The sequence below is a fragment of the Bos javanicus genome, chromosome 6, assembly GCF_032452875.1.
Source record: "Bos javanicus breed banteng chromosome 6, ARS-OSU_banteng_1.0, whole genome shotgun sequence".
NCBI lineage: Eukaryota > Metazoa > Chordata > Mammalia > Artiodactyla > Bovidae > Bos > Bos javanicus.
Genome location: NC_083873.1, coordinates 17,645,154 through 17,768,367, shown reverse-complemented (window position 1 = coordinate 17,768,367; position 123,214 = coordinate 17,645,154). Strand labels below are relative to the sequence as shown.

The following is a 123,214-nucleotide window of genomic DNA, read 5'->3' as shown; positions in this document are numbered from 1 at the left end:
GAATGTGACATCAGCTCTTTGTGACTAGCAGAAAACCTTCTGTAAAACGAGTGCTTGATGGCACTGAACACCCCCCATCACCAAAGTCTTATATGTTGACCTTCCCCCACTCCCTCTTTGGAGCAATCTCCTTTCTCAGAGCTCTCTGAGGTGCTGTCTCCTGGGCTGCAGTCCTCATTTTGCCCCAAATAAAACTGAACTCACAACTCTCATGCTAAGTCTCTTCAGTCATGTCCGACTCTGTGACCCTATGAACTATAATCCGCCAGGCTCCTCTGTCCGGGGGATTCTCTAGGCAAGAATACTGGAGTGGGTGGTCGTGCCCGCCTCCAGGGGATCTTCCTGACCCAGGGATGGAACCCACATCTTCGTCTCCTGCATCGGCAGGCGGTTCTTTACCGATAACGCCACCTGGGAAGTCCCACAGCTCTCACGCTGTGTATGTTTTTAGTTGACAACCCTAACTGTATGATGACATGTATAGCCATATGCCTACAGTTCAGCATTTCAGTGAATATAATTACTATTGTTATTTTACATTTTTTCTCTTGATTTTTCCTATTAATTTAGTTATCTATGGCTTTAATTCCCTAGCATGTTTCAAAGGGTATTTGAAATCTCCTAGAGATGGAGGGGCATTGGAAAGCCAGAAGCTGTTGGCACTGGTAGATACAGTCCAATTAAAGTGGGTCCTAAATAGCATGGCAGCTTCCCAGGAAGCTTAGCAGTAAAGAATCCGCCTGCCAATGCAGGAGATGAGAGTTCAATCCCTGGGTTGGGAAGATCCCGTGGAGAAGAAAATGGCAACCCACTCCAGTATTCTTGCCTGGGAAATCCCATGGACAGAGGAGCCTTGCAGACTACAGTCCATTGGGTCATAAAGAGTCGGACACGACTGAGTGACTGAGCACACATGCCAACAGCATGGCATGTCACCCATGAGTTGAAAACCTTTGAAAACAAATGTGAAATAAGCATATCAAGATTTAAGTTACTTCCAGGTGAAATATGATCACATTTTGATAATTTAACTCTAATGTGTTTATCCTCTTTCCCCAACTGTATTGAGAACATTTTGAAGCAAGCAATAGAGGCTATACTTTTGTCCCTCTTATAAAACTCAGTCTTTTTTCTGTAGTAAATACCACAGTACTGCATGGTCTACAGTTGGTTGAGCCTGCAGATACAAGGAACCTAGGAACTAGAGGGCCGACTACCAACTGTAGTTGGATTTTCTAAATATTTATTGATTGATTTACTTGGCTGCACCGGTCTCAGTTGCATCACATGGGACCTTCGACTTCCATTGCCGCGTGTGGGATCTTTGGCTGTGGCATTCGAACTCTTAGTTGTGGCATGGGGGATCTAGTTCCCTGACCTGGGATCAAGCCCAGGCCCCCTGCATTGGTAGCACTGAGTCTTAGGACCACCAGAGAAGTCACTGTACTTGGATTTTCAACTGTGGGGAGAGTTGACATCCCTAACCCTCTAATTGTCTCAACTGTGTAATGAAGGAAACCAGACTAGAGGAAGAGAGAGTTAAAGGAAGGACACAATTAATTTATGAGACCTAGCTTAGCAAGTGCAAGGGCGGCAGAGAATGAAGAATACTAGCTTGTGTGGGTAGGGGTGATATAAGGACAAGAAATTAAATGGCAAACAATGTTTTAAAGTCACAAAAGAAAACAGAAAATTGCTTTTAGAAACTATTATAAGCATTTACTTTCTTCTGAATCTTAAAGCATTTGATATTAAATACTGAGCACAGACTAAGGAGCCATCATGATTTAAGAGAACATTTTAAAGAGATAATAAATGAGTTAATGATATGAAAGTACTCTGGATTCTTTTCAACAGCAACATTAGTATAAAAGCAAGATGTTAAGTCATGTTAAATTTATAGATTGCACATATGGTATATACTCTAATGGCCACTACCTGAGAACACACCCAAGATTAGAAGGGTTGAAGAAACTCAGAGGTCAAAGATTTTTGCCTATTATTGCTCATCTTCTTCATCTCTTTCTCCCGGACAATATTTAACTACTAGAAAGCTGTAAAGATGATGATTGATATAGTATATATTACATGTTTGAGGTTGTGACTGAATACCTTCATACAGAAAGCACAAGGTACAGTTATTACTGCCCCCCCACTTCCTTAAAGAAAAGGCTTGCATAAACAGGCAGACTTTGTACCTTTCTTGCTTCCTTGATAACTTGGTTTTTAAAGGATCTGCCTGCAATGCAGAAGACCCTAGTTCGATTCCTGGTTCGGGAAGATCCGCTGGAGAAGGAATACTCCAGTATTCTTGGGCTTCCCTTGTGGCCCAGCTGGTAAAGAATCCGCCTGCAATGTGGGAGACCTGGGTGCTATCCCTCGGTTGAGAAGATCCCCTGGACAAGGGAAAGGCTACCCGCTCCAGTATTCTGGCCTGGAGAATTCCATGGACTGTATAGGAGTTTGGGGTCACGTATAGGGGTATAGGTCTGTATGGGGTCGCAGAGAGTCAGACGTGACTGAGCGATTTTCACTCTCACTTTCATTAAACATTTTAGTTTGAGCTACCAACTGAAAAGTCAGGGCTGTGTAGAGTTACCATGTCCTTCAGCAATATCATCCTCCTTCACATTTTAAATTGGGGGAAATGTGTGTTATAATTTGTGATTCAAGTCCCATTCATTTTACTCATTTTCAACGCCCTAATAAACTCTATGGAGGAAGATGTGTGTGTGTGTGTGTGTGTGTGCACATTCCAACTGGGATATAACCAGGGAAACAGTTGGAGATCCAGCTAATGAAGAAGTGAGTGTGGCCTGGGAGGCTAGCCAGCCTACAGAGAGTCATTTTCCTGGTATGGGCACCAGTCTGTGAAGTCCAGTCTTTAGTTTGGTAGGCTTGAAATTCAATTTTGCTAGAATAGTAAGGTGACTGGCTTTCTAGAGACAGACTGACAAGAATTATGTCAGAGAATGCTCTAACCAGAATATCACTATTAAACTCATTAGTGAATTCCCTTTCTCTTGGTTAGAGTCTATACCCATGACTGTCAAACAGGGAAGGAGGCTGGGAGTGGAGAGGTGGGGGATAACCCCTCCTATTGAGAACGAGCCTCAGTGTCTCCGGGGAATCTGTTTAAGACCACTTAAACTTTCCCTGGGCTTCCCAGGTGGCACTAGCAGTAAAGAACTCACAGCCCAGTGCAGGAGATTCTCAGAACTGTATCTGCCATTTCTCATGTGGTCCCAACACCTACCCCTTTATCATGGAATTGAGAGTCAAACAGCAAAAGCAAGGCAGTCTCAACATTAGCCAGTCAAGAATATACGCAGACCCCAGAGGTTAGACCAGCCCTTCTGGTTAAAGTACTGTATTTCAACCAACCAGATTCCCCCAAATGATGGCTGTTTGGTACTATTCTCTCTAGCCCAGTCCATTTACTGCTCCATCCACAGCCGTATACTCTCTTGATTGACTCATGGCTTCTTATCTTGGTCAGCAGAGGTTGCCCGCTCCCATCCCTGCACCCTTCACCCCTACCAGAACACTTTCTTCCCCCAAAAGAGTTGTTTAGCACTTTAAACCAATTTTCTCCTGCCTATTCCCCAAATATGGCCATGATTTGTCATTCATTAGCAGGCGCGTGTGAGAGCAGGTGGTTAGGGGACAGTTAGTGGTTTGGGGATCCTTAGGGAGGACAAGTGGAGAAGCAGGATCCTCACAGTAGTCTGGCCTCTGGATGAAACAGCTTCATAAAATGAAACCATTTGCACTAAGATTAATCTCTTCTCAATGCACCTCCTGAGCTTTATTATGCTAATAAGTATGTCTCCACTCGAGCCTTGAGTTACTTTACTATTTACCCACTTTCTATTTACCCTGACTTTGGCAAAGAATCAGGCTATCAGCTCCCAAAAAAGGGTTATGTTTAGGAAGAAAATTTCCCCCTTACTACTGACATACATACCTATTCCATCTTCATACATTTATTTCCATAATGCTCTGTGACTTTGTTCCCCTGATCTCCCAGACTCTTCCCATCACTCCCTAACCTTCTCTTATATCCTCTGAAATCCCTACTTTATGATCACAAACTCTCCTATATGTTCCATTGCATCTCTGAATATTTCCTGTAATTTTTACCTGAACTGAAATTAGAGGACACACTTTGCAGCCGGTCAAGGATGTCTGATGACCTTCTCTGTGTCCTTGAAATTGAAAGGTAAAGTCTTCATCCCTTTGATTTCTAGAGCTACTTCTGGACCAAGATTATACCAGGCTCTTGTGAAACTCCCCACTCCTTTGAGGCATTCATGTCCTCTGTACCACCCTCTTCCTCTCCTCATTCCAACCCATCATCGTTGGTTTGGCACCTGATTTACCATCTTCCCTACTTCTAGTCTGGTCATCATTCTGGGTAACTTTAGCATCCATGAGAATTACTCTTCCAATGCCCTGAACTCTGAAGTGACTTCATTCTCTTCTCCTCCTTCCCTATATCCTCACTCATCCACTCACAGCCACAGCCTATACCCATGCCCTGCCATTGCCGCCAACAGCTCAGATAAATGGTCCATCACCTGATCTCTGTACTTCCAAAGTCTTCCATCTATCAGCCCTAGTTCACCCACTCTGCAGCGTGTCCAAGATCTCTAGGCCATTGACCCATCAGCTCTTCTGTCTCCCTGACCATCTTTTATTCCCTAGTCCATTGTTTCATTGGCACCACCCTAGGCACTACTGTCTCTCTCCTTTGCCTGCCTGTTCCCTCACTACCCCTATTCTCTGTGCCCTTCCCAGAAAAAGTCACTCTCGGTATCACTATGGCCCCAACTTCAACTCAATCTTCATTGCTGTCTGTCAGATTTAGTTTTTCTAGTCAGTTCATGTTCTTGCTCTCCAGCATGGCCATTTCAAACTGTTCCTATCCTTTCTAAAACTTCCCACCTCTTCCACTTATTCTCAGTTAATGATGTCACTTTGTGCTCAGCAGAATGGGTCCCCCGATGACATCCATGCCCTAATCCCCAGAACTTGTGAATATGTTACATTGCATGGCAAAACTGTCCCCATTTCCTTTTATTCTTTTTCCTTGTCTTTTATTTATTCTCTTTCTTTTTTCTGTTGGGCTTCAGTGATTTTCACAATCCTGTTTTCCAGCTCACTGATACATTCCTCTGCATCATTTAATCTTCTCTTGATTCCTTCTAGTTTATGTTTCATTTCAGTTATTATTGTCTTTATTTGTTGTTCTTCTTTATATTTTAATTAAGATTATGGGCCTACAATAGAAAAAGTATCCTGAATTATCCAGATGGGCCTAATTTAATCATGTGAGTCCTTCAAAACAGAATTTTCTCCAACTGAGGCAAAGAGATGTGGCAGATAGAGATGTAAGCAAGAGTCCAGTTGTGGGAAGGATTCAACAAGCTGTGACTGGCTCTGGGACAGACGCCTCTGCCGCCATAGGCATCAAATCCCCCCACCCCCCACCCCCACATCGCTCCCAGCTGACAGCCTGCAGGGAAATAGAAACGTTTTTCTGCAACCGGAAAAGAACTAGATTCTGCTAGGGACCTGAAGGAGTTTGGAAGCCTGCTACTGCTGATAAGAGCCCAAAGAGCCACACCTTGATTTCAGCCTCATGAAACTTAGAGCAGAGAAACCAGCAGACCTATGGAACTGTGAGTTAGACTAGTGAGTTTGTGCTAATTTGTTACAGCAACAACAGAAGACTAATATACCTCATAACTCACAGAAAAATGGAAGCATCTGAAGGGGTGATTTCAACTTTCTACAAACGGCCTATAAGCATAACTGTGTTACTCCCACACTCCTCTTTTTTTCTTTCCCGCTTGTATTGGTCTAGCCGTTCTTTCTCATCCCTCAGGCCACTCCTTCCATCTGTGTTCTGGGTGCCTCTTGACTCCTCCTGAACGTTGACTGTTAATCCTCCCCGTTGTATCCTTCTCCCCGCCCCCCTCCCTTTACAGACTCCTTCCTATCAGCCCTCAGTCATGTTTTCCTTACCTCAGAAAGAAACTCTATAACTTATAGTCAGTCCTCATTTTTTCACCTACCCAAGTTGTATTTTATAAATCTATTCTGGTAATGCTTTAGCATCCCTTATAGATCAGCCCTCCAGGAAGCCAACTCCCTGACCCCCCTGCTGAACTCAGCTCTTTCTCATTCCCATTGAACCAGGATTTCCCTGCACCATAGCATAACCAACCCCTCTGGTTACAGCTAACAAAGACCTCTATGTTACCAAATCCAATGGACTTTTACATCTTTATTTTACCTGCTCTCTCAGGAGAATTTGATATAGATGGCCATTCTACTTTCCTCAAAAAATCTTCCCATTGTTTACTTGGATACAGACCTGGATGTCTGTTTCCTTTTCCAGGTTAGGGAAGTATTCAGCTATTACGTCTTCAGATACGTTCTCAGTCCTTTTCTCTCTCTCTCTCCCCTCTCTCGGACTCTTAGAATGCAAATGTCACTATGTTTGATGTTGTCCCACGTGTGCTCAGCTGATTCAGTCAAGTCTGACTCTTTGCAACCTCATGGACCATAGCCCGCCAGGCTCCTCTGTCCATGGGATTTTCCCAGCAAGAATCCTGGAGTGGGTTGTCATGCCCTCCTCCAGGGGATCTTCCCAACCCAGGGATGAACCTGCCTCTCCTGTGTCTCCTGCATTGGCAGGTGGATTCTTTCACCTCTGAGTCATTGGGGAAGCCTGCAGAAGTCTCTTAAAGTGTCTTCATTTCTTTTTATTCGATTTCCTTTTTCTCTTCAGCTTCAGTGATTTCCACAACTCTGTTTTCCAGCTGGCTGATACATCCTCTGTATCATTTAATCTACTCTTGATTCCTTCTAATTTTTCATTTCAGTTATTATATTCTTTATCTCTTGTTCTTTGTTATATTTGCTTTGTTAAAATCTCCTAATTTCTCATTCTGCTCAATCCATTACTTTGTACTCTTTATCAGGTAGGTTGACTATCTCCATGTCACTTAATTCTTCTTTGGGGACTTTATCTTGTTCTTTCATTTGGAGCAATTGTCCTGTCAGCTCATTTTCCAAGTTGCTGGTGTATGGAGCTGGGTCCTAGGGTCTCTAGCTATAGGGCTGTGGATGCTCCAAAGCTGATTTCAGTCTGTTGATTCAGTCTGTGGCTGGGTTGGATCCTGGGGCTGCTGGCTAAAAGGTCCAAGGTGTCCCAGAGCTGGGGGGCATGGCTGGGGCCTGGGAGTTTCTGGGCCTCATGTCTGGATGCTGGTGTGTTGAGTGGGTCTTGACAAGGCAAACTGGAGGGGTGCATTGGTCCTGGGGCCAGTGACTGCCTGCTTCTGTGTAGTTGGGACCAAGAGACCCCAGGATGGGTCACCCAGCAGTGTATGGGTCTTGACTATACCATGACTCTACTCGTCCTACTCACCTCATTGTGGTTTCTTTTTTCACATCTTTAGTTGTACAAGATCTTTTCTTATCTTTCTCATCAATAGTTGAGCTCTAAATATTTGTAATTTTGTTATGCCCATGAGAGGAGGTGAACTCAGGGTCTTCCTACTCCATCATCTTCACCAAAGGCTCCTATGACTTTCTTATCTACATGCTGACTATTCTTAAATTCATATCTGCAGTTCTTGGCTCTTTTCTGAGTTCCAGACTACTGTCATCAGCTGCCCACCTGACATCTCCAATCATACTTCTCATATCTCAAGGTCATCATGTTTAAATAAAATTCATCCTCCTCCTTTACAAACCTGTTACCATCTTGGCATTCTTTGTCTTGGTAAAAGGTATTAACATCCATAGACCAAGTGCTCAAGGAAACAAAAAAATAGGCATCGTCTTTGGCTCTATCCTTATATACAATTGATTTGCAAGTTTTGTCCACTATACTTCACATCTGCTCTGCTTTTTACATTCCCATCACTCCTTTCCTAAAGCAGACCACTGCCATTTCTCACCTGGACTGCTGCAAAGCTGCTCATTACTGTCCCTACTCCTTCTCCATGTTCCTCCAGTCCAGAAATAGAATGAATAGTAACGTTAATAAGATGTGGCAAATAGGACATTTCATTTACTTTTCTGAATACCCAAACCATTTCCTTTAATATAGAATATCTGTATAAATACATATAGTGTAGTATTACTAAGTCTAAAAAAAATAGCCTAAGGTATACAAAAATATTAGAATAAATTGCTCCCTAATCAAGAACTAGACTACCAGATTTCAGAGAGTCCAAGTTCAGTGCACATGCATGCATCCAAGTATATATATATATACATACATATATACATTCTTCCCAGACTCTGAAACACTAATCTTGAGGAAAGAGCATATGCTATAGTGCTACATTTAAAAAAATCAGAATCAGAATCATTTCTATGATGTTGTTGAAATTATCTTAAGCAATGGAAATCCAAGGGAAGCAGGCTGGACTTGAAAACATTAATAGTGTTTTATTTTTTCTTCATTTTCCAATTGCTCCAAAATATGATACTATTACCTCATATTTTTAAAAATAAAGTTTAAAATACATGTTTTAAAAGCCAAAGTAAGAGTATTGTTATATCAAGACAAGTATATCAATGTGGATGCAATTTATGGAATAGTGGCCAAAAGCATGAACTTTGGGACCAGAAGACCCTGGTTTTATGCCCCAGTGATGCCACTTACTTGAATGTGATTTCTGGAAAATGACAATCTCTCTTTTCTTTGGTTACCTCATATGTAGAGGAGGGCACTATGAGTACCTATCTCAGATTGTGGCTTAAATTATTAAATGAGATATTATAGATAAAACAATTTGCATAGTCCCTGGCATATAACAACTTTTCAATAAATGGTATGCAATTGCTCTTTGGATGGGCTTGGCACAGAGTAAGTATCTGAAACCCCAAATTCAGAGAGTGATCAGCCTTAATCTCTAGTTCTTCTGGGTGTTATTGTCTTTCCAACTAGACAGTGAGCTTCCTTATGTCTTGGATTCGTATTACTGCCTTCTTGGTTTAATACTGCTTGTGTTGTTGTCTTTAATTTCAAAAGTAGTATGGCTGATTGAAAAATAGTTCAGAAATGCTAGTTTCTTCCTCATATCCTTCCCTCGGTATCTGCAGAGTTGCCCTCGGTATCTGCAGAGCATTTGTTTCAGAACCCTGATGGGTACCAAAGAACATGGATGCTCAAATCCTTTATACTAAATGGCAAAGATGTAGCATGCAACCTATGCATACTCTCCCATTGGAGAAGGAAATGGCAACCCACTCCAGTGTTCTTGCCTGGAGAATCCCAGGGACGGGGAAGCCTGGTGGGCTGCAGTCCATGGGGTCGCACAGAGTCGGACACGACTGAAGCAACTTAGCAGCAGCAGCAGCAGCAGCAGATCACTTATATTAATAGAATCTAATTCAATGCAAAGGTTCTCTAAATAATTGCTAGCACTGCAAATTAAAATTTTGCGTTTTGGAATTCCCTAGAAATTTTTTTCTATTTTCAATCCGCAATTGGTTGAGTTGGAGGCTACAGATACAAAGAGCTGACTGTACCTCATTGCAGGAGGTAATATGTTCTTTGGTTCTGGATATTTTGAGGGTAAGGTATATTTGTTTGATTCATTAGAAATAGTGCATGTGTGTGTGTCTGTGTGTGTGTGTATGAGAGAGAGGGTATATTTCCCATCATTGTATTGTTCTTGTATTTTTCACTTAACAAGGACAGTTTTCTAAGTCAGAGCCTATGAAACTATTTTTTTTCTGTTGCCTATACAGTGTCTCCAGAGAAGGCAATGGCACCCCACTCCAGTACTCTTGCCTGGAAAATCCCATGGACGGAGGAGCCTGGTGGGCTGCAGTCCATGGGGTCGCACAGAGTCGGACACGACTGAAGTGACTTAGCAGCAGCAGCAGCATACAGTATTTCATAACATGAGATTACTTCACTATTAGCTTGTTCATTAAAGCTTGTTCATTCACTTATTTCACTCATTGAATAATTATATGCCAGGCACTGGATCCTCGGAAAATTATAAACAGTACTGCTATAAACATCCTTATGTAATTAAAAAAAAATTTACTTAATTATTTGGCTGGGCTGGGTCTTAGTTGTGGCATGTGGGATCTAGTTCCCTGACCAGGGATTTTTCTGCATTGGGAGCATGAAGTCAGCCACTGGACCACCAGGGAAGGCCCCACCCCTATGTACTTTTTTTTAGAAGAAGACTTTCCCATTGCTGAGTCATATATTTAGAAGCTGCACGTGGTGATTTTTAGATAAACAATGCGGCACAAAGTGAGAACTCAATAAATATTTGTTGCTTGAGTCAATGACTTCGGCACATTCAGAGTAGGAGTTATTATAAGAGCAAATAAGTACTACAGATATGTATGTTTTCCTAACTTAATCAGTATGTCTTATCACACCAAAGAAATATCTGTAAAACTTGATTTATAGTATGTGCTGCTTTAGAAAAAAAATCGACAGGAACGCAAATGCTAGCTCTGTCTCTCCTTTAGAACACTCAGCATTTTTGTTTTTGTAAGGTGATTAAATCAAGGACTTAGTAAACTTTGACTTATATGAACAACAAGGTTCAGTTGAAAAAAAGTCGCTCTTTCTGTGACATGGTCAAGTCAATGTTTTTCAAAACACAGAAATTGAGATGAATATATTGTTTTCTCATATGCTGCTAAAATTTTTTATTTATTTATTTTTGTCGTCCTTTATTTATTTACTGGGACTTCCTTGCTTTGCATGGGCTTTCTCTAGTGGCAACAAGCCAGGCTTACCCTTTCTTGCTGTGTGTCAGCTTCTCACTTCTTCTCCTGTTGCAGAACACCTGCTCTAGGCTCCCAGGCTTCAGTCGTTGCATCACTCAGGCTCAGCAGTTGCGATGTGAGGGCGCTAGGGCATGCGGTCTTAGCTGCTCTGAGGCATGTGGAATCTTCCCAGACCAGGGATCAAACCCATATCCCCTGCAATGGCAGGTGGATTCTTATTCACTGTGTCACCCTGGAAGTCCTCTCACATGTTGATAATATTGTTGTTGTTCAGTTGCTAAGTCGTACCCAACTCTTTGCAACCCCACGGACTGTAGCACACCAGGCTTCCCCGGCCCTCACCATCTCCCAGAGTTCACCCAAGTTCATGTCTATTGATCGGTGATGCTATCCAACCATCTCATCCTCTGCCGCCCTCTTCTCCTTTTGCATTCAATCTTTCCCAGCATCAGGTCTTTTCCAATGAGTTGACTCTTCACATCAGGTGGCCAAAGTATTGGAGCTTCAGCTTCAGCATCAGTCCTTCCAATGAGTATTCAGGGCTGATTTCTCTTAGGATTGGCTGGTTTTATCTCCTTGCAGTCCAAAGGACTCTCAAGAGTCTTCTCCATCACCACAGTTTGAAAGCATCAATTCTTCAGTGCTCAGCCTTCTTTATGGTACAACTCTCACATCAGTATGTGACTACTGGAAAGACCATAGCTTTGACTATACATACCTTTATTCGCAAAGTGATGTCTTTGTTTCTTAACTCTGTCTAGGTCTGTCATAGCCTTCCTTCCAAGAGGAAAGTGTCTTCTAATTTCATGGCTGCAGTCACCATCTGCAGTGATTTCGGAACCCAAGAAGAGAAAATCTATCACTGCTTCCACTTTTTCCCTTTCTATTTGCCATGAAGTGATGGGGCCAAACGCAATGATATTAGTTTTTTGAATGTTGAGTTTGAAGTCAGCTTTTTCACTCCCCTTCTTCACCGTTCATCAAGAGGCTCTTTAGTTCTTCTTCACTTTCTGCCATTAAAGTGGTGTCTGCATATTGGAGGTTGTTGATATTTCTCCCAGCAATCCTGATTCATCCAGCTTGTGATTCATCCAGCCTGGCAGTTTGTATGATGTACTCTGCATATAAGTTAAATAAACAGGGTGACAATATATATCATACAGCCTTGCATGAAATAGTCTTTTGATCTCTCTAGTTTTTCTTGAAGAGATGTCTAGTCTTTCCTTTTCTATTGTTTTCCTTATTTCTTTGCATTGTTCACTGAAGAAGGCCTTCTGATCTCTTCTTGCTATTCTCTGGAACTCTGCATTCAGTTTGGTATATCCTTCCCTTTCTCCCTTGCTTTTTGTTTCTCTTCTTTTCTCAGCTATTTGTAAAGCTTCCTCAGAAAAGCACTTTGCCTTCTTGCATTTCTTTTCCTTTGGGATGGGTTTGTTCACTGCCTTATGGACAATGGTACAAACCTCTGTACATAGTTCTTCAGGCACTCTGTCTACCAAATCTCGTTCCCTGAATATATTGGTCACCTCCACTGTGTACTCATAAGGGATTTGATCTAGGTCATACCTGGATGGCCTGGTCATTTTCCCCAATTTCTTTAATTTAAGCCTGAATTTTATGATAAGGAGCTGATGATCTGAGCCACAGTTGGCTCCAAGTCTTGTGTTTGCTGACTGTATAGAGCTTCTCCATCTTCGCCTGCAAAGAATGTAATCAATCTGATTTTGGTAATGATCATTTAGTGATGTCCATGTGTAGAGTCCTCTCTTGTGTTATTGGAAAAGGGTGTTTGCTATGATCAGTATGTTCTCTTAGCAAAACTCTGTTAGCCTTTGCCCTGCTTCATTTTGTACTCCAAGGACAAACTTGACTGTTACTCCAGGTATCTCTCAACACCCTGCTTCTGCATTCCAATATCTTATGATGAAAAAGACATTTTGGGGGGGGGTATTAGTTCTAGAAGGTCTTGTAGGTCTTCATAGAACTGCTCAACTTCCGCTTCTCCAGCATCAATCGTTGGGGCATAGACTTGGATTGCTGTGACGCTGAATGGTTTGCCTTGGAAACGAATTGAGATCATTCTGTCATTTTTGAGATTGCACCCAAGTACTACATTTCAGACTCTTTTGTTGAGTCTGAATGAGGGCTAGCCCATTTCTTCTATGGGATTCTTGCCCACAGTAGTAGATAAAATGGTCATCTGAAATAAATTAGCCCATTTTGGTCCATTTTAGTTCACTGATTCCTAAAATGTTGATGTTCACTCTTGCCATTTCCTGTGTGACCACATCCAATTTACCTTGATTCATGGACTTAACATGACAGATTCCTATGCAGTATTGTTCTTTATAGCATTGGATTTTACCTTCATCACCAGACACATCCACAGCTGAGCGTCATTTCCACTTTGGCCCAGCCACTTCATTCTTGCTGGAGCTATTAGTATTGGCCCTCCACTCTTCCCCAGTAGCACACTGGCCACCATCTGACCTGTGGGGCTCCTCTTCCGTGTCATATCTTTTTGCCTTTTTATGCTGTGCATGGGTTCTTGTGGCAAGAATACTGGAGGGGTTTGCCATTCCCTCCTCCAGTGGACCATGTTCTGTCAGAACTTTCCACTATGACCCGTCCGTCCTGGGTGGCCCTGAACGGCGTGGCTCCTAGCTTCACTGAGTTATGCAAGCACCTTCACCGCAGCAAGGTCGTGGCCCACGAAGCCTCCCAGGTTTGACAGTTGCCTCACTTGGGAGTTGTGGTGTGAGGGCTCTAGGGCATGCGGGCTTCAGCAGTTGTGGCATGCGGGCTTCGTTGCTCTGAGGCATGTGTACTCTTCCTGGACCAGGGATCAAACCCCTGTCCCTTGCATTGGCAGGAGCGTTTTTATCATCTGTACCATCAGGGAAGTCCTCTCGTATGTTAATAAAGAGTACAATGGAAAAACTTCATGGAACTCTGTCACAATTATATTATTACTTTTACTAGAGAATATTGAAGTGGTATAATAAAATCACTTAATTATTTATTTCAGAATATTTAAACTGAGACACAATAGTAATTACACATACAAAAGCACCCATTAACCAGTCTCCCATACATTCAGTGACCTTTGTATGACAGAGCTACAGGATTTCCATCTGCAACAAGACACATCGGATGGTTAGCCTTCTTTTGAGCTTTTTTACTTTACTCATGTACATAGTAGAGAAGGCAATGGCACCCCACTCCAGTACTCCTGCCTGGAAAATCCCATGGATGGAGGAGCCTGGAAGGCTGCAGTCCATGGGGTAGCTGAGGGTCGGACACGACTGAGTGACTTCACTTTCACTTTTCACTTTCCTGCATTGGAGAAGGAAATGGCAACCCACTTCAGTGTTCTTGCCTGGAGAATCCCAGGGACAGGGGAGCCTGGTGGGCTGCCATGGACACGACTGAAGTGACTTAGCAGCAGCAGCAGCATGTACATAGACCCCAAAGCCCACAACATTAGTTTTTGAGATCTGCAGAAAATCTTATTTAAACATATTTCTACAATGTCTGAACATTTGGGTCATAAAGTAGGGAATAGGTGGACTACTACTCAAACTCTGCCCGTGGCTACACATTTCAATCTAGTCCTTCTGTGTTATCAGTGGACAGGACACCCAAGCCTCTGGTTACATCTGCGATTGTCTGTAAAAACTGTTAGTTTGAATTTCTATTTACTTTGCATCCTAGCAAACCAATCCATTTGCTAGTGCCTTCTGGGCAAAATGCCTGGGTTTTATAAAAAAAAAAAAAAAAAAAAAAAACAACAAATTCCTATTGAAAAGGAAACATAAGCCCAAGGAAAATAAATTTCGATTGTTGGTGTTCTCTTCTGGAGTTCTTACCTTTCTGTACCTTGAAATGTACATTTTCCACAACAGTGATGTTGAACTTCTGGTTAATTTCAGGAGCATTTTCATTTCAGGGACTCTCCACTAGTGACAACATGATAGAGTTTTCTGTTTTGGGACTGTTAGGCATGGTTTGTTTGTTTGGTTTTCTGTTACCATCCTGTTTAATTACCATAAACAGATGATTGTTTACCTCCACGATTTCTGCACTGGGCACTACGACATGCCTCTGGATTATTTCTGTTGATTATATGGAATCACCCATAAGCCACTGCAAATCCTAAACATAATTACCCTGTCCTAAAGTAGAAATTAACATAAAACATAGCTGTCAATTAAATTCAATAAAGATTTGGCCAAATTCCCTCTGATTTCATCCTACTTGGAATCTGAGGCGGTGATCCTTTACTCTGAAAACTGCCCAGCAGGTGTATGTATGAATAGCAACTCCAAAAAATGCAGAGCCTTGACCATTTTAAAGAAGGCAACACCCCTTCTAAAAACATAACTGCTGAATTCATCAAAGAAACCTCACCCTATGCCTTGTGCTCCAAAAACCTGCGGAAAAGCGCAGTGTTCAGCTGAGCAAAGAAATACTCTTCCACTGTTTATTTTGGTTACTGTTTTTCATCCTTAACGAGAAGCAAATCAATTAAGAGGACTTACGACACTGTAGTTAGTCACCTAAGGGAAAGTATTATTAGCCTCATTAACTTGGAGAATCCTTCCAGCTCACATCTAGAGTTAATCATCGTACGGACCCACGACTAACCCTGCCGGGCAATCCTGTGACATGCGGAAACCCCACCTCTTTGACCTAGGCCGGGGCAATACCCCGTGAGTAACCGCTGGTGCCCCAAGTCCACTCGCGCGGACAGGAAGCAGTTCCCGAAAAAGGCGAAGTGCGGGGGTGGGGGACGTCTTCCCGGCCCAACCCTTGAAAGTTGCAGGGAGTGGCACCCCAAGAACTTTGGCAGATCGTTCTTTGTCGCCGCCGCTCAGGGAGGTCGGCTCCAGCTTTCCCTGCCTGAGCCAATCTGCCCTGCCTGCCAAGCCCCTCCTTCCCTGCACCTTTAAGGGCTGGGAGAAGAGAGTGTCGGCTGAGGTTCCCTTCTTAAGAAGTCGCACCGGTTTTTCGAGCTCCGCTCTGCGCCCGGGGAGCCACGGCAGCGGGGAGCGGGCGCCTCCGAGTGAGTCACTGTTTGGAAATGGAGTGGGCGGGCAAGGGTGTGAGAGAATGAATGATGTCAGGAGCGCGCAGGGCGGCGGGCGGGGAGAGCGGGCCGCGGGGCCGCGGTAAACACGGAGCGCCGCGCAGCGGGCCGAGCGGGGAGACCCCGCCCTCGGCGCGCACGGAGCCTTTCTCGGCCGCACGAGCCCGGCCGGTGCTGCAGCGCCGCCGAGAGCGGCCTCGGAGGCGGCAGCCGCGGGAGCGACCCGGAGAGCGGCTTGCTTGGTGGGGCCGAGGCAGGAGAGGGCTAGACCCCCGAGCAAACTTTGCAGGGGCTTCAGCCGGGGCCGGCTGCGGCAGCCAGCTCGGGCCCCTAGCGGAGCCCGGCCCGGGAGCTAGTGCCTCGGGCTGGGAAGGTCTGGAGCCCCAGCTGAGAGCGGGTAAGGAGCACCCGAGGGGCCGGGGAGGAGGATGGGCTGGAAAAGCGGCGCGGCGCGGGGAAGGGAGGGTGGACTGCGAACGCGGACGTGGCTCTAATTCGGCCCCCAGTCGCCCCGCCCCAGGGCATCCTTCCTTGATTTTGCCTGGTAGAGGATGGAAGTGTGTCTTCGTCTCCTTGCTCCGAGCGTTCAACTCATTCATTTGCAGTCATTGCGGGTAACTTGGTCCTGGCGGTGAAAGGACCCAGATTGAATCGTAGGTTGTCCAGAGCCACTCTGGAGGTCAGGGCTGAAGTTCCGGAGCTGGAGGAGGGACTGTCTTGAAGCTTCTTTGAGAGGCACTTACCGATGATGTGTGAACAGTAAGAGCCCAGGTCTGGGCTGCCCGCACTGAAACCTTTCAACATTCGGCATTCCAGAGTTACTCCTTTGGAAAGGGAGGTCTGGTGTTTCAGCGCACGTAGGTCGGAGCGGACCTGCCTACTTCTTTGAGGTAAGGATAGTTAATAGCCCGCGGCAATGCCTTAAAACAACTCTAATGTCAGGTTCTGTCATTTTTTTTTATATCAACCTTTACCATTCTGTTTCGTCTTGCTTGCTCTAATAAGACCATAACATCATTTTGACACGTATGTTAAATTTTTGAAGAGATTCGGTTGTTTAGTGTCTCTGGGTAGGCGTGGATTTTGAACTTTTAAAATCCTTGGTTTTACTCCTAGTCTCATCTATTATCGGTGGGTTCTCAGTTACATTAAACACTCGGAACCAGGAAAACGGGACTGTAATTACTTCAGAGGCTAGTAATGAGGATTAAAGCTCAGAAGACCTGTCATGATGTCTGGCGTGAAGCCGACCTCAACGAATTTTAACTGTTCATGTATAAAGAGTGTGTTCCAGCTGGCATAGGTAATCATCAATTAATTTCCACAACATTTCCTACTTACAGACCTGGTGGGTTGAGGTTTAGCGTGTGAAATCCTTTGGCAGGTTCCTCAGAGTGTGGTGACCACTTCAGGAAGTTAAATGCTTCCTTGTGGATACCCGTAAGATTTGGTGTGTGTGCGTGTGTTAGTCGCCCAGTCGTGGCCCACTCTTTGCGACCCCATGGACTATAACCCGCCAGGCTTCTCTGTCCATGGAATTCTCCAGGCAAGAATGCTGGAGTAGGTAGCCATTCCTTCCCTGCTCCAAGGGATCTTCCTGACCCAGGAATCGAACCCAGGTCTTCCGCATTGCAGGCGGTTTTCAGGAAGTTAAACGCTTCCTTGTGGATACCAGAAAGATTTGGGGTTCCCACGCCATATTGGGGAAACTGCCATTCACTGTTTAAACAGAGTCAGAGCAGTGGCTGAAAGTGACAAATGGAATTTGGAGTTAGATTGGATGTGTGGAGAACTCTCTACTTTACCCTTAACTGGTTGTTTTTTTTTTTTTTTTGGTCTTAAAAATAATCAGTACAAAAACATAGTCCTTTCCTTCCTTGCTTTGCTGCTTGTCTTACTTCACAGTAGTCTTCTGGTTGAAGTGTTATTTTTTTTTTTTAATGAGTTAATGTTTAATTTGATTTCTCTAGTTTCATTTTTAAGCAGAGCTGGTTGACTTATGAACATGGAGAGAAACACTTGGACACCTTTGGGTTACTGCCTCTTGTCCTCGGTTTTCTCTTTTCACAGAATTTTATAAAAGCCTCTAGGAAATATTTGGAGGGATAGGAGCATTTGTTCAGGTGTTATATTAAAAACATTTGTTTTTACCATATCTACAACAACTTTTAGGGTCAAAGGTCACAGGGAATCCTCCCCACCCCCAGTGTGATGTAGAGATCTGGTCACCAGAACCCAGAAGACCTAAGGCTATCTGGGTGGTAACTTACTGGCTGTGTTGTTACTTTGAGCAGTTTACTTAAACTCTCTGGAATTCTTGTGGGACATTTAAATGAAATACAGGGAAAAAATAGAAATAATCTTACATCTATGCAAATTGACATTGGAATACAAATGAGAATATTTTTTCATGCTTAACCTTTATTCATTTCAAGAAGCTTTAAAAAGTTTGCAATTTATAACAATAGAAAACTATTACAATCGGTATTTTGACATCAGATATAGGAAGCTATGCACTTACTGTTTGTTTTGTTGCTAAGCCATGTCCGGCTCTCTGCGACCCCATGGACTGTAACCTGCCAGGCTGCTCTGTCCATGAGATTTCCCAGGCAAGAATACTGGAGTGGACTGCCATTTCCTTCTCCACAAATGAGAACTTTTAAAAAAAGTGATACTTTGAAGTGAGATGTTGTTTTCTTTTTAAAAAAGGAAGAATTACTGAGAAATCTAGACAGTTTCAGTCTAGACTAGCCTACTCACTTTTATCCAATTCCCCTGTGGGGGATTTGAAGCCTCCATCCTGAACTATAATTATCAGGTATTTGTTCAGTTGGTGAATGTTTAGTGAGCAGCTACTATATTCCAGCCACTGTGCTAGGTACTAGCAATGCTAAGATGACAGAGGCACTGTAACTGGCTTTCAGTCTGGTAGAAATAGCCCCTAAGCTTTGATTATGGAGAGGAAGAAAGAGAGAAGGGTAGGGAATTGGAAGGAAACCAGAAGTGACTACACCATGATAGGCTGCCTTCCACTGATAATTTGAGGTCTATTGTGACTTCATTTTCACTTTTCACTTTCATGCATTGGAGAAGGAAATGGCAACCCACTCCAGTATTCTTGCCTGGAGAATCCCAGGGATGGCAGAGCCTGGTGAGCTGCTGTCTATGGGGTTGCACAGAGTCAAACTTAAGTTTTAAGTCACTGAAGTGACTTACAGCAGCAGCAGCTATCTAAAGTATGCTGAATTGGGGCTCATAAGCTATGAGGCTGAACAATGTAAGTATGCTTTGCTTTACCCAGTAAAAATATTATAGACAAATTTAGCTGTTAAATAATTTTAAACATATCAGAGCAGACTTGTTTAAATGAAATCTAAGGGGTAAAATCGGTTCAACCAAGATTTACTTACTGTGAGGAAAGAAAGCACTGTTTTAAATTTTAAGAGAGTAATCACTGTGTGTGAATAGTATTTCAATTTATTTTTCCTCATAAGTAGTATATAACTAAAAAAAAAAAAAAAGTAGTGTGTTGCTTGTAGAGGTTTAAGTACAAGGTAATCAAATCAGCCACCACCCAGAAAATTCTTAGTGTTATGTTCTTAAATCCTTTCTGACCTGTATTGCACTTACTCTGAGCCAGGCAATGTGCCAGTTACTTTATATATTTAGGATCCCCTGTTATGCTCACCCCAACCCTATGAGTTAGGTATGATTATGGAGGAAAAGGCTGATTTAGAGAAATTAACTTTCCTAAAGTTACACAACTAGAAAATTATTCTCTACGAAATTGGTTTGTTTTCTAACTTTTTTTTTTAAATCCCCATCCAAATATGGATGGCTCTATATCACTAAAATATATGCTTAAACAACATCTTTTATAGTTTTCGGTTGAATGACTGCATCTCAAGCAGTTCCCTATTGTTGGACAGTTAGTTTCCAGTTTTCACTATTTTAAACAACTCTGCAGTAAATATTCTTCTGGCTGTATCTGTGTGTAATTCATGATTATTTTAGTCATTTTGCATTTTAAAAAGTGAATTTTGATCTTTAATTTATGTGCCTTTTTTTTCCCCCACCATATTCAGGATTAGAAAACTTTCTCCTTTCTCTTTAAACTTTGTTTTAATTTCTATGTTCCTTTAGTGTTTCTCATAAGATTTCAGCAGTAGGATCAACATTCTCTGTGGAGCTGCACAATAGGTCCATAGCTCATTACCCAGGGGATTTATCTGATGAAAATGGAACACAGAGGCTTTCTTAAAGAACTATTTGTGTTTGTATTATTGCTATTAGACAGAAAGCTGAACTTTTATGGGGAAATATAGCAGAATGGAGTAGTACTGACTTTGCCAGACAGAAAAGAATTAAAAAAAAACTTATTGAAGGAGAGTTGATCAACAGTGTTGTGTTAATTTCTGCTGTACAGCAGAGTGACTGAGTTATACATATTTATTCTTTTTCATATTCTTTTCCGTTATGGTTTATCGCAGGATATTGAATATAGGTTTCTGTGCTATATAGCAGGACCTTATTGTCTGTCTCTCCTATATGTAATAAATTGTGCTGTTAATCCCAAACTCCCAATCCTTCCTTTCCCTACCTAGCTCCTTCCATGGCAATCACAAATCTGTAATTTATGTCTTTGAGTCTGTTTCTGTTCTGTAGATATGTGCATTTGCATCTTATTTTAGATTCTACGTATAAGTGGTATCATATGGTGTTTGTCTTTCTCTTTCTGACTTTTTGCTTGGTATGATCATCTCTAGGTTCATCTCTGTTGCTGCAAATAGTATTATTTTATTCTTGTTATAGCTGAGTAATATTCCATTGTAAATATGTGTCACATATTCTTTAGCCATTCTTCTGTCAATGGACATTTAGGTTGCTTCCATGTCTTGGCTATTGTAAATAGTGCTGCTGTGAGTGTGTATCTCAGAAAAGAAATTCAGGTTCTACACATATTTCAGAAAAGAAATTCTGCTTCTACAGTTTACATCATTGGTACTTAGTAGGATAGGCAGATTACGTTTTGCAGATATTACATTTAGCAGATTTATCACCAGGTTTAGAATAAGCTCTTTCATTTTTAAATAGGTCATCTTTAAAGAAAATCTTAGAGACTTCCCTGGTGGTCAAGTGGTTAAGACTCCCTGCTTCCAATGCAGAGGGTGCAAGTTTGATCCCTGTTTGGGGAGTTAAGATCCCACATGCTGTGCGGCCAAAAAAAGAAAATCTTAGACATTTGTTCTTTAATCTCTTAAAAAGTGTATCATTGCTAAGACATTTTCCAGTTGATTTAATGAAAGTGCCAAAAAAAATCCGTTAGCTAGCTTTCATTATAGGTATAAAGCATATGTTCATTTAAACATTTCTCGAGTTTTATTATAATATCACACTGTCTTTGCTACTCTGAGTCATACTTTTTTCTTTTGGGTTTATATTTCCATATCCAACGCACATTACCTTACCCTCATGATTTTGATAAAGGATATTGGAAAATGAGTACTATTCAATTCAACCATTTTATATAGAAACTCAGATCAGTTCAATTTATTAATTCCTAACAATAATTATTAATTCAAAGCAGAATTTAAAGAAACAGCTAATAAAATTACAGTATAAATAGGATAATCCGTTATTTGATGATTGGTTTTCCTGCTGTAAAACCCTATATGATCATTTGCTTGCAGTTTAAAATTCAGCCTCAGAATTTTGTCACTTGGGACAAAATTAGTGATAAAACATTTTTATCACTGTTAGCTTGATAGTGTCACTTGAAACTTTCAAACAAACTTGTACACGTTTAGTTTCTTTTTTAAAGCAACATTAGCTGGATTGAGTGTTTGTCTTATGTTTACATGATTTCTTTCAGTGAATCCCTTGTACTCTTTAAAAAGAATAAAACCACATAATAAAAGTGTTAAAGAGAAGGGCATAAAAGGAGATGAAAGATCATTTTGAGGCCAAAGTGTCAGGAAAGACAGCTAGTTACTGAAAGTCAAATGAAGTAAAAGACTGGAAAGGCCCTTCAGGTCAGTGTCATTTCTCCACCTGGTAGCGCCTGTGCTGAGCTCTTTTGTTGTTGTGGTTCAGTCGCTAAGTAGTGTCGGATTCTTTGCGACCCCATGGACTGCAGCACACCAGGTTCCTCTGTCCCCCTCTGTCTCCCAGAGTTTGTTCAGATTCGTGTCCATTGAGCTGATGATGCTCTCTAACCATCTCATCCTCTGCCACCCACTTCTTGTTTTGCCTTTAATCTTTCTCAGCGTGAAGGTCTTTTCCAATGATCCAGCTTTTTGCATCAGGTGGCCAAAATATTGAAGCTTCAGCTTCAGCAACTGTCCTTCCAGAGCTTCATTTAGGGCAGAAAGAGAGATACCCAAATGTTAGGGCTTGGCCTCAGGCAAAATTGTGAAATTAAGCTGAAATACTCACCGTAGGGTATCCTTAACTCTAAGTTTGCCTGACAGGACTTGCTTACACAAGAAAGTGCTTGATAAATACCTGTATAAGGGGAAATTGCAATCCAATTGAAACTGTGGACCTGGAAGCACCATATTTATGAAAAACTAGGACTGATTCAAAATTGGGAGGAGAGTATACGTCAAGGCTATATATTGCCACCCTGCTTATTTACTTTAAATGCAGAGTACATCATGTGAAATGCCAGGCTGGATGAAGCACATGCTGGAATCAAGATTTCTGGGAGAAATAATCAACAACCTCAGGTATGCAGATGATAACATTCTAATGGCAGAAAGGGAAGAGGAACTAAAGAGACTCTTGATGAGGGTTAAAGAGGAGACTGAAAAAGCTGGCTTTAAACTCAACAATCAAAAAACTAACATCATGGCATCCGGTCCCATCAATTCTTGGCAAATAGATGGAGAAAAAGTGGAAACTGACAGACTTTATTTTCTTGGGCTCTAAAATCACTGTGGATGGTGACTGAAGCCATGAAATTAAAAGATGCCTGTTCCTTGGAAGAAAAGCTATGACAAACCTAGACAGCGTATTAAAAAGCAGAGACATTACTTTGCCAACAAAAGTTTGTATAGTCAAAGCTATGGTTTTTCCAGTAGTCATGTACGAATGTGAAAGTTGGACCATGAAGAAAGCTGAGCACTGACGAATTGATGCTCTTGAACTGTGGTGCTGGAGAAACTCTTTTAAAATCCCTTGGACACAAAGGAGATCAAACCAATCAATCCTAATGGAAATCAACCCTGAATATTCATTGGAAGGACTGATGCTGAAGCTCCAATACTTTGGCCACCTGATATGAAGAGCCGACTCATTGGAAAAGACTCTGATGCTGGGAAAGAATGAGGGTAGGAGGAGAAGGTGGTGACAAAGGAGGAGATGGTTGGATCACATCACTGACTCTATGGACGTGAGTTTGAGCACACTCCAGGAGATAGTGAAGGACAGGGAAGCCTGACATACTGCAGTCCATGCGGTTGCAAAGAGTCGGACATGACTTAGTGACTGAGCAACAACAACGGGAGATGAGTATCAACTCAAGAGTTTAATCACCTCTTTTTTGGTTTTGTTTTATTTATTTATTTATGACTGCGCTGGGTCTTTGTTGCTACTTGCGGGCTTTCTCTGGTTGCTGTAAGCTGGGGCTGCTCTCTAGTTGCGGTGCCTGGGCTTTTCTTTGTGGTGGTTTCTCTTGCTGTACAGGCTCTAAGCAAGTGGGCTTCAGTAGTTGCGGCTCACAGGCTCTTAGAGCTCAGGCTCAGCAGTCGTGGCTCACGGGCTTAGCTGCTCCTCCGCGGGTGGGACCTTCCTGGACCAGGGATCGAGCCCTTGTCCCCTGCATTGGGAGGTGGATTCTTAACCACTGGACCACTAAGGAAGTCCCTTTAAATAACCTCTTTTCAATGAAGATGATTAGAAATGCAAAATACTCGATGAGTCAAACTTTGTGAAAAAAGCTTTTCCATAAATGGGAGGGACTCGAGGGAGGAGTTGCCCTGGAGATGGGAAAACAGATATGAAAAGAAAGATGCAGATGTGCCAAAGGCAGATTCTGTGTCCCTTGGGAAGACATACCTAATCCCAAGGCTTGCTCCTGCTGTTGAAACTGGGATCACATGTGATCCTGGACGATCTGGCCTCCCAGGAGTGAAAATGCATGTTAGGGGCCTCTCTGACCTGCTCGGCTGATGAGAACCATCCTGGGAAATACCTCTTAACATGAACCCCTCCCAGATGGGCTAAGGATACTTTTCCTTACCTGTGAGTACTTTAAGTAGGTAGTCTGACCTGACTAGAGAAAGTGTGAGGGAATGAGTTTTCCTTTAGGGGTAGGAAAAAATGTTAATGAATAAGTGGTTTTGGATCAGGCGTCACTTAGCTAACTGGGTTGCCAAGGTAGCAGCCCACCTCCAGTGAGAAGAGAAGACCTTTCAGGAAAAGACTGGCAGCAGTAGCTGAAAATGAAGCTGAACCTTTAAGACAGAGAGATGCCCAATGCTGACCTAGACAGCATATTAAAAAGCAGAGACATTACTTTGCCAACAAAGGTCCGTCTAGTCAAGGCTGTGGTTTTTCCAGTAGTCATGTATGAATGTGAGAGTTGGACTATAAAGAAAGCTGAGCGCCACAGAATTGATGCTTTTGAAGTGTGGTGTTGGAGAAGACTCTTGAGAGTCTCTTGGACTGCAAGGAGATCCAACCAGTCCATCCTAAAGGAGATCAGTCCTGGGTGTTCATTGGAAGGACTGATGCTGAAGCTGAAGCTCCAATACTTTGGCCACCTGATGCGAAGAGCTGACTCATTTGAAAAGACCCTGATGCTGGGAAAGATTGAAGGCGGGAGAAGGGGATGACAGAGAATGAGATGGTTGGATGGCATCACCAACTCAATGGAGATGAGTTTGGGTAAACTCTGGGAGTTGGTGATGGACAGGGAGGCCTGGCTTGCTGTGGTCCATGTGGTCGCAAAGAGTCAGACATGACTGAGCGACTGAACTAAACTGAACGAGTTGGTTCTCCAAGTTTCACCAGACACAGAAGCAAGAGATAGTGCAGTGAAATAGTGATGGTTAAACAATGTTGAGTACTCTTGAGTTAGGTTCTAGAGAAGATTAAATCACATTCTCTATCTTCAGGCAGCCCTGCACAATAGAAATTATATTCTCTCCACTGTGGAAGTAGGGAAACAATTTAGAAAGGTCAATGTGCTCAAGGCTGCGAAGCTGGAAGGCCGAGGAGCAGGGCCCGCTGATTCTCATGCCCACGCTCTGCCCAGTAATCTCCCTCGGTGTTCTGTAATCTCTCCTCTCGCTTTGGAGATACAGCAGGTTTGCAGGTTTGAGGTTTGAGGGATTTATTTTGATACATGGTTGTGTCTACCACCCCATCTCCTGGAATGTTTCTCTGGTCTGTGCTGCCTTCAGGCCGTGAAGTAACATCAGAGAGACGAAGGCCCCATAGGCTTACTCAGGCCAGCTTGGGTTGATTAATGACCCAGAAACACCCCTTACCATCAGGTGACGTATGAGCAACTTCCTGTGATGAATCTTCATTTCCTGGGTGTGAAAGGGGACTAAGATAGTATTTACTTCCTGAGGTAAGTATGAATCATACTACTTTATGTGTGTAAAACACTGAGGCTAATGCTCGGTTCATTGTTAATATTTGGTGGCTCAGCCATCACTTTTCTGCATATAGACTCTATTTCTCACTTTTAAAACAAAGGATTCATTCCTGTTGCCTCAAGGATCAGATTGTGTCTCATTATTTCTCATGAAGTTAACGTATTTTTAGGTAATGGAATGACCATTTGTCACATCTCACCTCTATTGTAGCGTCTGGGTCCTATCTCTTACCCTCTCCTCTTCCTTTCTTTCGGGGTTAAAATAAGATTTTTTGTAAATTGATCATCCATTGCCATTGAATTCAAGAACTTTCATAAGAAGTGTATAACATCAGCTGTGAATGCTGACAAGCCTTCCAGGCTGCCACCGTGATATGCCAGCCCTCTCCGCAGATGCTGGTAGCCGTGGCAAGCCCAGCACCATGGTCCCTCAGAGCCCGGCCTTCCGAGGAGGATTGTACCATGAGCCCCACTGTTCCAGAAAGTGCCAAGGCCATTAAGGATCACAGACCCTACTGTCCTCCCTGGACAGTATGCTGGGCATCTTTCTTTAGGAGGCCCTGAGACGGTTTATCTAACACAGCTGCTACTGTTTTCTGAGATTTGCATTGGATCTGTAAGTTCTTTAACCATCCAGTTATTACTGCCCCATAGTCGCTTCCAAACTTTAGTATCAGCAAAGGGCATTTTTTTTCTGTTAAATTAACATCTGTGTGTGTGTGTGTGTGTGTGTGTGTGTGTAAGGTTATAAGCAGCAAGCAGGAACATTTACAATTTTATTTTCCAAACACTTAAAGTGCCCACTATGTGCTGGGGTTTGCTCTGAACACTTAGAACTCTTCTTCATCTGTTCCTCCTTCAACACTCTGAGACAGATGTTATTACCCCCATTTTAAGAATCCTCTTTTGAGACACAGTAGGCAAGTTAAGTGACTTGCCTACAGTCACACAGGCCGTATGAGGCAAATCTGGGTCTTGAAAGTGGACAGTCTGGCTGTGGTGTCTAAGCACTACACTGTTGTTCGTAGAAATCTAGTGTATATCTCGGAGAAGGCGATGGCACCCCACTCCAGTACTCTTGCCTGGAAAATCCCATGGGCGGAGGAGCCTGGTAGGCTGCAGTCCATGGGGTCTCGAAGAGTCAGACACGACTGAGCGACTTCACTTTCACTTTTCACTTTCATGCATTGGAGAAGGCAATGGCAACCCACTCCAGTGTTCTTGCCTGGAGAATCCCAGGGACAGGGGAGCCTGGTGGGCTGCCGTCTATGGGGTCGCACAGAGTTGGACACGACTGAAGCGGCTTAGCAGCAGCAGCCGCAGCGTGTATCTCACGCTTCGGGTCCAATTTTGTCCTTGCACATGCAGTTTTAGCAAAGAAACATCACAGCTGTCCATACATGCTGTCAGCTCCTTATGATTTACCATGTAGAGGACTACAGCTAGGTAACACACTTGTGTCGCTATCGAAATATGTTGATGATATGGTATCACCAAACATTTTTCTGTATAAGCTTGTGAGACCTCAGTCAGGCTGCGTGTTTTGTCTGGAAAAGGAGCAGTGAATTCTTTCTCCCAGTCCCCTGATCAGTACACTCAACTGAACCTATTCCTGCTACTTTAATATTACTTATTTTTTAAGTTTTAGGCTTTCACTTATTATAAATTAGAATATTAAAAAATCCTCATTGTAAGAGAATAGCTTGAACATGTGAGAGGTTTCTTTAAATGTTTGCTAATTACTCTTGGACAAGGTGGCAGGCAGAATATGGTACCCCAAAGATGTGTACATCCAAACCCCCAGAAACGATGAACCTGTTATGTTACTTGGCTGTGAGGGATTAAGGTTGCTAATCAGCAGACTAAGGATACAGACTATCCTGGGTTATCTGGGTAGACCCAATGTAATCACCACAGTCCTTATAAGTGGAAAAGAGAAGGAGAAGAGTCAAAGAGTTGGCACCATTAGAAAAAGCCAAACAGTCATTGCCAACTTCGAAGATGGAAGGAGGCCCTGGACCAAGGGATGCACGTGATCTCAAAGAAGCTGCGGAAGGCCGGGAAATGGATTCGGGGCCTCCAGAAAGGAGCACAGTCCTGCTGACATTTCAGTGTTAACCCACCGAGTCCCCTTTTGGACTTTTGATTTCTCAAACTGTAAGAGAAGAAATTTGAGTTATTTTAAGCCAGTGAATTTATAGTAACTTATACAGCAGCAACAGGAAACTGATAATACAGACAGTTACTGGAACAATCAGTGCTTTGATTTTTTTCCCCCTTTATGCCAGCCCTGTGAGAGAGCTGCTTAATCTCACGACTTATATGGACAGGTCAGGTATAGCAGTGTTTACACTTTGGAGGTTGTTTTAGTTTGCATGTAAACTGAACCACCTTAGGGCAGAGGGATTTAGCTTTTGGTAATTCTATACATTTGTATATTTGTATACAAGTAAATGGGCTTCCCAGGTGGCTCAGTGGGTAAAGAAACTGCCTGAAATGCAGGAGATGCCTGAGATAGGGGTTTGATTCCTGGATTGGGAAGATCCCCAGGAGGAGGGCAGGGCAACCCACACCAGTATTCTTGCCTAGAGAATCCCATGGACAGCAGAGCCTGGCAGGCTATAGTCCATAGGTCTCAAAGAGTCAGACACGACTGAAGCCAACTGAGCACAGCCCAGCACACAAATATATACTGTCCATTTTAAACGACCGTATCAAGGTTTTAGCAAAAAAAGAAAAGTCTTGTTGATTCCAGAGCAGGTTGAGCCTCTTAGCCTTTCATCAGATTTGCCTAACAGAAATGTGGCTCTGCACCCCACGTGGCACTCCTTATAGGCTTGCATTTGTTTAGGGTAAGATGATGGTCCGCATATGATGCTGGTGGTGGCTGTGGGCGTTATTGCTTGAGTTTTGACTCCAGATTCCTTTTATTTTATTTTAGTTTTTTTATTGAGGTATAGTATATTACTTTCAGGTATACAATGTAGTGATTCACATTTTTTATGGATTATACTCCATTTATAGGAATTATAAGGTATTGACTGTATCCCCTGCGCTATACAACATACCCTTGCATGTGTGAATGCTCAGTTGCTTTAGTCATGTCTGACTCTTTGTGACCCCTGGACCTTAGCCTGCAAAGCTCCTCTGTCCATGGGATTCTCCAGGCAAGAATACTGAGTGGGTTGCCATGCCCTCCTCCAGGGGATCTTCCTGAAACAGGGATCGAACCTGTGTCTCCTGCAGTGAAGGCAGATCCTTTACTGCTGAGCCACTGGGGAAGCCACGACATATCCTTATAGCTTATTTATTTTATACATAGTAGTTGGTGTTTCTTAGTCCCTTATCCCTATCTTGCTCCTTCTCTCTCCCCACTGGTAACCATTAGTTTATTCTCTATATCTGTGAGTCCGTTTCTGTTTTGGTTTATTTGCTAGTTTGTTTTTTTTAGATTCCACATATAAGTAATAACATAAAAGATTGGTCTTTTTCTGTCCAACCTATTTCACTAAGCATAATATATCCTCCAGGTCCATCTGTGTTGTTGTATATGGCAAATTTTCCTTCCTTTTTATGGCTGAGTAATATTCCGTTATATGTACATTATCTCACATCTTTATCCATGTTTCTATTCTCTTTGGAAGGAAAGTTATGACCAACCTAGACAGCATATTAAAAAGCAGAGATATTACTTTGCCAACAAAGGTCTATCTAGTCAAGACTATAGTTTTTCCAGTGGTCATGCATGAATGTGAGAGTTGGACTATAAAGAAAACTGAGCGCAGAATTGATGCTTTTGAACTGTGGTGTTGGAGAAGACTCTTGAGGGTCCCTTGGACTGCAAGGAGATCCAAACAGTCCATCCTAAAGGAGATCAGTCCTGAGTGTTCATTGGAAGGACTGATGTTGAAGCTGAAACTCCAATACTTTGGCCACCTGATGCGAAGAGCTGACTCATTGGAAAAGACCCTGATGCTGGGAAAGATTGAAGGCAGGAGGAGAAGGGGATGACAGAGAATGAGATGGTTGGATGGCATCACCGACTCTATGGACATGGGTTTGAGTGGACCCTGAGAGTTGACGATGGACAGGGAGGCTTGGCTTGCTGCGGTTCATGGGATTGGAAAGAGTTGGACACGACTGAGCGACTGAATTGAACTGAACTGAGGCACTTAAGTTGCCTCCATATCTTGCCCATTGTAAATAATGCTGCTGTGAACACTGGGCTGCCTGTATCCTTTCACATTAGTGTTTTCATTTTCAAATGTATACCCAGGAGCAGGATGGATGGATCGTATTGTAGCTTTATTTTTATTTTTTTGAGGAACTTCCATATTGTTTTCCACAGTGGCTGCACCAATTTGCATTCCCAATAGCAGTGTGCAAGTGTTCCTTTTTCTTCATATCCTCACCAACATTTGTGATCTTTTTGATAACAGTCATTCTGATGGATGCGAGTCAGAGTCTTTTTACTTCTTTTCTTTTTAAAAAAATTTTGGCCATGCGTTTGGCTTGCTGGATCTTAGTTCCCCAACCAGGAATTACATTCACACCGCCTGCTGTGAAAGCGTGGAGTCTTAACTACTGGACCACCAGGGAAGTCCCTCGCTTTATATTTTTAAAATGTGTTACTTGCTTTGTTTGCCTAGCAGTGTTATTATGAATTCTTTGAGAGCAGGAGCACTTCTATACAAGGGCTTTTCAAACTGTAATGAATTAAAACAAATAAAAAGTAGTATCATACATTGGGTCATCTGTAGTAAGTACCTAGAGGGTTGTAGACCCTGGAGTAGACAATATCTTGGAATCAGTATGTCAATTATGGAAATTTAAAATAGCAAGAATTATCATAATGAATGCGGTTAGTTTGGGGGTTTTGATTTTTAAGGAATCCTCCAATAACAATCTTACATTGTGATTTGGAGACAGCTTGCATCAGTTAAGGATTGCCTTTTGTGCAAAGTAGAAATAGCACCGGCACAAGAACTAAAATCTTGGGAGTTTTCCTGCTTAAGAAATGAAATAAGGGATAATAAAGGATTTTTGGTAATTTTAAAGAAATATGGGTGACAATTAACTAGATGATGTTATCTATATCTATAGCGATTTCTTTGCAATCCCATGGACTGTAGCCTGCCAGGCTCCCCTGTCCATGGAATTCTTCAGGCAAGATATTGGAATTGATAACCATTCCCTTCTCCAGAGGATCTTACTGACCCAGGGATCGAACCCAGATCTCCTGCATTGCAGGCAGATTCTTTACCATCTGAGCTACCAGGGAAGCCCTTTTCACAGAGGGAATAGACTGTCTCGTGTAGAAGTAGAATAAAAACTGGAAACTCTTAAAACCATGGTGATGGGATATTTGGAGTCACTTTGCTAAAAACACATTTTATTTAACCAATATATTAAACTGTTATCATATTTAATATTAATATTAATGTAAACATTCTTGACATTTTAACTTTTTTTCTAAATCTTCCAGAAATCCGGTGTGTGTTCTGCACTGACCGCACATCTAGGCTTAAGATTGGCCATGCTTCAAGTGCTCCGGAGTCACGTGGACTTAGTGGCTGCTTTGCCAGGCATTGCAGCTCTGACCAGCCTTATCCTTAAGGAACAATACCCTGCATGAGTCTGAGGTTATCCTTAGAATATCCCTTAATAGTTGTCATCCATGACTTTGGTGTGTTGTATTTTATAAACTGAATTATATCTGGCATTACTAGAGAAAGCTGGTTCTGGTTCCTTTTGCTAGAAAGAACAGGCTGAACGGTACAGTGAAATATCTCTCTAAGGTTATCTGTAATATAAATTTGTGAATATCAGTGCCAGGCAGTATGCCTGGGCCTATAAATGAAATATTTAGATTATTAGATTCATGTGTACAGAAAGGATGGCTGCTCATATACCTTTGTGAGCTGTAATAAGTGGGATGTGGTGGTATATGCCCTGGTTTTCACTCTTTTCTTGCCCTGTTTATATGCATGATGTTGCTTACTAATTTGTGTTCTTGTTCAGTTGCTTATTGTGACAATTTAGAAAGCAAGGCCACTGTAAAGCCTAGATCAGAGAAATCATTACTTGATATCAAATATCAGTCTGCCAGGAATAGATAAGATTAGACTGTAAGAAGACTCAGGTTCAGTATGAGAAGGAGAGAAGAAGAGAGAGGGATAAGAAGCGAGAGGGTGGTGTGCGGAGAGAAGCAGGGAGAGACGGAGGAAGGAAGGAAGGAGAGGACAGTTCTGCACAAGAAAATCACCTAAATGCAAAGGAAGGAAATCACGATGGATGATTTTGTGGCAAAAAATTCCCCCAGCCACTGGACAAGCTGATGTTCTCACTGAGGTCTCAAGATAGGTTGCTTTCGATTTCATAAATATATTGACTTTCTCAAATACCTGTACTAAACAGGTAGCTGAGGTTAGACCCAAGCCCTCCTTGGTTTCTTCTGAAACTGATTAATGCATCCAACACTATTTTTGAATACTTGCTGTGTGCTAGACTTTATTCTTGATTCTAGATTCAGTGAGCAATAGACAATCAAAGTTTCTACCCTTAACGGAGATTGTATGAGTTTAATGTGTTGAGACAGGAAAAAGTGCTGAAAAGGGAGGTTGAGCAGATGATAAGCAAGTAAAACTAATAAACAAGATCAGTTCAGACTTGGACCGGTTCTTTAAAGGAAATATGCTGAGAGTGACTGGGGAATCCTACCCGAGCATGGTCAGAAAAGTTTTGTCAAAGAGGTTGAACTTGCACTCAGATGTGAAGGCTGAGAAGGAGCCAGCAGAGGGGACAGGCTAAGTGCTTGGTTATGCAAGGGAAGGCAGGGAGGCCAGTCTGGCCACAGTGTCTGAGCAGGGAGGAGTGAGAAAGCAGGTGCCCAGGCACGCAAACCCAGTGAGGAGGGGCGTGTGTGCTAAGTCGCTCCAGTCCTTGTCCAACTCTTTGTGACCCCAGGACCATAGCCCGCCAGATTCCTCTGTCCATGGGATTCTCCAGGCATGAATACTGGAACAGGTTGCGTACCCTTCTTCAGGGGATCTTCCCAACCCAGGGATCGAACCTGTGTCTCTTACCTCCTGCTTTGAGAGGCGAGTTCTTTGCCACTGATGCCACCTGGGAAGCCCAATTTTGTAAGTTTTACTCCAAATGCAATGAGAAAGCATTGTGCAGTGATCTAAGAAGGAGAGGCAGGGCATTCTCTGGTGGTCAAGTGGCTAATACTCCAAGCTCCCAATGCAGGGGGCCCAGGTTCAATCCCTTGTTAGGGAACTAGATCCCATATACTGCAACTAAGAGTCCACATCCCGCAACTGAAGACCCGAGTGGTATGCTGCGATGAGGATCGCAGCTTCTGTGTGCTGCAGCTAAGACCTGGCACAGCCAAATCCATAAGTTTTTTTTTTTTTTTTTAAAGAAGGAGAGACACATGACCCGATGGAGCTGGAGCTGTGTGGTGGTATTAGAGATGGAGAGCAGTGGATGGATTTGAGAGGTCTGGAGACAGAATTGACAAGACTTAATGGATAGGCCTGGATGGGTGAAATGACAGAGTAGGAGAAATCAAGCACAAATCCGGTTTTGTTTTGTTTTTTTTTCTGGATGCGGGGATTGTAGCGAATAGGGTTCTATTTTGGCCAGCTAGTTGCCTAGCTGACATCCTAATGGAGAGAGTTGTCAAACGACCAGCAATGATTCTGAAAACTGCATTCAGGGACAAGATCATGGCCAGTGGTGTCAGCATAGAAGTGCTATATAAAGTGATGGGAAGTCTAGAGTCACCTGGGGAGATTTTGGAGGCCAAGAAGAGAGGCAGAGATTAGGCCGTGCAGACTAACAGAATTAATAAATAGATCAAGCGGGGGGGGGGGAGACCCAGGAGTAACCAGCGAGGTAGGAGGAAGACCAAAAAGGCAGCCTTCCAGATGCCAACAAAATTGAGTGTGTAAAGCAGGATGGAGTAATCAGTTCTGTTCTGAGTTTTCGAGCTGAGTACGATGAGAACGCGCTGTTCATTGGGTTTTACAATGCGGAGGGTTCCTTTACGTGGTGATCTTGTTGAGCGTTTTAGAGGACTGATTTCAAGCACAAATGCCTTGACCGCCAGCCTCCCCCTCACTCTTTCCCTTCTCCCCATCACCCCCATGGGCTAGGTGTCCCCTCTGTGTTCCAGAATAGTTGGGCCTTTCTCTGTCACTGCACAACCATACTGTAATATGATTTTCTGCTGAAACTATGTTTCTTCTAGACTGAGCTCCTTGGGAGCAAAATTTTTTTTTCTTTTTTTTTTTTTCAATTTCCTAGCATGATGTAGGCACTCAACACATGGTTTCTAAATTAATGAGTATTCTCGAATACTGCCTTTTTGCCAGCATTATTTACCCCTGTGTGGTGTCAGGCAGAAGCTGGCGAAGAGCCCAGGCTTCCTGATTCTCAACCTGCTGCCCTCAGCCTTCCGCAGCCACTGTCTGGCCTGGGCTCAGGGTGTATTTCGCTCCGGATGGCCCCACTTCCCCTCCCCATTCTCCCCAGTGGCCAGTGATTGGTCTGGGAGGCTGCTTAGCTCTAATGCCCTCTTGGATGTTTTCCCTGTACCTGGTCCCCTGTACCTTCTTGGGAGCCGCATGTGAAAACCTGTGGAAATCACTTCTTGTCTATTTCAGGAATCTCATCTCTTCCCTACCTCAGAGTTCTTTTGCGTGATCTGCACTTGCTCCGTACAGTTCATCACTTTGAAAGCTTTTATTTGCCTCCTTGCATACTTTAGTATCTTAAAGGCCAAGTCGCGACTGACTGAAGCAACCCTCAAATGGTTCTTTTTAGCAAGTTTCCTTTTTTTCTTCGTGGTAGTTATTTTCCCGCCAAGGCTGTCTGGAAGTGTTTTTTCCTTCTGTACTACTTCTATCATTTGGTTTTCCACTTCATTATCCTCCTGCCACAACAACCCAATTATACTAGTTGCTGTGGAGATATTAAGTGCATTGCTAATAATGGAGGATTATTCCTTTAGGTGGAAGAATAGAAACAAGAGAAGGATATAAATCTTGTTTTTGTGCAAATGTCTCCTGGTAATGGCAATGACTAAGTGGTACTGGAGACTGTGGTGTGGAAATGTCTATATGGGGTTGGTTTATGTTTTTAGAAAGGATTCAGTTCAGTTCAGTTCAGTTGCTCAGTCGTGTCCGACTCTCTGCGACCCCATGAATCGCAGCACGCCAGGCCTCCCTGTTCATCACCATCTCCCAGAGTTCACTCAGACTCACGTCCATCGAGTCGGTGATGCTATCCAGCCATCTCATCCTCTGTCGTCCCCTTCTCCTCCTGCCCCCAATCCCTCCCAGCATCAGAGTCTTTTCCAATGAGTCAGCTCTTCGCATGAGGTGGCCAAAGTACTGGAGTTTCAGCTTTAGCATCATTCCTTCCAAAGAACACCCAGGACCAATTTCCTTTAGAATGGACTGGTTGGATCTCCTTACAGTCCAAGGGACTCTCAAGAGTCTTCTCTAACGCCGTAGTTCAAAAGCATCAATTCTTCGGTGCTCAGTTTTCTTCACAGTCCAACTCTCGCCTCCGTACATGACCACTGGAAAAACCATAGCCTTGACTAGATGGACCTTTGTTGGCAAAGTAGTGTCTCTGCTTTTCAATATACTATCTAGGTTGGTCATAACTTTCCTTCCAAGGAGTAAGCGTCTTTTAATTTCATGGCTGCAATCACCATCTGCAGTGATTTTGGAGCCCCCCAAAATAAAGCCTGACACTGTTTCCACTGTTTCCCCATCTATTTCCCATGAAGTGATGGGACCAGATGCCATGATCTTAGTTTTCTGAATATTGAGCTTTAAGCCAACTTTTTCACTCTCCTCTTTCACTTTCATCAAGAGCCTTTTTAGTTCCTCTTCACTTTCTGCCATAAGGGTGGTATCACCTGCATATCTGAGGTTATTGATATTTCTTCCAGCAAGGATTAGCTTTCTTAATTAAAGAAAATATTACTTTAAGCTTCTGGTCCTGTTAGAAGTTAATTGCTTATGTTAATACTTTACTCTTCATTCTTTAATTTGTATCTTTTAGTTTGTAAGCGCAGGCTCACTAGTTTGTTTAATAGGATGTTGCTTCATGTGGACAAAGTCTTCTGTGGACTTTAGTTTTTTACAATTTTCTTTTTTTTTTTTTTAACAATTCAATTCTTAAAACCTTTTTTTTTTCTTTTAAAAACTTCACTAAAGGAGACACATTTTAATATTGTTCATCTGATCTGTGTTCCATGACATCTTGCCATGTTCCATGGACTCTGTTATAATTAAGGTGATTATGTGTCCTGATGGGGCTTCCCAGGTGGTATTAGTGGTAAAGAACCTGCCTGCCAGTGCAGGAGACATAAGTAGACATGGGATCCATCCCTGGGTCAGGAAGATCTCCTGGAGAAGGGAATGGCAGCCACTCCAATATTCTTGCCTGGAGAATCCCATGGACAGAGGAGCCTGGCGGGCTGCAGCCCATGGGGTTGCAAAGAGTTGGACACGACTGAAGTGACTTAGCATGCATACATGCAGTGTGTCCTGATTGCCTGGGACAGTTCCTGTGTATACATACTGCCCTGGTGTGGTTACTGGTTTTTAAATTATTTGCTTATTTATTTGTTTTTAGCTGTGCTGGGTCTTCATTGCCACACGGGGTTTGCTCCGGTTGCAGCAAGTAGGGGCTACTCTCTAGTTGCGGTGCAGACTTCTCGTTGCAGTGGCCTCTCTCGTTGCGGAGCACAGACTTTAGAGCACAGGCTTCAGGAGTTGCAGCTTGCGGGCTCAGTAGTTGTGGCTCCCAGCCTCTAGAGCACAGGCTCACTAGCTGTGGCACGTGGGCTTAGTTATTTGGCTGCACGTGGGGTCTTCCTGGACCAGGGATTGAGCCCATGTCTCCTGCATTGGCAGGCAGATTCTTTCCCACTGAGCCACCAGGGAAGCCCCCTGGTGTAATTATTAGTAAATATCTCTTTTACTCAGAACTGGCCTGGTTAGGATGTTGAGTTAAATGGCCACCCAAATTAAAGGCTATACTTAATAGGAAACTGAGGTAACGAAGTGTTTTATATTTTTTGTTTCATCTATGTAATTTATGGATAGATATATATGAATAAATATGTAGATTATATACATACATATAAAGGTATGTGTGTTTTTTTCTTTTAGTTTTTCCATTTAACCCAAGTCACACCTTGTTGTACCACCAAATCACAGGCTTTTTGTTTGAATTAACACCGTCAAAGTGCCAGCATCTTTTCATCCTGCACGTCTCAACTTTAATGCTCCTTCCTCAAGGGGGTCCTTTCTTGTCCTCTGTCTAAAGTTAGTTTCTCCTCGTATTTTCTCTCGGCACTGCTGATCCACTTTCACAGTTTGTAATTGGGTACTTGTTTCCTTCTTTTGACAGGATGTGTCCCACCCTGGGTGGTAGGCTCCACGAGGGGATGGACCATGTCTGTTTGTTTCCAGGAGTTTACCCTGCCTGGCACAAACCAGACACTTGCTAGTTCTTGTCAAACCCTTCCCTGTGACCAACTTTTATTCCTCTGACATACAGAAAGGTGTGTCAGGACCCTTTTCCAGAGATTGACTGCAAGAGATGGTCTCCAGTCCTCCTAATTCACTTTTTATTGTTGTTGTTTGGTTGGTAAAGTGTGTCTGACTCTTTGTGACCCCGTGGACTGCAGCACACCAGGCTTCCCTGTCCTCCATTGTCTCCGGAGTTTGCTCAAATTCATGTCCATTGAATCGGTAATACTATCTAACCATCTCATCTTCTGCTGCCTCCTTCTTCTTCTGCCTTCAATCTTTCTCAGCATCAGGGTTTTTTCCAGTGAGTTGGCTGTTCACATCTGGTGGCCAAAGTATTGGAGCTTCGGCATCAGTCCTTCCAATGAATATTCAGGATTGATTTCCTTTAGGATTGACTAGTTGGATCTCCTTGCAGTCCAAGGGACTCTCACAAGAGTCTTCTCTAGCACCACAGTTCAAAAGCATCATTTCTTTGGCTCTTATCCTTCCTTATGGTCCAATTCTCACTTCCGTACTTTCTTTTAAAATCACTTTGGGGTCTTCTTGACCCCAGAGTACAACCTGACAGAAATTTTTCCAAGGATCTTAGATCAATTACAAAAACTTAAGTATGATTCTCAGAGTTGTTATAATAATAAACCTGATATTAAGGGAAATGGACTGGGGAAGGAATGTGCATATTTTTTTAATGCAAGATTGAATATCTAGATAGCACTGTTTATTCTTTAAGGTGTCCAAGATTTTAAAAGACCTTTCCTTTCTTATTCTAGCAACTATTGTTCTACTTGAGGGTGTGTCAGTAATGAAACTGCTAAAAGAGAGATGGGGCCATGGAATAGTTTGGGCCATACACCCATTCCACAGGCAGGGTGGGGGGCGAGGATAGTCTAATGTGAACTAGAGGTGACATGCATTTGGCAGAGGGAAACAAAACTTGACAGACAGGAAGTCATTTCAAATCAGGACAGCTGAGATGATATCACCCCCTGAAAATAGATCCTGCCCACCTAGGAGGAGTCGGGTTATGTGTTACCACAGTCGAGTTTATCTTAGTGAAAATATGACATGAGGAAATCAGGAGGATGAACAGGTCTTTTGGTTTGCTGATAACAATGACAAATATATATCTTTCTATAGTATCGAGATATTTGGCAAGTTCTAAACTATAAGTTTAATTGGAAAATAAAAGAAAAAACATATATAGCTTATGTGTGCATATATATGTGTGTGTGTGTATATATATATATATATATAAAACCCATGTATATATCCATCTATATCTATTACTAAAGGTAATATATGATGTTAGACCCTAAGTTTCATTTCTTTTCTTTTTGCCCCCTTTGCCGAACACTTGAGCCCTTTCCCTATTCTGCCATCATCATTAAAGAAAATGAGGCTGGATTCTTATTTTAAATGATGTGCTTGAACCTAGATTCCAAAATACTATTTGAAAAAATAATCGTAAGGTTGGGTACATACTCCCTTTTTCATGTAAATGATTAATTAGCTCTTTTTGAATTCTAAGAATCCTTTAATCCTTTACAACATGAAACTTGAAAAGAAGAAAATATTGACAGAAGGCATTTATTTATGTGTTTCGGCTGTAGTGGGCTTTCGTTGTAGCACTCAGGGTTTCTCTGGTTGCGGCCGGTGGGGACTCCTCTTCGTCCTGGTGCACACGCTTCTCATTGAGGTGGCTTCTCTTGTTGCAGAGCACGGGCCCTAAAGCGCATGGCCTTCAGTAGTTGTGGCTCCATGGCATGTGGCACCGGCTTAGTTGCTCTGTGGCATGTGGGATCTTCCCAGACCAGGGATTGAACCCATCCCCCCTGCATTGGTAGGTGGATTCTTAACCACTGGACCATCAAGGAAGGTCCTGACAGAGTGATTGTTTAAAAATCACTTGTCTTCAAATACATTTTTATTCATTTATATGAGATTTGATTATATCCTAATGAGAATTTAGATAGTTTCTTTTAGTGTAACTGATTTAACAAATATAGTGGTCTGATGAGCCAGCTTTATTATAATTTTTTTTTTTATCAACCACAAGTGTTACTGCTGCTGCTGCTAAGTCGCTTCAGTCATGTCCGACTCTGTGCTACCCCATAGACGGCAGCCCACCAGGCTCCCCCGTCCCTGGCATTCTCCAGGCAAGAACACTGGAGTGGGTTGCCATTTCCTTCTCCAATGCATGAAAGTGAAAAGTGAAAGTGAAGTTGCTCAGTCGTGTCCAACTCTTAGCTACCCCATGGACTGCAGCCTACCAGGCTCCTTCATCAATGGGACTTTCCAGGCAAGAGTACTGGAGTGGGGTGCCATTGTAGTTGCTAAATATTGTGTCGGGAAAGGGAAGTAGTGGAAGTGTGTGGTGTCAGCTGGGAGCTGCCACAGTCAGGGCTGTCCAGGAACCACAGTGAGCAAAACGTGTGACTCCAGCAGGAAACTGGAGCTGGAGCTCTGAGGTCCAGAGTCCTGAGGTTTGCCTCCATCCTAAGGATGGCTTCGCAGGAAAAGGTGCAAAGATCCCACACCCTTTGAGGCAGCACTGAGAGGAGAATTACCATGCAGGGTGTGCACAGGGGCTCAGGGTGACCAACTGAGTCTACCTGCCCATGGCTCCGTGTGTAGTTTTCAGCTGTAGCTCACAGAAGCCTTAAGAAGGCTGTTTGAAGCTCAAATGTTTCACTTTAAAATCACAGTATAAAAACTTAACTGGAATTTTGCAAATGGCTGAAGAGATATCTCTTGGGACCTGGCTGTTATTTCTGTGGTCAATTTCTGTCTTATTGGCAGATGTGCTTGTGTTAGCTGTGTCTTCTTAGCTAATAGCAAAACTTTTGACCTCAAGGTTCCTTGAGGCAAGCACTTTGGGAACACTTCACTCAGTCAGTTCAGTTCAGTCACTCAGTCATGTCTGACTCTTTGCGACCCCATGAATCACAGCACGCCAGGCCTCCTGTCCATCACCAACTCCCGGAGTTCACTCAGACTCACGTCCATCGAGTCAGTAATGCTATCCATCCATCTCATCCTCTGTCGTCCCCTTCTCCTCCTGCCCCCAATCCCTCCCAGCATCTGAGTCTTTTCCCATGAGTCAACTCTTCGAATGAGGTGGCCAAAGTACTGGAGTTTCAGCTTTAGCATCAGTCCTTCCAAAGAACACCCAGGGCTGATCTCCTTCAGAATGGACTGGTTGGATCTCCTTGCAGTCCAAGGGACTCTCAAGAGTCTTCTCCAGCACCACAGTTCAAAAGCATCAATTCTTCGGCACTCAGCTTTCTTCACAGTCCAACTCTCACATTCATACATGACCACTGGAAAAACCATAGCCTTGACTAGACAGACCTTTGTTGGCAAAGTAATGTCTCTGCTTTTTAATATGCTGTCTAGGTTGGTATAACTTTCCTTCCAAGGAGTAAGCGTCTTTTAATTTCATGGCTGCAGTCACCGTCTGCAGTGATTTTGGAGCCCCCCAAAATAAAGTCATCCACTGTTTCCACTGTTTCCTCATCTATTTCCCATGAAGTGATGGGACCAGATGCCATGATTTTCATTTTCTGAATGTTGAGCTTTAAGCCAACTTTTTCACTCTCCTCTTTCACTTTCATCAAGAGGCTTTTTAGTTCCTCTTCACTTTCTGCCATAAGGGTGGTGTCATCTGCATATCTGAGGTTATTGATAGTTCTCCCAGGAATCTTGATTCTAGCTTGTGCTTCTTCCAGCCCAGCATTTCTCATGATGTACTCTGCATATAAGTTAAATAAGCAGGGTGACAATATACAGCCTTGACGTACTCCTTTTCCTATTTGGAACCAGTCTGTTGTTCCATGTCCAGTTCTAACTATTGCTTCCTGACCTGCATATAGATTTCTCAAGAGGCCGATCAGGTGGTCTGGCATTCCCATCTCTTTCAGAATTTTCCACAGTTTATTGTGATCCACACAGTCAAAGGCTTTGGCATAGTCAATAAAGCAGAAATAGATGTTTTTCTGGAACTCTCTTGCTTTTTCGATGATCCAGCGGATGTTGGCAATTTGATCTCTAGTTCCTCTGCCTTTTCTAAAACCAGCTTGAACATCTGGAAATTCACGGTTCACATATTGCTGAAGCCTAGCTTGGAGAATTTTGAGCATTACTTTACTAGCATGTGAGATGAGTGCAATTGTGCGGTAGTTTGAACATTCTTTGGCATTGCCTTTCTTTGGGATTGGAATGAAAACTGACCTTTTCCAGTCCTGTGGCCACTGCTGAGTTTTCCAAATTTGCTGGCATATTGAGTGCAGCACTTTCATAGCAACATCTTTCAGGATTTGAAATAGCTCAACTGGAATCCCATCACCTCCACTAGCTTTGTTCGTAGTGATGGCAAAGTAATGTCTCTGCTTTTTAATATGCTGTCTAGGTTGGTATAATTTTCCTTCCAAGGAATAAGTGGGCCTTAGAAAGCCCACTTGACTTCACTTTCCAGGATGTCTGGCTCTAGGTCAGTGATCACACCATCATCATTATCTTGGTCGTGAACATCTTTTTTGTACAGTTCTGCTGTGTATTCTTGCCACCTCTTCTTAATATCTTCTGCTTCTGTTAGGTCCATACCTTTTCTGTCCTTTTTCGAGCCCATCTTAGGGAGCTCTATTAAAGTGCATCTTTGGCTGTGAGAATATTCTTAAGGGATGTCCCAAAAATGTCATTTTGGAAGGAAAACAAGTCTTGGTTGTAATTTCAACAGGGTACATGTGTGCGTATGACACATTAGAGATTTGTGCTAAGCCCCCTCCTTATTTGTGCTTGTGCGCCACCCTGAATGGAACCTTTCATTTCAGCAGGATAATGCGTGCCCTGCCCTTTGGTACACAAAACATCATGTTCATGTTTGTTGGAATGAATATGTACCTAGAGTATGAAAACCTGCGGGGGCAGAGTGACAAAACGGAATGCTGCCCTAACCACAAATGTTGTTTCATCAACATTAAGCAGTGTTCAGAAAGTTCTCTATATTTAAAAGACTTAAGTGCTTTTCAGTTATAAGGCAGTTTTAGATCAGTGGTTGTGCTTGAGCAAACTGTCATTGTCCTTGAAGGACATAACTGGAGGCTATTTCGACATTAATTTTTGAGTGTTGCTTTACAGGTTAAATCACAGTATTTGGAGGGGTTCTTTTGTTTTTATTTTTGAAAAAAAACTTTTGCTCTCTTAAAATATCTTTAAAATGAGTGAGTTTATAGATAATTACGAGAAGTACTTTTTTGTAAATTAGTGGGCTTTATTTTTTGGAGTGGTTTTTAGTTCAGTTCAGTCGCTCAGTCGTGTCCGACTCTTTGCGACCTCATGGACAGAAAAATTGATCGGAAAGTAACAGAGTTCTCATAGGCTCTGCCCCCACGTCCCCCAGTTTCCCCAATCATTAACATCTTGCACTAATGGGGTATATTTGTTACAGATGATGAGCCAGTGTTGACGCATTATTGTTAAAGTCCATAGTTTTCATTAGGGCTCACTCTTGTACATTCTATAGGTTTTGACAAACGTATGACATAGCCATCATTTACAGTATCATATAGAATCGTTTCTTCAACCCCAAACTCCCTGTACGTCATCTACTCATTCCTCTCTCCACCAAGCCCTGACAACCACTGATCTTTCTCCTAGCTCCATGGTTTTGCCTTTTCCAGAATGTCATATAGTTGAAATCATATACAGTATGTACCCGTTTCAGATTGGCTCTTTTACTTAGCAATTTGCCCTTAAAGCTCTTCCATGTTTTTTTTTTTTTTCTTTTGTAGCTTGAAATAGGTCATTACTTTTTATCACTGAATAATATACCATTATTATTAATAAATAATAATCTGATATACCACAGTTTCTCCACTCACCCATTGAAGGACATCTTGTTTGCTTCCAGTTTTTGGCAGTTCTGAATAACCTTGCTATAAACTTTTATGTACATGTTTCAGTATGGACATAAGATTTTAGCTTCTCTGGGTATATGCTAAGGCACACGATTGCTAGATCATCTGATAAAAGTATATTTAGTTTGGTTGAAGCCGCTAGACTGTCTTCCAAAGTGGTTGTACCATTTTGCATTCTGACCGTTAGTTAGCGAGTCTTCTTGTTGCTCTGCATACTCACCATCATTTGGGTTTGTCAGTGCTCCAGATTTGGGGCATTCTGATAGTTGTAATAGTATCTCGTTGTTTTAATGTGTATTTCCCTGTGATATATGATGTGAAGCATCTTTTCATATACTTATTTTCCATCTCTGTATCTTCTCTGATGAGGTCTGTTCAAGTCTTTGACCCACTTATTAATTGGGGTTTTTGTTTTCTTATTGTTGAATTTTAAGAGCTTTTGGTATATTTTGGAGAATAGTCCTTTATCAGATATTCTTTTGCAAATTTTTGTCCCAGTCCGTAGGCTTGTCTTCTCATTCTCTTGACATTGCCTTTCACAGAGTCCAAGGTTTTAATTTTAGTGAAGTCCAGCTTATCAATTATTTCTTTCAAGGATGGTGCTTTTGCTCTTGTAGTGAAAAAATAATCTCCATACCCAAGGTCAATTGGTTTTCTCCTATGTTATCTTTTAGGAGTTAGTTTAGTTTTTAACATTTAGGCCTGTGATCCATTTTGAGTTAACTTTTGTGAAGGGTATCAGATCTGTGTCTAGGTTAATTTTTTGCATGTGAATGACCACTTGATCTAGTACCATTTATTGAAAAGACTGTCTGCTGCAAGATATTGTCATTGTTCCTTTGTCAGAGATCAGTTGACTTTATTTATGTGGCCTCTGCTTCTATCTTCTGAAAGACACTGGTATAAATTATTTCTTAAATACTTGGTAGAATTCACCAGTGAAACCATCTGGGCCTGGTGCTTTCTATTTTATAAGGTTATTAATTATTTTTTTTTTTTTTTTTTTGATTGTGCCATGTGGCTTGCGGCGTAATCTCAGTTCTCCGACCAGGGATCTAACCCAGGGACCTGGCAACGAGAACACTGAGTCCTAACCACTGGATCACCAGGAAATCCTCAAAGTTATTAATTACTGATTCAATTTATTTAATACATATAGGCTTATGCAGATGGTTTCTTTCTTTGAGTTTTTGCAGATTGTTTGAATATTTGTGAGACGTGCAATGATGTCCTTCTTTTTATTCCTTTTTAAATTAACCAATTTATCTATTTATTTTTGGTTGCTCTGGGTCTTTGTTGCTGCACGTGGGCATTCTCTAGTTGTGGCGAGTGGAGGCTGCTCTTCACTGTGGGGGCTTCTCTTGTTACAGAGCAGAGGCTGTACGTGCACGGGCTTCAGTAGTCACAAGTGGGCTCTATAGTTGTGGTGCATGGGCTTACTGGCTCCACAGCACATGGGATCTTCCCAAACCATGGATGAATCCATGTCCCCTGCATTGATAGGTGGATTCTTATCCACTGATACCATCAGGGAAGTCTGTTTTTTTAATTTCTGATATTAGTAGTTTGTGTTCTCTCTCTGTTTTTCTTGATTAACTGCCTGGAGACCTGTTGATTTTATTTTATCATTATTCAAATAATGAGCTTTGGTTTCATTAAATTCTCTTGATTTCCTGTTTTTAATTTCATTGATTTATGCTCTAATTTTGTGTTATTTCTCTTTTTCTATTTACTTTGGGTTTAATTTGTTTGTTTTCTAGTATCGTAAGGTATAAACTTAGATTATTGATATTAGATCTTCTTTTCTGAATTGTGCATTCAGTGCTATGAATTTCCCTCTGTTTTTGATGCATCCATAAATTTTTATAAGTTGTATTTTCATTTTTATTCAAAACATTTAAAAAATTTCCCTTGGGATTTCTTTGTTGGCTCCTTGTGTTAATTAGAAATGTGTTAATCTCCAACTATTTGGGGATTTTCCAGCTATCTTTCATTATTGATTCCTAGTTTAATTCCATTTTGATATAAAAGGAGACAGTAAAAGAATAGAATAGACTTTCTGTTCTTTTAAACTTATTAAGATGTGTTTTATGGTGCAAGATATGGTCTCTCCTGGTGCATGTTCATGTGAGCTTGAGAAGAATGTGTATTCTGCTGTTACTAGATGAAGCTGTCTGCTGCTGCCGCCACTAAGTTGCTTCAGTCGTGTCCAACTCTGTGTGACCCCATAGACGGCAGCCCACCAGGCTTCTCTGTCCATGGGATTCTCCAGGCAAGAACACTGGAGTGGGTTGCCATTTCCTTCTCCAATGCATGAAAGTGGAAAGTGAAGGTGAAGTTGCTCAGTCGTGTCTGACTCTTAGCGACCCCATGGACTGCAGCCTACCAGGCTCCTCCATCCGTGGGATTTTCCAGGCGAGAGTACTGGAGTGGGGTGCCATTGCCTTCTCCCGAAGCTGTCTAGAGATGTCAATTAGATCCAATGGATTGGTTGTGTTGTTGAGTTCAACTATAAGTTTGCTGGTTTTCTGCATGTTGAATCTGTTAAAGTGACTGTTAAAGTCACTTAGGAATATACTGATATTCTGATATACTTAGAATATTCTGATATACTTAGGAATATCAGAATCCAGATTCAAATCAGGTCTTCTGCTTGTAATAAAGTATTCTTTGCGCATGCTCGGTCCCTCAGGAAGCCTCTCTACTTTCTTGTTTTCATCATATTTCCCACTGCTCTCAATTAGAGAGTGACTCACCACCTAATACATTATTACAGTTTGAAGTACCATGAAACAGTGAAAAATGAATGTGTGTATTCTTACTGGAGAGAATACACATACTTGCATTTCCTAGACATATTTTAGTAAGTTTGTTTAGAAATGTGATGTAGCATTGGGGTATAACAATGTGATGTAACATTTCTATCTGTAAACCTTTCTGTAAGAGTGAATAGTTTTTCACTTTTCTTTATGGCAAGCTTTAGACACTGTAGGGATTTTGGGGGGGGGGGCTCAAAGTTTCTTTCTCGATGCATTAAACCCCATCCTTCTCTTGAAGGTGCTATATTCTGAAATCAAGGTGATGTCCGAAATATTCAAAGCCCATCGATTGTATCTCAATAGCAAGAGAGAGTCTAGGATGGTCATTAATAATGACATTCATAAAGCTTACTCAGACTTTTCCTTCATGTACTCTGAAGTGTAGCCTCTGACCATGCATGATTTAGAAGCTCAATGTAAAAGCTTATGGCTGATGTATGTATTTGGTCAGCATCACCATGCATTTTTGTGCCAGCCCATTAGAGCCTGGGTGCTACCAGCAGGCTGGTATCTGATTCACGTGTTTATTCTCACTTCTGGCCCCTACCCTTAAAATGTGCTCTTCATTCTTGGGCTCTGGATGCCTTGGTTCATTTCATTTTTTTTTGCTCAAGAGTCAGTTGCAAAAATTTCTACTAGCATGCCCCTTGTTTCACTTTTTTCTTCTTTCCCCTTTCCAGTTATTCCTGGTATTTTATTTGTTTTTTTTTTTTATTTGGACACCAGATAAATTTTTTTGGTCCCAAGAGTTTACTTTCTTTCTATTTCTTTATTTATTTGGTTCTACAGGGTCTTAGCTGCAGCAAGTAGGAGCTTTGATCTTTGTTGAGGCATGCAGGATCTTTAGTTATAGCATGAAAACTTTAAGTTGCGGCTTGTGGGATTTAGTTCCCTGTTGAAGTTGTTGTTCTTCAGTCACTAAGTGGTGTCTGACTCTTTGTGACCCCATGGACTGCAGCATGCCAGGCTCCTCTGTCCTCCACTATCTCCCAGAGTTCACTCAAATTCACGTCCATTGAGTTGGTGATGCTATCTAACCATCTTATACTCTGTCGCCCCCTTCTCCTCCTGCCTTCAGTCTTTCCCAGCATCCAGGTCTTTCCCAATAAGTTGGCTCTTTGCATCAGGTGGCCAAAGTATTAGAGCTTCAGATTCTGCACCAGTCCTTCCCATGAATATTCAGGGTTGATTTCCTTTAGGATTGACTGGTTTGATCTCCTTGAAGTCCAAGGACTTTCAAGAGTATTCTCCAGCACCACAATTTGAAAGCATCAATTCTTTGGTGCTCAGCCTTCTTTCACTTTGGGCTTCCCTGATGGCTCAGATGGTAAAGAATATGCCTGCAATGTGGGAGACCAGGTTCGATCCCTGGGTTGGAAAGATCCCCTGGAGAAGGGAATGGCAATCCACTCCAGTATTCTTGCCTGGAGAATCCCATGAACAGAGGAGCCTGGCAGACTAAAGTCCATAGGGTTGCAAAGAGTTGAACATGGCTGAGCTTTCATGAAAGCTAATACTTTCACTTTCAGCCTTCTTTATGGTCCAACTCTCACATCCATACATGACTGCTGGAAAAACTGTGGCTTTGACTATACAGACCATTGTTCAAACCTGGGTTCTCTGTATTGGGAGCCAGTCTTAGCCACTGGACCACCAGGGAAGTCCCTGAGAGTTTACTTTCTTGACTCATATTTTGTCCTCTGAACATTATCCGAGACTTAAAAGAAGACCTTGATACACATCACTTTGTGAAACAGCAGATTATGTAAATATGCTAATGTGTAATTTGCTTTGACATTGTTTAGAAGGAAACCTAAGAGTAAGGATGTCTGAGATGGGTCATGAGACACAGGTGGACAAGGTAACTCTCTTCTTCCCGACCCAGGGATCAAACCCACGTCTCTTGCATTTCCTGCATTGGCAGGTGGATTTTTTACCACTAGTGCCACCTGGGAGTTAGTTAGTTCAGTCGCTCAGTTGTGTCTGACTCTTTGCAACCCCATGAACCACAGCACACCAGGCCTCCCTGTCCATCACCAACTCCCAGAGTTTATCCAAACTCATCTCCATTGAGTCGGTGATACCATCCAACCATCTCATTCTCTGTCATCCCCTTCTGCTCCTGCCTCCAATCTTTCCCAGCATCAGGGTCTTTTCCAGTGAGTCAGCTCTTCGTGTCAGGTAGCCAAAGTATTGGAGTTTTAGCTTCAACATCAGTCCTTCCAATGAACACCCAGGACTGATCTCCTTTAGGATGGACTGATTGGATCTCCTTGCAGTCCAAGGGACTCTCAAGAGTCTTCTCCAACACCACAGTTCAAAAACATCAGTTCTTTGGTGCTCAGCTTTCTTTATAGTCCAACTCTTATATCCATACATGACCACTGGAAAAACCATAGCCTTGACTAGACAGACCTTTGTTGACAAAGTAATATCTTTGCTTTTTAATATGATGTCTAGGTTGGTCATAACTTTCCTTCCAAGGAGTAAGCGTCTTTTAATTTCATGGCTGCAGTCACCATCTGCAGTGATATTGGAGCCCAAAAAATAAAGTCTGACACTGTTTCCACTGTTTCCCCATCTATTTCCCATGAAGTGATGGGACCAGATGCCGTGATCTTCGTTTTCTGAATGTTGAGCTTTAAGTCAACTTTTTCACTCTCTTCTTTCACTTTCATTAAGAGGCTCTTTAGTTCTTCTTCACTTTCTGCCATAAGGGTGGTGTCATCTGCATATCTGAGGTTATCGATATTTCTCCCAGCAATCTTGATTCCTGCTCGTGCTTCTTCCAGCCCAATGTTTCTCATGATGTACTCTGCATATAAGTTAAATAAGTAGGGTGACAGTATACAGCCTTGACGTACTCCTTTTCCTATTTGGAACCAGTCTGTTGTTCCATGTCCAGTTCTAACTGTTGCTTCCTGACCTGCATACAGATTTCTCAACAGGCAGGTCAGGTGGTCAGGTATTCCCAACTCTTTCAGAATTTTCCACAGTTTATTGTGATCCACCACAATAAATTTCCCACCTGGGAAGCTTCTTATAAGAGTTAAAGTAAGTACAAATTATTCATTTTCTAAACAGAAGAAGCAAACTGCTGATAACTAGTGAGGAGGCTGCAGTAAACAAACTCTTGGAAATCTGAATAGAGAGGACAACAAGTTTACAAGAGAGAAAAACAAGAACTAAAGGACACAGATTACAGGAAGGAGAGATTTAGGATTCTAAAGAAACCTTTCCAAATGAGGGCTGATGAATGCGCACAAGTTTACCGATCCCTTAATTACTCAGGTGTAGCTAGCCTGCTCATTCTGTTAACCTACTCAGGTACCTATACTACAGAATCCTTGCGGTTTTGATTATAGTATTTCCTTCTGTTAACCTACTCAGGTACCTATACTACAGAATCCTTGCGGTTTTGATTATAGTATTTCCTTCTGTTAACCTACTCAGGTACCTATACTACAGAATCCTTGTGGTTTTGATTATAGTATTTCCTTCTGTTAACCTACTCAGGTACCTATATTACAGAATCCTTGCGGTTTTGATTATAGTATTTCCTTCTGTTAACCTACTCAGGTACCTATACTACAGAATCCTTGCGGTTTTGATTATAGTATTTCCTTCTGTTAACCTACTCAGGTACCTATACTACAGAATCCTTGAGGTTTTGATTATAGTATTTCCAGATCCTCAGGAGTCACTCTGCCTCCCCCACAAACATCCTTTCTCCCTGACCAGAGGTGACCTCTCTCTGTCTGGCAGCCTCTTTCTAATAATATCACCCCCCACCCCAATTTGTTTCTGTCTTAATTCATATTTATCCACTTCATTTTTCTGGTTTGTCAGGTTTCATTTTTACTTCTAATTTCATTTTTATTTTCAAAGACAGGATTATACTTGAGCAACAGTAATCATCACAATAAATATGTACATTTCATTTTAATTTTATGAACTATATAATTATGCTATATTTAACTAGAGAGGCTACCTGGTGGTACATCACCACAAATGGCATCTTGATAAAAAGAAAACATTTTAAGTTTCCAGGACAGAATATTTTTATGTGCCTACACCACACATAGTAACCAAAATGAAAAAGAGGTTTGTTATTTTTATCCTTAGTACATGGTATTTAAAAAGACTATGTGCTTGTCATAACAAACTCTTTAAAAAGACTGTTAATATGATAGCTAATATTTGGAAATTTATGTTGGGAGTTTAGGACTCACCTTTTCTCTTTAACTTTTAAGTTATAAAATTAATAACAGCTCATGTTTATTTTAGAAAATTTCGAACCTGGATAATCAAAGGGAAAACATAAGCCATCTATAAATCTATCACCTGTTAAAATTTTGCATGATCTTTCCAGTGTTTATGCTCGCGACTTTTAAAAAGCAAGATAAATAGGGTCATCCACGTGTCACTGTTTTGCACGGATGGATGTATCGTAGTAGAGAAGTATTTCAGTGTTCTGTTGCATTCCTCCATCACGGTTTATCTAAGCAGCCCCCTAGTATTGGCCACTTAGTTTTTTCTAGTGTTTCCCTCTTATTGGTGATGTCAGAGGCTATGGGATGTCACATTCAAGAAATGTTATTTTTGTGGGTTTTTTTTTTTTTAATCTAATTTAATATGTGAAACATGGTATCTCACTTTTTTGATTCGAGTTCCTTTGCTCACCAATGAGTGTAAAACGCCGTCTCACTTTCAGCGTTAAAGTATGAACGGTTGTTTTCTTTGGTTGTAAAAGGTCCAGAAGCATTCCTTAAAATCAGGTAATTATTGAAGTTTCACTGTTATGATATTGTGTGATACTATTTATTTTGACTTTTACTGTAAGGAGTTGAGAAATTGGGATGTAACAGTAACTTTGTGTCTGAAGGAAAGAACTAGATTGTTGATTGTTTCTTCATGGAAAACCTAACAGAGAAACTGTAGAGTTGGGGGAGACACAGGGCTTTTTAATCTGTTAGTTCAACCTTTCTCCCTGGGCTTTTTTTCTTTAAAGGACTTCTATTTCTGGGATGCTTGAATGCTGCCTACTGTATTAGGCAGAAAGAAGTACAGAGTGACCTTTCAAGATATTTCAAATTTAAGAGTCTATAATTAGAAAACACTGTTTGCATTCTCATCATAAAATTTTACTCGTACAGCACCCATCTGAATTAGTGGGCCATCCTGCCCCCGTCTCTCTCCCTCTCTCACTCATACCTGCTTGTATACGCCAAGGACTTCGCTTCTGACAGTCTTCAAGGCATCAGACTTGTGGGTTGTGTGATATTAAAATGCTTTCCTCCCTTCCTCCCCACTGTGTAAGATTACTTCAATGACTTCCCTGTCTTAACTTGCAAGGGGCTCACATGAGACTTGTTAGGAACACAGCTGTTGCTGCTGCTGCTAAGCCGCTTCAGTCGTGTCCAACTCTGTGCGACCCCATAGACGGCAGCCCACCAGGCTCCCCTGTCCCTGGGATTCTCCAGGCAAGAACACTGGAGTGGGTTGCCATTTCCTTCTCCAATGCATGAAAGCAAAAAGTGAAAGTGAAGTCGCTCAGTCATGTCTGACTCTTCGCGACCCCATGGACTACAGCCCACCAGGCTCCTCCATCCATGGGATTTTCCAGGCGAGAGTACTAGAGTGGGGTGCCGTCGCCTTCTCCGGTAGGAACACAGCTGACTGTCTTATAAACTGGGGGTTAGTCAGTGAACAAATAACATCACCTGTGTGCCAGAAAAACAGCAGACAACCTGACACGTGAGGTCTTTTCCCTCATGGGGTGTACAGCCTGACAGAAAAGAGCCAGCAACTCTTTACCGGTGACTGAGTGAGAAAGTCGAAGTGTTAGTCGCTCGGTTGCGTCCGAGTCTTCAGGAATCCATGAACTGTATCCCTCCAGGCTCCTCTGTCCATGGGGATTCTCCAGGTAAGAATACTGGAGTGGGTGGCCGTGTCCTCCTCCAGAGGATTTTCCCAAACCTGGGAGATTGAACCCAGGTCTCCTGCATTGCAGGCGGACTCTTTGCTGAGCCACAAGGGAAGCCCTCAGCTTTGGTAATACCCACCTAAGAATTAAAATGAAAATACATTGCTATAGTTGATTAACAACTTTAGGATGAACACTATTTTAATGTGAAGAAACATTCTTAGATTATCAGTCTTAAGAACAACAACACACTTTGCCTGTTGGAAAAAAGCTGACAAATCACTGGAATATCAGTGTACTCACAGGACTTGAGGAGTAACCGTGGAAAATATCATGTCTTCCATGTACAGCATGGGGATATCTGAAGGAACAAAGGTCCTTTTCTTGCTAAGGTTTGCTGTCTTATAACTAGTCTTTGGGGCTTCCCAGGTGGCACTAGTGGTAAAGAATCCATCTGCCAATGCAGGAGGCCCAGGTTCAATCCCTGGGTCAGGAAGATACCCTGGAGAAGGAAAGGGCAACCGACTCCGGTATTCTTGCCTAGAGAATCCCACGGACAGAGGAACCTGGTGGGCTATAGTTCATATGGTCACAAAGAGTTGGACATGACTGGAGTGTCTTAGCACTCATGCAACTAGTCTTTAAAATAAAATTTCATCTATTTTCCAGCTTACAATAAAGTGCTCCTTAAGCACAAGAGCTTCTGTGCTTGTATTTGGAAATACTCCACGTTTAACTGTTGGGTAGAGCCTGAGATGACTATGACAGAGAGGAATACTCTTTTGAGTTGTTTAATCCCCTGAGATGATCATAGCTGTTCTTAGGCCAGACGATGACTCTCCAGTCCATTAGGCCTAAAAACAAATGCTTCCATGGAAAGTCACTTTCTATGCATCAGGTTACTTAGTGTTTTTATGTGGCTGCATCTTGGTTGTCTCCTGATATAGAGAATTTATTCCACAAATCTGGAACTGCCTTCTCTTCAGCTCTAGTCAGATGCATGGCTGGCGGATGTTGAAATAAAGGATGGATTTCTGGTGCAGTTGTGTTCCTGAAATGATCCAGACCATTGGAGCCACTTATTTGTATTGTGTTGCCTTGGTTTCCTGCCAAAAAAAACACAAACAAACAAACAAAAAACAACAGCAAAACAAAACTCGGGAGAGTTATGCTTCAGAATTTATTGAGGGGCATCCCTGGTGGCTCAGACGGTAAAGAGTCCTCGTGCAATGCAGAAGACCCAGGTTCAATCCCTGGGTTGGGAAGATACCCTGGAGAAGGATGTGGCAACCCACTCCATTATTCCTGCCTGGAGAATTCCAGTGAACAGAGGAGCCAGGTGGGCTACAGTCCATGGGATCGCAAAGAGTCGGACACGACTGAGCAACTAGCACACACATGATGAAAATCTGTCATGTGATGTCATATGGTGGTCTCCCTGGTCGGTGCTGTTGCTCACCACCCTGCCGGTGCCAGCCGGCAAAGTTGATCAGGTCCCAAGAACGTGCACGGCAGGGTTGAGAAAGGAAACTACAGCAAAGGAATTCTACAACAAAGATGGGGTCGAAAGGTTCAGACACGTCTCCACAAAGGGAAGCGGTCTGACCATGACTTTATTCAGCATCTTATATTTATCCAGAAAAGTGTGAGAAAGACAAGACAGTTAACATTTTCTTGGTTGACCTATACATCTTACAAAAAGTCACAAGAAATCTTGAGAGCATGGGAATGGCACCCTGTTATTATTTCTTACACCAGATAACATTTCCCTGTACGTGAGAAGTTTGTCCAGAATTCCAGGTGTCTGCAGTAAATAAGCGCCTAATCTCTGGGGTGGCGGGACAGAGAGCTATGTTTGCAAGCAAACCCTCAAGGACTGAGGCAGCTCCCAGAGCTGTGTCCTTCGGACAAAGGACCCCGTTCTCACGGGCAGCTCCCCGCACCACCCCTGTGTACAGACCTGCAGTGAGCATGTTAGGGCCAAGTGTCAAGAAAAGCTTTTCTTGCCCTGGGAAACCGATCCCCTACTCCCCGCCTCCCCTCCCAATACATGCAGATACGGAGACACCACAGTCTGCCTCTGAGCCTGGAAAATTTCGTTTCTTCTCTCTTTTACTCCGGCTGCCAAGGAACTGAGAACTGAATATGTAGCCCAGTTTTTGTCATGTTTTAAGACTTACCTAGTACCCTCTGTTACCCCTTTTCTTTTCGTTTCTATTTTAGTCAGCTAACAAATACGGGTCATGCATGCTCTGCACCAAGTGCTGTTTCTAAGCTGTTTATAAATATTAACGACCTCACCCCTCTTAAGGACCCCATGAAGTTAGTGCTGTTATCCCTATTTATAGGCGAGGAAACTGAGGCACCGGAAGGTTATGCATCATGTCAGGAACTCCAGAGGTGCTGAGTGTGGCGCTCCCCTACTGGGAGCCGGTGAGAGTATTCAGTCACGGGAAACACATCCCCGCCCCTCCCACTGCTTCCTGTGATCAGGAACCCTGTCTCTACTTGGCTTTGGGTTCTGCATTGCTCCTCTTGTAGGGGTATTTTACTTTGTAGGTTGTATCCTTTAATTTATTCCTTTATGAAGTGATGCATGGTACATACACTTCAGATTAAGATATATGAGCTCTTCCATAACACTCTTTTAAATGGGTCTTCTCAACTACTCTGGGATGTGTACAGAGTGTTTGGAATGGTCAGCATGAATTTACAGTCTAGCACCCTCTCCTTTTACCTCTCCTTTTCAAAAAGAGCACACATTTTAAGTTTGACTAGATGGAAAAATCTATAAGCTGATGATTTTATCAGCATCATTAATATGTGTGCTGTGCTAACTCCCTTCAGGCATGTCCGACTCTTTGTGACTCTTTGGACTGTAACCTGCCAGGCTCCTTTGTCCATGGGATTCCCAGGCAAGAATACTGGAGTGGTTTGCCATGCCCTCCTCCAAGGGATCTTCCTGACCCAGGGATCAAACCCTCATCTCCTGCAGCCCTGAATTGGCAGGCAGGTTCTTTGCTACCAGCACCGCCTGGGAAGACCATCATGTTATAAACAGTTATAATTGTCCACATTGTTACAGGCCAGGAGCCACTCTCTCCTCTTCTTTTATTTGATTTACCTTTGCTACCTAAGGAATAAAATGTTGGCCCTGTTTTATGAGCTACTTTAAGTTTCAGCTTCTCCCATCTTGACACTCTGGGCTTGTTTTTATATATAGCTGTGTGTAGGTACCTGAAAAATATTGGACCTTCCAATGTGTCTTCTTGAAAAATCTCTTCATTAGCCCAGTTCTTGCTTAATCAGGTATTTATCTAAGCTAACTTAACTCTTGACCTTATAAACAGGTAATTACATTGATCCTTTTGATAGAGTAGCTTAAGTTGGAAGATGCAGAGATTAGCCCACGAGATTACTGGCGGTTCTTAGTACTGCAGCCAGTGTCCCTGAAGGCAGAGACAGGCATAGTTTGGGGATACTCTGAGGTTGCATTTGTAGGCACCTTTGACGTTAAGGGGCTTCCCTAGTGGCTCAGATGGTAAACAGTCTGCCTGCAATGCAGGAGACCTGTGTTCAGTCCCTGGGTTGGGAAGATCCCCTGGAGAAGGGAAACTCACTCCAGTATTCTTGCCTGGGAAATCCCATGGGCAGAGGAGGCTGGTGGGCTACAGTCCATAGGGTTGCAAAGAGACAGACACAACTGATCAACTATCACTTAACACTTAACTTTGGTATTAAGAGGCAATGACCCTTTTGATCCATGTACTATCTAATTGCATATGAATATAATTAATTTCTTCTAATAGTACCTCAGTGTTCCAGAAATGGCTTCAATAGGGGGAACCTCTGAAGGGTTTAAAATGAGAGTAAATTTGTAGAAAGGTCAGTGTGGAAAACTGGGACGGGAAGGGATTAATGCAGTCCAGGGGAAACACGATGGTGACTACAAGTGTGGCTATTAGCGGAGCTGTTTGACAGACAGGGTCAGGTTAGTGGAGTTGGTGGGGAGAGTAGAGAGAGGTAGTAGCTAGAGTGAAGTCCCAAATGAGAAAAACATCCTCTGATGGTGGGGTGATCTTTTCAAAGGATTAAACATTAAACTGAGAGTATTGTATGGTATCTGAAATGAGCACAGAGTTGCTTACCTCCTATTATGGGCCTTACTGGAATGTAGCATTTTTGACCAGTTGAAGTTTATTTCATCTGTACCCAGCATTTCAGATATACCTTTGTTCTTTAATTTTTATAACAACTTTATTGGGATGCAATTCATAACCACTAAATTCACCCTTTTAAAGAGTACAGTTCATTTAGTGTATTCACAGAGGTGTGCAACCATCACCTCTACCTAATTTTAGAACATTTACATCATCCCCCCAAGAAAGCCCCTACCCACTGATATTCACTACCCAATCTCCTCTGCCTCCAGCCACTGGCAACACTCGTCTGTGTTCTGTCTCTGTGGATTTTCCTCTTCTGCACATTTCACAGAAGTGGAATCATGAAGTATGTGATTTTTTGTAACTGGCTTCTTTTACTTAGTGTGTATAATGTTGTTAAGGCTCATCTGTGTTTTAGCATGTATCACCACTTCATTATTCTTTATTGCCAAATAATATTTTATTATATGGGTACAGAGCATTGTATTCATCCATTCATCAGCTGGCTGTTTGGGTTGTTTCTGCTTTTTGGATGTTACGAATACTGCAGAAAGAACATTTGTCTACAGGGTTTTGTGTGAACTAGGGTTTTCATTTTTCTTGGATCTATAACTAGGAGTGACACATTCATTCTTGAGTCTTTTCCAGCTGTTGAGTATTTTGGGCGAAAGTGGGATCTCAGTTGAAAATCAGTTTCTGGTTGTGGATGCACATATGTTCCGTAATAGTTAAACATAGATTTTAATGATATTGGTTGGGCATTTAAAAGATATATATACTTCAAATACCAAATCTGGTGTGTGTGTGTGTATCTTGGGCTATACTCTTAGGATATAAGGTGGTTCTATGAATTGGAAACCTCTGGAAAATGATGTACATTTTACTTCTATCTACGACTCAAATTTTAGTTAAAGTAAGTAGTTAGAGCACAGAGGAGTTTTATGGCAGCACAACCGCTCTGATAGTTTAATGGTAGATACATGTCATTATACACGTGTCCAAGCACACAGAATGTATACCAGCAAGAGCGAACCTTAACTGTGAACTGTGGACTCTGGGTGAATCTAAAACTACTCTAAAAAATAAAGTCTGTAAAAAATCCATTAAAATATCATAGCAGTTGTACATATTGCAAGGGAATCCTTCACCGTTTTGTTGGAGTGTGATGCATTTTGCACTCCACAGCAGCCTGGGTACTGGCGGTTCCTCACCTGCTCTGGAAAGCCCTCAGTGCCCTGAGTTTCAATGCTCCATTGCCTTTCTGTTCTTGATACCTGCCTGGCTGATTCCTGCCTCAGGGCTTTTGAACCAGCTGCTTCTGTGACCTGAAATACTTGACTTCCAGGCCCCACCCCCTTCCCATTATTATTAAGTCTTAACGCAAATATTGAGTTGGCCAAAAAGTTCATTCGGGTTTTTCCTTACATTGCCAGCCCAGTACTATCTGCTCATTTCCTAACCACTAATCCCTAAATCGGCTTCCCTGGTGGCTCAGAGGATAAAGCGTCTGCCTGCAATGCAGGAGACCCGGGTTCGATCCCTGGGTTGGAAAGATCCCCTGGAGAAGGAAATGGCAACCCACTCCAGTATTCTTGCCTGGAGAATCCCATGGACAGAGGAGCCTGACGGGCTACAGTCCACAGGGTTGCAAAGAGTCGGACAGGACTGAGCGACTTCACCCACAATCCCTAAGTCAGCCACGCCAGCCTCACTCTGACTCTAACTTCTCTCAGTGGCGGTTCTCACAGTCTTCTTGTTTATCTGTCGTTGAGCATCATGAGGGGTGGGACTCTGCCTACCTCCCCCGCTCCACCTCTGAACAGTTCTGTCAGGTATTGCTAATGTTGGCGGAAAGCACAAGTTGCTTTTCTCCTCCTGAAATGCTGGTACCTGTTAGACCCAGTGTCCTCCCAGGGACTCTTCCTGGGAGGTGGGGTGGCAGTATCATAGAATTCATCATTTCACTCTCACTCCAAGAAAACCAGCAAAACATAGCAAAGCATGATTCTGACTTAAGCTCTCACTTTCTCTTTTAGAGCTACCATCCTCTGCCCTTCCCGCTCTTCACAGAAAGGATCTCTGACAAGTCTTAACAGTGTTGACCGCTGCGAGGATCACAGACCATGGTGGGATTTATTGTTGTTGTTGTTCAGTCGCTAAGTTGTGTCTGACTCTTTTGCGACCCCATGGACTGTAGCCCACTAGGCTCCTCTGTCCATGGGGCTCTCCAGGCAAAAATACTAGAGTGGATTGCCATTTCCTTTTCCAGGGGATCCTCGTGATCCAGGGTTCAAACCCATGTCTCCTTCATTGGCCGGCAGGTTCTTTCCCACTGACCCACCAGGGAAGCCTGCAAACAGTAGGTTGGGTGCTTCCTGGTGCTCAATCATATATGTGATTTGCTCAGGGTTGGATGCCTACCAGTTGTCCTGCAACTTCTCTGCTATCTTCTCTTTCCTAGTTAAGACATTTCAAAACATGCCTTAAGAAAAACATGCCTTAACTTTGAGAGTTTCTGTCTTATCGTCAGGAGAGTCTTAGATTTCAAGCTGTTTCACGTGTGTGGATGTTTCCTCATGTGTTAGATTGTTGTCTTAAATGACAGCAAGAGAAATAGAGGTGATACCAAAACTTCCTAACCTCTTTGCACGACTGCCCACAGACAGGGCCCTCAGTCATTGCCTCAAAGGTGCTTTGAGAAAAATTAGTGGTACTAAAAGCCTTCAAAGAAACATCAGTCAGCGGAGCAACTGTTTAACAGCATTACTGAAATGATTACTAGCAAAGTTACTTTGTTTCTGTAGTATTTAAACTAAAGTCAAAGAGATGTGGTAATTATACACATTCTTCCCTGGTGGCTCAGACGGTTAAGAATGCGCCCGAAACGCGGGTGACGTTGGTTCGATCCCTGGGTTGGGAAGATCCCCTGGAGGCGGGCATGGCAACCCACTCCAGTATTCTTGGGCTTCCCTGGTGGCTCAGAGGTTAAAGCGTCTGTCTCCAATGCCGGAGACCCAGGTTCGATCCCTGGGTCGGGAAGATCCCTGGAGAAGGAAATGGTAACCCACTCCAGTATTCTTCCCTGGAAAATCCCATGGATGGAGAAGCCTTGTAGGCCACAGTCCATGGGGTTGCAAAGACTCAGACATGACTGAGCGACTTCACTTCACTTTTTGCTCACTGAGAAGGAAGGAAGCTTTCACGCTCATGGTTGACATTGTGCAACTCAATCCACTGTCTGGAGTATTAGTAATTTGAATTTAATTCCTAGGATAGTTTTATTCTTGAAAATAAAAATAGCAGTTGCATATTTAATACAGAAGGGTTTCTCTTTCTTCTCTACAGCAATGGGCACCTTACGACTGGGGCTCAGTTTATTCTGACATAGCCATTCTTTTTCATCATTACTCGTTATCATCATGTTTGCCTAAAAAGTCTTCAGCCAAAGATGGACCTCAGGGCCGTATAATCCCAGGTTAATTAAAAATACATTTTTAGGAGCATTTAAGTTGTTGTTCAGCACAGCACTCGATAGGCTTACTTGTTTGTCTTCTGTAAAATTCAAAATACTTCTAAGAATGTTGCTAGGATTAGAATGCCTATAATGGGCCAATGCTAGGAATGACAACTATTTCTGAATATTTGACCGCAGTATTTTCTCTCCCTTCGTCTTACAGTGTCTGTCCCATTGAAGCTGGGTAAAGAAAAGAATTCATTTGTTCACTAAATACTTACTGAACGGTTTCTGTGTGCCAGGCGCTCATTTCAGTGTCGTGAACGCAGTGAACAAAGTAAAACCCCTGTTTTCATGGAGCTTTTAAAAGCCCCGAACATCCTCAGCAAACAAGTGGGATAAAGGAGGCGCGGGGAACAGACTCGCTCTCAGATGTGCCGGGGGAAAGCTCCTTCAAAATGGCAGACAGACACAGGATGCAAAGGATAGAGCTGGAACCTGGTTTGGAAAACAGGATAAAGCCATTGTATAATGCTTTAGTTTTAACCACTGCAAAATAGAGAAGCTTATTAAAACAATAAACCGAAAAACCAGGTGCCAGGGTGATTTGACCTAGGCTTAGGAAAGAAGGATTACTTTTCAAATAAACAATTTTAAGTCACTTTTTTTTTCAGGTTTACAGATTCTGCCCCAATTCTGCCTTCACTGCCCCCTCCCAGCCTTGGTCTAATGCAGCTTTCCAGAGTATCTCTATGCATAGTATGAGTTCATATTTGCCCCATTCGTAAAGTAGAAGATAGCAAACTATACTTCTGAGCAATGTATTTTTTCCTCCTTATATATGTAGGAGGGTTTAGCAAATCAGTACAAAAAAGAACATCCTCCTCGTTTTTTTTTTTTTTTTCCCCCCTCGTCACAGAGTAGTCCATTGTATGGATGTACCACAATTTAAATAGTGACCTATTGATGGAGGTTTGGGTTGTAGCCAGTCCTTGCTCTTAAACAATGCCGCAATAAATAACTTTGTGTGTAGGTTATTCTGCATGTACACAATTATATGTGTATAAATTTGCCAAGTAGAATTGCAGATCATAAAGGATGTGTGTAATTTTGATAGCTATCTTGTCAAATTGCCTCCCAGAGAAGGTTTATCTTATTCTCACCCCCCTGCTAGAAATTTGTGAGGCTAGCTGTTATTTGGGTCTGGATTTTTTTTTTTTTTTTTGCCAGTCTGATAAGTTAAATGGTTTCTCAGAGTTTCAGTTTAGGAATACTATTCATTCAGAAATTTCAGTGGCATATTTTTTAAAAGGAAGTGCTCAGAAATATAAACAAGGCTAGAATTTAGCTCTTTTTATTGTACAAAAAAAGACGCTAAAGGCCATCTTACATCTTCTATTATGTAAGGTGAGTTTGTCCATGTTGAAAATGCTACATTTTAAATACTGAAAATAATACAAGGTGAAAGTGCTTCTAGGCTCATGATATACCTAGGTGATCTGCTACGAGTCAGACCTTTCGTATATAGTTTGGTGCTCTATGATAGGTAATTGAACTAGGACAGTGTACAAAGATGAGTTAACACAGCAGGCCGAGACTGCCCTTCTAGGAAACAGTGCTTGCAAGATTAGCCCTTGACTGGTGGCACGTGGTCACTTAGATTGGAGGAGGGTTCCCACCATTTCCTGGTAAGGATAGCTCACTGCGCCTGACCTGTTTGTGCAAACAGTATTGGTTTCTGTTGAGTACCTTCTTGCATTCCGGGAGTATAGAGTTTAGGTACGTGCCCAGCAGAAGTTTCCTGTGTAGCCAGTCCCAGTAAAAACCCCAGACACTGAGTTACTAATGAGCTTTTCTGGTAGACGGTATTTCACAGGTGTTGTCACCACTCCTTGGGGGAAATTAAACACCACCTGTGTGATTCTACTGGGAAAAGGCCCTTGGAAGCTTGCTCCCGGTCTCCTCTAGACTTTACCCCACATACCTTTATCCTTAGCTGATTTTGCTTTGTATCCCTTTGCTGTAACAAATAGCCATGAGTACAACTGTATACTGGGTCCTGTGAGTCCTCCTAGTGAATCATCACACTGGGAGTCTTGGGGACTTCCAAGCCCCAAACAGCTTGGAAAGACTAACATTCTCTGTCCGTATTGGTATTAGTGGTCAGTGACACAGATATTTTTAGCATGCAATTAATTGACTTTGATATTGTCTCTTGACTTATAGTCTGTGTTCTATTGTAAAGTGCGTAATGCTTTAGATTTCTGTGATTTAGCGTTTATATCTAACAAATGGAGGCAACAAGAAGGGTGCTGGGGAATGGAGAGTTTTGTGTTTAGTGATGAGTGCACAACTGGTTATTTGGTCTTCCCAGTGCCTATACTTCAGCTTAAAAACTTACTGCTTTAACTTTCTATACTTTGGTTATTAGGTAAATGGATTTACTCAAATTTCTTTGGCTTCATAGCCACAGAATTTTAGCCAGACAGTCTCATTCCTAAATATACTCTGATTCTGAAGCTTAACTGCAAACCAGTAGCCCTGGAAGCATCACTTAGGACAGCTTATGTCCCAAATAGGACATAAGGCCCAAAGATGGAAATAAAGCTTATTTTTGCTTTATTCTATTATATTAGCATGCTGTTTTTGTATTATATTAACATCCTGTTTGGCATTTTTCAAATGGAAAACTGATAAAAAGTGTTAAACATAAAGATTTATGTCTTTAAGCTGCTTTAAAAAAGAAAAGAAATTAGATGGCGTCTGAAGGCTGAAAAGGACAAAACAAAAGGCAACACAGTATCTGGTATGTGTGGGTGTGTGTGGCTTTTCAGAACCACTTTCCCCCTCTGAATATTTCATGCATAACAATGACTAGGAAGAAAGGTGGCTCCAGAAAGTATTAGGGAGCCAGTAATAACTAGTGGAGAAATGTCATGAAATGCAAACCCAGAGTGTTTTATTCTAGAGTTTCGGTTTCTACAGTGATCTAGGCATGGGTGCTAATTTATGTTTAAAGACAAAGCTCAGAGAGGTGACCTTAGGCGGCCAGTGACATTTATTTATATTCCTGGTGGTGTTTGAGGATGGACCTCTTCAATTCTAAAGCTACTTGTGTTGTGGTATCAATTCAAAAGACAGGTATATGTAAAGGTGTAATCGTTTTTCTGACCTGGAATGTGGCCCACCAAAGGAGTCAACCCTCTGGTTGCCTGAAAAAAATTCCTTCTTGACTCCGAGGTCAATATTAGTGACACAGGGCTGTTTAGGAATGTGTTATATCAACTATGAATTCATGAGAGAATTTTTATGGGGATGGCAGGTAAGTTCCATGACAGCCTATAATTCCAGTTCACTTGTATGTGTTCGAATCCTGTAATTGCTTTCTCTGTTAAAGCTTTTCTTCAGAACTCAGTAGAAGATATAAAGCAGACTGTATTTTAGCTGCGAGGGATCTGTTAAATCTGTGCACAGACTTGAAAAGAATTGAAAGTGCCTCTCCTCCCTCCCCGTGACATGAGAAAGAGCAGTGTCAAGGTTAAACATGAAATCAACAGTCAGTCTAGTGCTGGGAGGAGTTTGCCCTGAATAAATATATGTCCTGCGTCTGACTGTACCTGTGCCTGAGTCGCCTTCCTCCTGAGTTGTCTGTTACCAGGCAACAGGAGTGATTCAGACCCTCTAAACACTTCACCCCAGTGAAATGTCCATCGGCCAGATTTCCAGGAAGTGTCCCTCTTGTAAGTCACTGGGGAGCTGGACAGACATTCATGCAGGCACTGAAGGTACCAGATGACCCGGAGCTGGGAGCTGTGTTAGATGGTGGGACCAGCTAATATCTGGAAGGACGTACCTCCTAGGGCAAACACAGACTGTTATCTGTTAATATGTGGTAACTGTGGGAAGAAAATGTGGAGGAAGAAAAGGTGAAATCTCCCCAGGAGGACTCATGGAGAAGCAAATCCACCGCTCTTAGGGGGAAAAAAAAAAAAAGCCAGCACATTCCAGATTGTAAAAACAGATCAAGATCTCAGAAAATCTAGCAGCGTGGCTAAGATTGCCTGGAATAAAATCCCACCTCTCACCACTTGCTGGATTTCTGGTTCTCACTTCCTCATGCCTCACATGGAGGATTGATAATGATACCTACTCCATAAGTGGTTGTGCATATTAACCAGCTAATATTGGGGAAGCTCCAATCACATCCTCCACCCTCTAGGCAACTCCCTAAGTAAGCGGTGGGGGGGTGGGGAGGTCAATGGGGGCGGGTGAGGGTGGGAAAAGGTAGAACTGTGTAGGGATGAAGGAACACCCAACGATAGGTGAGAACTTTTTAGGGATTTATCTATTCTTTTATCATGTTGAGAACTGCAATTATAGACACTGGAGCCTCATTTAAGAAACCTCCCCAAGGGTTTTCAGCATTTCTTACTTAGAAAATTATTTATATATCAAAAAACTACTGCTGGATTAGGCGGGTGCAGGAGGATATAATCATGGAGATTGGTTGGGGGTTTCCAGGGTATCTGAAGCTATATTCGTTTTTTGCTTTACTGTTTTTTTATACCTTATGTTTTTTCCTCCTCCTTATGTAAGATACATTATAATTAAAAATGCAAGGAACTTCCCTGACATTCCAGTGGTTAAGACTCTGCCCTTCCAATGCAGGGGCGTGAGTTCAATCCCTGGTCTGGAAGCTAAGATCTCACATGGCCTTGCAGCGCAGCCAAAAAATTAAATAAAAATAAAAATGTAGTCACACAGGGACTTCTCTGGTGGTTCAGTGGCTCCGCGCTCCCAATGCAGGGGCCCGGGTTCAATCTCTGTTCAGAGAATTAGAGCCCACATGCCACAACTAAGATTTTGCATGAAACAACTGAAGATCCTGCAAGCCATAACTAAACTACCCCACATGCTGCAGCAAAAATTCAAGAGCCTGTATGCTGCAACTAAGACCAGGAACAGCCAAATAAATAAACAAATTTTTTTTAAAGATGCAGTCACACAAAGCATTCTAAGTTGGGTGAAATTTTGGAGTCTTGTACCCCATATGGAAATTATAATTATGCAGATACGTTGTTGGAAAAAGAAAGGTGCCTATGGTACTGTGGAGAAGGGTGCAACAGGGCTGGAGTCTCTCAGTGTGTGAGATGACACATTCATTCACAGCCATTCTAGCGCCTCTGAACGCTGGGCACCTGGCTGGTGGCCAGTGACGTTGATGCACATCAGACATGGACTGTCCTCGCACCTTCTAAGCCAGCAGAGGGGAACCCCTGTGTAGGCTGCAAACTACAAACCCATAGGCTGGACGAAAGAAATGGGAGGAGCACTGGTAAAGCGAGAAAGTCCTGACATTAAATCCCAGTCTGATCTTTTAAGCGTTCTTGAATTTATTTTTTGAAAGGAAAGCAGAATGTTAGCAGATTGGATTGTGTTGCTGTACACTGGGCTACTGGCCCAGCAGTGGCTGGGTGATGGGAGAGAGTTGTGAAATTCAGAGTCATTCTTCTTCCTGAGTTTGCAGTCTGGTTCTGTCAGGTGGAGGAGTTTCCCAGGGAAGGATCCGCTGTGAAGTCAAAGTCAAGAGGAAGAACGAGATTACAGGAGTGGCTCTCTGGGCTGGCTCAAGAGCTCATCCTCATAGTCCACGGTAGGACATTAGTGTGTGTAAAGTGAAAGTGTTAGTCACTCAGTCGTGTCTGACTCCATGTGACCCCATGGACTGTAGCCTGCCAGGTTCCTCTGTCCATGGGATTCTCCAGACAAGCATACTGGAGTGGGTTGCCATGCCCTTCTGTAGGGGATCTTTCTGACCCAGGGACTGAACCCATGTCTCCTGCATTGCAAGCAGATTCTTTACCATCTGAGCGATCAGGGAGGCAACCAAGGCTAACTTTAGGATCCCTATAAAAAGAAAGAGAAAAACCCATTGCACTCTATAAAGTTTCTCACTTTCCCTTAAGCCACACTATATACAGTGCTTCATTCACTGAATTTTTCATTGAAGGTCGCTTTATTTCATATGGAGTCTTATACTTTGAATAATTTTCTGAGTGTAGAATGTTGACTTGGGGCAAATGCTTTTAAGTTTGACTTATTTTAAAAAGAACCGAAGTAATTAATGATTGAAGGATAGTTGATATACAATAATATTACATAAATTACAAGTGTACAGTAGAGTGATTCACAATTTTTAAAGGTTATACTCCATTTATAGTTATTACAAAATATTGACTTTATTTTCTCTGTTATACAGTATATCCTTGTAGCTTATTTTATAACTGATATTTTGTTGTTGTTCAGTTGCTAAGTCGTGTCCGACTGTTTGCAACCCATGGACTGCAGCATACCCGGTTCCTCTGTCCTCCCCTATCTCCCAGAGTGTACTCAAATTCACGTCCATTGAGTCGGTGATCCTGTCTAACCATCTCATTCTCTGCTGCCCCCTTCTCCTTTTGCCTTCAATCTTTACCAGCATCAGGGTCTTTTCCAATGAGTTGGTTCAAGTGGCCAAACTACTAGAGCTTCAGCTTCAGAGACAGTCATTCCAATGAATATTCAATGTTGATTTCCTTTAGGATTAATTTCCATTAATTTAGATTCTCAGTCTTTCATCAGGAACCTTTATGTTATTTGATGGAAAACTGTATTAACCATTATTCATAAAAGCTTACTGAACATATGTAACTTCTTTTCAAAAACAGAGAAAGCCATAAATGTCTCAAATAATTCAAATAAATTTTGGAGTTCACTTATTTTGCTTATTTGTTGCAAAAATGTTTGCAGTAGGAATTTGTGATCTTGATTACTAAAGTTCTGACCAAACAAATTACCTCAGTTTATTGAGGGTGCAGATGTGAGCTTAGTAATTTTCACCTTAGCTAACACATTTCCTTGCCTTTCCTTATGCTCCAATGATTATTTTATCAAAAGTTAAGGAAACATTGTTTACCTCTTTATTTCAAAGAAGCACACTAGCCTTTAGAGGTCTCTGCATTCTTTCAGTGCACTGATCAACTGGTGCGGCTCGGATAAAGTCACACCTGAAATGCTGGAACTCTCCCTACGCTGATGACATGTTCTTTTTACGTAAAAAGTCCATCCCCCTAGCCCAGTAAATTCAAGGACCGGCTCAAATACTGGTCCAGCCTCATTTAACACCACGTCACCTGTAGAAAAAGGTAATCATTCCTTCCTCTGTGGTTCTCTGTACTCCTCCAACACTTGGTGTTTCCAATGTAATTAGATGAAGGAAATCTTTTTTTTTTCCTTCCTCTTTACTTTTTTTGAATTTTATTTTTTTGCTTTAAAGTTTTCATTTTGAATTGGTATATAGCTGATTAGCAATGTTGTGGTATTTACAGGTGAATAAGGAAGGGACTCAGCCGTACATATACATGTATCCATTCTCCCCAAGCCTGCATCCCAGCAAGACTGGCACATACCATTGAGTAGAGTTCCATGTGCTATATAGTAGGTCCTTGTAGATGAAGGAAATACTGCTTAAAAGCTTACTACATGCTGTCCATCAGAGGCTTTCTTTTTTTTGCCTCAAGGAGTTAATATCATGGGGGTCAGAACATGCTGCCCTAAAATATGGCATGTGAGTTCAGTCATGTCCGACTCTTTGTGACCCTGTGGACTGTAGCCCGCCAGGCTCCTCTGTCCATGGGAGTCCCCAGGCAGGAATACTGGAGTGGGCTGCCATTCCCTTCTCCAGGGGACCTTCACCCCTCAGATGGGTTCTTGACCTCTGAGCCACCAGGGAAGCCCTGGGATCTTCTTTTGCTACTAGCTCTTTTGTCCCTGGCACTTCTGCAGCTAGATATCTGCCAAATATCTCATTCTCATTTGAAAGCTTCATGATTATTAAATATAATGTTTAAGTACTTCTGTGGATTTTCTTGCTGCTGAAATCTTTGCACTAAATCTTCTTTGACCTCCAGAATACCATGTATAAGAGTTTTAATCATTATACAGGAACATACAGTCAAAAGGCAAAGTAAAAAATGGTGAAATTATCACACACAAAGCACCCCAGAGGTAAAGGTTGGTTTGTGTCTTAACAGGCTGTAGTTATAAATTGGCATTTGTGTTTCAGTGGGAACTTCACGGAAGGGTACACTAGGTTTTGTAACCTCCCGGGAAGATGAGTGCAGTGTTTGACTATGCATTTCTGGGTCCAGGAATTGTAGCAGGAAAGATTTCTTGGCATGTATGTAAGCGGGCTGCTGAAAAATTATATGGAAAGCGGGTGTTGCATGTGAAGGGAACATTAAGCATTAAACATTAACAGAAATTAAACAACTTTGTCTGGAAACAGGGTTTAGGGAAAGGGAAAAAAGTGAGTCTCAAAGTGGGCCTGAAAAGGAAGGCAGAAGCCAGATTATGAAGGTCCTTTTAAGCTGTGTTACCTGACAGAAGGACACACCAGCATCTAAGAAGCAGTCCAGAGAAAAAAGATAATTAGGGAAAGGTGATCTGACCAGATATTTGTTATTAAGGAAATAAAATTTATTTTGTTTACCTATAATGGCATTAGTTTTTTTTTTTTTTTTTAAAGATAACCTCAAAGAGGCGTACTGAAATATTTACAAGTGAAATGATGTTTGGGATTGTTTCCAAAAAAAAAAAAAAAAAAAACAAACTCAGGGTAGAGGATAGTTGGAATAGCTTTCCCATGATGATCATGGTAACTGATGAGGTTTGCTATACTGTTCTCTCTGCTTTAAATACAAAATTTGAAAAAATTTCTATTATAAGGTGTTCTTGTTTTCAAGCAAAAATAAGCAATGGGCTTTTGGCCAATAGAAGCCATTCGAGGGCTTTACAGGAGCCAATAAAGTAGGAAATGGACTGGGAACAAAACCAGAGAGGGAGGGTGTGCTGCATGAAGTACTGGTTTACTCCTTTCCCAATGAGTGTCTGTGGGGCTCCAGTTTTCCCTTCTGCAAGATTATTCATGTCTTCTTAGTAGCCTGTTCCGGATTGCCCACTTCCTCTTAATAGCAATACTTTCACTGTGTATCCAGCAGTCCAAAGTACTCGTAGTGCTCCATATACCTAGTACCCAACTCGGCTTTCTTTTTATTCTTTATTTTTATTTTTTAGCTGTGCCACACAGCATGTGGAATCTCATTTCCCCAACTAGGGATAGAACCTGTGCCCGCTGCAGTGGAAGTGCGGAGTCTTAACCACTGAACCACCAGAGAAGTCCCAGCTTTTTTTTTTGTTGTTGTTATTAAGAACATTTTTTAAATGTATCTTTCTGGTAGATAAATTGAATCCATTAGAAATTTGTTGTGGCTATTGATGTGTTTGGACTCATTCATGCTTTCTATAAGGAAAGGTGTTTGTGAGCTGAACTAAGCTCACAAGAGTTTAAGAGATAAGAGTTAGGTAAGATAGATTCAGGATTAAAGTGGATGGGACGTGGGCTGACTGTCTGAGGAGCAGAAGAAGGAATTTGAAGCTAAGAGGTTTGCTAAGGTTTTATTTCAGTTCAGTTCAGTCGCTCAGTCGTGTCTGACTCTTTGTGACCCCATGAATCGCAGCACGCCAGGCCTCCCTGTCCATCACCAACTCCTGGAGTTCACCCAGACTCACGTCCATCGAGTCAGTGATGCCATCCAGCCATCTCATCCTCTGTCGTCCCCTTCTCCCCCTGCCCCCAATCCCTCCCAGCATCAGAGTCTTTTCCAATGAGTCAACTCTTCGCATGAGGTGGCCAAAGTACTGGAGTTTCAGCTTTAGCATCATTCCCTCCAAAGAACACCCGGGGCTGATCTCCTTTAGAATGGACTGGTTGGATCTCCTTGCAGTCCAAGGGACTCTCAAGAGTCTTCTCCAACACCACAGTTCAAAAGCATCAATTCTTCGAGATCAGCTTTCTTCACAGTCCAACTCTCACATCCATACATGACCACTGGAAGAGCCAGAGCCTTAACTAGACGAACCTTTGTTGGCAAAGTAATGTCTTTGCTTTTCAATATGCTATCTAGGTTGGTCATAACTTTTCTTCCAAGGAGTAAGTGTCTTTTAATTTCATGGCCACAGTCACCATCTGCAGTGATTTTGGAACCCCCAAAAATAAAATCTGACGCTGTTTCCACTGTTTCCCCATCTATTTCCCATGAAGTGCTGGGACCAGATGCCATGATCTTTGTTTTCTGAATGTTGAGCTTTAAGCCAACTTTTTCACTCTCCACTTTCACTTTCATCACTAAAAGAGGCTTTTTAGTTCCTCTTCACTTTGCCATAAGGGTGGTGTCATCTGCGTGTCTGAGGTTATTGATATTTCTCCTGGCAATCTTGATTCCAGCTTGTGCTTCTTCCAGCCCAGCGTTTCTCATGATGTACTCTGCATATAAGTTAAATAAACAGGGTGACAATATATAGCCTTGGCGTACTTCTTTTCCTGTTTGGAACCAGTCCACTTCAGTATTCTTGCCATGAACAGTATGAAAGGTTTTATTTACCCTGTAAATAACCCTCCTGCATGCGTGCTCAGTCGTGTCTGACTCTTTGTGACCCCATGGACTGTAGCCCGCCAGGCTCCTCCGTCCATGAGAATTCCCAGGCAAGAATACTGGAGTGGATTGCCATTTCCTTTTCCAGGGGAACCTTCCCAACCCAGAGATCAAACCCAGGGATCAGACCCAAGTCCCCTGCTTTGCAGGTGGATTATTTACCTCTAAGCCACAGGGAAGGCCCTCTCACCCACAAATGAAATTCACTCATGTCCTTTAAAGACACCCCTCATCAGCCCATCAGCCCTTTTGACATTCTTAAGATGTGCCTTACTTTAGAGTATAGAAACATATTAACTGGAATGTCATTTTTGCTCTTGTTCAGTATAAGCCTTGGAAACGGGCTCCCAGTCTTCTAATATCTTTATTACTGCACATTATGCTACAGGAGATGTTAGAAGAAAAAAAGACAAAACCAAAAAACCTTCAAAGTCAGAATATGAAAAACTTCTAGACTGTTACTTTGTTTCAATTTTTAAAAAATATTTTAGGGCTTCCCTCATAGCTCAATTGGTAAAGAATCTGCCTACAATGTGGGAGATCCTGGTTTGATTCCTGGGTTGGGAAGATCTGCTGGAAAAGGGATAGGCAACCCACCCCAGTATTCTTGGGCTTCCGTGGTAAAGAATCAGCTGGTTCAGCTGGTAAAGAATCTGCCTGCAATGGGGGAGACCTAGGTTCAATCCCTGGTTTGAGAAGATCCCCTGGAGACGAAAAAGGCTACCCACTCCAGTATTCTGGCCTGGAGAATTCCATGGACTGTATAGTCCATGGGGTCACAAAAATTTGGACATGACTGAGTGACTTTCACTTTCACTTTGATAGCATGTTTTTAAAAGACAGTTTCGAATGAGTAATCTTTATGTAGACTCATCAACGAAAATTGCATTTAATGGAAATAAGATTAAATATGGAATTACATCTTTTAGTTTCCGGATGCTAATTGAGCATTGAGTTTGTAGCGTTTCCTGACTACTTTTTAGCATGAGGTTCGGGTTCAGAGAATGCTTTTAATCATCCTGTGTTTTTTCTAAACCTGCTTCACTCTGTAGAAAACAGTGACCATAGTTCATTCCCAAGGATAGACCAGTGCTAAACTGAATAGAATGATTTTCTATTTGTTACTGATCTGTGGAGCTTGGCATTTAAAAAAGACTTCTACATTAAAAAAAAATTGTGTTCAGTTTTCATCTGTGTACCCTAGACATTTAAAGTTTGTAAGATATATATATGTCTTCCCTCATCTCCCATTTTATGTTCATTATTTGAATTTTCTTTTCACTTTTACTTCTATCTGATACACAGTTTGGGGCTTACTAAACTTCAAGTGTATTTCAGACTCTTCTCTAATTTGTAAAATTTGTTTTTATTGCTCATTCGTCTTTTTAAGTGGCTTCTGGGTAGAAGGGGGAGGGTAGGAGTTACTTAATCAAAAATCTCTTGAGGACAGGAGCCAGCCTTCTGCTACCTTCCTGAGCACTTAGAGCCGAATTCCACACACAACAGAAAGCCAGAAGTAATTCTCTGTTCTGATTGGCCAACCATTCATCTACCTCATCTAAGCTTTCAGCAGTGGGGGCAACATTGACTACATATCTAACCTCAAGTATTGCTTATCTTGAGATTGGTCATCGTTTCATTAAATAATTTTTTTGATATCTGTAGTTTCTCTTTTCCTTATTTAAGATAAAATATAATTTCTGCATCAAAACTCAAACTGAGTTCTGAATCCTCATTGGCTATGTGACAGCTTCAACTTTTCTGTTCCCACATAATATTTTTGTTTTTAATCTTCCTGTATTTACAATATCGCATTTTTAACCTTTTCTTCTTAAAAGCCTCATGTGGGTTAAACCTTTCTTTAAAGAGTGTACTGGGGTGATCAGTTTTTTAAAAGTTCATTATGACCAAGAGAACTAGAATACTTGACACATATATACATTATTTGAATCTATTAGAAATGGAAAAGAACTCAAAGGCAAAAATCTACTCTCGAGTATGTAGGGGAGCATCTTCAGTGGGATTCCTTTTTAGTTTCAAGACGTTTTATTTGTACAGGTTTCTAGAAGCTGTTTACTGTGATCGAGTTTCAGCAAGTTGGAACATAGGTGTTCTTGATATTCATTTGACTTGATGGGGTACTGATTTTTTTCCCACATAATGAGTGTTCATTTAAAAATTTAAAATAGAATATTGCTTCATAAGCTTGGTGATCTTACTTTAAACATCCCTCTTATTTTAGTTTTATTCATAGCACTTGAAATTTTTTTATTGTTGTTGTAGTACAACATTAGCAGAATTTAAACTCTGTGAAAGAAGTGACTTTTAAAAAACTGTTGTGTCCCTACAACAGCCCCTAATACAGAGTATGTACTCACTAAATATTGTTGAATCAACAATTATCTTTGCTCTTAGGCAGTAAAATAAAAATATGCTGCTTACTTATTTTTTCAACACAAAAAGGTAAAAAGGGAAGTAAATGTTCCATATAATATCACCTTTCTAGTAACTAGTTTATTTATGCATAGCAGTTTTCCCCCACATAAAAAATTGTGCTATATATACCATTTTGTAACTTTCTTCACCTAACATTGTATTAGTATGATGATATTTTATTGTATGGGCTTCCCTCGAGGCTCAGTGGTAAAGAACCCACCTGCCAGTGCAGGAGATGTGGTTCGATCCCTGGTTTGGGAAGATCCCCTGGAGGAGGAAATGGCCCCATACTCCAGTATTCTTGCCTGGGAGACCCCATGGACAGAGGAGCCTGGTGGGCTACAGACCATGGGGTTGCAAAGAATCAGATATGACTTAGCGACTGAACAGCAACAATTTTATTGTACAAGTAGTATTTATAATATAACTAGAATCCCAGGGACGGCGGAGCCTGGTGGGCTGCCATCTATGGGATCGCACAGAGTCAGACACGACTGAAGCGACTTAGCACCAGCAGCAGTCCCATCTTGATAGATAATGTGATTTGAGTTGTATAGGTTCAGAATCACTGATCTGCAATTTAAAAATCTAAACTTCTAAAAATAAAAAGGCGCTTTGGTTCCTCCTTCCCTCCTCCTCTTGATAACCCAAGTCAGTGTCAATATATCCCTATGTCTCATTCAGATATATTACTGTTTGAATAGAGCCATATGACCTAATATGTGCTGTATATATGTGCTAAATCACTTAGTCGTGTCTGACTCTCTGCAGCCCCATGGACTATAGCCCACCAGGCTCCTCTGTCCATGGGATTCTCCAGGCAAGAATACTGGAGTGGGTTGTCATTTCCTTCTTCAGTGGCTCTTCTTGACCCAGGGGTCGAACCTGGGTCTCTTGCATTGCAGGTAGATTCTTTATGTCTGAGTCACCGGAGAAGCTCACAACAAAGCCAAACTCCACCAAATAACAGGAAAAAGATTTTCAACAGTGCTTAAATACACAGGCTTCCTAAAACATTTGTGTTGCACAAAATTTACCAATATTCACCCAGAGGGCTTGGAGATTTGCTAAATGACTGGCTGGTTTTCTTTTGTGAGAGAATGAATGACATCCATTATATGGGAATTTATAAGGCAGTCTTCACCCTTCTTGGGAATAAACCCTGCAGAAGATATCACACTTTAGTACAGTGACGTCTGTTTTGAAAGTTGAACACTAAGTAAAGACTAATTTAATTGTGTGTTTACTTCAAGTTAGGATTGTAACATCCAAAAAATAATTACTGGTTGACCAGGCTTTCTCTACAGCAACGATACTGCAGACTTGTCCAAAATGCAAAATTCTACACATATACTGAAAAAAAAAATTTTATCTGGCTGTGCCAGGTTTTAATTGCAGCATTTAAACTTTCAGTTGCAACATGTGGGATCTAGTTCCCTGACCAGGAATCGAACCTGGATCCCCTGCATTGGGAGCGCAGAGTCTTAGCCACTCGACCACCAGGGAAGTCCCTAAACATATGCTTTTTATTGCAGTTAATTGAGGCTGAGTGAAGACATGAAACAAAGATTTCAGTGGACAAATATTTCTGTGAAAATAACAGCAACAGCTATACATGGTTCCAATACTTTTAGCTATTGGTATAAAATGACACATTGGTAATGAAAACATTTTTAAATGTGGACTATACACAGATGTAGGAAGGAAAAAATCTCATACTCCTACCACTTGGACAACCGTTCCTAATGTTTTAGTGTACTTGTGCTCTGACTTTTCTGTAGATGCATTTTTTGCATACTTGAAATTATACAAAACAAAATACCTTTTTAAAGAACAGAAGCACATTTTCCCTGTTAACTCTGTCAATACTCTTATAGTTAAAATCACCATTAGCATTTTCCTGATTATTTGTTGTTGTTCAGTTGCTAAGTTGTGTCCCACTCTTTGCGACCCCTTGAAGCACTCCAGGCTTCCTTCCTTCACTGTCTCCTGGAGTTTTCTCAAATTCAAGTCCATTGAGTCAGTGATGCTGTCTAACCAACAATGATTAATATGGAAAATTAGAAAATACAATCAAAATAAAAAAGTTAAAATTACCCATGAATTCATTAAGCAGTATTAATATATGGTATATTTCCTTCAGAGTTTTAAAAATATGTATGTAACATACATCTTTACATTGCTGAAATCATATTGTATTTTCTTCATCATTAAAATCTTAAACATAATATTTATAAACTGAGAATACAGTTGCATCTATTAATAGATATATAGGTAAATACTTTTGTCACAGAAAATTTGGAGAAAGTAGGCAAGAAACAGAGGAAAAGAAAATAATTGGTAAATCCCACAACCAACATTAACACCTTACCTTCTTTAGGGTGTATTTATTAACTTGTTTTTTTAAAAATGTCATGCATTTAAATTTTTATGAAAATAAAAATATGTTGCTGTTTTTTAAACAGAAAGTATAATGTATTTCAGTCATGTCTGACTTTGCAACCCCATGGACTGAGGATCAGTTTTTCCAGGCAAGAATACTGAAGTGGGTTACCATTACCTTCTCCAGGGGATCTTCCCGACCCAGGGATTGAACCCAGTCTCCCACACTGCAGACAAACTCTTTACTGTCTGAGCCACCAGGAAAGCCAAATCCTAATGTATTTCTTGGATCCTTCAAAATGTCTGCTGTAGACATTTAGATTGCTTTAATGTTTAACCAAATATATTTTTGGATAATGTTTTTTTCTGTATTTAAAACTGTTCCAAAATAAATTCTCAGTAGTAGTTAATATGTCAAGAAGTGTAAGCATTTTTAAAACTCATGTGCTTAAAAAGAGAGAGATTTTCATAAAAATTGTACAGTTTATGATCCTTATTGTATTTTTTATGCTTCTTTCTGATTATAGCTTAAATTACATTTTAATAGGCTTTGTTTCAAGGTAACTTTCCAGTGTTCTTACCCATGGGTTACAATAGAGTAAAAGCTTGTGTATTTAATGTGTCAGTGAAACATTCTGTAGGAAGTTTCTGTTATTAGTAATTGGGAGACATTTAGTCACAGGAATTCTTTTCTTAGGATTTGTCAGAGGAGGTGTAGAAAATAAGGAAATGAACTCTGGCTATGAGATGGAGCCGCAGAATTTTATATTCTACTTCTATTTCCTTTCCTGACCATTCTTCACTCACTGCATGGATAAACCAGCAGAAATCATTCTCTGTTTCTCTTGTCTTTTTCCAAGTTCTTCTAGTGGCTTTTGAGGGTGTACTTCAGGGATTGGGTTCATCAAATCACCTGCCCTTACTGCAAAGATTGTGGAAACGAAAAGCCGATTTAATATGCAAAGAAAGAAAGATGAAAGCCAAGGCCCTATGTGAAAACCTTGATTAAACAGATCATCATAATTAAAGTATTTTACATGTTACTTGTAGTGAATCTATCTATAATGAATAATATAGCCAGATATAGATATAATATAGATCATATAAATACATGCTAAATGACATATTTTTGTTAATTTACATATGATAACTAACCATTTGTGCTAAATAGAATATCTGATTGTTTCATATGCTGACTTAATTGTGGTTGTATTTACTACTGCTCGGGGCTTCCCAGGTGGCTTAGTTGGTAAAGAATCCGCCTGCAATGTGGGAGACCTGGGTTTGATCCCTGGGTTGGGAAGATCCCCTGGAAAAGGGAAAGGCTACCCACTCCAGTATTCTGGCCTGGAGAATCCCATGGACTGTACAGTCCATGGGGTCTCAAAGAGTCAGACACGACTGAGTGACTTTCACTCACTCGCTCCCAGGTGGCTCAGATGGTAAAGAATCTGCCTGCAATGCAGAAGACCCAGGTTCAGTCCCTGGGTTGGGAAGATGCCCTGGAGAAGAGCACGGCAACACCCTCCAGTATTGTTGCCTGGAGAATCCCATGGACAAAGGAGCCTGGTGGGCTACAGTCGGTGGGGTTGCAAAGAGTCAAACACAACTGATTGACTAACACTTTCACTTATCTTTCTTTACAATTGCTCAGATAGAAATGTTTCAGTAAAGGTAGTCCCCATACTTTCAAAGTTATGTTTCTGTTTAACAGTGTCAGCTCTCCCTTCACTCCCCATCCCTACCACACTTTTTTCTGTCCAAATCCTTGGAGCTCTCCTGGTTTTGCTGAGAAGGACTGATGCTCACTCACCTCCAGTGCCCCTCTGCACTCCCCAAGCTGTAACTGCCCTTTTATGGGACATACTCTGGGCCCCTAGAAGCCATTTGAGTCATCTCTGATACCTATACTTTTCTATATTGTCTTTGTCTTTTCAGGGTTCCTTGTAAAAACTCTGACTCATTTTCTTGTATCTTTCTTTCCAAACTCTTTTCTCTCTTTATCTAATTACCTCCTGGAGGGACAGCTTGGGTATCTTAGAACAAAATTTCTCGTGTTATGGTGTTTCTAAAAGAAATACAAAATAGAACTGTGTATTCTGTTCCGGACTTTTGTTTAAGGGAAACGGGCAGTTGGCTAAGGGTTAAGGGTTACTACAAAACCAATGGTATGTAGATACTCACTCAGATATGGTCTTTATCATCCCAACAGCCACCTACGCTTTGTGGTAGAGGGTTCAAGCTCCATACAGGGAACATTTAGTAGAACAGGCAAGAGAAAACACATTTGTTGATGAGACTTTGCAACTTTCCAACTTTTACCTCTGAACAGCCTCGTTTTCCTTAGCAGACCATGTCTGTTGGCAGTTATTCTGAATATCCAACTATTTACTAATATTTCATAAAATAATATTTAAATGCTGTGATGTATAAACCAAATTTCTTTTTATTTTCTTCAAGTGAGTTTTTTTAATATGCAAACTTTCTGGTGAAAATTAAAGAAATAAACAGTTTGTGCCGTCTCTTCTTTTCCTTAATTTATTAGGATAAGTAAAAATTCAGTAGATAAATATTTTAGAGATCTATTTCAAATCCCAATTCTAACATTCACTGGCTTTCCTCAAACTTGCTAAACGTGGCATTGTTAGACTCAGGATTTTCATCTTTTATGTTACTCTTGCCTTTTCTCCAAGGGTGCCATTCCTTGTGTTGGAGTTATTTGCAGAAACCAAAGCCAAGGTTGGAAACATTGGTCAAATAAGTGCTTTTGAGCAAGAAATAATTTACTGAAATACAACATAGTAGTTTAAGTTCTGGAAGCCAAGTGTAGTGACCTTAATGGCCCTGGAGAAAGTATTCCTTTTTATAGCCTCATACCATTTGAAAGCAGTGGCTTATTCGGCCAGTCATGCAAAAGAACCTTTTTGTGGTTGGCATAAGAGAATGAGAAATGGAGGCTTTATACAGGCTTCTCTTGGCTCTTCCATGCCTGCTTTCCTCTCCTACTTTTTCCTTTCCTTATATGACACTGTGCTCTGCCTTGAGGACACCAGATGGGCTAGAGCACCGGACTTGAAGAGCTGTCTAGCCCTCCTGCTCTCCTTGCCCTCTGCCAAAGCCTGGAGAACACCACACCCCAACTGCAGCAAGCAGATGGGACCAACCTGCTGAGGGTGCAGACTCTAGAACCTCCCTTTTCCTTCATTTTTCAGTGTTTTAATTCTTGCTAACCGGAAGTGTTCCCCTTCGTCTCTGAGGCTGTTTTAAGCTATTTCTTGTTTTGTTGACACAGTGCACTAAGCAGAAATATAGTAACAAGGAACCCATTGTATTTTAAATGCATATTAAAATGTCTGATTCTAGACTTTAGACCTCTACAAGGAAATTGTGCTCAAGTGTACCCAGGTGCCCTTCCTACAGCAGCCCTGGGGGTGAGTAAGCTTCCTGTTCTTAGGCATTTGCCTCTGTTTACAACTATAAAGTGTGCTAACCACAGCCCCAGGTTAAATGTTTGTTCTGAAGTCTCCCCTTTGCCTCCACCCTAGAGCAGGATTTTTTAACTCCTTCCTATAGATTCTTGCTTAAAGACGACTTCATTCAAATCTCCAAGTGCTAAGACTTTCTTCTAATGTATTCATAAACATCAAGCAAAGTTCCAAGATGTCAGTTTTTTAAAAACTCATTTAAATAGCCGATTAATTATTTTATGCAAACTTTTTGAAATTGTATAAATCAGACACCAAGTTTGGTCATGACATGGTAAAGGGAGAAATCAAAAGACATTTTAAAATAATCTGAAAGGCATGTAGTAAAGGAGCTTTATTAAAGGAAAGAGTTATGAAATTATTTTGAAGAAACTGTTCTTTTTTTCCTTCTCACAGTTTTCCTAGAGTAAGAGACTACGCTTCCAAATCTAGAAAGTTTGTTGTTGTTTATGTTGACGAAATATGCTGTTGACTTTGTGATCTCTTTATTTATTTAGAATGAGATCTCTAATATGGTTTAGAAAATGTATGTTTTAGAGAGTATAAGGTTAAGCTGTTAGACCCAGCTTCTGCTTTGCTCTCAGACCAGCCACTGTTAGAAGAAAATGTAAGTTCCACTCTCTTTTGAAAATATTAAATGGAATGTGTTTTTTATGATTTTTAGAAACCTCTCACTTGAGTAGGTAATCTGTGCAGACTCCTACTATAGAGTAATAATTATTAAAACCTCCGGGAATCAGTTTCTAGGTGTGTAAATCTTTGGGGTATATACGGAAGCTAGAGATGAAGCAGCAGATAATTACCACTGTTGTTCAGTTAGGCTGTTAGCCTTAACCTTTCTGATACAGCCCCCAGGGTGTTTCTGCTAAGCTGGTGCTTTCCACTTTGTTTGACCATTAAACAAGGAACAGGTGGTACCAGTTAGCGCGGAATAATTCTCTGACCAAACACCTCTTGGACAGGGTTGCTCGGAAATTAATAGAATCACAGTTCAGGGTGTTAAAGGTACAAATGTCTGTTTAAATTATCAGGAAGGTCTTTGCTTGCCTGCTGCAGTAGATGTAAGCGTTTTACCACAAATACCAGACTTCAACCCTCTTTACTTATTCCCCAGGGTCCTGGGTTTATCATGCGGGCTGTAAATACATAAAGGGGTGGGAAGCAGAAGTTTCCTGCCTTGTTCTTTCTTCTAAACCCTGCAGACACGCAGGCAAAGGAGGGAGAACCCACCTGGAAAGCCCACCTAACCTCACCCTCCAGAAATTGTCTGAACTCCTAGATGTATCAGGAATGGAGGCGGGGAAAGGGGCTTGGGGCAGACATCATCCAGTATTTGGGAAAAACATGTGTTCCCCCACTCTACCCCTTAACTCTGAGAACCTCTGCTTTAGATCCCCAAGAAACATAAAGGATTATTTAAAATATTCCCTAGCTTTGGACCTTGTTTTATAGCCCTCTTCTATCTTCAGGGTCTCATCTGTCTGTCTGATTACTTATCTAATCTGTCCATCTACTTGCTCATTCCCCTATTTATGCATTTGTTCATTCATTTTCCTTGTTACTACATGTTCTACAACGTACCAGGGATTGTTAAAATTGTCTTTCCCTGGGACTCCACCTCTAAGATTCCTCTCCTGGAATTGAATCTAATCTTTGGAGTTCTCCAGCCATCAATAAAAAGATGAACAAGAAATAGAAGACAAGATTGAAAACATCCTATGGAACACTTTGCACAGCAGATTTTAGTGAAGGTACTTTATTCTATCAAACTGAGTGACATCAGAAACAGTTACTGCTGGCTGAGTGCGGCACCGCCCTGTGGACAGACCCCAGATGATCACTTCTTGTGAAATACCCCGAGTCCAAATTTATTGTTTTCAAATTTGCACAGCTAATATTTGCTCTGTGTCAATAAATATTCATTTCAACAAGTATTAAACTACCTCGCCAGTTAAAGTGACCAATTTTTTTTAAATAGTGAGAAAGAAAACAGACCCTCACTTTTCCCCCTTGAGGTCCAACTCATAGTAAATTTTGATGAATTCTGTTAGAAAACCCATCTGTTTTTTGTCACTTCATCTTATTTACTTACCAGTTTATTTTTGGAGCACAGTTTACACAAATTTTGTTAAACAGTTTGCATTTTATTGGCGGGTTCTTGATCCTGTCTGTAGAAAACTTTAAAATGTATGTTATTTCAGTCACTGCTGAGGAAGTGCTCAGCTGGTAAATAACAACACTTTAAAGGGATAAGTGAGCCTGCAATATATAATAACAGAACATGGGTTAGTCTTTGGTTTCTAAGTCTTTAGAAACTATGTGTCTTGATGGGCTATAGCTTTTTTTTTTTTTTTTTTAAGAGTAAAGCTTAATTGAGTTATGACTTTCATCCTATAAAATGTATGTGTTTTAAGCATATCGTTGAATGATTTTTAGTAAATTTACAGAATTGTGCAGCCACCGTCATGATCTAATTTTAGAACATTTCCGTCACCCCAAAAAGAAAATGGCAGCCTATTTGTAGTCTCTGTCCATTCCTACCAGCAACCACCACTGATAGGCTGAGTCTTCCTCTTATAACAACTAGTTATAGAACTAAAGTTGTCTAGTCTATCTTAGTGTGGGATAGCAAATTAGTACCAGAAATCAAAATGTTTATTCTCTACCCAAGCATCACTCTCCCCGAGTTCAGAATTACAGTCATTACAGTAGCTGCTTATTTAATTCTTGTCTTTTAAATTAAGTTTTTTTTCCCAGTCCATTCTCAGAATAGTGTCATAAAGCTACCTTCCAGGCCTTCCCATTCCCCTGATTTAAATCTGTCACTCTTATACAGATGTGGGACCTGTAAGGGTCTGGCAAAGATGCCTTTCCATGTAACTTTTGTTGGGAAAGTATTTCACAAATATATATGATCATTTTTTTATTAATTAAACAGTGAGTCTTCTTTTCAGTTTTCAAGAACTTGTTAGTAAAAATATTTAGCAAATTTTATGGGCATTTCTGAAATAGAATGCCATGACTCACAAGGCACCCTTGTTTCTGTAATCATACTAACTAATGCCTATCCATTTTAGGCAGGAGGATTTTTACAAGTAAATTAAGCTCTAAGAATGTTAGTAAGGAAAAGCTAAGATGTCTTGGTCTCTGAAAAAACTTTTATAGGCGTGAAATTTCTTAGCTAAACTGGGATCCTGTTAACATAGCAATATATCTATATTATAAATTTATTATAGTGGTGTGTTTGTTACAGTACTTATAATTAAAAGGGAAATATGGGTAACAGGGAAATACTTCATAGGCTCCTCCCCTCTCCCCTCAAGAGAGGTGATTTATATATTAAATTTTTTTTCTAAGTTTATATTAATTTCTTCAAAATTATAAAGATTTAAAAATGCCTATATTTTCTGGAGACTTTCCTATGTGTTTATGCATCTCTCCTTTTTTTTTAAAAAAAGCTTGTAATTGATTGTCTCGATCTTTTTCACTGACTATATTGTTGACCTCTGTGACAGAACAGGGGCTCCTGAGATCGAATTCCTGGTTCAGATCTGAGCTCTGCCACTTCCTACCTGTCTGATCTTGAGCACTTCACATGATCTCAACTTCTTTTCTTTAAAATATTTCCTGGGATTTCCCTGGTGGTCCCGTGGTTGAGAAAACCGCCTTGCAATGCAGGGTAGGTTCGGTAGGTTCGATCTCTGGTTGGGGAACTAAGATCCCACATGGCCTGGAGCAACTAAGCCCACATGCTGCCTGTGCACGCTGGAGCCCACGTACCACAACCCCTGAGCCTGCTTGCCATCACTAGAGAGTCCATGTGCCATGCTGAAAGATCCCGAGTCATGCAAGGAAGAACCGTGTGCACAACTAAGACCCAACACAGCTAAATGAATAAATATTTAAAAATATTTCCTAATGTTGTTCTAAGGATTAATTATATAATACCCAAAGCACAGTACCCGACACACATTTGCGAACTATGATATTGTGTCCATTTTATTCTACAGCTTGACTTTTTCATGGCTTTATGGTGACATTGGGTTTTTTTTTTTTTCTTTTTTAGATTTTATTGATTGATTGGTTGATTTCCATGCCAGGTCTCGGTTGCTGCACAGGCTACTCTCGAACTGTTGTGTTCAGGCTTCTCACTGTGGTGGCTTCTCTTGTGGAGCACAGGCTCTAGGGTATGCAGGCTTCAGGAGTTGCCCGTGTGAGCTCAGGAGGTGCAGCTCCCAGGCTGCAGAGTACAAGGTCGGTAATTGTGGGGCAGGCCGTTAATTGCTCTGTGGTATGTGGGGTCTTCCAGGATCAGGGATCGAACCTGTGTCTCCTATATCGGAAGGCAGCCTCTTTACGCTGAACCACCAGGGAAGCCCCTGGGTTTTCTTTTTTAAGGGCTGGTAGGTCGCTAAGAGTTGGAGACGACTGAGCGACTTCACTTTCACTTTTCACTTTCATGCATTGGAGAAGGAGATGGCAACCCACTCGGGTGTTCTTGCCTGGAGAATCTCAGGGACGGGGGAGCCTGGTGGGCTGCCGTCTACGGGGTTGCACAGAGTTGGACACGACTGAAGCGACTTAGCAGCAGCAACAAAGCTTTAGTAGTCTGTTAAGAAACTCATCAGCTCTTTTGTTTGCATTGATCATTCAACTCTGTTTCAAGACCTTGTTTTTCTTAAGCCTTTAAGCAACATCTAAATCTCTTTCATTCATAATTGTGATTTCCGGATGTTAGCAACACATTCTCTTTGGTCAGTGTTTAACCTCTATCTTCAACAGATTACATCTTTTTGAACATTGAAACCCACTTATAGACTTCAATCAGATCAGATCAGATCAGATCAGTCGCTCAGTCAGGTCCAACTCTTTGTGACCACATGAATCACAGCATGCCCAGCCTCCCTGTCCATCACCAACTCCTGGAGTTCACTGAGACTCACGTCCATCGAGTCAGTGATGCCATCCAGCCATCTCATCCTCTGTCGTCCCCTTCTCCTCTTGCCCCCCATCCCTCCCAGCATCAGTCTTTTCCAATGAGTCAACTCTTCGCATGAGATGGCCAAAGTACTGGAGTTTCAGCTTTAGCATCATTCCTTCCAAAGAAATCCCAGGGCTGATCTCCTTCAGAATGGACTGGTTGGATCTCCTTGCAGTCCAAGGGACTCTCAAGAGTCTTCTCCAACACCACACTTCAAAAGCATCAATTCTTAGGTGCTCAGCCTTCTTCACAGTCCAACTCTCACATCCATACATGACCACAGGAAAAACCATAGACTTGACTACACGAACCTTTGTTGCCAAAGTAATGTCTCTGCTTTTGAATATGCTATCTAGGTTGGTCATAATTTTCCTTCCAAGGAGAAAGCATCTTTTAATTTCATGGCTGCAGTCACCATCTGTAGTGATTTTGGAACCCAGAAAAATAAAATCTGACACTGTTTCCACTGTTTCCCCATCTATTTCCCATGAAGTGATGGGACTGGATGCCATGATCTTCATTTTCTGAATGTTGAGCTTTAAGCCAACTTTTTCACTCTCCACTTTCACCTTCATCAAGAGGCTTTTGAGTTCCTCTTCATTTTCTGCCATAACGGTGGTGTCATCTGCATATCTGAGGTTATTGATAGTTCTCCCGGCAATCTTGATTCCAACTTGTGTTTCTTCCAGTCCAGTGTTTCTCATGATGTACTCTGCATATAAGTTAAATAAACAGGGTAACAATATACAGCCTTGATGAACTCCTTTTCCTATTTGGAACCAGTCTGTTGTTCCATGTCCAGTTCTAACTGTTGCTTCCTGACCTGCATACAAATTTCTCAAGAGGCAGATCAGGTGGTCTGGTATTCCCATCTCTTTCAGAATTTTCCACAGTTTATTGTGATCCACACAGTCAAAGGCTTTGGCATAGACTTCAATAAGTTTCCTTAATTTTTAAACTATATTTACACACTTAATACATCTTATCTTTTTAACCACTCCAGATGCCCAACCAGGTCAACATACAACTTTAACAAGCAAAGTGCTTCTTAGTCTGTTGACTGGAGCTCATGTCTGTGCTTGGTCTCCTCTGTGGAATGCGGCCATGAGCCTCAGATCAGAACTGGGAGTGAGTCATAAACCGCACACTTGCACCTTTTCTTCAAGCCTTGAAACTCTGTTACATTACTCCTTTTCCATTTTTGGTAGACCATGAAATTAAAAGATGCTTACTCCTTGGAAAGTTATGACCAACCTAGATAGCATATTAAAAAGCAGAGACATTACTTTGCCAACAAAAGTCTGTCTAGTCAAGGCTATGATTTTTCCAGTGGTCACATATGGATGTGAGAGTTGGACTGTGAAGAAAGCCGAGCACCAAAGAATTGATGCTTTTGAAGTGTGGTGTTGGAGAAGACTCTTGAGAGTCCCTTGGACTGCAAGGAGATCCAACCAGTCCATCCTAAAGGAGATCAGTCCTGGGTGTTCATTGGAAGGACTGATGTTGAAGCTGAAACTCCAATACTTTGGTCACCTCATGTGAAGAGTTGACTCATTGGAAAAGACTCTGATGCTGGGAGGGATTGGGGGCAGGAGGAGAAGGGGACGACAGAGGATGAGATGGCTGGATGACATCACCGACTCAATAGACATGAGTTTGGGAGCACTCCGGGAGTTGGTGATGGACAGGGAGGCCTGTCATGCTGCGATTTATGGGGTTGCAAAGAGTTGGGTACGACTGAGCGACTGCACTGAACTGAAGGTCTGATAGGAATTACTGAGGCAAGAATACTGAAATGGGTTGCCATGGTCTCGTCCAGGGGATCTTCCCATCCCAGGGATCAAACCCAGGTCTCCCGCATTGTGGGCAGATTCTTTACTGTCTGAACTACCAGGGAAGCCCTCTACACTTTCCCAGATCTAACTCTGTACTTAATGTGATACTGCATCCTTCTTATGTAGTATTTATGTACTTGTCTCACAGTTTTGTCGTTACTGTATCCAAAAACAGTATGTTAAGTGTATTATGATGGCTGTAATTTATTTAACTCCCTATTGTTGGATATTAGAGTGTTTCTAATTTCTGCTTATAAATGTATTGAAAGCATACTTGTAGAAATATTTTGTGTGCATCCTTATTGCCTTGAGATAAATTCCCAAAATAGAATAACTGGGTGCCATTGCCCCAATATTAGTTGTGTAATGCAATATCTACCGGTACAAAGCTTCTGCTGCTCCCATTTTTACTCCTTGATGAACCATAGAATCATTTTGTCAAATTACAGGAAAAATACTATTGGGATTATTAAGAGAAAGTGATTAATGTATTTTAATATGGTAAGATCAAACCCTTTATGGTATAACAGAGATAAAATAAAACATATAAACAAAAGTGTGTATTTTCTTATAATTTGACAGAAAGATCCTGAGGTTCCCTTAGGGATGAAAAGTATAGGATTTTTTTTCCCAGTAGATATTAGAACACATATTACACAGCTAAAATTGTGATATTGGCATTGAAAGAGCATAGCTGTATATATATATACTTTTGTTCCTACTGTTGAGTGCTTTCTCTCCCCCAGATCAAGTGGATAGTGAATTTTATCAGTGCCTTTTAAACATCACTCAAGATGATCATCAGAGAAGGCGATGGCACCCCACTCCAGTACTTTTGCCTGGAAAATCCCATGGACAGAGGAGCCTGGTAGGCTGCAGTCCATGGGGTCGCTAGAGTTGGACACGACTGAGCGACTTCACTTTCATGCATTGGAGAAGGAAATGGCAAGCCACTCCAGTGTTCTTGCCTGGAGAATCCCAGGGATGGGGGAGCCTGGTGGGCTGCCGTCTCTGGGGTTGCACAGAGTCGGACACGACTGAAGTGACTTAGCAGCAGCAGCAGCAGCAAGATGATCATATCTTTTTGGTTTACATTTCTTTGTATTTAGTAAAATACAAATTACAGTTACCTCCTAATTTGCAAGCTTGTATTTCTGGAGTAAATTATACTTTGGTCTTAAAGGAAAAAAAAAAAAAAAGCCCTAGCAAAGCGGTGTTATTAAACTAACAGTTTCTGAGTTTTGCACTTGCCTTCAAAAGCAAGATTAGTCTATAGGGATCTTAAACTTTTAAAATATTGTCTAGACTAACTTGCAGTGTTTTGCAATGTAAGAAGACTTGGAAAGCTTTTCATCTGCTTGTGCTCTGGCAGAGTATACCCTAAACCAATGACCTAACGGGGTTGCCAGCCTCAGGAGGAACTGCTGTGGCTTTTGTCACTTTCCAGATACTTGCTGGTAGGAGAGTCTCACCGTGGGAATGAGTGTGTTGTAATGATCGTCGTGATGATGAACATTGCGTCCCAAGATTGGTTGACACATGATGATGTGCTTTGTATATTTAATCTTCTTAATGAAACCCCAAGGAAAACATCAATCCTGCCACTAATGACAATAAACAGGCTTTGTACTCAGAGTGCTCTTCCTCCCAGGAGCACAAAGCTCTTTATGATTAATTATTTCAGTCATTCGCACACTTGTCCCAGTAGGTAGATAGCTGGATGCTTCCTCTTTAAAAAAATAAAAAAAAAGCAACTATTTTCTTCTGTTCTACATTCTATGTTCCAGAATTAGGTAGCTACCTTTTAAAGACCATCTGTATGTCTGCTAGAGTGGACCTGGGCTTCAAAATTACAAGCTGCTTTCCCCTACAAACATCAAACGCAGAGCAGTTGTGGAGTAGTAAAGTTGGATGGAATTTGGATGATAGTTTGGCAGGATGCTATGAGTGGTGTAGCCTTAAGTTGGCAAAAAGAAACAAGCGCTGGCTGACCCAGTGCTTTGGTACCTCCATTAGAAGGAGTTGACATGGTGTTGATGATTTGTTTTGGAAAATACCTTACTGAGTCACCTCTTCGTTATACCTAGTCTTCCCACAACACTGAGCCAGGGCAGTGCAGAGAGTCTCTGTTAGGCCTATTTTACAGAGAGGGGCCCTGGTCCTTTCTCACTGTGCTCTGATGCCTTAGTATCTGGAGGCTTTTCCCAGGGCCAGGAGAAAGGTGAGGGGTAATCGCTCTTAGCGGATCTCCATCTCTTAGTGATCCACCTAGCCCTGCTAGGCTAACTTTCCTCTTGCTTTCACTTCCTCGGAAACGGACAGTGCCTTTCTCTGGACACATTTTTGGGACACAACTAGAGCTACATTCTGATCTAGCCATCCACCTCATTCTTCTTCTTCTTACAATATGCCAGTCAGTCTTCAAAGTTTCATCACTTGGGTTCTGCCTCTTCAGTTAGACGCTGAGCTCTTTGGGTGGCATTCTGGTTGGCGTGTATGTTTTTTTTTTAACTTCTTTTGATTTGCCCCTACATATCCATCAGTGTCGGGACATTTAGGTGCACAATAAACATTTCTGGTTGATCTGTTTGCCGTTCACAACTGTCAACAAATACTGCCTGTCCATACCGTCTGTGCCATTTTAACTTTCTTTCCTTGTTCTTTCGTTAAATAAAGGCTTGGCTGTCATCACTTTGAGTTTTTCCTCCTCCCAATTTCCACCCCCTGAGGTCACTCTGAAAGGGAGGTCTTTAAAATGCAAAAGCTTGTGCTTAAGTTGTGCAGTGTCCTCTGCGTGGGGACTAATTACGAGGTTTGGAAACCTCTTCAGGTGGCTGGGATCTCCAGCCGGACAAAAATACTGCTTTCCTAAATTGAGAACAGCTGGGGCTGTATTGCTGGCCCGTATAAAAGGTGGTGCTGGTGCTCTGTGCTGTGGAGAGAGGGCTCTGCTCTTTGGGGCCTGTGGCGCTTCAAGCAAAGAGCACCTTTCGTCCTGGTGTCCTGGTGGGTAAGTCCTCTGAGCCGGTCCTCTGGGTGCCCGCTTCTATAGTTGGACAGAAATTATGATGCATGGAAATGTTCTCAGTTACTAATTCACTATGTTGGTTGTAGTGAATTATTTTCTTCTTCCAGAAACCAGTAGAGTTTGCCCCCTAAATGAGACATAGCTCGTAAGGCTTTGGTATCTTTTCACTGTGTTATTTTGTAGGCTGTCAGTGTTCCTTCTGTATGGTGTGAATCTCTGACTGCAAAAGGATTAACAGAGTTAGTACCGTTTAAAATGTCTTGAATATGTTCTGAAAAGTAGTCACTTAAAGATTACTATGAAAATAGAAAGTCGACAAATTCAGAGAGTAACAAGTATTCCATACATGTAAGCAACTCCTCACAGTGTTTTATTTTTTAAGATTCATAGGGAAGATGCAGTCTTAGGAAGGAATGATATGATCTCTGGGGAGGTTCTGGCTTATTATGACTTCATGATTAGCAACAAGTGAGACTGTCTGATGAAGTGTTTGCAATGCTGGGTCCTGACTTTTATTTAAAGAAATTGAAAAGGAATTGTTTATTAGAATGTTCCTATTTATACTGAAATCAGCTCAAAAAGAGAAGAATTCCGAGATGAAACAATTCAATGTTTTATAAATAAACTCCATCTCAGCAGCTTTTAACTATGTTCTGACGATATATTTATAAAGCAAATGGCTTTGGTATTTATTTCCTTATTTTGATAATGTTTTTGTTTTGGATGGTTGGCAAGTGGACAAGCACAGTTTCTGAACAGAGTTCTGTTTTGTTTTTCCAGGTGGGATAGTAACATCTTTGGGGGAAAGAAAATTGACTTCCTTTCCTGAAAGTGGTAAACGTATGGCAGATGGTGACCCAGGAGGAACACTAGAGAGATGGAGACCATCTATGTTTTGCACTAGGAAACAAGATCAGTCTTAAGAGTCCATGTTGATCTTGGAAATAGAAGGATTAAAAAAAGTCAAGTTTCCTCAAAGAACAAGAACTTTACCATCTCCCTTTTGACCTGAAGACCAGGGGACAATGGATATCATAGAGACAGCGAAACTCGAGGAACATATGGAAAATCAAACCAATGACCCTGCAAACACTTACACGAGACCTCCTGAGCCTGTCGAAGAAGAGAACAAAAATGGCAACAGTAAACCTAAGAGCTTATCCAATGGGTTGCGGAAGAGCACCAAAAAGTACCCAGACTACATCCAAATTGCTATGCCCACAGAAGCGAGGAACAAATTTCCCCTCGAGTGGTGGAAAACGGGCATTGCTTTCGTGTACGCTCTTTTCAACCTTGTCCTGACAACCGTCATGATCACGGTTGTGCATGAGAGGGTCCCTCCCAAGGAACTCAGCCCTCCACTCCCAGACAAGTTTTTTGATTACATAGATCGGGTGAAATGGGCATTTTCTGTATCAGAAATAAATGGGATTATATTAGTTGGATTATGGATCACCCAGTGGCTGTTTTTGAGATACAAGTAAGTAAGGTCTAACATGTTTTGGGGGTTTGCCATGGGAGTTTATATTTAAGTGAGTAGATGTGTGATCGAAATGCTCTTTCTCGGTTTTATCTGATAACTTCAGTCTTATCCAGGCACTTGATGAAAAGAAGAGATAGAAAGATCTACAACCTTGAGTAAATCCAGTCGTTATTCCATCAGCATTTATTGAGCAACTGTATGGAAGTGGCAGGTGTGTGTAAAGGTGCAGGAATGCTATGGTGGATAACTCAAAGCTTGTAAATTTAAGGTGCAGTTCTGATTTCAAGCAACTTGGCACTATGGTATTTGCATGATACATTAAGAGGCTTGGAAAGGAATACATTCACTTCATCATGCTTATGTTATTCCAGGCTCTTGACAGGTGGGGAAAGTAGTCGGCTGTTACTCAGAATGTGATGACTATATTGGTCTACAGTCAATCACAGCAGGCTTTGAGGTTTGCCTCTCTTCAAGAGTTCTCAGATTTTACATTTCTTTTCCATTTGCCTATTAGCAATTCAACCACAGGAGTTTGCTTAATAAACTGCATTTAGACCTGGGTCCATGCAGTTTGGGTTTTACTTACCTGTAGTAAACAGGCCTTCTAGTTTCCTCACGCCATCACAAAGGAGCAGCTAGTTCACTGGCTTCAGTCTTCCCTTTTTAGAATAGCAGAAATCAGGAAGTGTAGTAAGCCAGGTACTTTTGCTTTGAAGACACTTAAAAATAGGACATAGCTCTGAAGTGGTTATTTCTGTTTCCCTGTGAATTCAGACTGCTAGCCCATTAAAAAAAAGGGGTGGGGGGGCTCAGTTCCTCTTTTCTTCTCAGCCATCATTCAGATGTTTTTTCTTGCTAAGATTCTAGTAATTAAGTCACAAATATAAATTTGATCAAAACATTGCCCACAAACAAGGCTTTTGAAAGAATAATATATGCTAATGTATTCAATACACTTCAGAGTCAAATAGGATTTCAGTGTTAATGCCACAAGATCATTTTTTGAAGAGGGAATTTATGCTGTATTATTTTTTCAATTGGTTGTTGCTTTGAGAGTTGAAGAGTTCAATATATCTTTGCTAAAGAGTTCTACATCAAGTTTGCAGTTTTGAAAACTTGTTCCAGAAACTGAAGTCATTCCTGAGCATTTTCTTGTACATAAAATATGTCTCTCAATATGTATAAGTGAATCACATAGCTGTCAGTTGTCTTAGAACTTCTTACAGAAGGTGTTAGTTATGACATGCTTCATGCTAAAAGCTAAAAAACTTTTAGCATTTTTCTTTTCAGTGTCTGGAATTGACACAATGTAAGAGAGACTGCTCAGGCCAAAGGTATTTGCTCTCTTTTATTTTAGAGCAAAGTTTTATTCGTATATGTCCGTGAAAATAGAAATTTTCCAGGGTCTGGTTAGCAGCTGGCTTCCAGCCTGAACTACTGCCTTGGTGTGTTTGAATGTCCATCCAGAGGATTGTTGTTACCTGCCTCTCCATGGCCATCTTCGGTTTTACCACATCAAAACTTGTAGTCAAATAAGCCAGCCACGCATTTTAATAGCATCCACCGTTTCAGTCACAGTCCACCAGCAAAAACTTGTTGGGGGAAATCGCACTAATTTTTCTTTTTCAGGTAGGTTCGGATCTAACATTTTAGTAACTGGTGGAGTAATGTTTATAACTTGTTTTGCACATTCCAGCTGAATAAAAAATTCTGCTTGTACTCTCACTCTCTCACTTAAGAGCACCTTCAAAGCGATAGGGGAGAAATAATTGGCAGTAGTTCTTAAACTAAATAAGACTGCAGAATGCATATTTCACCTCTAAGTTAATTTTCTGTTCTGAGCACTGCTGAACTGTGAATACTGGAGTGAATATAATTGACTCATAATAATTCTTGCTTATTACTTCACCTTGTCTAACAGCATGGAGCACATTTGAGCGCTCCTTTTGAGCCTGGGGTTGAATCAAAGGGAGAATAGTTTTTCACTTAACCAAATGGAGACAGTCAGCAGTGTTTATCACCTGTTCCTTTTCAGTGCTAGAAAAGGCAATGCTAGAATAGTAAGCCTTTGAAAGAGATGCCTTGCAATAAATAAATGCTTTCATCAACTAGTCAAGGTGGTTTTTCTCTATATATTTTGACCCCAAGAACCCTGGAATCTTCTTAAAATAGCTCTTGGAGACAGACAGCTAAAATTATATCTGTACATAATTCTTTAAATTAGAAGTCTCAACAGTTACCTGAATTAGACCTTAATCCACAGCAGACTGCAGTCTCAGAGAAAACTTAAAATATGCCACATGCCTGGAACTGTCTGTTTTTCCAGAGATCTTTGGGAAGATCTGGTTTGGGAAGTTTGAGAGCTCTGAAAATGGAGGACCTGGAGTAATATATTTTATGTACTAGGAAAGTTACAACTAGTAATTCTAAGGGCTTTGTGGGTCTCACCCATGTCTTAATCCCCAGAGCCCAGAGTTTATAGACCCATCTCTGACCGCACAGCAGGGCCATCTTCAGAACTCTTTTTTTTATTTTCTAAAAAATATTTATTTGGCTGTCCTGGATCTTAGTTGTGGCATGCAGGAGCTTTAGTTGCGGCGTGTGGGATCTAGTTTCCTGATTGGGGATCGAACCCAGGCCCCCTGCATTGGGAGCGAGGAGTCTTAGCCCCTGAGCCACTAGTGAAGTCCTATCTTCAGAACTTCCATGCCCATTCAGGAGCCCATGAGGCAGTGGTGCAGACAGGCAAAGCCTTTCCCTTTGGAGACAGTGTGCTCAGAGCCAGCTTCTAGGAACCACTGCCTTAGACTAAGGACTCAGAGGGCAAAGGACAGGACTAATGTTAGTCAAGACAGCCGTCGCCACCAAAACATACAAAGTGAAAAAGGACTTGTAGATTTTTAAATTTTTTTGCTTCTTTTCATCAAGAATGCATAAAATAAGGGTGAAATTTACAGCTTCACTCTTAAATATCCTTAAATGCACGAGGACCCTTTGACCGTCTTCAAAATATAATTCTCTGAAAATCTCTATAGTCATAGACAAAATAGTTCATGCCGAAGTTGTCAGAATATTTTTGGATGGTCCCCAAATAACCCTTGCTTATATAACTTAGTTAAATGAGTTGTCCCATTTCCCTGTGTGCCCAATTATGTAGCATCACCTTAGCTCATTACTAAATTCCTCTGTGGCCGTGGCTCGCTTATACCACTGCTGTGTTCCCAAGAGAGGGCTTATTAATGCAGTGGATTGACTGACAACATAGAGAGGTTCATTGAATTCTCTGGCAAAGAGTGCTTTTTTAAGGAGTGGTGGTTGTTTAACCTTTAAACTACTTTAACTCACCAGAGACTCATCACACCTTTGGGGCCCAACCCACCTAGATTGATCGCAGTATGTGAGTCTTTAGTTCAGAAAACTGCAGATATTTTTTATTCTGTTAAACCTTATTTTATATTGCCTTTAAGATCAAAAAGCCCCAGTAAACCTATTTTTTCCCCATCCCTATTTTTCCCTTAGGTCAATAGTGGGGCGCAGATTCTTTTTTATCATTGGAACTTTATACCTATATCGCTGTATCACAATGTATGTCACTACCCTCCCGGTGCCTGGAATGCATTTCCAGTGTGCTCCAAAGGTAAGCCCCTCCGAATTACCCTTTAGAGGATGTTAAGCAGTGATTGAGCACCTGCTCTCCGTTATTCGTTCTCCTAGACACATTCATATGTGTTAACTGAAATCTAACACATTTTCTGCTTTGCTTTAGATTTTGGGGTTGGGGGGAGAAGTGAAAATGTGGTAATAAAATGTATGTCTTTGTGCATAAAACTTTTCTTTTCTGCTACCTGGAAGTTACTGCCAGATTTTGGACTCTGCTTTTTTTGCCATCTCATTTTCTCATTCATCCAATCATTTTAAAGTATTAAGTTCCTGTTGTATCCCAGGCAGTGTATGATAGCAATGACCAAAATGAAGTTCTCCTCCTCTGAGAATGTATATTCTTATGGAAGGATGGCAATGAATAAATAAAGTCATAACTTGTTATGACTTGTGGTGGTAGGTCAAGTAGCTGTCAGTTGGAGAACAACAAAGCTGAGTAAGGGTGAAAGGGACTCTGAGGGTGGGTACTATTTTATACAGGTGTCCCCCATGGCTCAGTGGTATAGAATCTGCCTGCTAATGCAGGAGACATAGGTTCCATCCCTGGTTGGGAAGATCCCGGGGAGAAGGAAATGGGCACTCCCTCCAGCATTCTTGCCTGGGAAATCCCATGGACAGAGGAGCCTGGTGGGCTACAGTCCATAGGATCGCAAAGAGTCAGACATGACTGAGCAACTAAAACACAACAACACTATTTTGCAGAGTGGTCAGGAAAACTTCTTCAATAAGAAAGCTTTTAGACAACCAGGCTTAGGGAGTGAGCCATGTGGATGGGGTGAGAACTCCAGGACAAGGAAATAACCCTTGTGGTGCATTCCAGAACAGCAGGGAGACCTGTGTGGCTGAGCAGAGTTGTGAAAAGTTGAGATGATGCAGCCGCGTATTTCATGGGACCTTTAGCCCATTGTAGGAACTTAAACCTTGGTGGTGACTGTGGAAGTCAGGAGAAGTCATTCCATTTGGGATATATTTTGAAGGTAGAGCAAACAGGATATTCTAATAAGTTGGACATGGGTTTAAGAGAAAGAAATCAAGGATGAACTCAAAGTTTTTAGTAACCGGAAAGAGAGAGTGGCCTTTTGCTCAGATTGTTGTTGTTATTCATTTGCTAAGTCATATCTACCTCTTTGCGACCCCATGGACTGCAGCACTCCAGGCTTCCCTGTCCTTCACCATCTCCCAGAGCTTGCTCAAACTTATGTCCATCGAGTCAGTGATGTTATCCAACCATTTCATCCTCTGTCACCTGCTTCTCCTTCTACCTTCAATCTTTCCCAGCATCAGGGTCTTTTCCAACGAGTCAGCTCTTCACATCAAGTGGCCAAAGTATTGGAGCTTCAGCTTCAGCATTGGTCCTTCCAATGACTATCCAGAGTTGATTTCCTTTAGGATGGACTGGTTTGATCTGTTTACAGTCCAAGAGAATCTCAAGAGTTTTCTCCAACACCACAGTTCAAAAGCATCAATTCTTTCCCACTCAGCCTTCTTTATGCTCCAACTCTCACATCTGTACCTGACTACTAAAAAACCATAGTTTTGACTATATAGACCTTTGTCAACAAAGTGATGTCTCTGCTTTTTAATACACTGTCTAGGTTTGTAATAACTTTCCTTCCAAGGAGCAAGTGTGTTTTAATTTCATTGCCGTAGTCACTGTCTGCAGTGATTTTGGAGCCCAAGAAAGTAAAATCGGTCACTGCTTCCACTTTTTCTGCTTGTTTGTCATGAAGTGATGGGACCAGATGCCATGGTCTTAGTTTTTCGAATGTTGAATTTTAAGGCAGCTTTTTCATTCTCCTCTTTCACCCTCAGCAAGAGGCTCTTTAATCCCTCTTCACTTTCTGCCATTGGACTATTATCATCTGCGTGTCTGAGGTTGTTGATATTTCTCCCAGCAGTCTTGATTCTAGCTTGTGATTCATCCAGCCTGGCATTCACATAATGTGCTTTGCATATAAGTTAAATAAGTAGGGTGACAATATACAGCCTGACATACTCCTTTCCCAATTTTGAATGAAGCTGTCCATTGTTTCATGTCTGGTTCTAACTGTTGCTTCTTGATCATCATACAGGTTTCTCAGGAAAGAGACAAGATAGGTAAGGTGGTCTGGTATTTCCATATCTTTAAGAATTTTCCACAGTTTGTTTTGATCCACACAATCAAAAGCTTTATCATAGTCAATGAAGCAGAAGTGGATGTTTTTCTGGAATTCCCTTGCTTTCTCTGTGATCAAACAAATGTTGGCAATTTGATCTCTGGTTCCTCTGCCTTTTCTTTCTAAACCCAGTTTGTATTTCTGGAAGTTCTTGGTTCACGTACTGCTGAAGCCTAGCTTGGAGGATTTTTACCATTACATTGCTAGTGTGTGGAATGAGTGCAATTGTATGGTAGTTTAAACACTCTTTGCCATTGCCTTTCTTCGAGATTGGCATGAAAACTGACCTTTCCCAGTCCTGTGCCACTGCTCAGTTTTCCAGATTTGCTGACACATTGAGTGCAGCACTTTAACAGCATCATCTTTTAGTATTTTAAATAGCTCAAATGGAATTCCGTCATGTCCACCAGCTTTGTTCGTAGTAATGCTTCCTAAGGCCCACTTGACTTCACGCTCCAGGATGTTTGGCTCTAGGTTAGTGAATCACACCATTGTGGTTATCTGGGTCATTAAGATGTTTATTGTATAGCTCCTCTGTGTATTCTTGCCACCTTTCCTTAATCTCTTCTGCTTCTGTTAGGTCCTTACCATGTCTGATCTTTATTGCGCCTACCCTTGCATTAAATGTTCCTTTGTTATCTCCAGTTTTCATAAAGAGATCTCTAGTCTTTCCCATTCTATTGTTTTCCTCTATTTCTTTGCATTGTTCATTGAAGAAAGCCTTCTTATCGCTCCTTGCTATTCTCTGGAACTTTGCATTCAGTTGGGTATGTCTTTGCCTTTCTCCCTTACCTTTTGCTTCTCTTCTTTCCTCAGCTATTTTTAAATTCTCAGACAACCACTTTGCCTTCTTACATTTCTTTTTCTCTGGGATAGTTTTGGTCACCGCCTCCTATACAGTGTTACAAATGTCTGTCCATAGTTCTTCAGGCATTCTGTCTACCAGATCTAGTCCCTCGAATCTATTTGTCACCTCCACTGTATAATAATAAGGGATTTGATTTAGGTCCTACCTGAATGGCCTGGTGGTTTTCCCTACTTTCTTCCATTTAACTCTGAATTTTGCAATAAGGAACCGATGATCTGAGCCACAGTCAGCTCTAGGTCTTGTTTTTGCTGACTGTGTAGAGCTTCTCCATCTTTGGCTGCAAAGAATATAATCAGTCTGATATCTATATTTACCATCTGGTGATGTCCATGTGGAGAGTCATCTCTTGTGTTGTTGGACACAGGTGTTTGTTATGACTAGTGTGTTCTTCTCTTGACAGAACTCTGTTAGCCTTTGCCCTGCTTCATTTCGTACTCCAAGGCCAAACTTGCTTGTTATTCCAAGTATCTCTTTACTTTCTACTTTTGAATTCCAATCCCCTGTGATGAAAAGGACATATATTTTTTTGGTGTTAGTGCTAGAAGGTCTTGTAGGTCTTCATAGAACCATTCAGCTTTAGCTTTGGCCTCAGTGGTTGGGGCATAGACTTGGATTACTGTTACGTTGAATGATTTGCCTTGGAAATGATTGGAGATCATTCTGTTATTTTTGAGACTGTACCCAAGTACTGCATTGTGGACTCTTCTGTTCACTAAGAGGGCAGCTCCATTTCTTCTGTGGATTCTTGCCCACAGTAGTAGATATAATGGTCATCTGAATTAAATTCACCCATTTACTGAGACAGAGTGTGAGAATGGATACTGAGACTATTGTAAGCAGGATTTATAGTTTCTCCAGGTAGAGTCATTTCTCACGAGAGCTGTTAATCATCTTAGACTCCAGTGTGCCCTGGTTTATAAAAAAGGAAACGTGCAAATCATGTGCTTTCTGGGCAAGGGAGTAAAGCCTAACATTTTTTACTGAACACTAAGCAGATGTCCAAGGTGGAGAGAAAAAATAGAGTTGTTCTAAAGAAGTCAACAGTCTCCTTCACCAAATATAGATGTGGTTTGAGAAGCTCTAATTTTCTAAAACCATCAAGGCAGAAAGTGTGTGTAATTAAAACAGTGTACATATTGAATTAAACATTGGCTGATTTTTAGTGAAACTAATTTAAGGCATGGGAGAAGTTCAGAGGCATAATAAATACTTCTAAGGGGTTATTGTGGTGGGTTAAATGAGGAAATGGCCACAGGAGAGAAGGCAGGCCCATCCTAGTAAAAGGTGTGATTTACAGGGATGAATTGCTATGTTTACAGAAAGAAGTAAATTAAAGATTATCTTCTATGGAAAACATACAATTTTCAGAAGCCACAAGAGCAAATGTTACTGCTGAGTAACTGAGGTGCAAAGACTTGCAAGGAAGCTGTAGGGACATCCTTGCCAATCAGCCCCTGTGTTCAATTGTCAAGACCCAGAACCTCTTTCTGAAGCATCAGCAGGGTTTGGGTGCCTAGATTGTGGCTCAGTAAAGCAAACACACATCAGTTTGTTTGACTAGGGATGACGTGGTTTGACAGAACAGGGAGCAGAATTGCATTTTAAATGTAGTCCAGCCTCTGGCTTCCAGCGCTCCTTAGATTTGTGGTTACAAAACTGTTAGATAATATACCTGTCTCCTTTGCTGCTGACTCTATAGAATGCCCTTAGTGACTGAGAGCAATGACGGAACTGTGTGTTCTGAAACCACTTGCCCTGGAAGGATGTCTGACCGGTCACTGATGCCTGACGTCACCTGTTACTCACTGGGTGTGATCACAGAAGCCACTGCAGTGAAAGGCCCTCAGTAGAATCGTTGGCTTGCAGTCTTCTGGTTGCCTTCCTTCCTTCTCCATCCTAGGGTTTAAGTCCTTAGGTTATGATTTGCTTCATCCCACCCACCCAAGCTTTGGTTTGCAGGCACAACATCTGAGTTCTGACAGTTTTGTTTAGATGGATGTTGGCCTATTTATTAGGACTGGCATGAAATGCTTTAGGTTTTCAAATCCCTTTTTCCACAGGAATATTGGGCTGGCACAGTTACTTTCCTTTTCCCGAGAAAGCTGCCCTCTCATCCTTGCTGTATCAGAGGACCTCTTCTCCTCTAAATTGAAGGGAATGTATGGATGGAAAGGTTTCTGGTTTGGCAGCAGCCAAGTTGATCTCTTTTGTACATAAGTTATTTTTGTGGGAAATGGTGTGTGGAGGTCACAGGTGGAGGAACCCTTGAGAACACTGAGTTCTGTCTGTTTTGGCTATTGTGATCAATACTTCTCTATTTTCTTACATCTTCAACTCTATATTCAGAAATAGCATAGGATGGTATAAAAAAATGAGGAAATTAAGAGGAACTAGAATTTAAGTGGTGTATGCTGGAGGTCCCAATGAAATAGATCTAGGGCTTCCCTGGTGACTCAGAAGGTAAAGAATCCGCCTGCAATGCAGGAGGCCTAGGTTCGATCCCTAGGTCGGGAAGATCCCCTGGAGGAGGGAATGGCTACTGACTCCAGGATTCTTGCCTGGAGAATCCCGTGGACAGAGGAGCCTGGCAGGCTACAGTCCACGGGGTCACACAGGATCGAACATGATTGAAGCGACTGAGGATGCACACACACAGGAAATAATCCATTAATCTCAGCTCTGTTACCCGCCCCTTCCCCAGTTTTCTGTCCACCCTCTTTTTACACTTCCTTTCTTGAAGTCCTATTTGGCATTTATGCTGAACGTGTTCTGACGTCTAAGATAGCAGTGACAGGACTGAGAGATTAAGAACTGAGAAAGTACAGGAGGAGCAGAAGAGAGCCCTTGCTCTGTCCTGTGAACTGCTATCGCAAATCTCCATACCTGAACACTGCTGGAAGGGAGCGGGGTGGAGAGAATGGGTGGCCGTAGTATTTTTGCTCCTGGTTTGGTTATACCTTTGGATTAAGTGTTTTTGCACTTAGAAAATCCAAGCATTGAGTTGGGGTGGGTGAGTGGATTAAAAAAAAATTATTATGGTTTTGAAGTGAAGAATAATGTGTTCTTAAAACTGAGAACACAATGGTCGGGTGGAGTGTACGTACCTTTTTATTTGATCTCAGTGTTGACGGTTCGTACCAACCGCACAACCAGAAATTCCTGAAGGTCCACCTCAGATCTGATAAAGCGCATGCTGGATTCCATCCTGCACATCAAGGGCTTTCACAGCATTTCATGTGGTTTGCAGTGAGTCCTGCAGCTCTGTCAACAGTCCTTCTCTTCCCCGGGTACGCATCCTTTGAAAAGTGAGAAAGTAGTGAAAGTGTTAGTAATTCAGTCGTGTCCGACTCTTTGTGACCCCATGGACTGTAGCCCACCAGGCTCCTCTGTCTATGGGATTCTCCAGGCAAGAGTACTGAAGTGGGTTGCCATGCTCTTCACCAGCAGATCTTCCCAACCCAGGGATTGAACCTGTGTCTCTCATGTCTCCTGCATTGGCAGGCAGGTTCTTTACCACCAGTGCCCCCTGGGAATCCCTGTGGATCCTTTACTGCCTTCTAGATCTATCTTTTCAAGGCAGGGTCACCTGTTACTTACATTTTTGTTTTAAGGACTGTCAACTCATTGAAACCTGTATGTTCTCTCGGATTTGCCTCCTGGGCTTGGCCTGAGCCAACTTTGGAAGGAGGTTAAGTTTCCTTGAAACTAGTTTCTTACCTTGACCTCTAATCCTATTTCCCATCATCTTGTGCTACAGAACCCTACACTTAACTGTCACCTCAGCATAGTGTGTTTGGCTTTTTACAGGGGTCATCTGAATACCAGACATGTTTCCAGATCCATAAGATACTTTTCATTGGAAAATTTTTAGACAAGGATTCCTGCCCCCATTTCTATGGTACTGAACAGGATGGTTTTCCACCTGCTTTGGAGACTGGACTGTCTTCTTACCCATCTGTACACATCTTACCCTCTTTCACCACTGCATGTCTACTTGGTGCAGTGGTGAAAGAGGGTAAGATGTGTACAGATGGGTAAGAAGACAGTACCTGTCTACGCTGCCAAAGACTTGAACCACCACTGTGATCGGCCTGGCTACGTTTCAGGGGCCAGTTGCCTAGAAGGATTGTCACTGAGTGTGAAGGGCAGCATGTCGAGTAGCTGTGCGCACAGGCCCCAAGTGAATAGTCATTGATGGTCTTTCTATATTTCTCTTCTCATGTCTACTCTTACTTTGTTTTATTTCTGAGTATCATTCTTTGCTTTTCTAAACCTATTCAGTTGATATTAGGCTGATCCGAAGTCTTCCACCCGGTGGCCCAGCATTTCAGTATTCCAATTTCTTATGTATTCCCACTCAGTCCACTATTCCTTCCCGTATACCTAAGGTTTGGGTTTTGTTGTTGTTTTTTAGTACAATTTTTAAAGGTTACACTCCACTTACAGTTATTATGAAATACTGGTTGTATTCCTTGTATTGTACAATACATCCTTGAGACTTTTTTTTAAATTGGAAGATAATTGCTTTACAATGTTATATTGATTTCTGCCATACAACAATGGGAATCCGTCAAAATTGTATATAAACCCCCTCCGTCTGGAACCTCCCTCCCCTCTCTTGTCCCACCCGTCTAGATCATCACAGATCACCAGGCTGCTCTCCCTGTGTTATAGAGCAGCTTCCCACTACTTTCTCAGTTCACCCTATCCTCTCCTTGCCCCGCTGTGTCTGCAAGTCCGTCCGTAAAACCTGTAACCCTGGGCAATCGAGGGGCAAGAAGTCATCACTTGCGCTCCACTGAAAGATGAAAGTTGATGGGTCTAAACCTTTGGGTTGACGATGGCTTGTGTCACAAGTGCATCTCCATCTCTTACACCCAGCAGTCGGTATCTCCCACGTCCCCACCCCTGTGTTGCCTCTCTCCCCGGCTCTGTCTTCTCATTGGTAACCACTAGTTTCTTCTGTATATCTGTCAGTCTGCTTCTTTTTTGTTATATTCACTAGTTTGTTGCATTTTGTAGTAGATTCTACATGTAAGAGAGATCTGTATGCTTAAGTTTGAATGGGTTATAAACCTTTGACTATTGTATCAAACCCCTGCCCTCGTCCGTCATTGTCTCCTGTGTCGTCATGATGGCTTCTCGGGGCTTCTCCACCCTCGCCCAGGCAAGCCCTTCGCTGACCCCCTGCCACGGCACACAGATTATTGCTCTGAGAATGCTTTTCCTGATCAAGCCACTCCTTTTAAAGCAACCAGTGCATCGCTAATCCATCATTTTCAAACCTATTTAAATTATTTAACAAATTGCAGCTCTTTTAAACTGCAGATGTTTGGATCAGACATTAATACAACTATATGCACTCCCTAAGCTGCCCACTGGACACAAGGTAGGAATACTCTGTAGAGTATTAGTAATGTGGAGGGCAGCCGAATCAAATATTAACTATTCGAAACCCCGACTTCCCCTGCAAAGAGGAAAGAGAGGAGCTTTGATCTTTTCAGTGCATAACTGTGGTGAAGTCATTGGTTATTAATATTTTTAAAAGCTTTGCCCAAGGACACACCACCACCAAGACGTATTATTAGTAACATACTGAATAATTTAAAACGTGTCACTAAAACTGGCCAATGCAATGAATAAAACCCAGTTTGAGGAGCTTCTCCCTTGGATTCTTTTTGACTTAAAAAGGAAAAAAATCACAACTGATGACCTTTGTAAATGTCACATAAATTAGGCTAACACTTGATTTATCAGCTTGTGAATTTTCTTCCTGATCTTCTTGTGTCATTCAGCTCAACGGAGACTCTCAGGCCAAAGTACAGCGGATTCTACGGCTGATCTCTGGCGGTGGATTGTCCATAACGGGATCGCACATCTTGTGTGGGGACTTCCTCTTCAGCGGCCACACAGTTGTGCTGACGCTTACTTATTTGTTCATCAAAGAATGTAAGTGATAATTCATTCCTGCTTTGTTGACTGTTGCAGTGACTGGAATCCCTAGGCCCTGAAACTGAGGAGCGCTTATTCTGTTGAAATTGAGAGCCATGGAAAGAGAGGTGTGTGTGTGTATATTAAAAATCATTTAAACCAGTCATGAACACTGAAGGGTTAAGTCTTAGCCCCGGCTTCTTGCTAACATTCAGCATGCCTCCAAAATGTCTCCCTCCTTGGTTAGTACTTCTTAAGGTGTGTGCATGCTAAGTCCCTTGAGTTGTGTCCGACTTTGCAACCCTATGGACTGTAGCTCGCCAGACTCCTCTGTCTCTGGGATTTTCCAGGCAAGAATACTGGAGTGGCTTGCCATTTCCTACTCCAGGGGCTCTTCCTAACCTAGGGATCAAACCAGAGTCTCTTATAGTCTCTTGTTTTGGCAGGTGGATTCTTTACCACTGGTGCTACCAAGGTATGAAAGGCTATTTTAATGTTGGAATTAAGAGGAATCATTGTTAAGTTTATTGCAAAAAGAATCAGTGTGCTCCAGAGCCAAATGGGAAGGACTTTTGAGTGAAATTTCCATTTTACGGATTCATTTCATTATCCCCAATGCTTTGGTTAATGTGGAGATGAGAATGTGAAATATCTTTCCATATTTATATACTTAATTCTCATTATACAAAATTCTTGTATATTCCAATAACTTCATGGGGAGGGGGCCTAGAATAATATCTTGTTCTTTGGAAAGAGGGGTGGGGACTGTATTTGATTTTAGCTGCCAGCACATCCCCTTGTAGATTTCTGAGGCTTTGTGTAGTTGGGCCCATCCCCTTGTAGATTTCTGAGGCTTTGTGTAGTTGGGCCCATTATCTCAAAATTCTTTTCAAGTAGTGATGCTTCTTCCTCCATTTTTACCAGCTGGTCAGTATTACCCTTCATCTTCAATTGCAAGATACCCCATCCCCATGCCAGTGTTCTTTTGGAGTCTTGTCTCAATTCTGTTCACTTGCAAAGCATATCATAAGGGTCTTTGGGCAGAAAGCAGGGGAAGGAGACCTCCCTTCTGTCCCCTTTGCTCAGTTCTCTCCCTTCTTCTTTTAACCGTCATCAATCCAAACAGGTTAGACCCATCAAGGTTTATCTTCCAGTGGAGCAGAGGTGAATTCTTGCCCGTAGATTGCCTGGGATATATAGGTTTTAATTCTGCTTTGAGGGCATTATGCCAAAGAGATGAGAGTCTCTGTAGTAGATGAAGTCTTTTTGTTTTTTGATGGCGATTGTATATCTTCTGAATTGTTTTCTTTCTAAATGCTACATACAAGCCTTGAGTAGGGTGAACAGTCTATTAAGTGTTGGGCCTTTGTCACACTGTCTGCCGTGAAGGCAGAGGGCCTTCGGCACCTTTCCTGTCTTCTTTATGTTCTTACACTGTTGGGGAAGTGGCAGAAGACAGGAACCTAGCTCTGTCTGGGCACCAGTATCTCCTTCAACTCCAGTCTTCTGAAATTTCTAATACCTGGTTGTTGGTTCTGGGTGGCAGGCAGAGCGATTTATGTTGTGTGTGGGTCTCATTCTAACTTCTGCTCTGGAAAGGTCCCATCTCTGTGTAAGGTCAGTCACTTTCCAGTTTAGAGGTTCATTTGGGTGGTACAATCTTCCCTCTAATCTGTACATCATAAAAGCTTATAGAAGATGAGGATGATGGCAGGGAGATGTTACAAGTTAAGAGTGAAGCTACTGTGGGTGGAAAACAAGATAATGAAGAGAAAATACCCCAGGAAACTGAGGGTCAGTTTGATAACTGAAGACGAGGTGACATTACCAATGACAACGAGTAGACAGAGTAGTTCCTCTGTGCTGGGCACTATTCTAAGCCCTTGGTGCAGATTGGCTTATTTAATCCCTGCAGCCACCCAGGAGGGAAGCGCTGTTTTCCCCCAAAATGTTCAGAGGAAATTTAAGCATAAGGAAAGTGAGTGAATTAGCCACAGTCCACAGTTAGTAATTGAGGCTGACTTTAGCAGTTCCACTATCAGTTTTGTGGCTCTGTTTAGAATTTTTGGAAACCCAAGTCATCTGATCTGGTAGAATTGCTAAGAAATGGACAGAGGAGCCTGGTAGGCTGCAGTCCATGGCGTTGCTAGGAGTCGGACACGACTAAGCAACTTCGCTTTCACTTTTCACTTTCACGAATTGGAGAAGGAAATGGCAACCCACTCCAGTATTCTTTCCTGGAGAATCCCAGGGACGGGGGAGCCTGGTGCGCTGCCGTCTATGGGGTCGCACAGAGTCGGACACGACTGAAGTGACTTAGCAGCAGTAGCAGCAGCAGCCTGGATGTTGGCTTATTGTTGTTCCTTTACCTCAGCGCAATAGGGCAACTTCATAATTATTTCTCTGCTTTAATAAAGGCAAGTGCAGTACGTAGATACGTTTCCTTCCAAAGGTATGGTTTGGGCTTGAGATCTTTCAACTTGTGTAAGTTTGCATATAGCAAGGAAAGAATTACATTCTGCTTTCTCTACGCTTTGGTGAGAAAGAAAAGGGCAAATCTGTAACACTGGATACGAACCCAACTTTAGGATCCGCTCTCTATGTAAGCCACGTATCCCATGTTTAGGTCCGCTTCCTATGCAATTAGGGGAAACAGTCAGCTTCTAAATTATACCATGTATTGTTGTTATGAGTAAGCAGTGGATCCAGTGGTTTCTTTGAAGATTCTGCTGCTAGGGTTAGACGCATCATTTGTATATTTTTGCTTTCCCGACTTTTGATCGTTTGGGACACTCCTTGTTTGACATTCTGTTGTCATGAGTGGATTATCATCAGGACCTAGGTTCCTTCCTTATAAAGTTAGCCTGGAGAAATCCACCTAGCTCTTAGTACCAAATGTCTTACTAGTTGAGAAAACCTTTTCTTTCTTTTTCTTTTTCACCTTGCTACTACACAGAGTCCATTGTCTCTGGTAGTCATTGACAAGCAGGGATGGGATCCCACACAGAGAGTGGAGTTCATTAAGAATTGTCATCATCTCTCAGCTCAAGGTTATCCCTGGCGATAGAATGAGAGAGCAGAGAGGATTACCATTTTACCATTTCTGTTTCAAAATAGTTTGTATTAAATCTTTTATTTGGGTCCACCAGTGTTCTCAATTAATGAGCAGTGGTCCCAATGTAGTAGCTAGAAGGGAATATATTTTTATGGGAGAGCAGTGCTAGAGTGTCTAGATATTCCCAAAGCCTGATTTTCAATTCTGTGAGTTATAAATTGGTCATTTGGGCCACCTCCTTACTCCCTACCTACTTCAGCTTTGCTTCTTGTGCGTAAGTGTTAATCGCTCAGTCGTGTCCAACTCTTTGCAACCCCGTGGACTGTAGCCCACCAGGCACCTCTGTCCGTGGGATTTTGCAGGCAAGAATACTAGAGTGGGTTGCCATTTCCTCTTCCAAGCGATCTTCCTGACCCAGGGACGGAACCAGGGTCTCCTGCATTGGCAGGCAGATTCTTTACTGTCTAAGCCACCAGGGAAGCCCCTCTTGTGGATAAACCAACACAAAGTAGTTCTGGTTTGCTCAAGCATTTTGAACTTTTAAGGTAAATAGCAGGTGACCCATGAGGATGGGAAGGAAGCAAGGTTGGTGTGAGATTTCAGGGAAGGGTAAGGGCTGTGGTGCTGGAGAATGCATATTTAGTGAAAGCTCCAGATTTCTGCATGTTACTTCAGTTTTTAACATTCAGAGCCTAACAGAACAGTTATGGGGCCTGGATCTGACCCCCCACATTATGGAAGTAAGGCTTCTCCCGGCTATAAAATTCTCAGATTCCATGAGCTATTAGCTGGAACCTAGTGGCAGGATGAAGCAAGTAAGAATTGATGAGTTGTACATTCAGAAGTAGGAAATCAGACTTTCAAATACAAATACAGGTTTATCATCTTACTGTTCCACATTGGACTTAAAGAGCAGTAGCTATTTTATTTTTTATTTGACCCATGCCTGATTTGATGTGTCATGTAAAGTTCTAGAAATGAATCTTTTTGCTGTTCAACCATTCTTCCACACTTGGAAGTAAATATCACTATAAAAATAATCACAGTTAAATATGAAATAAATTTCAGTATTAAATTATTATCTTTGTGAGCTAATAAAGCTTTAAAATAGAAAAAAAAAACAGTTATTCAAGAGAAAGAAGACTTATTAGAAATGAGTGCTGGTTCCATTTATACCTGTGTCATTACCGCCTGTGTGGGAAGGTTGGGGGTGCAGGATCATGTTTAACCTGTGAAGGGCCTTGCTGCTGCTGCTAAGTCACTTCAGTCATGTCCGACTCTGTGCGACCCCATAGACGGCAGCCCACCAGGCTCCCCCATCCCTGGGATTCTCCAGGCAAGAACACTGGAGTGGGTTGCCATTTCCTTCTCCAATGCATGAAAGTGAAAAGTGAAAGTGAAGTCACTCAGTCGTGTCTGACTCTTAGCAACCCCATGGACCTTCCAGGCTCCTCCATCCATGGGATTTTCCAGGCGAGAGTACTGGAGTGGGGTGCCATTGTCTTCTCCGGTGATGGGCGTTAGTTCTCTCTTAAAGCTGATCAGTGTCATGAACTTAGTGGCCTCACTAGGTAAGGTCAAACCCGTAAGTGAGTTAGCAAGAATCCTAAGCTTTTACTTTGCTGCTGTTGTTCAGTCACTAAGTCATGTCTGACACTTTTGCAACCCCATGGACTGTAACCCACCAGGCTCCTCTGTCCATGAGATTTCCCAGGCAAGAGTGCTGGAGTAGGTTTCCATTTTCTTCTCCAGGAGCCACATCTTCTTCATTGCAGGTGGATTCTTTACCACTGAGCCACCTGGGAAGCCCAAGCTTTATATAGGGACTGTCCTGTAGTTGCTATTGGCAGTAACAGTATGAAATTGCTACGAATCAAAATATTGCTAGGCACAAATGCCATTTTTCTCTCCCTGCAGAAATGAAAATAAGTTTATATGTAAGAATGAAAATCACTCTTGCTTTGTCATCCCTTGTTTTCATAGACAATACCTTTTTCTTTTGACTTCTACCCTTTTTCTTTCCAGTGGGGTCCCTACAGGAGCCAGTGTGAGCCAATGCCAACCTAATGTGAAATAATTCTGTTCTCTTCCTTATTATTAACCTGCGTGAGCAAAACCTAGAGCAGTGTTAGCAGCCTGAGCAGGGAAATGACTATTAGACCTGCTACCAGCAGCCTCCCCTGCCCCCCTGACCCTCAACCTGAGCAAATCCTGGGCGGTTCACAGTGACTCATAATTTTGGGTTATCCATTTTCTCCGCCAGTGACTTCTTGGCCTTAGAAAGACTTCTCGCAGGTCTTTAGGGTAGACTGTCATCATTCAGTTCATCTCGGGGAATGCTTCTTAACTCTGCCACTTTTCTGCTGTCCAGATTCGCCTCGCCACTTCTGGTGGTATCACTTAATCTGCTGGCTGCTGAGCGCTGCCGGAATCATCTGCATTCTGGTAGCACATGAACACTATACCGTCGATGTGATCGTTGCCTATTACATCACAACTCGGCTCTTCTGGTGGTACCATTCCATGGCCAACGAAAAGGTAAGAGCCTTGAAATTATCCTTGGATAAGTTCTTTAAAGGCAGGGAACCCCCTTTTCACACAGCGGGGATTTCATGTAGCTTAATGGGAATAACTGGAGAAGAAAATGGCAATCCACTCCAGCACTCTTGCCTGGAAAATCCCATGGACGGAGAAGCCTGATAGGCTACAGTCTATGGGGTCGCAAAGGGTCAGACACGACTGAGCGACTTCACTTACGTATGTACTTAATGGGAATAGCTGCTGTTGCCACCTAAATGGGTGGTTGAGGTCAGGTGACTTATAGGGATGACTGCCTCTTAAAGAATGCCACAAATATAAATGACAGTTAAGGGTAAAATGCTGTGTAATTGTAAAGCACAGTGTTTTACTCATCAGGTAACGTATAGGAGAATTAAAATTGAGTTAAAATTTAGGAGCCTTCTCTGTAGAGGCTTTGTTGTGCAGCTAGGTGAGACAGTGCTTGCACTCGGAGAACTTATTTTAAGGAAGACACCAGCTCTTTTAAAGTCAGGCAAAAATGAGTAACTAATGAATAACTGGACTTTGTACATCTTTCAGTGGTACTATGCTCTCTGACTTCCCTTCTTATCCTTCCTTCCTTATTTCTGCTGCCTCTTGTTCCCATATGACTCTCTTTTTCTTCTCCCATTCATTCTCAAAGAGGTGGCTCAGATGTCATCTCTTCTGAGAAGCGTTGCCTATCTCCTGCTCTCTGCCTCTAGTCTCAAGACAGAATGATCCCTTCACCGTGTCTTCCTAGCCTCAGTGTATGTCCTTGGTGTTAACAGGGTTAGTCTGCGTGCCATGACTTACTTATCTGGGGATGTGAGAAAAAAAGTGAAAGTGTTAGTCACTCACTTGTCTGACTCTGCGATTCTATGGACTATAGCCTGCCAGGCTTCTCTGTCCATGGGATTTTCCAGGCAAGAATACTGGAGTGGGTTGTCATTCCCTTCTCCAGGGAATCTTCCCAACCCAGGGATTGAACCTGGGTCTCCTGCTTTGCAGGCAGACTCCTTACTGTTTTAGCCTCCAGCAAAGCCCACTTATCTTGGGATAGTCTGATTATTGTCCCATACCATATTTTCCATATTGTCTGATGCTTACAGTGTTATGAGAATTTGTGAACAATGAAATATGCTATTCCCTATGGATCTAACTCCAGTTCTCGTTAGTGTTGTGCCCACTAATAAATGCCCTTTCTATGGATTACTTCATTTGTCCTTGTGGCTCTGTTTCCTACTTACATCTTCCTTCTTCCGGTCCCATCTAGATACCTACTAACGCCACTGAACCGAAATCTTCATCTTTCCCCTTAAAGACTGTCAGCCTTATGAGTCTTTCCTCTTCGTTGAGCCATAGATCTGACCACTCACACATCCTGAAAATTTTTCCTCCTGGAGATCTCTCACATCCATTCCTGAGTCTCCATTTCTTCCTGGAATCACAGGCAGATTTGCCTGAGCCACAAAGAGGGGAGGGTGGAGCCAGAGTCTTGTCAGAGTTGATGCATGCGTGCTAAGTCGCTGCAGTTTTGTCCAACTCTTTGCGACCCCATGGACTGTAGCCTGGCAGGCTCCTCTGTCCATGGGGGTTCTCCAGGCAAGAATACTGGAGCAGCTTGCCATGCCCTTCTCCAGGGGATCTTCCCAACCTAGGGATTGAACCTGTGTTTCTTATGTCTCCTTCATTGGCAGGCGGGTTCTTTATCACTAGCGCCCCCTGGAAAGCCCTATCAGAGTTGGGGAAAGGAGCAACGATGACTGTTGGCTTGTGATCCAGATTCTGCTGGTTTCCCTGTTCAGTTATAGCAAATGACAGTTTAATTAAGAAGCAAAGTAGGGTGCAAATCGTGAAAAATATGTCTTGTTTTCCTGTTCTTTACCTTTTACAGAACTTGAAGGTGTCTTCACAGACTAATTTCTTGTCTCGAGCGTGGTGGTTCCCCATCTTTTATTTTTTTGAGAAAAACGTACAAGGCTCGATCCCTTGCTGCTTCTCCTGGCCTCTGTCCTGGCCTCCTGGCTGCTTCAAATCATCTTGCAAGAAGTACTCACGGGTTCAGAAGATTGGCGAAGATAATGAGAAATCTACCTGAGGAGCAGAGCAGAGGCATCGGCTCTTACACCAAAAGAGTTATCGCTGTAACCAAAGGTATAGTTTTGATTTTTATTTTAGGAAAACTGATCACTAAAGGAAGAAGCGGACCAAGTTTTGTGCAAGTGATTAGAAAGATGAACGAAGTATTACCCTTTGACTGGTTTTTTTTTTTTTTTAATTCATCCTGAGAAAGTTAAAATTCTCCTTCGGCTCTTCATTCATTGGTGACAAGCCCTCCAACGGGGATTTTACTAATGAGCTTGTTAAAGAGGTGCCAAAGAACATGCTACTCCTTCCTTATTCTTTCTCCAGGAAAGCTCTCTACTTCAGAATTTTTTCAGGATTTTTTTTTTTCCTCCAAGGTCAAAAGAATTTGTTAAAATTTTAAATAAATAAAGATATCTGGATATAGACAGCTACTGTGTAAATAAAATCTCCAAATGTTGAGAGTGGTTTTTAGCGTTCGGCTTCGCAGCCGTGGGTTGTGAGTGACCTTTGGGTGAACCTTGCTTCTGCCCTACCTCAGGGGAGGTCAGGGTCAGGTCTGGGAATATGTGCTGCTGCTACCAGCCAATGTACTATGTGTCACTTTCACTTTATTTTTTTTTTAACTGATAATTTTATAACTTAAAAAGTGAACTAAGTCAATAGAGAAGTATTTGAGACACCCCACAGATTTCACATGTGTGTAAATATTTCGAGATCCCTATGACAGGTTTAGAGGAGACATGGTGCTGTGTATGCGAATGAGGGGGGCTTCTGTTCTCCACCTGGTAAATTCACACCTGTACCCCCCAAGGCAGCCAACAGTGTAGCACAGGCTGAACATACATGTGTGTGTAAACTGATACTCCTGCCCTGTGGGGAACAAGCCTGTGTTTTTCTGCCAGGTCACACACACCCTGGCTGAGATCTGTCATGGAGCTGTGAATTGGAACTCAGAAATCCAATTGGTCACATGTCACTGAAAACCATTTCTTCCTAGTTCCACTGTGCTTTGTGGAAAAACCAAGATGGGGTCCAAAAGTTGATCTCATCCTTGCCTTTTAGCAAGAGACTCGTTTCTTATGTACTGGTCCTAAGGACACATACCACAGTTGAGCAATTTTACTTTGACCCTGAAATGATGCCACGGTGCTGCACTGTAATCTGCAGTTGGAATGGGTGCGTTAGGTGGTGACGGCTCCTCAGTAAAGTGGGTAGCTGTTTCTCAAGTTCTTTCAGGTGATGTTAAAAAAAAAAAAAAAAAGATGGATTTTTAAAAAATCCGGCCAGATTTAGTGCATTGTTTAATGCTGTTGAATCTTTTGGATAATTCTTGGCTTGATTTCTTTAAACATCTAGTAATCATAGAAAAAAATTTAAGGTTACAAAATCATCAACAGTAGTCAGAGAGGGGAGAAGTCAGTATGGGTAGCAGGAGGCAGTTACATTTATATTGATGGTGAAGAACTCTCCTCACTTAGAATGGAAAACACCCCTAAGTTCGTCATTGTCGATGAGTCGGCCTCGACTCGGTACACAAAATTGAACTTTACCTTGTCTAAGAGAAGCACAAAACAATTCTGTTCAGAAGGGTCATCATCCTTTGGTGCTAAAATTCTGTGCATGTTTTCTGTATGATTCTTTCTGTAAAAGAGAAACACTAAAGGTTGAATCAGAAGGCAGAAAGACTAACTTACTTATTTAAAACACGAATTGAAACCCTATACATCCTTGGCAGGTTTTGAAATGCAAGAAGTCTTTCCAGTATTTATTAGTAAGTCAATAAGAACCATATGTACAGCTTACGTGGTGTATTTAGCTATAATTCTACATAATTTTCACTTATTTTCATTTGTTAAACATTGACGCTTGCGATAAGACAATGTATTCTACTTGAAAATACTGATTTTAAATTTCTCCTGTCTAATTGTGAGGAAAAGTGTCTGACACAGAAGCTTGAGTTTTGTTCTCCTAACACTGATATATTCCTTGAGGCTTGAATTCAAATAAAACAACTTGATATACCTTAGAGCCTCATTCAGCTATATCTGGCATAACCCACTCTTTTTCAAATTAAGTAAGGAAAGGTGTTTAAGCTTTAAAAATCATGGTGTATTGATTATTGGACAACCTTGAAAACAGTATAAACTTTGCATTTTAATCAAGTAATCCAGTTTTTGTTTTTTTAAATGCCATCACCTTTTGAAGAACTTTAAAAACATCTATGACCCCATGTAAGGACACTGCTGCTCCCATGTATATGCCACTGCTCTTTAATAAATGCTGTGGAAGCATGTGGTATGACAGTAAAGGGAGAGGGGAATATTAGAGTTTCTAGATGGGAAAATAAGAGAAATAGCAAAACCCATTTACATTTAGGAAACCAAACTTGAGGTTCAACCCCATATGCCTCTTGGGGATATAAAACATAAACAACTATTAGTCTTACTGTGGTGATAATTTCACAATATGTACAAATAGATCATTACATTGTAAACCTAAAATTCATATGATGTTTTATGTCAATTATACCTCGATTGAAAAAAAACGTAATTATGAGCTTGCCTTTTGAAATAACATAAGATCTTATCTATTATCCTTGTTTTTGTAAGCCAGTGCTCCAGTTTGAAGCTTTTTCTGTGATGAAGTCCTTGGTGCAATATTTCTATAATATATAATTTCTACGAATGATGCCACATTTAAAAAAAAATCTTTCAAGTGAAAATGAGTTCCTTTCAGATTCTTTTTTTTTTTTTTTTGAGTTCCTACATTAGCTCTGAAAATAAAGTCTTCTTACCCACTCAGTTCCACCCAAGGTAATTTGGAATTTGGTATTTAATTTCCTGGCATCTTGGGAAACGAGTTTTGCTATGGAAGGAAGGTGGTTGTGACTGAGCCGGTTGATGACAGCGCATAAGGTTCTTTGCTGTACAGCAGTGCCCTCTTGTGGAAATATGTTATATGACTTGGAACACAAACTAGACACAAGGGTATTTCCAAGGTTTTAAAGGTGTTTTAAAATTATTATTTTTACCAGTAATCTGAAAGCATCATGCAAAAGTAATAATTTTTTTCAAAAGGAATTATTTTAAAGGCATTTTAAACCTTTTCCAAAGGGAAAATGTACTTAGGTCACAGGGGTTATAGTTCTAATATTTTATCCATCTGATCAAAGAAAATGTGCAGACCATTTTTACCTCTCACTATCACAATCATTAATGTCTCCCTTTATAACTTCCTATTCTTTGTTTAGCTTGAAACACCAAGTTTGCCATCTTTCTCGTGTGTGTGTGTGGTTTTTTTTTTTACATGCTAGAATTCATGCAGTTACTTTTTTGAGAGTTAACATCTTGTCCCTTGAACATTTTGAATATTTCTCTTAAAATTCTTTTATATTGTTGACTTTGTTTTGCGCTGGAAAGCTGATTTCAAATGTTAGCCGGTCTTAACACCCTCACTCCTGTAGTGTAAGGAAGTGTGAGAAGGAATTTCTTAATAAATGAGTTTACATGTTTAAATCGGACATATTATAATTAATATGCTATATGTTGAAGGCTTTTCTATTTGTATGTATAGTCCTTTTTTAATGTCATTGTGTTGCAATAATTTAACTCCTTTGACTTACTTGCTAAAAATATTTCTTCTATTAAGAAGTGCTCTTGACTTCAATACCTAAACACTGAAAATCATGTCGAAAGGTACCCAAAGATAAGTTTTTATACAGATACACACCTTGTAAGTTCTGATTTATTTTATTACTCATTAAGATAACTATGTTGTGTTCTGAATGAATCATGAATAAGAATAGCTGTTTATTGTGGATTTATTTAAAACTGTCCTTTAAAAGAAAACGAAGAAGCTATAAGCTAATCTAATTGCCAAGTTGGAATTCATTATTTAGTTTACCTCCTATGCAATGATTAATGCTGCAAAATGTATGGTTATGTTTTGCTATATTCACAAAAGAAATATTACAAGGTTTGAGAGGTAGCTAATTGCATCTTTCGGAAATTTACTGTACTGTTTCAATGTGTTAAGTGCCTTGTTGTAAAGTAAAATTCTAAGTCTAGAATTCGTTATTTTCCTGACATATATTTTTCATTATGATATATACTGTATATTATTGTAATAGTTTTATTAAATGCTTATGTTTTAATTAAATATGTAAATTTCAGAAACTCTTTTCTCCTACCCACTGGTACCTTAATCGTTGGTCTGTCGTACAGATTTGAATTCAGGCTCTTTTTTTCAAAAGAGGAAATTCTCTTAGTTTAGAAACATGTTTTCCATGCTTGTGCTTTTGTGTTTGTTGAAACATTTCAGGAGGAATTTGGGCGTGTTAACTATAGTTTGTACTTCAAAATGCCATTTTACATTTACATTTTAAGTGCCTAATTGTTAGTTAAAACTAATTTATTTTCTATTCTATAAAAGAATGTGTCTACTTGGTTTCTAATCTCTTTGGCTTTGCTTAAAAAAAAAAAAAAAAGCAAGAGCCTATACTTTGTATTTACCCAATAAACCACCATGACATCAACAGTCTTTTCAAAATTAGTATTATGGGTTTTCTTCAATTAAAACAGATTATTGCTTTCTTTAAATGTTTGTAAAAATTATTTAGTTTTAAGTAGTTATTAAAACCACAGGAGGGTTATTTTATTCGAGCACTATTTTTTAAATAAGCTGATAACAGCATACTAATTAAACTGGGGTGTGTTATTTTCCTGCCCTTGGATTTAAGATGAGAAATAATTCACAACAGTGTAAGGTCATTCGTGGAAAGGTATAAAATCAGGTCCCTGCTCCATAATTCAGAGTCTCATTGTTCACAGAGTAAAAAATAACAAAATGATAAATCATTAATTCTTCAAGGAAAGCAGTGTCCTTTCTGTTGCTCAATTCTGAAAGAAATTATCATCCTCTTCTTTCACAAAGTGAGCCCCAAGGTAATGTCCTTAGCCAGACTTCAGTAGTCACTGCAACAGTGCTTTGCTATAAGTTGTTTTAGGCCCCCTGATAAAAGATGAAGGCATGACCTTCAAAGGACCTCAGTGGGATGAGGGGACAAGGGTAAGATAATATGGTTCAAAGATCAAATTGTTGGATAATTCAGGTTTCTTTGGATTATCTGGAAATGATAGAGTGAGTCTTTTCGTCACCTCCACCCCAGTTTTGGATGAAAAACTTGTTCCATCCTTCTGTTTGAAATATTGGCTTGCTGATTTTGCTGGCCAGAGCCTCAAAGATTGCCTTTTTTATCAAGAATGCATGATACAAGGAACTAATGTGCTGTTTGACAAACCTTGACACCTAACTTTTCCTTTTCCTTAAAAAAATTTTTTTTTGTTTTGTTTTTGGCTGCACTGGATCTTTGTTGCTGCACGTGGCTTTCTCTGGTTGCAGAGAGCAGAGGCTACTTTCTAGTTTTGGCACCCAAGCCTCTGATTGCGGTGTGGCTTCTCCTCTTGCTCAGCACGAGCTCTAGAGTGAGGACTCAGTTGTGGCCCATGGGCCCAGTTGCCCCGGGGCATGTGGGATCTTCCTGGACCAGGGATCGAACCCATGTCCCCTGCACTGGCAGGAGGATTCTCAACCACTGGACCACCAGAGAAGTCCTGATATTTCATTTTCTCCTAATAAAATATATAAGACTATCAGAAGCATAGTACTAGATTACTCACCAAATAATGAGTAATAATGCGTGTTAGAATAGTGGATTATGCACTGCTGCTGCTACTGCTGCTAAGTCGCTTCAGTCGTGTCTGACTCTGTGCGATCCCATAGACGGCAGCCCACCAGGCTCCCCGTCCCTGGGATTCTCCAGGCAAGAACACTGGAGTGGGATGCCATTTCCTTCTCCAATGCATGAAAGTGAAAAGTGAAAATGAAGTCTCTCAGTCGTGTCCGACTCTTCGCAACCCCATGGACTGAAGCCCACCAGGCTGCTCCGCCCATGGGATTTTCCAGGCAAGAGTGCTGGAGTGAGGTGCCATCACCTTCTCCAGGATTATGCACTACTGTGTGCCTAGAGCATATTTAATTTATATGTGGCAGATGTACAATGAGCCATCTCATTTTACAGTTTTTATGCTTGACATACATTCTTGAATCTTTACAAAATCCCACAAGGTAGACAAGGAAAGAGTTGGTGACCTCGTTTTGTGAGATTAAAGAGCTAAGAAGTGTTACAGCTGGAACCTGAATCTTGTTTTTTCTGGTTTTCTGCCTCCCTGTGATAATTACTATGGTTACCATCACTGTTCAGAGGTTTTGTTTTTGTAGTTGTTGTTGCTTGTTTTTGGAGAAGTTTATTCTCTTATGGACCAATTCGTTTGTTGAGAGGGAAACTGATCCTTGGAACAAGTTCTTTGTCCAATGCTGCTGATTTTTTCTTATAGTTGGGATTTACTACATTTCAGAGGGGGAGAAAAGTCAACTCTTCTCCTGCAAAATGGCCTTGAAAATAAATAAATCTCTGGGTTTGAGCTTACAAATTTGTTACAATAAAACAAAGTTATTACAAGTATCCCTTATAGGATGCTAAAGCTAAATCACTTCAGTTGTGTCCAACTCTGCGATCCCATGGACTATAGCCTACCAGGCTCCTCTGTCCATGGGATTCTCCAGGCAAGAATTTTGGAGTGTGTTGCCATTTCCTCCAATAGTACATAATTACTGTCATGCACCTTAGCCTTACACAGGTTGGGGTGGTAGTGGTTGGGGAGTGAATAAGGTTTTATCTCTAAATGTGACTCTCAGGGATTAGTCTCGAGGGGAAATCAAAAGGAGGAAGAGATACATTGACCTGCTTTCAAAGAACGGCAAAGCTCTGAGGAAATGGAACTGTGTCTTGGGACACGTCGTAGTCTGGGTTGATTCTGGGCTCCCCAAGGGACCAAAGTGAAGCCATAGGATTGTTTGGCCCTAGTGTGAACTGGTGAGTTCTCCGTACTAAAAATCTGTCCAACACATGTGCTTGCATCCGACCAAGTGTCTAGGCACACTTTGCCTCAGTTCTTGTTTCCAAGAAGTTCTCTTTCTCTACCTAAATTCCTTTAAGCTACCATGGATCAGGCACTGCAAGTTGGTGTCCTCTTGTTTAACACCAGGCGAGTCTCATTGTGCTCCTTTTACACTTGAAGGAACTCTGACTGAGAGAGAGAAACGGGGCACACAACTGCTGATGGGCACACAACTGTCCAAGCCCGTAATTTCCCCATTGCACCAGTGGGATGGAAGAATCACCCCACATGGGAGGAATGAAGGAGGAGAAGAATGGCCTCTTGCAGAAATCTTTTGACAACCAAGTTTTGTATTGTTGAGAGCAAAGTTGAGCAGTGCATGACCTTGAGCTCTATAAGATGCTATGACCCACATTCTGCAAATGTCCTGTCTCCACGTTAACTCTAGTCCTTTCATCTCTGTGTTCTTTTCCTCTTTATAACCCCATGCCCTGTAACCGATGTGCAATGATAGCATCTTCCCTCTCCTTTCATCACACACCTGCCTCCGGCAGATGGCAGGAGCCCTGGGTCTGCAAGGAGACTCCCCCCAGAGCACACACCCCAGGGTCCCCAGGCACACAGTGCTTTGCAGGGAGGGAGCCATACTTTGTGAACATACTTTGTATTACATTTGGTCAATTTCCTAGTCCATGGTTTGAAGGGAATGTTTACATTTGACACCAGGGGAAAGACATTTCCCTGATGTCCTAGTCGTTTAAGCTGTTTTAACAAAATACCATAACCTGGGTAGCTTAAACAACAAACACTTCTCCTGATTCTGGAGGTTGGGAAGTCGGAGGCCACGGTGCCAGCATGGTCAGTTTCTGGTGAGGCCCGTCTTCCCTGTTTCCTCTCACGTGGGACATGGCACATAGAGAGAGCTCTGATCTCTTTCTCTTCTTCTAAGGCCCCTCCTTTCATTACCCGTCTGACCTCTAAACCCAATAACCTCCCAAAGACCACACCTTTGAATACAGTCCTCTAGAGGTCTTATTTCAACGTGATGGATTTTTGTGTGTGTGTGTGTGGGCGGGGGGGGGGGACACAAACATGTAGTCCATAACATCTGGGTTTCAAATTTGTATAAAATCAGACATTTGATTTTACACAGATACATTTTTTAAAAGCAAAGTGCACTTTTTATCAGCTCTGAAGCTCTTTGGGCCCCGAGTCTCTTCTGATCTGGGAGCCTGTTGATGAATGCAAGGCACTTGCCCGCTGCTTCAATGAGCAGCCCCTCTGTCCTGGTCAGGCTGCTCTCCTCCTGGTCTGCTGTGCTGCAGCGCCCAGTCCAGCCACGTGAGGTGCTTCCCCAGACTGTCACCTGCCTGCTGAAGAAGGCAGGGGACATGGTGGCCCTGTGTTCTCTGGGTTTGAATCTCGCTTCTTCCAGTACTGGCTGAGGTGAAGACCTGAAACATGTTGCCTAACCTCTGCGCCTCGGTTTCTTTATCTGTGGAATGGAAATCGTAACAGTCCCTGTCTCACAGAACTGGTGAAAGAAATGAAAGGGGTTGTTATAAGGGACACATTCAGTGTTAGCCAAATGCACTTAAATCTTCTGGGTACAGTAGTTCTAGCTCTGAAGTTATTTGTGTATATCCAGATCTTGCTTGTCCTAAAAGTTCAGCAGAAGTCTCATCTCCTGAAAGCTTTGCCTTACTTCTCTGAATCTGAATTCCTCCCTAAAAGATACATGCAAAAAAATTGTCAAAATGTGAGATACACCCACTGGTTTAAGATCTTAAAAGACAAGCCCTGTTAATATACCAAATTAAAGTTCCTTCAGAGAAAGAATTGTCTTAGTATTCGTCCCAGTGTCTAATTAAGTTCTTACCACAGCAAGTATTTGTTGAATGATATTTTTCTACCTCCTAACATCATGTTGCAGATTGGAGGTAATGTACAGTAAAGCAGTTGATACTGCCTGATTATATATGTCTATTATATATTGGGGCTTCCCTGGTGGCGCAGAGGGTAAAGCGTCTGCCTGCAATGTGGGAGACCTGGGTTGGATCCCGGGGTCAGGAATAATGCCTAATTAGAAAATAAACTTCATGGAATTTTAAAATTTTATTGGAAGTAGTTTTAGAATTTTTAAATTGCAAGAATTTAATAATTCTCTACTTAATACAAGATACAGATGTTTGTCATGCTGTACAAGCTTTTTGGATTTCAGTTGAGAACAATGTCAGGTGTTTGAGCTTATGTTCTAAAGTCCCCACATCACCTGCCTTCCCCACATTTACCACACTAGATAAAAACAAGCCCCCCCCATATTTATTCCAGTATAATTTTAATAGAAGTTGGAAATAAACTAAGTATTTCTTAGCAGAGAACTGGACTACCATTGTGACGTACCTGTAGTCTTGGTTTCGTCTCTGCCCCTTTACAGGACAGTCAGAATGATTCTTTAAAACATCAGTGTTAAATAAGAAGAGCGGTGCCATTTATGGGCAGCAGGGGGAATCTGTGTAAGCGTATAAGTAACCTGAGAGGAAATGCTTCCCACTTCTAACAGAGATTCCCTCCCACTGGTAGAAGGACAAAGTGCATGAGTGTATGTGTGTATGCACTTTGTTCTGTTGGTACTTTGGTCTTAGTACCAATTCTATTTCTTGGTATTTATCTTACTGAAATAATCATAGGTATATATATCACATTATTGTTCATAATAGCAAAAAAATCGAAAATAGCTCATGTTGACAATAGGCTATGGGTCAGATCAATTTTGAAATATTCCTAAACAATGAACAAGATTTTTAAAAGTCCAGAAGTCAGCAGATAATGGCCTGCAGAATAAGTCCAGCTGGTTGCCTGTTTTCTCAATGAGGTTTTACTGAAATACGACCATGACCATTTATTTATTGCCTATGGCTACTTTCCGGCTCCCACAGCACAATTGTACGGTTGTGACAGAGGCCAAATTGTCAACAAAACCAAAAATATTTACTGTTTGGTCCTTTACAGGAAATGTTGCTGAATCCTTGGGCTAGAAGAGAGTAATTAAAAATAATTTGTGGGAAAACAACATAAAAAATGTTAATGACACATATACATATTTATTTATAAAAATTAAAAATATCATAGATATATGAATTAAAAGACTGGAAGGATACATACAGAAATATAATAAATTAACCCTAGGTGGAAAAAATAAAAAGGGTATTATTTTCTCCTTTACAGTTTCTTGCATTTTCAAATTTTCTACAAAACTATGTATTGCCATTTTTTAAATCAGAGTGAAACTATCAATTTTCAAATATCTTATTTGCTGTGAGTATGTTCTTGCCTAAAGGAAAGAGTAGGCAACCTTTGAAGTGAAAGTTGCTCAGCGGTGTCCAACTCTTTGCGACCCCATGGGGGCTGTATAGTCCGTGGAATTCTCCAGCCAGAACACTGGAGTGGGTAGCCGTTCCCTTCTCCAGGGGATTTTCCCAACCCAGGAATTGAACCTAGGTTTCCCACATTGCAGGTGGATTCCTTACCCACTCATGTCCCTCCTAAAACATGATTCTACATGAGACTTAGAAACGAGGCTTCATTATTAGCCAAAGCATGCTGACTGCCATCAGGAAGTAAAAACCCTATGCTTTATTGAGGCAAAGGGCTTTACTTGACCTTGGGAATGTACTTTATTTTTTTCAGATTTTATTAACTAAACATGTTATTAATCAAGGGCCAAGTTCAAGGTCCTGACAATCTACTTAAGAGGGCAAATCTTAGGGACCAGAGGCATTTTAGAGCCTTGGATTAAGCTCCCTCATTTTACAGTGAAGAAGTCAGAAAGGTTAACAACTTGTCCCCGCAGCCCATTTAGATCTAGGCAGACTCCATGCTGAGTTCTGCAAAATAAATGGAAATGAGGGAGAAGAAAGGAACAGGGATTCCAGCTTGCTTTGGCTTACATAAAAATCAAAGTCCACAGTCTGTAACCATATGGCCAGGCTAATTAAAGTAAGGTTATGTTTATTTTGGTGATTGCAGCCATGAAATTAAAAGAAGCTTACTCCTTGGAGAAGGAAATAGCAACCCACTCCAGTACTCTTGCCTGGACAGAAGAGCCTTGTAGGCTACAGTCCATGGGGTTGCAAAGAGTCAGACACGACTGAGCAACTTGACTTCTCACTCACTCCTTGGAAGGAAAGTTATGACCAACCTAGATAGCATATTATAAAGCAGAGATATTACTTTGCTAACAAAGGTCCGTCTAGTCAAGGCTATGGTTTTTCCAGTGGTCACGTGTGGATGTGAGAGTTTGACTGTGAAGAAAGCTGAGCGCTGAAGAATTGATGCTTTTGAACTGTGGTGCTGGAGAATACTCTTGTGAGTCCCTTAGACTGCAAGGAGATCCAACCAGTCCATCCTAAAGGAGACCAGTCCTGGGTGTTCATTGGAAGGATTGATGCTAAGGCTGAAACTCCAATACTTTGGCCACCTCATGCAAAGAGTTGATTCATTAGAAAAGACCCTGATGCTGGGAGGGATTGGGGGCAGGAGGTGAAGGGGACGACAGAGGATGAGATGGCTGGATGGCATCACCGACTCCATGCACATGAGTTTGGGTGAACTCTAGGAGTTGGTGATGGACAGGGAGGCCTGGCATGCTGCCATTCATGGGGTCACAAAGAGTCGGACATGACTGAGCGACTGAACTGAACTGAACTGATGTTTATCTTTTAAGAGGAATGTTACTATTTAACCACTTTCTTTCTTATCTCTATTTACATACTAAAGTACTGGTCACTCTTGTTATAACAATACATCCCATAACTGTTTATTGGGCATGCATTTCCCAATAGGTAGATAAGTCTTCTTACTTCACCTGTGTCTTTTCTTTCCAAGATACTGGATTTCTTTTTTTTTTTTTTTTTTAGTTTGTTTTACTGAGACAAAATTTACCTTCCGTGAAATGCACAGTTCAGTTTTGACAAATGTGTAGGCCCATGGTAACCAACACTCCAATCAAGACCTACAACATTTCCACCTCACCCCCTGGAAAAGTGTTTCATGTCCCTTTCTCAGTCAGTCCTGCCCTCTGCCCTGGTTTATACCACCACGAGTTAGGCGTGCCTTTCTAGAACTTGTTATAAATGAGTTCTTTCAGTATGTAGACTTTTATGCCTGGCTCTTTCACTCAGAATAGTGGTTTTTTAGAATCATCATGCTGTGGGGTGTATCATAACTTATACCTTTTTACTGATAAGTAGTAGTCTATTTGGGGCTTCTCTGGTGACTCAGATGGTAAAGCATCCACCTGCAATGCAGGAGACCCAGGTTTGATCTCTGGGCCAGGAAGATCCCTTGGAGAAGCAAATGGCTACCCAGTCCAGTATTCTTGCCCGGAGAATCCCATGGACAGAGGAGCCTGGTGGGCTACAGTCCATGGGGTTGCAGAGTCGGACACAACTGAGCAACCAAGTACCCAGTCTATTTTACAAAGAGGTGGAATCCCCATCCTCTTCTGTTGAAGGACCTCTGAGCCAGTTTGGGCAGTAAACAAAAATATATGTTCTGCTCCTACTTTAAAAAGTTTTGAGAATTGGATTTTGTTACTATTGAGATTCTGCCTTCTACCAATACTTTTCAGGGTCCTCCCTCCCCTCATCTCCTCTCCAGGAAAATCATAATACATTCAACTAGAGAAGAATGATATCGGTAATATTAAAGATGGGCCAGTTTATTTATTCATCATACAAGTCTGAAAGGCTGAGTATAGAAAGCAAGTTAATATACTGGCCAGTCTCACAATCTAATTTTGGGAAAGGCAGGTGAAGTTGCAAGAGGTGAAAAAGGAAGGCAATACCACCAACCTGTAGAGTCAGGGCCCAGAGATAATTATTACCATTGCCGCTTGTACTCATTGAGCCTGAACTAAATGCTAGACATTGTGCTAATTACTTCATGTAATCCTTACACTTGATGTAGGCACATTGGTTAACCCAGTTTCCTGTAGGGCAAATGGACGCTCAGAGAACATGCATAGAAGTACCTATATACCATAAGTGGAAGTATGTATGAAGGAGTATATATGAAGCAAATCATAGGAACTTAAAGGAAATGAAGGATTTAATTTTTAAATGGCGAGTAGAGTTGTGCAACTAAATAATATAATTAGTATTTCAACTTTTCCTTTCATTAGCATTTTGCAAACTCTTCTTAAGCCGTAAGCTCTCTCTGTTCATGCTCACTGACTCTGGATGGGTATCCTGTGTAGCATTTACCTCCCAGGGAATTACAAGCCGGCTGGACAATTGTAGTTTTACAAATAGAGTAATTTAACACCTCTCTTTTAAAGATTTAACACCACTCTTGATAACAAAATAATAGTACTTAGATATTTTGGATATACTGTTACCAACAATTCTGGCTGAAATCCAGCAAGAAGGATTCCAGTGGGAAGGTGAGTAGTTTAAATGATCTTTGG

The 123,214-nt window shown here is 41.6% G+C and overlaps 1 protein-coding gene and 1 non-coding gene across 10 annotated transcripts; one reads left to right on the top strand and one right to left on the bottom strand.

Annotated features, from left to right (window-relative positions):
• The first annotated feature begins 15,767 nt into the window (after window positions 1–15,767).
• On the top strand, window positions 15,768–114,337 carry SGMS2 (sphingomyelin synthase 2). Of its 9 annotated transcripts, none has more exons than XM_061419442.1 (7): window positions 15,768–15,853; window positions 57,908–57,997; window positions 88,785–89,484; window positions 93,007–93,124; window positions 101,967–102,120; window positions 107,529–107,695; window positions 109,593–114,337. In XM_061419442.1, the coding sequence occupies exons 3-7, from the start codon at window positions 89,030–89,032 to the stop codon at window positions 109,794–109,796; spliced, it is 1,098 nt and encodes a 365-aa protein (XP_061275426.1). In that variant the 5' UTR covers window positions 15,768–15,853; window positions 57,908–57,997; window positions 88,785–89,029; the 3' UTR covers window positions 109,797–114,337. The 9 variants fall into 9 exon arrangements, with proteins under 9 accessions (XP_061275426.1, XP_061275425.1, XP_061275419.1 ...); XM_061419435.1 differs by lacking the exon at window positions 15,768–15,853 and adding an exon at window positions 16,188–16,274; XM_061419437.1 differs by lacking the exon at window positions 15,768–15,853 and adding an exon at window positions 16,215–16,767.
• TRNAG-CCC (transfer RNA glycine (anticodon CCC)) lies at window positions 73,727–73,799 on the bottom strand. Its single transcript has one exon. It is a non-coding gene; the product is annotated as a tRNA-Gly (tRNA).
• Window positions 114,338–123,214: the final 8,877 nt, after the last annotated feature.

What these genes read in the sequence shown, in the direction of transcription:
- SGMS2 (XM_061419442.1), top strand. Translation starts at nt 89,030, where the DNA reads ATGGATATCATAGAGACAGCGAAACTCGAGGAACATATGGAAAATCAA. An exon ending in ATTTCCAGTGTGCTCCAAAG is followed by an intron (nt 93,125 to 101,966) that starts GTAAGCCCCTCC and finishes TGTGTCATTCAG; the next exon opens with CTCAACGGAGACTCTCAGGC. An exon ending in ATTCCATGGCCAACGAAAAG is followed by an intron (nt 107,696 to 109,592) that starts GTAAGAGCCTTG and finishes TACCTTTTACAG; the next exon opens with AACTTGAAGGTGTCTTCACA.